Below are 136,283 nucleotides of genomic sequence, written 5' to 3'. Positions count from 1 at the left end.
CGTTTTAAATATATGATATTCTTTAGCCAAACACCTTCCTTGGGCCTAAGGTTTTTCTCTGTTAAATGAAGGAGCTGCTTTGTGTTCTTCAAAATGCCTTCCAGCTCTCACATTTTTTTATATCAGCGCTACGGCCAGCTGGTGATTTATAAACTCCTGAACAAACGGAACAAGGATTTATTTAGGAAAAAAATTTCAGTGCCTCTATTTCATGTTCCGGTTATGAGTTGTAGGTCCACATATTCATAAATAGAGCAACTATCAATTGAGCTGTTTAACCATTCTACTTACTGATTTTACTAAATAGTTCTATTGATGATTACAACAGTGCCTTCTTTTTTCCTAGCACTGTGATGTCCAGCAAAAAGTTCATAAAAGTTAAAATTTAATGTATAATTTTTCCATGTATTGCAAATGCCGAAAAGTTCTGGGGATTGTGGTTTAAATATCTACTCTTAGCAATAATGCCTGTGACCTTTGGCAAACCTACTAATTTCTCTGGGCCAATTTTCTCATCTCAGAAAGAGGGGAGGGGTCCAACGGATTTGGGATAAAAAAGGTGAACAATTCTGCTTGGCTTTTCAGTTCTAACTTAGGATTCTAGCTAACTTTGCTAACTTGAAAATTAACTGTAAACAAACTCCACTTGTGAAAAATGCTGAATTAAATTGCATTGATTTTAGATGTAGTCAACTTTAAAAGACATTTGAAGGGCTGGGGTTGTAGTTAAGTGGTAAAGCACTTGCCTAGCATGTGTGAAGCACTGGGTTTGATCCTCAGCACCACGTCAAAGTAAGTAAATAAAAATAAAGGTATTGTATCCATCTGCAACTAAAATTTTTTTTTAAAAAATGACATTTGAGAGGAAATATTCACAAAAATCTAAAGTCAAACTTCTTAAATGAGTACCTAAGAGTGGCAAATTGACTTCTTTAACTAAATTCTCCAGGCTAAATAAATGTGGCATCCTTGGTCATCTAAATCTGTTCTTAAAAATCTGATTGGATAGTGAATTTGGGGGATGATTTCTTACTCTGCTATTACTTAAACAGAAAAAAACTGATTCCAGCCCATTCCAAATATTATTCAATACCCTTGACCCCCTGTCAAAAAAAATATGGAAATGTCAGACCAGCATACTTTTCTGTAAAGGGCCAAATAGTAAATATTATAGGTTTTGAAGGTCAGATAGTTCCTGTCATACTATTTAACTACATTGTTGCACAAAAAAAGTCATAGAGAATACATAAACATATGAGCTTAGCTGTGTTCCAATAAAATTTTAATCCCAAAAATAGTGGGCTACATTTGACCCAAATGATGTAGTGTGCCAACCCCTGATATAAAGCATCAAGTATTAATGAACATTGAACCCATTAGTCATCTATTTGAGTGTAGGGTTCAACAATACATCCTATTGGATGGAAATTGTGATTTCCCTCCTGATGGCAACTGTTATTAGATTTTTTGTTGATGTGACTGAAAGACCTGACCAGAACAATTGTAGAGGAGAAAAAGTTTATTTGGGGGGGCTCAGAATTTCAGAGGTCTCAATTCATAGCCAGCCAGCTCCATTCCTCCAGGCTTGAGGTGAGGCAGAAGAATGTGATAGAGAGAAGCGCCCACATGGTGATCAGGAAGCAAAGAAAGACTACACTCACCAAATACAAATATTTACACCAAAGGCATGCCCCTCATCACCCACCTCCTCCGTTTACACCCTGACCAACTTTAGTTACCACTCAGTTCATCCAGTCAGGGGATTAATTCACTGGGTTAAGGCTCATAACCCAATCATTTCTCCTGTACACCCTCTTGCATTATCTCACACGTGAGTGTTCAAATAAGTAGAAATAGCAAATTTGTTAAAATATTTGATGAATGCAATAATACTTAAGCAAAATAAAAAAGCAATTTAAAAATGGTAATTTGACAAACTTTCAAAAGATGGCTTTCAAAAGAACAATTTCAGTCATTTCTACATGTACATTTCCCTTTGCTTTGTAATTGCCAATAGAATATAGTGAAAGTGATATTGGACTAATTATAAATGCAGGCATTAAGAAGCCTAGCTGGTTCTGCTTTTTTCTCTTGGAAACCAGTTACCAGGTAAGAAATCCAGTTACCCTGCTGTGGAGCAAAACCAGATTCCACCTATTACAGTCACCCACCAAAATTGCCAGGCATGTGAACCATAGACTTTCAAGGCACAGCCATGTTCTCGGCTGAATGAAACAATATGAGTCACCCTGGCCAACACCATGGTCTAAAGGGAAGCAAGGTGAAACAACTTTCATTTTGAGGAGATAACCCAATACATCCCAGACCACTTAACCCTAGAAAATTCATTTGAGCACTGTCATGAATTTTCATAAAGTTTCTCACTTTCTGAATTGCATATACTCTTTCCAAAACTTTTTTGGTTTTCATTTGTTGTTAACAAACTTAGTAGTTTCAAACAATGACCATTTTATTTGTTTGTGATTCTGTATTTCCAAAGTCCAGGCAGGGCTCAGCTAGACTTTTTTTTTCCCCTCTTGGTACTGATAACTGGGTCTCATCATCAAATTGCAACCAGATTGCAGCTGAGACTGAAACAACAAAGATGACTTTACTCATGTCTGATGACTTGGTGGGATCAATCAGGAGTCACAAACCTCTCCCATCCTATCCATGTGACTTTTCATGTGGCCAGCATGAGTTGCTTTTCATGGCAGCAGCATCCCAAAAGTGAATGTCCCAAGTAGTTGAGAAAGAAACTGCAGATCTACTGATGATAGAGAAGTTTGCATATTTTGATAGCTTGTTACTTGTTATTGCTGAGTATGAATATAATTTGTTTATCTTTCCTTTTTCCTGTTGATACACATTTAGGTTTTTAGGTCGCTTGCAGTTTGCATCTGTATGTGTTTTGTTTTGTTTTTTAATGGATTTTTCCTTCCTTTTTTTTCCCCCCCTTTACTGGGGATTAGACCTAGGGGGTGCTCTATCACTGAGCTCCATCCCCAGTCTTTTTTGAGACAGGGTCTTGCTTAGTTGCTGAGGGACTAAGACTAATCTCAGACTTGTGATCGTACTATCCTAGCCTCCTGAGTAACTGGCATTACAGGGGTGAGCTGTAGTTTTCATTTATTGTAAATAAGGTTACTATTCATAATGACATTCTTAGAAAATAATTTTTTGAAGGTAATAGTTTCATTTTTCTTATCTAGAAATGGAATTGCTCATCATTAAGTTAAACAAATTTATTTTACTTTATAAGAAAATACAATATCTATCTTCACAGTGCTTGTACTAGCATTGTATAAGGGTTCCAGTTGGTTCACATCCTTCCCAACATTTATTATAGCCATCTTTTTTCTTTTAGCTGTTCTAGTAATATGAGGTGGCATTTCATTATGATTTTTATTTTCATTTTTCTGGTAACTAGTGATGTTGAGTATCGTTGCCCACCGCCTGCGGAGGCAATGATAACGCGTACGCTTCCTTTTCACACGAACAAAAAAGCCCAAAAGACAAGACCAACGAACGAGGACGACGAACGATGAACGACAAACAATGCCCAACAAACAATGCTCTTTATTCGAGGAAGTGTCTGGATTATATAGCAAGCATAAGCCAATCAGAGTCAGCCTGAGATATTAGCCTATCAAGGATCAGTCTCTAGGCAGTTACAAGAATCACCTCATATACAGCAGCCAATCAGAGTTCTGGGATATTAGCCTATCAAGGATCAGTCTCTAGGCAGTTACAAGAATCACCTCATATACAGCAGCCAATCAGAGTTCTGAGATATTAGCCTATGAAGGATCAGTTTACAGCAGCCAATCAGAGTTACTATAAGTACGGCTTATTCTGGCAAGCTGCCAGGCGCCATCTTAGAGATCAGGCCAGGGTGCGGCTCTGGGGCCCTCAGAACCCGCCCCTGACAGTTGAGCACCTTTTTAACAGTTATTGGCTACTTGTATGTTTTGAATGAAATGTTCAACACTTTGGCCCATTTTTGTGTTGGTTTTTTTTTTCATTATTGATCTGCACTGGTTCTTTAGATATTCTTCAAAAGTCTTTTGTCTTATATATATATAACATATGAGAAAGTTTTCTCAGAGTCTGTACCTTGACTATTCATTTTTTTTTTTTTTCCTTTCTTTTTTCCAGTACTGGAGATTCAACCTAGGGATACTCTACTACTGAGCTACATCCCCATCCCATCCTAGTTTGAATGAACTGACTTTGGTGGTAACTATAGGCAGGTGGGGCATGGCTGGAGGAGGTGGGTGAGTGGTGTGTGCCCTGAAAGAGTGCATCTTCCCTGCTCCCCAAGCCCCGACCCCTGCTTTCTGACCCCACCATGAGGTGAACAGTTTTCAGGTACTGGGCCTTTCTCCCATGATATGCTGCCTCTCACCTTAGGCAGAATAAAAAGTTGACTGTCTGTGGACCAAAACCTCTGGAAACATGAGTCCCAAATAAACTTTTCCTCCTGTAAGTTGTTCTTGTCAGTTATTTTGGTCACAGTGATACAAAGTCTAACTAAAACAACCATCATGAGGGGTCCACTCTTGTGACCTGACTACCTCTCCAGAGACACTACCTTCAAATACCATCACATTGGGAGTTAGGACTTCAAATTATGAATTTTGGAGGACACAATCTAAAGCAGTGAGTATTATGATACCTGTTATTGAAGGGGTGTGCTTCCCAGAAACCATCCAAAAAGGCAACTACCCAGTACTGCACCAGCTTAACCACTGGAGGTAAATCTGGGTTGAGGTTGAAATGGGTTGTTAACAATAACCCAGCAATTAACAGCAAAGGCTTTGAAATCAGATCATATTGTACACATGCTTTCTAGCAGTCTTAGTTTTACTTCTTTGAAACTTATTTCTCTTTTTTAAAAAATTAACAATAATTCTAACCATCAGAATTATTGTAATATTTGAGATCATATCTGTAGAACACAGAGTCTTAGTAAATCTTAAGTGCCCTATAAGTGAAAGGTTTAGTAAGCAATAATTGTTTAAAGATGCAAAACATGATACAAAATCAAGAATGATTATCTTTTTCATCCAGATATTTACCACAGAAGCTGCTATCTTCAGACATGACCTTTTTAAAAAAATAATGGCATACGTGAATCTACCTTTCCTTTGAAACTATTAAGGAATCAAGTAATTATCATAACCTGTAGAAATCCTGAATATTGTATATGTTAAACACTCAAATAGCTGACATTGTAGCTAAATTCAATGTCTATGTTCAAGAAAATTATCTCATATATAGAACATTTCATACATTATACTACATAACCATGTTTTAAAAGTTTATTTCAATGCCATGCAGAAAAAAATACTACTTATCTTTATATTTTAAGCTCAATATTCTATCCTCTGGGACATAGCATTTCTTTGGATAACATAGGGAAAGTGATGCATAAGCATAAAATCTCTTTAAACTACATTATTGTTTGACTCACTTTTAGGGTTTAAGTATGTAATGTAAGCAGTTTTAATCTCATGATATAAAGATGGTGTATGACCACTAAAAGAAGAAACACTCATTATTCTTGTATTGTTTGAAATTTCACTAATATAACCAGCAATTAATTTGAGATTTAATAAACAACTTAAGGAATCCTCAGAAAATGATGTATCCAGGGTTCCAAAGTTGAAGAAAAATATTCAGAGGAAGATAGAATGTTGTTCTTTAGAGACAGAAACTTAATAACTCAGGGATACAAATATGAAATCACCATAGTTGGCACATTTATGGTCTAGTACATACTTAAAAATAAACTTTAAAATCTTAAAGCATTAGCTTTGGTTTTTTCCTTTTTAAAAAAAAAAACATAGACTTGTCTATTTTGGATGGATATCTTTCAAAAAAAAACTTCTTCCCACCCCGTTCTTATTAAACATGATTCTTTTTTATGGAAGAGAAAATCACTTGGTCAAAATTTTGGTTAGGGGCTGAAAACACAGGGATATTTGTTCCCAAACTATCGTATAGTTTACAGATTAAACCACTTTATGTACATGTTTCCAAACATTGATTGGCACTTTTTAGAAATGTCAGTGTTATTTTTTGAAGTGCCTTTTGTGGGTTTTCAAGAGTCTCTGATGAAAATAACCAATGACCAACTAGAGATGTCCTAAGAATAGGTGTTTTCATTGCCTGTCACAGGAAGGAGTCTGGAGTTAGGCATGCCTGGGGTGACTCAGCAGTCACCTGGGACGTAGGCTCTTCCCACCTTTCAACTTCCCTATCCTTCACTGTTTGATTACTCTTCTGTTATGAAAGTCTGAAATTTCCCCCCAAAAGCCCATGTTTTGAAAGCACGGTTTCTAGTGCAGCACAGTTTAAAAGCAGGCTTTTAGGAAATGATTGGATCATGAGGGTTGCAACCTCATCAGTTATTAATCCATTAATAATTTGAATGGACTACTGGGTGGTAAGTGTAGGCAGGTGGGGTGTGACTGGAGGAGGTAGGTCACGGGAAGTGTGGCCTTGGGGACTATATCCCTGGTCCCTTCCTCCTTTTCTCTGTGCTTCCCAACTGAGCAGCTTTCCTCCACCTTTTGCCATGATGTTTCTGCAAAAGTTGGCCAACTGATAACTGAGACTTCTGAAACCGTGACCCAAAATAAATCTTTCCTCCTCTGAGTAGTTCTTGTCAGGTATTTTGGTCACAGTGACAAACAACTCACTAACACTCTCCTCACCTTTTCTCTGACAGTCATAAAACCTCTTGGTTTCTTCTACCATTTATAGGAAAGGAGGGTGGGGTTTTTCTGGACTTTTCTTTTCAGGGAGAAAATAGTTTTTAATAAATGATCCCAACACCAACACCTCCTGCTCCACATCCCTAATGCTAGTGTGCTACTTCTTATGTCCTATTGTCTGGGGTCAGGTCATACACACATGGCCCAGCATAAGGGATGAACATCAGATATTCTGACCTCTTTTGTGGAAGATGGGTTCTGCCAGCAAGCAAGAAAGAAGAGGAACAGCTACTGGGTAGGCAACTCACAGTGCCTATGTAGTGTCATACTGACTGAAGAAAGACCATAAATTAAAATGGGTCAGTATTTATTAAACTTTAGTCTGACCTAAATATAGTTTAAGTCACTGTGTACTGCCTAATTATTAGATCAAATTTACAGGTGTGGACACTGAGGTACAGAGATTTTTAATAACTTATCTAAGGTCATTCACCAGTTGGGATATCAAGTCAGGCAACTCTTTTTCAAATCCACTCAACCATTTAATCACTGCTTCTATACAGTTACCACAAGACAGGATTAGTAGGCAAATGCCAATAGAAACTCATATAATTGGAAACAGACATGGTATAAAATTTTAATATATTCTTAGGCTCTGGAACTTTAATATTTTGACTTTAATCCCCTGTCTGGTAAACACAATGTATGACTCATTACTGTAATGTTATAATAACTCATCCAAGAGGAGCTAAGACATAAATGTTATAGAATGACATTTAGGATAAATTATGACACTAAAAATTTTAATCTTTTATTCTTGGTTGAAAAAGACAAAATGGTCCTTGTAAATTTTACTTTAAAAAATGTGTCAGTTATCCAGGACTGTTGCTTTGAAAATAATATTTTTATACTATGAATTTTGGCTATTGGCTAAAATTATCACCCACTGTACATTTTTTTGTTTTTAAATTATGATAATTTTAATAATCACTAACAACATTAAATAATTTATTTTTATTTTTCATAGTGATATGACTTAAGAATCCCTACTCAAATAACATCCTGTTATTTTCTAATAGAGAAAAAAATAAGAACAGCTATGTTATAAAAGATACATGCTAATAGCTTTCTTTCTTTCCTTTTTTTCCTTGTTTCCTGTCCCTCTTGAGAAATAGAAAAAAAAGAAAAAAGTACTCATATGGGATATGCAAAAAGAATTCCTGAATAATAAGACAAAAGAAAGGAGATCAGAAACAGTCTCTGTAAGCTGGACCTTCACTGGAATTTGCAAGCAACCTGCATTCCAAACTCCTGAAATAATCCCAGTGGGAGGTTATTCAAGAAAACTGGGACCCAGGTGGGGTGCTTGACTCTGTGGGATATGGGAAGAACTCCGGGATCTTGCCTATGCCCAGCTAACTAAAGGGAAAACAGCAAATTTGGAGACTCAAACTTACATATCATGAAAAGAATGGCAGCGGAGTAATTCAACTTTGAATTCAAAGGAGGAAAGAGGAACTGAAGGGCCCTTTGAAGAGTCCAGAAGGACTAAGCCAGAATAGTCTTCTAAAACTCTAAAGAGTTCTTCTTGAAGAAAACACTTACAAAAGCCTGTGGTTGAAGTTAGCCCTTCTACTCTGGCTACTGTCTGGTTTTGAGTAGTGTCCAGGATTCAGATGACAGCACAGACTGTCTGAGGCCAGGTGAGATTTTGGTGTTTAGTTGTTTGATTTTGCCCTTCAAAGTAAGGAAAAGGGAGAAAGGGCAAGAAATGGAGATCTCTCAAGACACACAGAGGCCAAGGCAAATTGGAAACCAAAGGAGTTCACATTGATGGAGAATTATTTTTAAAATGTTGATATTTTCAGTGACTGTTCAGTTTTATTTTTTCTGTGACATAGATACCTCTTTAGTCTCTACTGTGAACTCTTCAACAGAGCCTGAATTGCTCATGAAAACATGTACGTGTTTCTTTGGAAAACTCAAAACACTACACTTGAGGCGACATACTGAAGCATAGAAGCCAGAGGTATGGATGTAGGAAGGAGGAGTTTTGAGAAGTTCAATGTCCAGATAGTTGCGGAATCTAGAAGGTGGCTTGGTCTTACAAAAGGCCACAGAATTAACATCTACAACAGCTAATTATATCTGTGTCTCTGAGGATCAGGAAGCTCCCAACTGACAACACTAATAGAAACAATGATAATAACCATAGCTACCATTTATAGAGCCCTTGTGGATGAAGCATGGAGAAGCACATCCTTATTTTATGAGCTTAAATGTAGATGCATTTTTATGTAATTTGCTTTTAAGTGACTGTAGATCTGCAATCACTCTCATGCTATTGAGTTTCATTGTATCTCTTCTGTGGTCAGCATTATGTTAGGCACTTCTGGGCAAGCAAAGGAAAATAACTTCATTCCTCCCCTTGATATTTCTACTAGCGGAAGGGGTTTTTATTTCACCCACACAACAAAAATATACCATGGAGAGGGGAACGAAATTTCTAGAAAGCTGAAGGAAGACAAAGACAAGGAGACTGGAATCAGAACTGTTACCTGAACACTGTCCACCTTCCTGCCTCCCTCGTGTTCCAGCAGCACCCCGCTCTGCCCAGCTTCCATCCTTGGCTTTCTCCTACCCACTTCATCCCAGCAGCCAAAGTGGTCCTTACAAAGTAACATCTGAAAGTCAGATTGTCTCACTCCTCAAAGCCACCATTGTTTACCCAAAAGCTGCAAGCCTCATATGATCTCTGTGTTCGAGTGACCTGCAGGCTATAGCATCCTCCAGGACTGGGGTCCTCCCCACCCGCTCCCTCACTGTGCTCTCCTAGTGCTCACTGCACTCCAGCCTCAGGCTGTCCCCACCAACCCTCTCTCTTTCTGCCTATTTTCCTCTCAAAGTTGTATGATGCCTTTTCTCACTCCTTATCTCTGAGGCCTTCCTGGACCACCTGCTACAAAATAGCAAAGCCCAGGCTCCACCCTTTCATTGCTCCCCGCACCTGATTTATTCTCCATAACACTTTCAATAGATATCATATTTTGGGTTGTAAATTCCATCAAGACAGGCCATAGTGCTAGTGGGTTTTGCTCACTCATATGCAGCACTTAGAACAGCATGCGGCATCTGGGAGGAGCACAGTTTTGTTTTTAACAGCTTTATTGTGATATCATTGACAACTTTTTATTTTTGAGTGAATGAATGAATGAAGAGAGCGCAGTAAAAGTAAAAGGAGCAGTCCCTGACTGAATAAGGCACATCACTGAGAGTAACTTGCGTAAGGCTACATGTTTGAGATTGTGGAGGAAGTCTAAGAGGTTAAAAAAATAAAAAAGACAAATGTGCCCATTACAACAATCTTATCTTGGCTCACATTGAAGGAATGAGGCAGGAAGGTAGACCTCCCATAGGCAGACAGGATAAGGACCTTGGAGAAGGGAAAGAGGAAATGAGGCCATATCATCCTGGAAGGAGACGTGGAAGGAGACATGGCGCCTGGGAAATATCCTGTCACTGCCCCTGACAGCTTCAACCACAACACCACTTCCTTAGATACTACTCCTACCCCTAGCAACAGCCAACCACCAGATATACCCTTACCTGAAGCACTTCTTCTCCCAAGCAGTCATGCCAAACCGCAAAGTTGGATCTGTCCTCTTAATTATGTAAGTAAGGGATTAAATTTCTGTACTTCTGTTTGACTTATAAAGCTGGTAACTTGAAAAGTGCGACTGGTCCATGCTGGCATCCCTCATCTCATCAATCTCCTATGCTGCATCATCAGAAATGCCTTTAAAAACCCTTAGACAAACCCTGCACCTACTAGAAGAAAATGTAGGTCCAACACTTCAATATGTTGGCTTAGGAACTGACTTCCTTAACAAGCACAAGAAATAAAATAAAAAATCAATAAATGGGATGGTATCAAACTAAAAAGCTTCTTCACAGCAAAGGAAACAATCAAGAGCATGAAGAGAGCCTACAGAATGGGAGAAAATCTTTGCCATCTACACCTCAGAAAACACATTTATTTCCAGGATATACAAAGAACTCAAAAAGCTTAACACTAGAAACAAAACAAACAAACAAATAAAAAGCACCAAACAAATAACCCAATCAATAAATGGGCAAAGGAACAAAACAGATGCTTCTCAAAAGAAAAAATACAAATGGTCAACAAATATAAGAAAAAACATTCAACATCTCTAGTAATTAGAGAAATGCAAATTAAAATTACATTGAAATTTCACCTCACTCCAACCTGAATGGCAATTATCAAGAATATAAGTAACAATAAATGTTGGTGAGGATGTGGTAAAAAGTGTACACTCATGCATTTTTGGTGGGATTGCAAATTAGTGCGACCACTCTGGAAAGCAGTCTGGAGATTCCTCAAAAAAGTAGGAATGGAGCCACCATTTGACCTAGGTATCCCACTCTTCGGTATGTATCCAAAGGATTTAAAATCAGCATACTACAATGACAAAGTCACATCAATGTTTATAGCAGCTCAATTCACAATAGCTAAGCTATGGAACCAACCTAGATGCCCATCAACAGATGAATGGATAAAGAAATTGTGGTACATATACACAATGGAATATTACTCAGTCATAAAGAAGAATAACTTTATGACATTCACCAGCAAATGGATGGAGCTGGAGAATATCATACTAAGTGAAATAAGCCAATCCCAAAAAAACAAAGGTCAAATGTTCTCTCTGATATGTGGATACTAACCCACAACATGGGATGAGGAGGGGAAGTTATACAAGTTCAGTGGATTAGACAAAGGGGGATGAAGGGAAGGAACCAGGATAGGAATAGGAAAGACAGTGGAATGAGTCTGACATAAGAAAATTATGTCATGAATACACCACAGTGAATCTCAACATCATGTATATCCACAAGATTAAGATCCTAATTAAAATAAGATATAGTCAATGCTAGTATAAATATATCAAAATACATTCTACTGTCATGTATAACTAAAAAAATCAAATAAAAAAGAAAAAGAAAAAAGAAAAAAAAAAACTGGACAACAGATACCCATTGGCATCCCTCTCTTGGAACCCCTCCCTCTTTGGGACCTCTGCTTTCTTTCTATTACTCTAATAAATTCTGTTTCTATGCTCTCACTTTTATGTGTGTGGATTTCATTCTTCAAATTTGTGAGACAAAGAAACTACCCATCCATGCTCAGTGTTACAATGTAATATTCTATAAGAAAGTAAGTGGATTGAAGTTGAGGCGGGGCTTTAAAAATAGAAGAGTGTTTTAATAAAGAGTTTTAAGAATCTAAAAACCTACATGTGTGTGTTTGGTTTCTTTAACCTGGTACTCTGCATTTCTTTACAAAGAATAAATAATAGCTTCACCATAAAAGTGAATAATTAATGCAATGTTTTGAGTGCTGAAAAAAAATTTTCTTCAGAAGGCCTTTTCCATAGAAGATGTGTTTAAAGGCTGCACAGTTCCTCCTTCTGGTATAGGCTTCTAATTCTGCATGTTCCCTAGGGACTCTTCTGGTACACAGACTACTCCAAGTGTGGCCCAAAGACCTTAGCCACATTAGCACATTTTCACTATATACTGTATATATTGGCTCCACTGAGTTTAATGTACATTTTTGATGTTTATCATAAAAAGTCATTGATTCTTTATGGGTGATCCTCACTGATTAAAGATGTTATTGATTGGGCTGAAATTAACAATTCCCTCTTAATTCGTAATATTTAGGTGGTAGTCATAAAATAAAATGAGGCTTCATCAATCAAATTAATTTACATTTATATGGGAAACAATGGATATGCAGAAGATTGGTCTTGCCTTGATCTACAGAGTCAGAATCTGCATTTGAACAAGTGAAGATTCTTCTTAAATACAATAAAATTTGAAAATCATCACTCCAGATTGTGTTTGCTGTAGTCTGTAAGGGATTTCCATGTGTGTTGGTTCTGTTTGCTGAGGATTTTGTCTGGAGATTCAGAGCCTCAGATACCTGCACCCCAAGAACAGAAGGGGGAGCCCTAACCACCCAGTAACCAAATTTTTCAACCAGTTGATTTCCTGTTCATCGGGTTGACTGGGTGAAATTAAGTATTTAGAACATCATGCACAACCATAGAAATGAAATGATGTATCCCATTTGTGTACAATGAATCAAAATGTAGTCTGTAAAAATAAAAATAAAAATAAAATTAAAGAAAAGTAGAAGAAAGAAAACAAAAAGCACCAGCTACTCCTTGGTGGGGTTGGGGACAACAGAAGGATCTAGTAAAGCCCTGGGGTCTTGGAGAGGTATAGGGACCAGAGTCAGAACAGAAAACCAGAAGTGAGACTGGGGAAAGATAGTCAAGATCTTGTACTGCTTCTGTGTTCTTGTTCTTGGGGAGTCTCCCTGGTTATTTTTCATCATTTTAAAATTTCTCATACATGTATGCTTTCTCTTTTTTTCTTCTCTGAAAAATAATGATGGTTTTAATGATAATATTCTATAGTCATATGATTCTCTATTCTAGTATTTTATAGAAGGCAAGTTAATTTTCTGCCTGCTTTGCAAATAAGGAATATTTCATGCCCTTCCTTTTTAAAAATTAGGTTGATATATAATAGCAGTTCTTATATGCTATTCATGTTGGCAGATTTGGGTATGCGTGTGTTTGTATGTGTGTATACAAGGTAATCTACTGAGTTACTGCAGCAGTAAATTAGGTAAGGAGTGCAGAGGAAAATAATGCCATTAAGTATATTAAGTTCCTTATTTTAGAGATGAGGAAACCAAACCTCAAGAGTTTAAGAGATGTGACCAGGATCCTGTAGAAAATGAGTACAACCAATAAGTCCTTCTCTGAACACTGCTCAGTACACTCTAGTGCTGTGCACAGAATGAAATCTGGAAAATCCATGAGTTAAACCTTAGCCTCGTATCCAAGATGAACCTCACTTAAATGGTCCACAAAAAAGATAACTACTTTTGCTGTTTGTAAAAATAATTTCCTGTGACTCATGAGATTAAGTACACAGAAGTGCTTTGAAAACTGAAATCACCATACAATCACAAGGGGATATTTCTAATAATGTCTGGAGCTTCCAAGACTCTATCCCTGGAAACGTCTTCACAGTGTCAAATTCCAGTGTTCTGTTCAATTTTGGAATCCTTTCTCATCGGGCTTTCAAGCAGTTATCTCTGAGAGCCACTGGCATGCTCACTTCTGTGTTGACGCGTCATCGTATCTCACTTTTTGTTCTTGATCTCCATGCTCTGACACAGTGGTGTCGAAGAGACACTGGTTTCCCAGGCCTTCTGTGGTCATCTACTTCCCTCCTTTGCTTTGAAATTGAGTATAAATTTGAAGAAAATAGAATAAGGGAGGTATGAAATCTGGGCATACCATCTGGGTCCTCAGTAGACTGTTTTAAAATTTCTGTTCAAATTTTTAGATTTTTACAACTTGTCTCACTTCTATTTTGATTTATTTCATAAGCATTGCATAAACCGAGGTGGACCGTAAGCTTTATAACCCAACCACATAGTGGCAGATACTTTCTTCTTCTAAATGGGATTGTTGAAACAAAATCCCAAGAGGAAAGGATCCAGAACTTTCTTCGACTCCTTAAGATGCCAATTCTTCTTTACTTCCCTGACACCAATCTGATGCTTTATTCACTTTGCCTGTGACTCTGTATCAGCAGACTCCATGGGGCCCTTCTGAGGCCAGGCTGAACTGCATGTTCACACAATGCACAAAGATGTGCTTTCAATTCTTTGGTTACTGAAATTGAATAACTATTTTTTTTTCTTTGAAAGTAGATTAAAGCAGAGCAGATTCTTAGAGTTTATATAACATCTAAATAAACGCTTAAAAATTATATTCACATTTTTTTTCACTTCAGGTACATTTTATTTCTCTTTTGTCATAAAATCTCTAAACGCGACCTGCAAATATTTTTGCACCAAAGAATAAATCATTCATTTAAAGTCATACTGTAGGAGAAAAGAACACCCTGCTCAGGAAAGACTTTTAGTCACTTAGGTCAAGTCAGTTTTCTCCAGCTTTTTAGTTTTGTCTCCTATAGGGTCAGTTCAGCAACAGGAAGAGATCTGCAGCTGTTTGGGTTCCTGACCTGGTTGCTGACAGCAAAGTAGATTCCAAAGGGCAGGTCAGAACTGAGATGATGGGAGAGCCTTTCAGAAGCGAATGTGATTCCCAAGATGTGGTCAGAAAATGAATCAGTGACTGGGAATTTTGCAAGTAACAGATGGCAAAAGTGGAGTTCAGTGAAGTGGACAGACTAGAGATTGGATCCAGAACCAAGGAGTCATAATGCAGATAGACGTGAGTGTGTGCCATGCTTGGACTTTCAGCCCAGGTTAAGCAAGGTCCAGGTGTGCCTGTTCAGGCTTTAACCCAGTCAAAGTCAAACAAGATGCTCACTTTTGGTTGTCTTTATAAAGCCACATGCATTTTCCAGCCAATATCCCCCATAGACACACTCTAAAGGCCATTTTAACTGTTGGCAAAAACAAGTAGAGAGAGTGCTGAATGACTGTCTTCAATTGTCCCCTCTTCCAGTGAACCATTTACGCAAGTGTACATGTGACAAGAAGCTCTTCTCTAATGGTGAGTGAAAAGTTATTCTTACAGTGTGTTTGTGAGTGTAATTGTTGAACCTTCTGTGTTACAACTGAGCATACTTTTGTCTTAAATGCACAAGAGATTGCCATAAGAACATAAATCGCCGAGGAAAGTTGAAATGAAGGACTTTGCTCTACTCTATGAGTCATAGTTACAGGCAGACCTTTAGCGTTGCCACACCAGCCAGTGGGAAAAAAACCCTTTCCGGGAATCAGCTTTGGAAGACAAGGCAGCTGAGCTGATCTCTGAGTTGCTGGGTGAGCAAGTTTAGCAGCCACATGGTGACCAGAGACATTCCATTCTCCAACACACCCAGAGGGAACAGCAAGACCCAAGAGCTGTCAGGACTATCTTCTAGGAAACAAAAGAGGGAAAGCATTTCACACTAATCCAGAAATCCTTTGTAATCTGGCTTTTATTTATTTCTGCTGACTCCATTTATTCATTCAAGAAATATTTATTGAGAGTTGACCCAGGTAGGTGCAGGGGAAGGAGTGCACAAAACAGACACGTCCCTTCTCTCATACAGCCTAGAGTGTGAAGCTGACAATTGATTACACAATATAAATGTGACATGGTAACCATGATTGTACTTCAAAGGGGAGATAGCTGATACTATGAAAGTATGACATTGGGTGATTTGACCTAATTAAGGGGGTCAAATTATCATTATTAATTTGATATATTATTGTTATTGATTTGGTCTTATTTTTATTAAAATAATGATAGCTAATATTCACATATTATATGCTAGACATTACTATAAGCAATTGAATATACTAATATTCTAATATACTAATACTACCCTCAATAAGTCTTCTGAAGTAGATATTTTCATTTCTTCATTTTACAGAAACTATTAAGTCCCATCCTCATCTGTAAAATGGAAATTGTATTAATACTTCAACAAATGAGGATCATAGACAAAAAGCAAAGTGCCTGCACTTTAAATGCTGGTTAAATTCTGCCTATATTATGTTTGCCAGACCAAACACAGGAGACTAAAGCCTTCATCCAGAAGACTCCACTTTTTAGAAAAGGAAGAATGGCACTGAACTGAAGACGGATAGGAGAGCAAAAGAGGGACTTAGTGTGAAATCCACATGGACAGCCCCGCCTCCTGCTATGGTTGCTTCCCCATCAGCCTTCAGAGGGGTGGACCTTCACAGGAGGGGACAATGTGCAGAGGCCAAAGGTCTCAAGATTGGCTCACTGTGGACCCCTCACCTAGTGACTAACTTTTCCCTTGGTTTTAGACAGTTTTTCTATAGTTGCCACTGTGTACAGTGTTTTCGTACTCAAAGAAAACAGAGAAAGAGGGTTCTAGGATGATTGGGTAACGGCGAGAGAACATGATATAGTAAAAACAAGGGGCTTTATAGTCATTTGGTCTCATTTTAGCACTTGGATAAAAGTCCCAACCTTGAACAGGTTTTTAGATTTTCTGAACCTTAGTTTGTCACCTGTAAACTGGGTGTAATAAAAACCTATCACTCAATAAGCATTAGTTACGTCCCCCATTGGCTCATTGTTAGAGTCTGAGACTCAGTGTCCTTACTTTAAAAATGGGAATAAAATTATACCCACATCAGGGAATTTAAATGGACTAATCTACAAACTCTAAAGCATTATATAGTTATCAGATATTATTAATCAGTCATTAAATATTGGTGAAACCTGTATACTAAATCCTGTAATGGGTACTAGAGAAATAGTTTGAGGCAGGAGAGAATTTCTGGAAGAGAAATTCGTTCTTCTCCCTGGTCCAGAGAGAAAAGGCAGCGAGGCCAGGGGAAAGGCCTTGTGGCCCTCACAGCATCCAAGTTCCTGGCACTTGGCTCTCCTAGATGATATCTGACACCCTACCCCAGCCATCAGCTGAGAGCTTGCCCAGACTGCCTGACTCAGGTCTCTAGGGACAGGCCTGCAGGGTGGATTTCTAAATCCTTAAAATAAGCAGGCAAGGAAATCTTCACAAGAAACAAACAAACAAAAATGACCTGAATGCACTATGGAAATATTGTGCTGATTAATGGTGGAGTCTGTCAAGGACAAAGGAAAGAAAATCACTAGAGGTTTCTATTTCTGCTTCAAGTTGATTGATCAATCTGAATATACTGATTTCTAGCCCATGAATGCAGCCCTCTTGCTTTTAAACTCCAAGCTCCTTTCTTTTTTCTTTCTGAGAAGATATAAAATGAATAAGGGTTGGAAAGTTTCTTGCCCAACTTCAATTCAGGAGGAAGCTCAGTCACAGAACAAGCAAGTGTGGCATTGCCTCAGAGAAAAAGAGCTTGTAGAGACAGGTCCCAGAGAGAGCCAGCCCAGATATTTTCAAACAAGGAACCTCCTTCATAATACATCATACATTCTAAGACTTTCAAGTACAGAAGAAAGGATCTGCTTCACCACAGACCACCAGATACAATGTATCCAGCAGACCCCTTGTGAGTAAAGCAGGAAGAGTCTTCTCTACGACATGATGCACAGGGACAATGCAGGTCCTGTCTGCAGCCTGAAATTTGTGACTCTTCTGGTTGCCCTAAGTCCAGTACTTCTACTCCTGGGAGCCAGAGTGCAGCTTCAAGACAATGGGTATGATGGAATACTTATTGCAATTAATCCTCAGGTACCTGAGAATCAGAACCTCATCCCAAACATTAAGGTAAGTGGCAATTATAAAATCAGTATCACGATCCCATTAGATCAGGACTGTAGATTTCTTTAAAGAGCTAACAACCCCACCAAATTGGTATTTGCACCATAGAGAAGGCAACATTTCCAAAAGATAGCACCAAAAAAAAAAAAAAAAAAAAAAAAAAAAGATGATAAAGGCCAAGTTGGTGTGTTCACCTACTTCTGTGTAGTCTCAGCTCACAGTGGTTTTTGTTGGTTACTGCAAAGTTTTATTTGGTTTTTGTTTTCTATGTTACTGTTTTGGGGATAGCAATTTAGAAAAGCAACAACCCATTATGGCAAAAAAGACAGGATATTTGATGAATAAGCTTGATAGTGCTTATTAAAATCATCTTGTTGGATACTATCCTGAGGGTGAGATTCTCAGATAGAAAGGATGAGAGTGTGTATGTGCCAGAGAGCAAAGTTCTCTCTTTTTGCTTGAGTGTTGTGAAGCAATTACCTATTTTCACTTGAATATGCCAAGGGAGGATCAGTACTTAAGAGCCCCTTTTTGGTATTGCTTGAGCGAAAGTAGTATCATACTAGGTGTGGTCTCAAACATGCCCATGGGTGGGGCATGACAAGGTTTGTTCAGTAAAAGCTTAAAACCCTTTCAAAAAATTAGTAAGATCATGAGGGCAAGTCCAGACCCACAACTGGAGCCCTACAATTTCTTCCAGATAACCATTTGAAGTTTTTTTTTTTTTTGACTCCTATGCTCTCATGAACTCCTTCAGTACATTTTTAATTACTCCTTTCAAGTATAATCAGAAAGCCAAAACATAAAGGTGTTATGAGTGATAAAAATAAGTTTGTCCTTTGTTTCATTATAGGAAATGATAACTGAAGCTTCTTTTTACCTATTCAATGCTACAAAGAGAAGAGTGTTTTTCAGAAATATACAGATTTTAATACCTGCCACATGGGAAGCTAATAATTACAGCAAAGTAGAACAAGAATCATATGAAAAGGTAAGCATTCAGGATTTCACTAAATGAGCTTAACTCAACTTGAGTAAAAAAAAAATACATTAAAACCAAAACTAATATTATTAGTTTCAGACTAGTTATTGATGTTAATACACAAATAATATTACTGGCCTGAGTTTTCTTGACAAAATATGTGGACTGTACCCCATAATTATAATTATTATGTATCAATTAAAAATGAAAAATCTTTGTTTAAAAAAAGGAAAATATATGGAAATAAAGTAACTAAGTCATGGAGTGAAAAATAAGTAAAATGCCACTTCCCAAGCACTTTCTTAGAAGATCTTATTCAATAACTCACAGGATCCTTGCTGAAACTTTTGGTTGAGGACCAATAGTCAGTTTTATGCTTCTGAGGATGAGCCGTGAAGGGAGCAATTCCAAAGATGACTATCTTTATTCACCGTCCTGTCAGGGGTAGTAACACTCATGTCCAGACAGAAACGCAAGCCACCCACGCATATAAAAACATGACTGCCTTCTCATGCCATGGTGTAAATTATCAGAATTTCACCTTAGCCCGGATGCTGGTTTAGGGAAGGAAGGAAATAGGAAGGAAGGACAGAAGGTCGAGGGTAAGGAAAAGAATGGCTACTGTTACGGTTTGGATGTGAGGTGTCCTCCAAAAGCTCACATGTGAGACAATGCAAGAAGGTTTAGAAAAGATTGGGTTGTGAGAGTCTTAATCCAACCAGTGAATTAACTCCCAGATAGGGATTAACAGTTGTAACTGAAGTGGTAGGGTGTGGTTGGAGGAGGTCAGAATCGGGGTGTGGTTTTGGGGTACATATTTGTATCTGGCAAGTGAAGAGCTCTCTCTCTCTGCTTCCTGATTATCATGTGAGCCGCTTCCCCCTGCCACACTCTTCACCATGATGTTCTGCCTCACCTTGAGCTCTGAGGAATGGAGCTAGCCTTCTATGGATGCAGACCTCTGAAATCTTGAGCCCTCAAATAAACTTCCTCTTTTACAATGTTCTGGTCAGGTCTTTTAGTCACAGCTGCAAAAAAGCTGGCTGAAACAGCTAGCTTTTCTTTTCCAACTAAAAATGAATTAAGCTTGAAGCTCTTTCATAAACTGCACATCATGGATGCTTACCCACAAGGATGCCCCCAGCACATACTAGTGTGTCTGGTATAAATAAAATATTAAATCAGTTTGGCGAGTGACTGTTAGAAATTACTGTGAACAAGAACCCATCACAGCTGCCAGGAGGCCCCAGAGTAGAGACACTGAGAACAGCTTAATCAGGGCATCAGCAACTGAGCCGTCTTGACATCTATAACAGCCCAATCAGGATGGCAGGGACATGTGGCACAGCTTCCACCTTTCCTTTTTTTTTTTGTTATTTGGTATGAAATTTCCTAAGGTAGTTTTAATTTTTAGTTGACCTTTGAAGTTACTCTCAGAAACTGAATGGTACCCTAGGGTCCTGAAGAAGTTAAAGAGGTTCTTAAAAATACTTGATTTCTGACCAGATGAAAGCATTTGAAAGTGTTTCATGTGGGAATAGGGTAGGTAAGGCAACTGGGACAGACTGGGGAGAGAGCACCAAGAGTTTACATGTATTATTTAATTCTCATGCAGCCTGAAATTGGTTGCTATTATCACAAACTAGGAAACTGAGGCTCATGGAAGGTAAGCACTCTGTCTCAAGTCAAACACCTAATAAATTAGAACCACAATTAAAATGGGTGTTTGACTTCAAAACCTATGCTTTTTGTAGCATTTGTAGTCTTTTTGTGATCAAAGGAGAGTGCATTAATCGATTTGGTCTTCTGTAGAACTGAGAAGTACTAGAGACACCCAGCATCAAAATCAGGTTTCCAAAGGTAGAACTCCTAATCCCCATGATGGGGAGAGAAACAAATAAGTAAAGAGTATGTAAGAATATGACTAAATAGCCGGGCACAGTGGCACGTGCCTGAAATCCCAGCAGTTTCGGAGGCTGAGGCAGGAGGATCTCAAGTTCAAAACCAGCCTTAGCAATGGCAAGGTGCTAAGCAAGTCAGTGAGACCCTGTCTCTAAATAAAATACAAAATAGGGCTGGGGATGTGGCTCAGTGGTTGAGTGCCCCTGAGTTCAATCCCCAGTATTAAAAAAAAAAAAAAAAAAGAAAAAGAATATGACTATACAGAAAGAATAGCAGAAGGAATAGAAATTGAATGTTATCCATATGTCTTTTGGGTGCCATTTCCTTTAATTTCATCATGTCAATGAAACAAGTACACAGTGAATGATAATATGAACAGGGCTTGGCTAGGCACTGCAGAGGACACAAAGACAAGCAAGGTAGCCCTTGTCCTTGTGAATCTACAGTATGATGCAGTAGGAATCAGGAGACAAGGGGAAAAGGTAGGAAAAGTAGATAAGATCTGAATTACTACAGTGTATAAGGCCTAATATAACCTGAAACAGCCTCTGAGTATCCCCCATTCCATGCAGAGGAGTCCTTTTTTGCTTCAGGTCAAAATTCCAGGCCTGGAGTGAGGTACTGTCCAGGTAAGAACTATCCAATGGGATGAACTCTTTAGCCATTTTGGTAGGTGTTGCTTTGCAAAGTCCTTAGCTTTCTAAATATAAACATTAATTATTTTAAAAGTAATTCATACTCATCAGAAAAAAAATGAACAATGTAGAAAAATGGAAAATATCTTCAACTCCTCAGCAGCATGTGCACACGTGCACACACACACACACACACACACACACACACACACAGAAGCACATACTCATGCAGAGCACATGTAGTGATAACTATATATATATATATATATATATATATATATATATATATATATGTATTACATCTATTGTCCCCAAATCAACTTTTTTCTTCCCCTTTTTTAACTCGACAACATACTTAACTTCTGAGGGCTTGTTTGGGACAACATGTTATCCTTCTTCCTAAAACAAGAGAAACAATGTCATACATAAATTGATGTTGTCTGGATGGTTATGTGAATTGATATTTATTTTAGTTTTAGACTTAGAATATTGTGTTTTAGTAATAGTAATGGAAATGATCAGGGCATAAGATGAAATATAATTTCACTAGAATGACTTTTCCTGATCAAATTGGGAATGAAAGGACAAGGCTAATAAGAAACATGTTCTATTGCCTTCCCTAATGAAATAACCCACAGAAAGTTGTAAAAAGCTATATCTCTTTACAGTACAGTTCTGAATGATATGTAAATGCTCTTAAAATCTCTTTAAATATTTAATTACATTTTATAGTGCTATACTACTAGATTTTTACAGTGTTGACTTTCAAGAATATTTTAAGCCTCTAGATTAAATATTCTTCCCATTCTCTCAATGGGAAGATCAAAAAGGAGATAATGAAGTACCATGGAAATTTGCTAAGCTTTAAAAGTAGATGTTTTTGTAAGTGCCAAATAATTTAGTTGATATTTAATTGTGGATGCATTCTAAACTCCATCTAAAAAGCATTTCTTTTCTTCCTTCTTTTTTATTTAATCTGCTTTTAAGGCAGGTTATAATTACATGCAATAAAATGCACAAATCTAAGGTGCACAGTTAAAGTACTTTAATTAATATACATTTATGTCAACAATGTCACAAAATATACAGAGTACCTAAAATTGGAACGATACAGAGAAGATTAGCATGGCCCCTGCTCAAGGAGGACATGTAAATTCGTGAAGTGTTCCATATTAAAAAAAAAAAAAAAAAAAAAACAGAGTACCACAGCACATTTCTTTTAATTTAGGCAGATGTCATAGTGACTGATTGGAATGGGGCACCTGGAGATGACCCATACACCCTGCAATACAGAGGATGTGGAAAAGAAGGAAAATACATTCATTTCACATCTAACTTCCTACTGAATGATGACTTAACAGCTGGCTATGGATCACGAGGTAGGTGTGACTAATCAGAAAATAACCACTATTCACAATATTTTATGTTGGGGCTCAAAAGGACTCAGAAAACCTGAAACCTATCAAGGACTTACAGTTTGGGTGGGGAGATAGGCCACATGCACATGCAAAGATGAAGGACTAAAAACCAGGAAGAGTTAAGCACCAAATTAGTGACCCAGACTGAAGTGCTCTAAGAATTTAATGAAAACAAGTCTCACAAAAGAAAAGGGCTTCAAAGTGGCATAATTTGATCATTTTGATTAAAGGGAGGGAGAGAATAGCAGGAAGATATGAATAAAGTTGTGGCTGCAGAGGACTCGAAGGCATGTTTGAGAGATGCAGAGCAGGAGACCCACGGATGGCACAGACACTGGTATGGGAGAAAATACTAAAATGCACATTGGGCCAGTTGATGTGACAGCCTGAAATGCTCACAAGAACAAGTCACCACTGAAGGTTCATAAGCACAGGAGCAACACCATCTCAACAGTGTTTTCAGAAGATTAATCAGCTCTGTGGATAATCTGACCCACTCAAATAGATGAGGGAGAACCTTGATATCAAGAGAATAACTAGCAGATTTCCAGCTAAGAGGCATGAGGCTTGAGTAAGAGGGGAAGGACAGGAGAGACAGTGATTAGCACTTCCTATGAGGGCTTCCTATGTGCCAGGTGTTCTGCTGTTTGCTTTTCAAATATTTTTTTATTTAATTTTAATAACTCCAAGTTATGAGAAATAGTCCAGCATACAAAAGAGAAATAGAGGTCTGAATTGATAGAGTAAAAAGCAGGAGGTACGTCCTGGAGGCAGTAAGGAAGAAGGATAGCACCAAGTTCTTAGAAACAGAGGGACCGTGGGCTGGGGTTGTGGCTCAGTGGTAGAGAGCTTTCCTAGCACATGTGAGGCACTGGGTTCGATCCTCAGCTCCACATAAAAATAAATAAATAAAATAAAGGTACTGCGTCCATCTATAACTAAAAAAAAGAAACAAACAAACAAAAGAAAAGAAATAGAGGGACCAGTCAAAAGGAGAAATCCTCAAGTCTGGATTTAGGCAAGATGATGGTGAGGAGTTCCAGACAGTCCTGCTGGGAAGTTAGGCCTGTGGTCAGATGTGAACTGGAGCTTGGGAGAGAAGTCAAGGTTGCAGTGTGCAGTCTGGAGGACAGTGGAAGACATCTGAGAGAGAAACTGGTGAGAACAGGTTAGTCAGTCAAGGGCTAAATCTTCCAACCTTAACTTTCTGTTTTTAACTTACAGTAGTACCTTTTATTTATTTATTCTTTACCTTATTCAAATTTCAATAGATTGTTATTTTCTATATAGTTAGTAGGGAGTGTAATGACATACTCTTGAACCTATACTTTATAAAACTTTATCAAAACTATAACAGGTTTTACCCACTTCAGCCATGAGCAAGCAGACCCAGGTGTCCTACATGAGGCCTGCCAAGTGTATTCTTGTCCCACTTGAAGGAATGAGTCAGGTATAGGGAAGAGCCCATCATAGAGACCAAGGCTATGTGCCTCTAGATACAGAGATGAAACCTGGTACCTCTCTCAAAGGAGCTTGCCTATTGGAGACAGACAAAGCACTGACACAGTGTGACACTTGCTTCTATGAGCTATGCAGTGTACAAAAGAAGAGGAGTTGAGAATAGAGAATTCAACCTCAGCTCCCAGATGAAGATGCTGATCACAGCAACGAAGAAAATGAACAGCCCTAAGTGACTTGTTTTTTTTAAAAAGGGAGACCTGACAGCTGAAGAAGTCATGAAAATTAAAGCAGAAATAAAGGCTGCAAAAACAGATAAAGAACCAGCTCCAGCTGATGGAAGAATCAGGTATTGAAAACCAGTCAAGCATCCTTCAGATGAAAATATTTATGCTCAAAAAAAAAAAAAAAGAAGAAGGCAAATGAAGACAAAGTAAATAAACAAGACTGGGTTTAAAAAAAACTCACAAAAGGCAAATCAAAAATACTAGCCTCCTTTCTTTTGACAATAAAGAGGAAAATGAGTAAGTATAAGCTTCTTTGAAAGTATATAAGGTATTTTTAAAAGAATATTTTTCCTTCATCTTTTAAAACTAACATTTTTTTCCTGTTAAACTACAAATTCAGTATAGAAAATTTGGAAAATACAGAAAAAAATAATAAAATCTATGACTATCCATCAATACTTCTCTGCCTGGAAATGCCAACCTTGTAGATATTAACATATTGTTATTTGCCATAATTGTGCATATGGATTATATTTTTGTTTAAAACAAAAATATTTATAAAGATTCTTTTCTTCCTCTGCCAACCATGAGGTGCTGATAGATAACCTTTGCACTGCCATGTGCCTTTAGCACTCCCAAATTCCACAAGTAGGAACACACTTTCCCTTAACTCTCAGCTGGGGCCATTCTCCTCCTTCCCTTTGTCTCGAGATCCAAAATTGCATAACATGCCACAAGCTGAGTCAACTCAGCAAGTACTTTCTGAGTTCCCAGAACTTACAGTAATTCCAAAAAAAGAAATATGTGTTTGGGGAATGGAGTTAATCTAGAGAGTTTCTGTTGGAAAGAAGTAAGTTCTGATCTGAACGTTGAAGGACATGTGAATCAGAGAGGTAAAGTTATAAAGGATTGTATGCTGAGGATTGGGCTTCTATGAACTGAGTTGGAAATAAACACAAAAATGGAAAATATGAATAAAAAAAGAGAGAAAGCTGGAAAGAGGATTCTGTGCTCTTGTTTTTGTTCCCTACTTTCTACCTGGCCCCTAGGTTTCAGTCATTGCAATAAATAAGAGAATTACCTGCAAGGAAAAAAGTGGGCACACTTGAATAGAACAGACTGAAGATTAGGAAATTAGTGCTTACCTGGATATACTTTTCCCCTTTTCTCCAAACCCCAAATTCATAGGTCTCCATAAAGCTAAATAGAAACCTGTTAGACAGCTTCGATGAGGAAATGACAGGATGTGGGATTTCTCATTAGCTTCTTGCAGATGTACAATAAGTAAATCACTGGTTTGCATTTACAGGACAAATATATTTCCATACTGCCTTTTTAATAATGTTTGAGGTGGGGTAGGAAGAGGTGGGAGAGGACAGCAGGAGAGGGAATTGGACCTGAAAATTTTTAAGAGCTCAAAAATAAAAGTTCTGTCTTCCACAGGCAGAGTGTTCGTCCATGAATGGGCCCATCTCCGTTGGGGTGTGTTTGATGAATATAATAATGACCAACCTTTCTATCTAAATGGGCAAAATCAAATTAAAGTAACAAGGTTAGTACTTCTTCTCATGTTTAAAATTTATTACTTATTTGACTCTAAAATTAATGAACACTTTCACTATGAAGAAATAATAAATGAGGAGACATGTTTATCCTGATTTTGTTATATGATATAAAAATGAAAAATAAGAATAAAATTAAGTTTATAGTGGCAACTAAAAATTACAAGGAATAGATGATTCCATTTTTTTTGTTTTCAAATCTTATTGCTTTTTTTTTTTAAATAAAAACAAGTAAATTTTTATGTGGTTCAAATATCAAAATAACATAAAAAGTTACTCTTAGCTGTCTCATTCCCAACACTATCTTCATTCTGTTTCCTCATGTTCACTCTAAGTAATCATGTTGATTAGTTTCTTATTTATCTTTTCAATATTTCTTCAGGAAAATTCAAATAAATATGAATATATGTTTTTCCCTCACCCCCTTTTAAATAATTGCATAGCGTTCTGTTGTGTGGATATACCATAATTTATTCAACCAGTTCTCTCTTGTTGGACACATAAATTTTCTCTATATTTGGTTATTCCCAATAACGATGCAGGTTTTATCCATACACCATTTCTCATGCATGCAGGTGAATCTAAATGTCTGTTGAATTCTTCTCAGAATTACTGGGTCTCAGGGTACCTTCAACTATCATGCTCACTAATTCCTTTCCTCAAAGTGGCAATGTTTTTCACTCCCCTCAACAATGTTTGAGGTTGCTTATTGAGGAAGTAATCCTTTTAAGTATCATCATTACATCTTTATTCTCTTCTTTCCCTAATGTCCAGTAGACTTGAACCCAAAGTAGCACTGACTCAGCTATTGCTACTCATGCCCTTCTTTGGGTCTTCTAAATTTCTCTGGGTTTCCTAGAAACTTTTGCTTTGACCCTAATTGATTAAAGCCTTTGACAATGTAGAACACCTTCATCAAGATTCAATGCTTTAAAATAAAATGGAGTGCCTTTCTAAATTAATGAGCTTTTTTAGTAGAGCAAGGTTTAAAATGTTTATGTGGATCTAGCAAGATATAGTCCTTGAAACAAATTATTATATAAACTAGTCAAGAATAAACATAAGTACTTCTAAAAGAGAATCAACTCCCAGTTTTTCTTTCCATTTTTAGGTGTTCGTCTGATATCACAGGCATTTTTGTGTGTGAAAAAGGTCCTTGCCCCCAAGAAAACTGTATTATTAGTAAGCTTTTCAAAGAAGGATGTGTGTTTATCTACAACAGCACCCAAAATGCAACTGCATCAATAATGTTCATGCAAAGTTTATCTTCTGTAAGTATGTCCTTGAAATGACAAAGTCCTGTCAATAATGTTCATGCAAAGTTTATCTTCTGTAAGTATGTCCTTGAAATGACAAAGTCCTGTAAGATTTCATCTCTTCCCAAGATAAATGTATATGTGTTAAGTACTTAAAAACTGAGGCCTTCCAAGATGGTCACCAAATGTAGATTCCTTTATGAATGTGATAATTTGCTTTCCAGGAAGACAAATTAACAAGGGGACCTTGGAGACCACAACATAAATGCTTATACAGCATTGTTCCTGTATGCCTTTTTTTTTTTTTTTTTTTTTTTTTTTTTTTTTTTTTTGAGACAGGGTCTTGCTTAGTTGCTTAGGACCTCACTAAATTGCTGAGGCTGGCTTTGAACTTGTGATCCTCCTGCCTCAGCCTCCTGAGCCATTGGGATTATAAGCATGTACCACCACACCTGGCTCTTGTATGCTTTCATGGGAAACTATATTGGATTATTGAGATTGATAAAATAAATGATTGTATTTCTCTCATTTGAGGTAGTAAATCACTCTACAATTGCATTTCCCAATTCTCTTTCCTTTGTTTTGCATAGTATAGAATATAAGAAGAAAGGTGAGGTATCAATAGAGGAAGTCAACTAACCCTCAGCTTGGCTGCCAAATCTTGCCAGTATTCCATGTTAACTAACTGACAACGCACTAATGACAAGAGACTTATAAAAATTATTTTTAAAATGAGCTCCAGCTGTTATGGATATCTCATACTTTTATCATCCGGCCAGTTCATTTTCTCTTTGAAGGAGGCAACATGAGTAGCCAACTTCTCACTGGAAGTCCACTCTGAAAATGGAGTCAGGAAGGAGGGAGTCAAGCAATTCAAGGGGTCAGTGGAATCAGCCTTCATGACCTGATGTACTGTCCAACTTCACACAGACCTGAAAGTCAGTCTAGGGGTCATCTCTCCATGGGACTGGGGACACGGTGGGCACCGGCCTTTGTGGAGTTTTCTCTGATTCTGTGGTTGACTAATGCTTCTTGTATTGAAATATTTCTTTCCTTCCCTTTAGTTAACTTTTCTTTTCCTTTAGTTTGGTTCTACTTAAGGTTAGGAATCATTTATAACTTTAAGGTGATTTTTCATATTTCTTGTCCTATCCATTATGTTTTAAATTTATAACTTTCATATTAAAACCAATTTAATTTCAGGTATTTGCTGCATATTACTTGTGACTAGGTATGCTCTTTGTAGTCCTCTGAAAGCCTTACTCAAACACATTCAATCACAACTGTTTCACAATCTCCTGGCCATAGTCATGAAATACAGGGGATTTAGACCTAAATGAACAAAACACTTCTACTCCTGTCGCCCACTCTACTCAGAAATTGATGCCTTAAGCAGGTATTAATCTTACAAGGCTTCAGCTTCCTCTTCTGTGAAATTAGAGATGGGACTACAGTTCCTTTTAGCTCTAAGCTCCCCTGGCTCTGTTAGCAGGAAGTATTGGTTCCTTCTAGGAATAGAGTCACTGGGAAGAGATGGTAAAATATTACTTTGCAATGCAAACCATACATTTAAGTGGGATATTGACATTGTTTTATTTTCAATAAATGAATTAAAACTATATCTCTAAGTAGGGGTATCAGTGATACCCCCATTTATCAGTGATGTTTATCTGCTTCCTCAAATGTCGAAGTATAACACCAGGAAAAGCATGCCACGTCAAGCACATTCATTAAGCAAGTTTTATTTAAAGGTAGTAACACAAACTTCTCCTGGGAGAGAGAAGGGGGCCGTGGCTGATGTTCTGGTATCCCAATAAGTGAGCACACCCTGCATCTTTTGTAGATTAGGGTCTCCCTTGTTCTCTCTCCCCTTATCTTTCTCCTTGCTGCCTACTGACCAGGCCCAGGAGATGCCTGTGAGATGGCAAAAAAGGTGAGAAGCAGAAGGGCAGGGGGAAGGGCCAAATGAAGCAAATCAGGCCGATAGGGGTCCAAGGGGCATTAATTAGCAATTCCCTGTCTGCAACCTTTCTGGGAGGGGTAGTATAGGCAGGTAACTTTGGTGATCAAAAGGGCTCTGGATGGTTTCAGCACCAAAAAATAAAAAATAAAACAAAATAAAAAAATAAGGGCTCTGGAGACATTGACATTCCAATCTCACAGGGGTGGTGTCCAACTCAGATGGCCTCCATTCCTCCATTCAACCCAATTACCTATAATTTTGGTTTCATCAGGAAGTAGATTTAAGGTTTTCCCCCTTATTCTATTCTTACAGGATCAATATTTGCACAAGATCAATATATGCTGACTGATTCATAAATAAAGGTGCAGTTGTTATTTAATGATTCCAATGAATAGGATGGCAAAGATAACATCTCCTAGGGTGTTTCCTTAACACAACATCATGCTAAAAAAGGGAGGGAGATTGCTTTATTTTTCTAAGACTATGTTGTACATACCCTGTCTGCTCTCTGTTATCTAAGTTCAAATAAGCTTTAAGAGATTGCTGTCAGTACCACAGGGTGCTAGTGTTTCAAACAAAAGGTACCACAGTTGATTTGTAAACTTGATGTCATTTTAAGAGAGAAGTGTCTGACTGTAGCACTTATGATTCCTTGCCTTCATCTTACCCTTTCTTTCACCTGTTTGCTGGAAAATGAGAAGTATGTTGTGTCTGGAAGGAGGTTTTACTCTCTGATTGACTTCTTTTTCCAGGTAGTTGAATTTTGTAATGCAAGTACCCACAACCAAGAAGCTCCAAACCTACAGAACCAAATGTGCAGCCTCAGAAGTGCATGGGATGTGATTGCAGACTCCACTGACTTCAATCGCAGCTTTCCCTTGAAGGGTTCTGAGCTTCCACCTCCTCCCACTTTCACTCTTCTACATGCCAGTGACAAAGTGGTCTGTTTAGTGCTGGATGTGTCCAGCAAGATGGCAGAGGTAACATTCTGAACTAAAATGTTGTAAAGCTTCATTTTTTCTTATTAGTTTTCAACTCTTTATATTTTCAGGGGTAAGAATCAGTGTGGGGGAGTCCAAAAGGTTTGGAACAGTGAAAGGCATTTTCTTGAGGCTGAGAGGAATGAATTCAGAATGTGGACGCCAACAAAAAGGTTCAGACAAATAAATGCATAGATAATTCCTAGCCCTCATTTTTGCTACTAATTGTGACTATTCCCACCAAGATTCTTTTCTAAAACTCTTATGTGTAACAATTAACTCCTGTCTGGCCACATTCCACTCACTAGTGAACATCCCTGGAGGAGGCAATTGACCAAACTTGCAACAGGCATGAACACCTACTGTGTGTGTGTGTGTTTTCCAAGCCAGTGTGTACAATAGCTTATAGTTCAGTTGCCTGACAATCTAGTAGCCTCCTGGAAACACAGTCTGGAAGACTCTATCTCTTAGAGTGATTCAAGGCATAGTCACACAAGGCAGGTGTATTTTAAGTCCTGGCTCTTTTACTTACTGTTTGTGTAATGAAGAGTAAGAGGACCTCTCTGAAGCAAAATATTCTCGTCTGTAAAACAGATAATAACAACTGCTTTCATGAGAGTCAACTATTAAGTTTTTAGGAAACTTTAAAGACAGTTGTAACAGCTATTATTAAAAATTGAACTAGGGGTCCGGAGGTATAGCTCAGTGGTAGAGCACATGCTTAGCATGTGCGAGGCCCTAAATTCAATCCCTAGCATCACACACACACACACACACACACACACACACACACACACCAAAACACAAATTGAAACTATATAAACTTACAATTAAATTAATACATCAAAATATACTAAATCCTCAAAACTCATAATTTTCTTATTTTCTTCTACTATTTGTTATTTTTATCTATGCTCAGGATTGGCAAACTATTTCATGGGTCAAGTCTGACCCACTAATTATTTTTACATGGCTCTCACGAGCTAAGAGTAATTTTAGATTTAAATAGTTAAGAAAAAATGAAGAGAATAATGTTTTATGGCACATAAAAGTTACATGAAATTCAAATTTCAGTGTCTATAAATCAAGTTTGGAACACAGCAACTCATTTGTTATATATAACCTATGCCTTTTTATTGCTGCAATAGCAGAATTGAGTACTTGGAACAAAGAACTAATGGCCCACAAAGCCTAAATTATTTACCATCTGGCCCTTTACCAAAAAAAAAAAAAAAAAAAGCTCCTGATACCTGATCTATATCCATAAGGGTGAGCTCCTACACAATCTTCCCCCTCTCTACATTCAGTAATATCAGTTATGTAGGAATATTTGTCCCATAAAAATTGACAATTGCTACAAGTCAGAGCTCATTTTTCTTTAGCAAGAAAGTCAGTTATTAAATATTTACCAGCATATTACTATCCATTTTATTAGGTTTTGAGGGGGAATAAATGAATCAATTAATATAAAATTTGGGGCTCATAATCAATCACTGTTAGCTGTCATTTTTTATTATAGTACTTGTGGAGGAGAGACTTTCTCCTGTTTTTATTCCTAGGATCAACGGAGAATATTTCCCTCTGAAGTATTTAGGAACTCCACTTCTGCAATCAGCATGTGGATAATGTGGGCAAGTTGCCTGCCTGCAGTTGAACAGGGCATGATTTTCCCAAATATGGTCTCTGTGTAATTTATATTGACTATCTGCCCCTGTTGAGCAAGAATGAATGAAGAGAAAGGGAAAGATAATTGTATCTGAGAGAAGACCTAAAATAAGTAGAAGAGAAATAAGCACAAAGTAACAAACTCATGACAAAGAAAGTTTCCCCTCTCCCTTTTCCTGCCAGTGCTGTCATTGAACAGTTATGGCCATTATTCATCGAGTCCCCCCACAGTGCTGACCTGGGTCGGGGGCACAGAGATGTCAAGAATGGGGTATCTGCCTTGAAACATAATACAACATAAGACATGACACACACATGTGAATAAATACATGAGTGTGATAGGTCTCCCCTGAGGTGCCTGAGATGTGAGTTGCTGAGGAGCACCAACCAGACCACATCTGGTGCTGTGGAAGATACTGCTAGAAAAGGCTTCACTGATAGGGTGAATCTGGAGTTGAGTCTTGTAGGATAAGTGGGAGCTGGCTGTGGGATGAGATGAAGGAAGAAAAGGGAGGACATTCCTGGAAAGGAAAGTGTGTGCAGAAGCCAAGAGGCAACATTAGAAGAACTGGATCAGAGGAAGGGCATTGATTGGTCTGGCTATAATTAATATTGAATTGATAGGATCTGTTCAAGATCATGGGGTTGGTAAGAGGAGATGTAAAAGAGAGTTCCAGGTTTCTGGCTAATTGGGAACAGAGGTCAAGATTAGGAATGAAAGGTGTGTAGAGTTGGAGACATCTATGGGACATTAAGATATGTGTGGGACTAAAAAGTGTGACATGCAGGTCTGGATGTTAGAGGAGCTGTTTGGATTGAAGAAAAAGATCACCATCATCCCTGATCAACTGGTCATTGCAGCTCAGCTTGCTGCTTCTTTCTCTTTCCTCACAGCTTTCCAAACAAGTGACTCTTGTGAATTAATCAGTAGCATCACCTGCACAAACCTGGGCACTGATATCACTTTAAACTGTCATAAATATCTCAGTTGATCCTCACAGCAATTCTAATGTAATAATTAGGACAGATACTATTGTCCTCACATTACAGATGACCACCGTAAAAGAGGGTAGCAACATACAGATAGACATTGGGTCCTCTGACTCTTACTCCTCTCCACCACAGGGTCTCTTTTCAATGTTGTCTCTTAACTAGACTGAATTTTAAAAGAAGCCGTTACAAACCTAGACTCAATTGGTTCTGAGTTGGAGAGAAATAGTGAAGATATGTGTTCTTCATTATAAAGAGCTTGTTCCAAACCATCCCTGTTTCCCCAAAAACATGCATTTTTGAGTCTACAATTAATAGAACAATATTCTAGTATTATGTCACTCTTTAAAACTCAAAGAATTATAATGCACCATTTCTAAAGAATTAGTAGACATTTGCTAATTTAATTACTTACCCATAGTTTTGTCTACAAATCAGACAATGTTACCTATTTTTTTTTTCTTTTTCTTTTTGGGACATAGGCTGACAGACTCCTTCGACTGCAACAAGCAGCTGAATTTTACTTGATGCAGGTTGTTGAAATTCATTCTTTTGTGGGCATTGTCAGTTTCGATGGTAAAGGAGAGATCCGAGCCCAGCTACAACAAATTAACAGTGATGATGACCGAAAGCTGCTGGTTTCACGTCTGCCTACCACTGTGTCAGCTGAAGCAGAAACCAGCATCTGCTCAGGGCTTAAGAAAGGATTTGAGGTACAGTAGAGTATCCAAAGCTTCATCACCATCATTATTTTTTCCTCCATTTTGTTTTTAATGTTCCTTCTGATTAGGGGTAATCTATTACCATGTGGTTACTGCAGCCTCAGTTATTAGAGAGCAAAGATGGATTATCCTTAAAATCCAGGACTACGTCTTGTTCACCATTGTGCCTTACAAAGCATGTAATGGTTGCTTGGTAAATGCTTATTGAAGGAATGAACAAATAAATGAATACAATGGACAAGAATGAGAGACTTAATATCCGAACAATTTTTAAACTGTTCCTATTTATTCTGAGTCTATCCTAACTGTAGCCAGAGTAACCCCGGTTTTTCTAGTCAAAATGAGTATGTGTCTGACATTCATGAATGTCAGAGTCTCTCTAAACAAGCATCTGAGCTGCAGCCTGTGTCAAGCATCTGGTAGCAAGCAAGACCTCAGGATGCCTATAGCCAAGTTGTGTCTCCACCTAGACTGTCCACTGGAGTTTCCTGGTTAAAAAGTACTTAGAGGCTAGGGTAGTTCAGTACTAGAACACTTGCTTTGTATGTCTGAAGCTTTGGATTCAATTCCCAACACCAAAACCACCACCAACAACTAATGCCTTTGTGTCACCCCCAGAGATTCTGATTTCATTGATCTGGCCATGATCTGGTCATTAAAATTTTTTAAATCTCCTTGTCTAATTCTCATATGTAGCCAAGGTTGAGAAACACTGCTCTAAGCATCTTAATTGTCACTTGCGGGTCTCAGAGGCAAGCTCTCATACAGTAACGAACCCCATATCCTCTACGGGGGACGCTGTTCTTAGCTATGGACACATCATGGTATTGGAACAGAAGTCCCCGCCCACAATCAATGTGGCAGTGGCACATGGGGTGATGAGTGCTATGATTGGGTGAGGTGAGGACCGAGTGGGGATGGCACAGAGTGTGAGGATTCAAGGAGGACCTCCAAGACGCCTGTGTCCCACTCTTAAGTAATTTAGAATGAGAGTGAATGCTCCTGCTCAATAAGACAGTTTGAACTATATTTCCTTTGAAATGACTGATACTCTATGTTCAGGTGGTTGAAAAACTGAATGGCAAAGCTTATGGCTCTGTGATCATATTAGTGACCAGTGGAGGTGACGAGCACATTGGCAACTGCTTGCTCACTGTGTTCAGCAGCGGGTCAACCGTCCACTCCATTGCCCTGGGCTCATCTGCGGTGGGAAAACTGGAGGAATTATCACATCTTACCGGTAATAAATGTCTAAAAACTTATCTGCTAGAGCATGTCCTTTAAACTCAAATATTCAAAACATAACCATGAAACTCACTTAATTGAAAAAAATGAAAATATTTTCTTAAAAGCACACAACAAATCGTTGCCAAAATTTTGCTGATTTCTTTATATTTTCCCTAGAATGTCCAAATTAAATGCATTCAATAAAAGTATATTCATATAATTTCTTTGTTAAACCAGACTAAGGATGTATAATCATGGAGCTAAAAAACATGTTTAAAACTAACTGCACTAATGTCCATAATAGGGACAGGTACAGTATTGTGAGATACATATCCTTTTTTATTTTGGATGAAGTACAGATAAATTTATCTCATATTCCTTATATTTGGTAAAAAATGAGTATGCTGATTTGACCACTGAAAGTTAGGATTTATTGAATTATTTTTAAAAGTGATGTTTCAGAACATAAATGTAAATATGTAGCAATATAAATAGATAGCAATTACCCTAAGTTATCTAGGAATTGCAATGATTCCAAGACTATTCAATAAGTACTTGTTTAATTCTGACATAATGGGCAGAATTCTAGGCCTGGACAATACATCTGTGAACAGAGCAGAAAAAAACTGAACCACCCTTTGACCCACCTATCCCACTCCTTGGTCTATACCCCAAAGACTTAAAATCTGCATACTACAGCCACATCAATGTTTATAGCAGCTCAATTCACAATAACTAAGCTATGGAACCAACCTAGATGTCCTTCAATAGATGAATGGATGACACTGTGATATATATACACAATGGAATATCACTCAGCCTTAAAGGAGAATAAAATTATGGCATTTGCAGGTAAATGAATAGAGCTGGAGAATATCATGCTAAACAAAATAAGCCATTCCAAAAAACCAAAGGCTAAATGTTTTCTCTGATATGTGAATGCTGATCCATAATGGCGGGGGGAAGGGATAAATGGGAGAACTTTGGACTGGGTAGAGGGGAGTGGGAGGATGGAAGCGGGCAGAGGAGTGGGAAGGATGGTGGAATGAGATTGACATTATTACTCTAGGTCCTCATACCATCACATGAATGGTATGACTGTACAACCAGAGAAGAAATCAATAGTTGTGCTCCATTCATGTACAATGAATTTAAATGCATTCTGCTGTCATGTATAACTAAATAGAGCAAAAAAAAAAAAAAAAAAAACAAAACAAAACTACCAGATAAGGTCACTTACCATGCAGCTATACAAGACATCACACAGGGAGTCAAGCTCAGCTCCTACCTGAAACTAACACTCTAATACAAAGAAAGTTTGTTGGGAAAGGTCTAATATTTTTTGTTATTTTATTTTATCTATTTTTATAGTTAATTTCCCAATCTCTATTTCAGGAGGTTTCAAATTCTATGTTCCGGATAAATCAAACTCTAATAGTATGATTGATGCTTTCAGTAGAATTTCCTCTGGAACTGGAGACATTTTTCAGCAGAGTATGCAGGTGAATATGGTATTGATTTTTCAGAGGAGCATTTCCTCCATGTTGCATTTATTGATGAAGGGGGAGGGGAGCAAGGGAAATAGATGAATTGTGCTAATTATTCCATTCACCTCATTACAGTATGTAACCATTTGTGTGTAGAAGGCTTTTACTGAGCTCCTTGGTGTCACAAGAGCCAGGTGATGCCTGTACTTCTCTAGGAGCCATTTTCTATAATTACTACTTCTGTTTTTCTAAGTGTGTGAGAGTTACTTCTTTGTGGCAAGTAGAGGTGGGGGTGGGGTGAGGGCAAGGTCCCAGAAGAAAAATAAGAAACTATTTAGTTTCAGTTCCATGATAACTTCCCACCAACCAGATGGCATTTTACTTTTGCTTTTTTGCTAATTAAGCCATTTTCAAAAGGATCAAATTTTTTCTAATTATTTTAAAGATATTCTGTACATAACTGACTAATGTTTTGAACAGAATTTCATCTTCAGTTTCCTTACAGATGGTGAGTGAATCTCCCAAGTTAATGACTTGATGTAAACAATGAACTCAGTACATTGTTAGGAAATATTTAACATGAAGGTGATATGTATACAGTAAAGGCAATAACCACTTTGTTAGAAGTAAAAAAAAAAAAAATGGCCCAAGACATATCATAATGAAGCTCTCTAAGGTTAAAGATAAACAGATGATTCACAAGGTAGCAAGAGAAAAACAATTTACACATAAGGTGTCTCACTTTGTCTGACAGTAGACTTCTTAGCAGAAACCTTATAGGCCAAGAGAGTAACATGAGATGGCACGATATTAAAGGTAAAAACTTCAAACCAAAATCCTCTACCCAGCTTTAGAAATGAAGTTGCAAGATAAAGACATTCCCAAGAAATAGCTAAAAGGATATATGTCTATCAGAGTTGTCATAGGAAATGCTAACGGGAGTTCTTCAAACTAGGAGCTAGAGATATTCCTGAGTAAGAGGAAAACATCAGAAGGTATAAAATTCACTGGTCATATGACTATACAGATGAATTTAGAATCCTCTAATATTGTAAACATGGGACACAAACCATTCCTATCTGTATTATGAAGGCTGAAATATAAAACATTTAATAATAGGTACATTAAGATAAGAGATAGGCAATATAGAAATATGTAAAATGAGATATCAAATACAAATTGTGGAATGGAATGGAGTATAAGTGTAGAGTTTCATTAATCTGGTTTTTTTGTTTATTTTCTTGTCTTTATAACCATGTTATTTTGCTATCATTTCATAATAGCTTATTATCAAAAGATATATTTTGTAAGCCTCATGGTAATTACAAAGCAAAAATCTTTAACAGACATACCAAAAGTAATAAATGAGGAATCAGAACACACTAGTAGAGAAAACCACTCAACCTCAAAAGAAGACTACAAGAGAGAGAGAGAGAAAAAAAAGAAAAATAGAAAACAAGTTACAAAATGGGGTAGTAAGATTTTACCGATCAATTACATTGATGTAAAAGGATTAAATTATCCAACTACAGGGCATAGGGTGATTAAATAGATTTTTTTAAGAAGACCCAGTTATATGTTGCTTATAGGAAACTCATTTCACCTCTTAGGAAACAGACAGAATAAGCTATCCTATGCAAACTGAATCCAAAAGAAAGCAGGAGTATCCATACTTACATCACATAAGAGAGATTTTTAAACAAAAGTGATAAAAATAGATAAGCAATATCATTATATAATGATAAAAGGGTCAACTCAGCAAGAGGAAATAACAATCCTTAATATGTTCACACCTAATATCAGAGCACCCAAATACATGAAGCAAATATGAAGAGACCCAAAATGAGAGATAGACTCCAATACAAGACTAGAAGGGAATTTAATACCCTACTTTCATCAATCCAAACAGAAGATCAACAAGGAAACAGAGTTAAACTTCACCCTAATCAAATAAGCCTAACTGCTGAATGCACATTCTTCTCAATAGCACATGGCATAACCAAGATATGATAGGCCACAGTGGAATAGAATAGCCAGTCCAGAAGTAAATGCACACATCTATAGCCAACTGATTTTCCACAAAGGCACTAAAAACACTCATTGGAGAAAAGGCAATCTTTTCAATAAATGGTGCAGGGAAACTTGGATATCCACATGCACAAATGAAACTAGACCTCTATCTCTTGCCAGTTACTAAAATCAACTCAAAATGTATTAAAAGCTTGAATGCAAAACTTTTTTTGCCAATTTTACTTATTTATTTTCCACACTTTTTATTGGTTGTGCAAAATGATGAAATTTGTTATTTCATATTCATATCGCACACAATATAACAATAAAATTTGGCCAATATCCTCCCCAGCATTATGAAACTACTAGAAGGAAGCATAGGCTAAATAATTCAGGACTTTGGAATGGCAAGCAGTTTTTGGACAAGATCCCCAAACCACAGGAAACAAAAGCAAAAAATAGACAAATGGGATTACATTAAACTAAAAAGCTTCTGTTCAGCAAAGGAAAAAAATCAACAGAATAAAGAGACAGCTAGTGAATGGAAGAAAATATTTGTAATATATATTTTTGACAAGAGGTTGATATCCAGAATATATTAGGAACTTCAAAAACTCAATAGAGAAATAAAAACTAGTAATCCAATTAAAATGGGCAATTGACTTAAATAGACAATTCTCAAAATAAGACAGGTACATAAAAAGGTGCTCAATATCACTAATCATCAGGGAGCTGAAAACCAAAACCACAGTGAGATATCACCTCATGTGTTATTATCAAAAAGAAGATAACATATTTTGGCAAGGATCTGGAAAAAGAGAAACTTAGCACAGGGTTGATGAGAACGTAAATTAGTATAACTATTATGCAGACAGCTTGGAAGTGCTTCAAAAAATTGAAAATAGAACTACCATATGATCCAGTAATCCCACCACTGGGCACATATCCAAAGGAAATGAAATAGGGATGTCAGATAGATTACTGGCACTCCCATTTTTTTGCAGTACTATTCACAAAAGTAAAAAAATGGAAACAACCTAAGCATTCATCAAGTGAAGAACAGTCAAAGAAAATGTGGTACATGTATACAATGGAACACTATTTAGCCATAAAAAGAATAAAATCCAGTTATTTGCATCAACATGGATGGAACTGGGGATCATGATAGCAAATGACATAAGCAGGCACAGAAAGATAAGTGCCACATGATCTCACTCATAGGTGGAACATAAAAAAGCTGATCTCATAGAAGTTGAGGGTGTAGAGAGGTTGTAGAGAGTAGGAGAGAGGGAGAAGTAAGTTTCAGTTAGGAGTAAGAAGTTCTGCTGTACTACTGCAGGTAGGGTAACTATAGATAATGATAATGTGCAGTATATTTCAAACAACTAAAAGAAAGGATTTTGAAAGTTTTCACCATAAAGAAATGATAAATTAGGAGATAAAATGTTTCACCTGAGTTAAACATTACACAGTATATACCTATATCAAAACAACATATGGCGCTCCATTAATAAGTATAATTTTTATGTTTATCAGTTAAAAATAAATTTAAATTAAAAAGATAAAGTAAAACTGTGAATTATAAATGACAATATATGTTATAGACCACAAAGAGTTCTCTTGCTAATTCTCCAAAATCTTTATACCCTATTAATTTCCTCTTTAACATGTTATAAAATCAAATGTCAAAAAAACATGAAAAAAAACCATGAAAAACAAAGTTACTATAAAATATTCTTCACATGGTCTCAAATTAGCCTTGACATTCCCAACATTGACTGCTGCTCCCTATTTTTCACACATCATTAGACCCTCTAGGACAGGAGTCACCCCTAAAAACCCTTCAGCAGCCCACGGCCCAGCAGAGAGTGCAGCACACAAACACTTGTGAAATTGACTAGAACAAACAATCCACAATACCTTTGCTGTCATCCACCAATATGATTTTTCTAGGTTTGAGCAATTTTACAGTGTTCCTAATTTTTTAATAAATGTAATTAAAAAATTATTTACAGAGTTGTATCCATTGTGAATACCCAGTGAGTAGATGCAGGAACTTTAGTGTTAACCCACATGGGTTTTATCCTATTCCATGTTTTTGCTGTGTGACACTGGGCAAATTACTTCTCTTGGCCTCAATCTTCTCATCTGTAAAATGTGAACAGCATTGTCTCATAAGGTTTTCATAAAGAACAGATGATATAATGTAAGTGAAGTGTTTAGTACAGTGCCAGGCACATGTATGCACTGTACATGTTATACACATTTGAACACGTACAGATGCACACACTCATATGTAGATAGTTTATTCAAATGGCTTATGATTGTGTTTAAATGTACCAAAACTCAATTTTTTTCATATTTAAATCCATAAAAATATCTGGATGTATATTTAAAAATTAAAACAATTTAAGTACATTCCCAAAATTTTTAAAAGTTTGTTATTATAATTGCTGATCTGAGGCCAATGTTGATTCTGATGAGAGATAATATGAGAACAGCTAAATCATTCTTGATAAAGAATAATGAAGTGATCCTTGGATTAACTACAACAAAATATTTTAGAATCACTTATATAATATTTTGCTCTGGCAAGGTATTTTTATATGAAAATTTATATGTCAAAATTAAATGTTTTATTCTAGCAAATTTATTTTTGTTTGTCAAAAAAAATAAAAAGGGGGAAATGATCATATATATATATACTAGAAACTTTCACATATATATTCTTTTTAACAGCTTGAAAGTATGGGTGAAAATGTTAGACCTTACCATCAATTGAAAAACACTGTGACTATGGATAACAGCATGGGCAATGACACTATCTTCCTAGTCATGTGGCAGACCAGTGGTCCCCCTGAGATTGTATTACTTGATCCTACTGGAAGAAAGTACTCCACAATTAATTTTATCACCAATCGAACTTTTCGGACAGCTAGGCTTTTGATCCCAGGAACTGCCAAGGTAGGTGTTATGAGGTTGTTTATAATAACAACATTTAGCCAATTGACTTTCAATTGAATCACATTATTAAATGACGTCCATAAAGGATATTTTGTTCTAATAAATCAAAACTTGGAATTTATGAAAATTCTTTGTGAAAGTTAAAAATTTAAGAGGAGCAACTAAAGTTTAGAACTTTAAATAGTGCATAAAAGCTTCTAACTTCAACAACAGAAATTAATATTTCTACTAGAAGTACAAATAATTTTTTTCTAGTTTTCATCCTTCTTTATGAACCCACATGGACACACTTTTCTATATGCTTAGGAAAAATTCTCTACCTAGAACTTATAACATGAACAATGCAATACACATGTTTTTGAGCACTTACCATGTGCTGGGTTTTGTAGGTGCTTTACAATAAGATCCCGCGATAGGAGTAAGTACCCGGTACTATCAGAGCATACAGAAGGGTGGGAAGGAGAAATTCTTCCTGGAAGTGAGGACTTTAAAATGGATAAAATATGGGAAATAAAGAGGCCACAGAAAGGTTCAGAGAAAACATTGCTGTTCACAGAACTGCAAGTAGTTCAATATGGATGAACTTACACACTTATGTAGAGTAACACATACACTGGGAATGCAGGTGAAGGGAGGAGATGGGGAATGACGAGTCAGGTCAGCAAGGGCTTTGCAGGGCAGTAAAGGGAAGAGGGGCTCAAATCCTGGTGATGAAGGGGAACCACTGAAAGTCCTAAGCAGGGCAGGGGATTGATTAGATCGGCTCTTGTACTGCCTGAACTCCGTGCCTTATCACACACAATATCCTTGTCCCCGTTGCTGTTGGCGGCCTCTCAACTGGCCTTGACTCTAACTGGCATCCCTCCAATTCATTCTTCACCTCTATCAGAGTGATCCTCCTGAAGTGCAAATCTGATCAACCTGTCTTGACCCTCCTGCCAAATACTTTATGCTCTGATCCTACTGAACTTTTCTGCAGTTCCTTGTATTCTTTTCACATCTGAGCACAAGGGTTGATGCTATTCTTTTTTCTTGCTCCATTTGCCTGACCCCTTAGTCTGGATTAGGTGCCCTGTGACGAAACACCAAAGAGATCTTTTTGATGTGGAGATTCCTGCCATTCATCTGTTACTAATGTTATGATTCCAAAACAAGAACAGATAGATAGGTGATCTCAATGCTTAAATCAGACTTCACTAGAAAATGGCAGAGCACATGAATTCCAACAAAGAAGGCCGTACAGGTGATGGCATCTTAACTCCCCACCCTCAAGGTCTTAGATGTATGATTTAAAATTAAGTGTTCATTTTTCTCCCTCACACTTTATAAAACAAAAACCCTTTGTTTGCAGCCTGGGCACTGGACATACACCCTGAACAATACACACCATTCTCCTCAGGCCCTGAAAGTGACAGTGGCCTCCCGCGCCTCTAGCTCTGCTGTGCCCCCAGCCACTGTGGAAGCCTTTGTGGAAAGAGACAGCACCTATTTTCCTCATCCCATGATAATTTATGCAAGTGTAAAAAAAGGGTTTTATCCCATTCTTAATGCCACTGTCACAGCGACGATTGAGCCAGAGATCGGAGATCCTGTCATGCTGAAACTTTCTGATGATGGAGCAGGTAATCAGGAATGTCATGGTGCTTTACAGGTCACAAGAGTTGCCGTGTATGGTGAAGTTGCATTGATACAAGCTTATCTTTAAATTTCTTTAAGTCAAGTGTTTTTCTTTCTCAATCTTCTCAAATTCTCGTAGAATCACTGATAAACTGAATAGCTGCAGGCTAACCTGAGAAAGCAGTCCCTGTGAGGCTCTTCAGAGTGACCGTGTCTTGATTGCCAAAAGATGGGAGGAAGCCACTGAACCCCTTGGTCTTGGCTTCCATATGGCCAGTGACACCAGTCGCTCTTGCTTCATGAGATCATGCATGAACAGAATTGTTCATCCTTATGACATGTCCGTGTTTCTCTCAGAGTAACCAGCTTTACTCATTTACTGCAATAATCAGGCCGGTGGGCCTGGGAGATAGCTCAGTCGGTAGAGTGCTTGCCTCGCAAGCACTAAGGCCTTGGGTTCGATCCCCACTACAGCAAAAATAAATAAATAAATAGACCAGACAGCTAAAATAGAAAATGAAAACTCAAGAAGGGATGTGTAGTGACACTTAAGCCATATTTTCCCTTTGGACCCAGTTGTGAAGAAAATCTTGGAAATTGAACTGCGACTCATGAGATGGCTCTAGACTATTCTTTGGCCAGGTAGTTGGGTGGATGAGAGGACACAGCACATCTCTGGCAGAGCCAGAGGCAGTGCCTTTGATGTGTATGACTTGGTCCCAAGAAGACCATGCCAGCAGGTTAGTGGAATCAAAATAGAGATTTCCCCACCACTGGGAATACAAAGTAAAACAAGCAAATGCTAATTGAAAGCTCTTGTTCTGCATAAATGGAATTCAGAGCCCATTATTATACAATATGGACAACAGAGCATCCAACCAGGCAAACAGCAGCATTTGGACTCTTTCTGACTAAATTTTAACACTCTTTTGTTGTTCCTCATTTCCTGTTCCCCATTCTGTTCTTTTCCTAAACTGAATTCTCAGAATGATAATAGACCTTACAGTCTACATTGGTATTCCCAAATATTTAATCTGCTAATAAAATTACATGCCTTTGCTCTGTTATTTTAAAGTTAATTTTTTTTCAAGACTTGTGGTTTGGCAGTCCTTTAGTAGAGCAGCTTACCATTGCAATCATGTATGACATTTATGAACAAAGTTCATTCAGAGGACTGTAGTTCAATTTCATCTCAGAGGGATACCAGAGAAGTTTTCTTGTTTGCCTATTGGAATGGAGACAAATGAACATCTCGTGTTCTGATTGCTTATGCATGGCCTGAGTTTTCATTTTGTTGTGTATAGTCCAAATATGCACTTTACAGAATATTTCTTCTTTGCTCCAGCCTGTAAACTGGCCTGGAGAACAGATCCTGTTCTCTTAGGGGAAATTACCTGATTCAGTTCAATAGGCTTTTATATTTATTTCTTCAATCATTTGTTTGAAAAATACTGCTTAGATCATCAAAGAGTAAATTTAGTCTGCATCCCAACACTCAACACACATGTGCATAGTTGTCTAATACTTTCTGTAATAGAAGCAGTATTTATCTGAGAAGCAAAATTAATGAACAATAATAAAATTGTACTCACAAAATGCTTTATAATTTACAGTGTACTTTCTCATACATACTCTCAGGTAACTATCCTGACAACCCTGTATGATAAGTTATCCCCATTTTATAGATAATAAAAGTGAGATATTAAGCTTCAAAGTTACTAAGTGGCAGATCTACACCATAAAGCCAGCCTTCTTAACTCCAATGTTCTTTCCCCTTTTCTTTCTACCCCAGTGATTAAAAGGTGGCAGTGGTGAATTTGTGATGGAGAGATTTTCCTTTGAATTTCTTAACAATGATAAGCCATCTTATTAGTCATTAAATCACTAATAATTTTATTTATTTCCAATAGAAAAAAATTTCTAAATCTACCCTTGATAGTAAGATGTTTAGCACTTCTTTTACTTAAATATACTATACTTTTTTTCCTGTTAAGGAGCCTACCTCTGCAATGGGGAAGAGGAAGATTCTACAGCACTTTATTAATGGTATAGTGCTGGTATTCAGGGCCAGGAGTGTGGTGTGAGAACTGAATTGACCTCTAGCGTTGGACAAGCTGCTTGCCCAATAAGGCCACCTGCACTTGAATGATGAATGTGACTCGTACTTGGGCTAAGCTGGTGGTCCCCCTGCCACTCTAGGGTCTAGGTATTCCTGCCATTCAGTCATGGACTTGACTCTGAATTAAACTGCTCTCTGAGGATCAGTGCAAAAGGAAGGGAGCCTAGCACTGGCAAAGCTTTCACCATGCCCGGTGGAGCATGGCACTGTGGACAGAACCAAAGCTGCCAAACGCCAGGTCATCGATCCCCTTAGAATCTAGAACAGTTCCATGTACTCTCTAATAAGGAAATTAAGCAATTCCATATAATTTTATCAAGCAACAGTTTTTTAAAAAATTTTTTCAACAGATGTTCTTAAACAGTTTCAGTTCATGCACAAACTTAAAATAGCATGAAAATGTGTATATATGCATACGTATTTATTTATTAGGAGTAGAGTAACTATTATTTCAAAAGAGTTTATGACCATAAATAAGTTTTAAACTGTGCTTGGTTTCTATGGAAGACTAGGATCAATTTTCAATAATAGGAATGAAAGCTTTAAAGATGATTTTTAAGTGTTTCATTAAAACTTCAGTAGGCATACCTCACTTACCTTTAGAAAATAATTTTTCAGAGGCTAAGGGATCGCAGGAAGAATCCTAGTTTTTACCTGATTAAAAAATATAGCAATAATCATTATAACAGATGCTAAAATGAAAAGAATAAGGAGAAATGTTATTTCAGTAGCATTAAATATTAGCAATCAACTGTGATGACAAGTGTTGACATTGAATTTTTTGTCTATATATACAGGTGCTGATATTATAAAAAATGATGGAATTTACTCGAGGTATTTTTTCTCCTTTGCTGTAAATGGTAGATATAGCTTGAAAGTGCATGTCAATCATTCTCCCAGCATAAACACCATAGCCTCTATCCCAGGAAGTCATGCTATGTATGTACCAGGTTACATAGCAAATGGTAAGAATAATTAGTACTGTTAATTTGAGTGTGTGTGTATTGGGGGAGCAAAGAGGGAGGATGAAAAAGGGAGAGAGGTGTGAAACAGATGGAATTTCAAAACTCTTTGTACTTTTATCAATATAGTATGTTGACTATCTTCTCAATACTCTGCGATTCTTGGCAGTGGATAATAGATAATAAATCATTCCCATAGACCACTTCTACCTTCATTTTAGTAATTACTTTGACCTCTTTCTTGTAACCATTTCATCAGAATTAGTAAGAGATAAAGAGGCTTATTGAGATTTCTAAGTTCTGGCTCCTATATTTCCCCTGGAGAGGTTTAGGCAAGAGAAACAAGAAAAGTTTTTAGCAGCTGAAAGAAGGAAGCAAACAATCCAGATAATCTACACAGGAAATGAGTTTATGAATAAGTACAAGCTTGGATTTACAACTGACTGATTCCTAAAGGGGTTCTGTTTTTCTGTCAGACAAAAGTGCCAAATAAATAGAAGATATGTATTAAAAAAATAAACACCATTATGTTAGTTCCTGATGGGTAGCAAGAGTTAAAATATAACAAACAGAAACAAATGATGCTCTAGACTCTCTAAAAACAATTTCAAAACTAATTTTATGATTATTATTTATGTACTTCAACAGTTATAATCAATCACTTGGACTATTCCATAACATGATTCTGTAACTTTTTTGTTCAGTGTGTACTTCCTATTAGAAATTAATCAAGATGCTACAGTGGATTTGCATCTCCTGGTCTTTTTTGTGTTTCCTCATGCATAATTCACTCTCATCTGTATTTAAAATAATTTGAATTATTTCAAAACCAATTTGCAAGGTAACATGGTTTTATTGCATAGGTATGATTTCATATCTAGATGTAATAGTTTGTTTCAAAATAGATATTCCCTTTGTTAATTTAAATGTAATATTTTTGAAGGCCTACTAGGCTTAGGAACTTGGGATACCAAATAGAAGAGCTGAATCCTATCAAGGAATTTTTGGGCAACTGACTGATCTGTGTATCTCTTTAAAACCCCTGAGTTTAGAGGATGCAAATATCAGTGTAGTGAGATTAGAAATGTTCAACTATGGCTTTCTGCATACTTTATATAGCCCTTAAGATGCAAAAAAAAAAAAAGAAGAGGGATCCCCTTGCCATGCCTACTTGTGAACAGCATTCACTTTCTCAGCTCTCCTTGGACACCCACTTCTCTGACAAATGGGAGCTGCTCTACTTTCACACCGTCGAATGTCCAGACACAGCAGCGCCTGCCCGCTTCCTTTGATCTCCCAAGTCTCTGCAGGATCCACTCTGGATTCCACCCAGGGGCCTTGAGAACTCTTCCTCATGGTCACAGGCTACTGTCCTCTCTGAGCATCATTTGAGTGTGTTTTATTACCTCCCACATTAAAAAAAGTTATAGGTCACCTCCCAGCTACCGTTCACTTCTCTATTCCCTGCCATCCTGTCCCTTGAAATTAATCAAAACCCACTGACTGTACTTTCTTTTTTTAATTATTTTTTGATTCATTGTACACGAATGTGATACAACTTTCATTTCTCTGGTTGTACATGAAGTAGAGTCACACTGTTCATGTAATCATACACGTACATAGGGTAATGATGTTTGTCTCATTCTATTATCTTTCTTTCCCTCTGCTCTCTCCCCACCCCTCATTTCCCTCTACACAATCCATCCTTCCTCCATTCTTCCCTTACCGCCCCCCCCTCCGAGATATGTATCATCATCCACTTATCAGAGAAATTATTTGGTCTTTGGTTTTTTGCAATTGATTTATTTCACTTAGCATCCATTTACCTGCAAATGCCATAATTTTATTCTTCTTTATGGCTGAATAATATCCCATTGTGTATGTATACCACAGTTTCTTGATCCATTTATCTATTGAAGGGCATCTAGGTTGGTTCCATAGCTTAGCTATTGTGAATTAAGCTGCTATCAACATTGATGTGGCTGCATCACTGTAGTATGCTGATTTTAAGTCTTTGGGTATAGGCCAAGGAGTGGGATAGCTGGGTCAAATGGTGGTTCCATTCCAAGTTTTCTAAGGAATCTCCATACTGCTTTCCAGAGTGGCTGCACTAATTTGCAACCCCACCAGCAATGTATGAGTGTACCTTTCTCCCCACATCCTCACCAACACCTATTGTTGCTTGTATTCTTTTTTTTTTTTATTGTAAACAAATGGGATACATGTTGTTTCTCTGTTTGTACATGGCGTAAAGGCATACCATTTGTGTAATCATAAATTTACATAGGGCAATGTTGTTTGATTCATTCTGTTATTTTTTCCCTTCCCCCCAACCCCTCCCACCCCTCTTTTCCCTCTATACAGTCCTTCCTTCCCCCATTCTTGCCCCCCTCCCTAACCCTAACTCTAACCCTAACACTAACCCCACCCACCCCCCATTATGTGTCATCATCCACTTATTAGTGATATCATTCATCCTTTGGTTTTTTGAGATTGGCTTATCTCACTTAGCATGATATTCTCCAATTTCACCCATTGCCTGCAAATGCCATAATTTTATCATTCTTTATGGCTGAGTAATATTCCATTGTATATATATACCACAGTTTCTTTATCAATTCATCAATCAAAGGACATCTGGGTTGGTTCCACAATCTGGTTATTGTGAACTGAGCAACTATGAACATTGATGTGGCTGTATCTCTGTAATATGCTGATTTTAAGTCCTTTGGGTATAGGCCATGGAGTGGGATAGTTGGGTCAAATGGTGGTTCCATTCCAAGTTTTCTAAGGAGTCTCCACACTGCTTTCCAGAGTGGCTGCACTAATTTGCAGCCCCACCAGCAATGTATGAGTGTACCTTTTTCCCCATATTCTCGCCAACACCTGTTGTTGCTTGTATTCTTGATAATCGCCATTCTAATTGGGGTGAGATGGAATCTTAGGGTGGTTTTGATTTGCATTTCTCTTATTACTAGAGATATTGAACATTTTTCCATATGTTTGTTGATTGCTTGTAGATCTTCTTCTGTGAAGTGTCTATTCATTTCCTTAGCCCATTTGTCGATTGGATTATTTGTATTCTTGGTGTAGAGTTTTTTGAGTTCTTTATAGATTCTGGAGATTAGTGCTCTATCTGCAGTGCATGTGGCAAGGATTTTCTCCCACTCTGTGGGCTCTCTCTTCACATTGTCATTGTATTTTCTTTTGCTGAGAAAAAGCTTTTTAGTTTGAATCTATCCCATTTATTGATTCCTGCTTTTATTTCTTTTGTTTTGGGAGTCAAGGTAAGGAAGTCTGGTTCTAAACTCACATGATGAAGATTTGGACCTAGTTTTTCTTCTATTTGGTGCACAGTCTCTGGACTGTACTTTCTCACCTCAGTTCACTACTCTCCTTGTCACAATGTGGCTTCCACTCAAATCATTCTACTGGAATTGCTCTGCCTCTAGTTGCCAATGACCACCTGCTGCCAAGTCCAGAGGACACACTTCAGTTCTCATCTTCCCTGATCTCAGCAGTATCTGGTAGCAGATTGAGCTGTCCCTTGCTGTTTCCTGGTTTCCATGATACCACAGTCTCCTGGTTACCTTTTTTTTTGTTACTGTTGTTTTCTTAAAGATTTTTTTTCATTTGTTGCGATTTGTTGTACGTGACAGTAGAATGCATTTGTACATTCTGATAGATCATGCATAAATGGAGCGCGATCTCCCACCCCGCTGATTATACATATTGTAGGATCACATCAATCTTGCAGTACTATATGCACATGAGATAATAATGTCTGTTTCACTCCACTATCATTCCTACCCCCGTGCCTCGTCCACTCCCTTATCTCTCCTCTACTTAATCTAAAGTACCTCTATTCTTCCCTGTCCTCCACTTATTGTAAATTAGCATTCGCCTATCAGAGAAAACATTTGTCTCCTCCTGGTTACCTCTTATTCTCTGGAATTTTTTTTCAGCCTCTTTTCTAGCTCCTCCTTTTCTAAAGGAGCTTAATCCTAATTTTTTCATTCTATCTGGAGCCACAGTGCTGAACTGTGACTTTGAGCAAGTTGCCTAGCTTCTGAGAGTCTCAGTTTTATCATCTACATAAAAAAATGGGGGCGATAACTACTCTTCTCATAGTTTTGCTGAGAAGAACTAAATATTTGACTTGCACGAGTTACTTAGAAAAGTGCCTGGCCCATAGTAAATATTCAATATATACTACTTATCATTAGGCTTAAATTATTATTAGGTGATCTCTTTAATCCACATGGCTTTAATAATATGTACATGCCATATCCTCCAAATTCATAATTTCAAAATTATTAAATCTAGCCCCAAACCCCTTTTTGAGCTTGAAATTCATAGATAACAGACTCTGGTATTTTACAAGAATTATAAACCATTTTACTTAATTTTTGGTCTCTTTCTCCTGGGAGCTATTTTTTTAAATCATCTTTATCTCCTTCACTATTCCACATATAAATCTATTATCAACTTTTGTTGGCTTTGTCTCCAAAATACATCTTGAAACCTTTCTCACCTCCTCTCACTGCTCTTGCCTGTCCCAAACTGCAATCTTCTCTCATCTGAACTATTGATGGCTCTCTGAGTGTCCCTCTTGCTGGCCGTACTTTACTCCAATCTCTACAGAACAACCAGAGGGACCTATCACATTGGCCTACAAAGTCTTGCATAAATTTCTGTCCTGTCTCATCTCAGACTATTCTCTCCCCTCTTTCTGTTTTGTTTTCTTTTATTTATTGATTGACTGCCGTGCTGAGGATGGAATCCAGGGCTTCACATATACTACTTACTCAAGTGCTCTACCACTGAGCTCTACCCCATCCCCTTTCCTTTCTTTAATTTAGTTTTTCTACCTTACTCAGCTCTTGCATACCTCAGAGTTTTCACCCAAGTTTGTCCCTTTACCTGGGACTGATTTTTTTTAACCTCTGCTCTTTACAGGGCTGATCTCTCAACTTTTAGGAACACTTCAAATGTCACGTGCTTGATTTCATTCTAAATTATGGACTCAAGCTATTTTCTTTGACAGCATTCTGCCCTTTTGCCTTCTTTCCTCATTAGAATTTGTAAATGTATGTGTACTAATATGATTAACCCAACTGAGAATTCCATGCAGGATTCTGTTTTGTCTGTGATTACTGGCATAGCATATGCCCTCAATAAATACTTAAGGAGTGATGAATGGATGCATGAATGAATTAATGGATACATAAACTTAGTTATTCTAAAGAAGTGGTTTAAAAAGCTTTTTAAAAGTCTCTTAATAATCTGTTAAGAACAAGCTGTTCAGGAGATTTGTAATTCGTTGTTTGGGCTATTCTTTTCTTTTATATCTTAGGTAATATTCAGATGAATGTTCCAAGAAAACTAGTGCACAGAAGTGAGGAGGAGAAAAAGTGGGGCTTCAGCCGAGTTAGCTCAGGGGGCTCCTTTTCAGTGATGGGAGTTCCAACTGGCCCCCATCCTGATGTGTTTCCACCATGCAAAATTATTGACCTGAAAGCTGTAAAAATGGAAGAGGAAGTGACCCTATCTTGGACAGCACCTGGAGAAGACTTCGATCAGGGGCAGGGTATGTTTGCTGGTTTCATTATGTATTTTTCTACAAGATGGTATTTCTAATTACTATGCCAAAGGTTAGTTGGGTGAAAATAGCTTTAGGGTTTGGAGCTGAAAAAACTACAGGTTGCCATAAAAAGTCTGCTGCCCCAGGAGCGAATAAACCCTGGTAGACTCACTGGCACTAATCACACAGAAATCTTCACTGGGGACCACACATTTAAGGTGGTCTATTCAGTAGAAATGGGCTCTGCATTACACAGCATGTGCTTCCAAAAACTGGAAGTGACTAGTTTTCTGAAAATTCTCCAGTGAATATTTATTCCTGTGTTTGTAAGTCAGGTTTAGGGAACTATTTCCTATGACTCATGCAAACCTTGGTGCATTTTCCTCTTCCACTTCTGGCCATCATTTTTGTTACAGAGGTTGAGAGTAGTCCCCAGATTTGGGTCCTCCTTGCCCATTCTTGGGTGCACCTTGATGGCACCCCTTCTACTTTCCCTTTCTAAGGACTATGCTAACTTCCAGGCCTCCACCTACTTCATCTTTTTCCTAATTTTTACCTGATTGGCACAACACCATTTATTAAGAAATATTTGTAGACCCCCACCATTAATTTGAATTTTACCTTTATCATATGCTAACTTCCTGAATATATGGATCTATTTTTTAAATATGTCTATCATATTCTAGTGCCAGTATTTGAGCTATTGAGGCATTATGGCATTTTTATAACTAGAAGGATTAGTTCTCCTGAACTGCTATCTTTCAGACTTTGTATGACCATTTTATCATTTGTTTTCCATATAAACTTTACAATAACCTTCTCTAGTTAAAGCAAGAACCAGAGACACTTTTAATAAAATCACATAAAATTTCTATAACAGATTAGAGAAAAATAACATCTTTATTATGTTACATCCTGCTTTCAAAAAACACAAGTGCTCATGCCCAGGTTTTAGTATGGACTTTTATGAAATGTTTTAAAATTTTGCTCTTATTCTTATTTCTTTTTATGTTTATTCCTAGACATTTTTACTTTTTATTGCTATTCTCATTAGTCATTTCTAATAAGCTAGAAAACTTCTCAAAGTGACTTAACACCTCTATTTATGCTTTTAATTTCAGCTACAAGCTATGAAATAAGAATGAGTAACATCCTACAGCATATTCAAGATGACTTTAACAATGCCATTTTAGTAAATACATCAGAACTAAAACCTCAACAAGCTGGCACCAGGGAGATTTTTACATTCTTACCCAAACTTTTCATAAACGGACCTGGACATCAACCTGATGGAGAAACACAAGAAAATCACAGAATTTACGTGGCCATGAGAGCAATGGATAGGAACTCTTTAAAGTCTGCTGTATCTAATATTGCCCAGATATCTTTGTTTATTTCCCCAAACTCTGCTCCTGTACTAGGAAGAGATTCTCTTATATTGAAAGGAGTTTTAATAGCAATAATTTTGATAGGAATCATTTGCCTTATTATAGTTGCAATGCATTATACTTTAAACAGGAAAAAGAGAGCAGACAAGAAAGAGAATGGAACAAAATTACTATGAATGAATATATAGAGTACTTTCCTTCTTAGATAAAAGCCACATGGCCTTTGCACTTTGCAAATATACACCCTCAAAGTGAAATTAACTTAAAACTATATTAAAATTCATTATGTTTTTATACAATACAGATCTTATTTTTACATAGTTATTGGACATATTTTCATAATAGTCATTTTCAGAGATGAGTTAGAAAACCCTTAGGCTTCAGTTACAGGAAAATAACATTAATTATTTTTCAAGGTAATGTCTTTAAAGGTAAATGCAAGGGCAGAATTGAATCAGAGTCAAGAAAAGATGGTTTTATTGAAGTGGAAAAATAATTCCAAGTACAGAAAAAGGAGTTAGGTCTGAATTATGCAGTGTAACTGTCTATATAAGGCAATTGTTTAGTTACTTTGATTAATCTTTCATTTTTCCTTATCCGTGCAGAGCAGGTTGCTTGTTTATGACTGACACTCAAGCTACATCTTATATATGAAACCACTACTATAAAGTTCTTTATCTCTTACCATTTGGTTAAATGTAATACAGATCAAATCCCACCACTAATGTTCAGAGATCTTTTTTTCACAGTAAGAGGTAACCTTAAAATGTGGCTTTTATCCTTGTCTCTTCATACTGGTTTTCTAACAAAGGTTCATTGAATTTATTGTTTATAAGTTTCTATTCCCATCAAAGCGGCTTTCCAAGTTATTGCCTTGGGAACAATTGAATGAAAATGGTTTTATCTTTCATAGACTTTAAGGAATGAAAGTCATTATTCTGTGCTTATTTTAATACATATATAGACCATACACTTTTATTCTATTTCAACCAAAGAAGAGGTCATGGGGAAGAGACTGACCTTTGGAAATGACTATCATATTCTATCCTGTGGCTAAATAAGAGTCTAGAATCCTTTCTCCATCTAGGGCAGGGGAAAAGGGCAGTACAGACCACAACAAAATAAAAATCTCTTTTCACCTAACTTTACTTTCTCTCAGTTTTTAAAACAGTACTGACCAAAGAGCTTAAAATTTTATTGAATAAATATGAGTAATAATGTAGAAGAGGTCTTGGTTTTATAACCAGGACCAATTAAAAATGAAAATTAGATCAGTTTTTGGTAATAGGGAGGGAAATGTGGTGAGTTGGGACTGGAGGAGAACGCCTGAGGAGGGATTCAGCAGGGATGGAGAGAAAGCAACCATCAAATCTCTCTGCCCAGGCTACCTGCAGATAATTTACACTGCAGCCCACATCTGACCTGTTACCTTCTGAGTCTCATGGTGCCTCAGTCTTCAAGGAAGGAGCCTCAAGACTCTAGCAGTTCCCAGCTTGACACTCAGTCCCTCCTCCCTCTATTGCTATTACACCCACTAGTCTGGAATTTGCTTCTCTGTGGTTTAAAAAACAGCTAGTAACATACAGTCAGGTCTCTGATGGGTTTCAAGTCCTCATATATTTTCCTTCTTTTACAGACAGAAAGAGAAACAGTTAAATGAGTAATCAAAGCTCTGTGCTGGTGAATGCAGAGCTATACATAATAGAGCCAGGTTCCTGGACTGCTCCTTTACTCTGCCTATTTAAGAAGATCCCAGGGTTAGGCCTTAAAATTCTTAACTATTTTAAGATCAATTAACAGGGGAGAGAATCTAGCTTTAAAGTAACTTGATTTATTTGCTTTTTTTTTTTTCCCCTTCTGCTGTGTCTGTGGAGGAATGGAACAAATAGACTTCAGTCTAGGACTTAGTTAAGTGTAAGAGAGAAAAGTAAGGCATAGCAAAGATGTAAATGTCATAAACAAACATAACAGGATAGAAAATGTAATTTCATGAAGGGGGTCAGAATAGGAAGATGCTGATTTAGAGATCCCAGCAATCAATAGGACAGAGTCATTGTAAAGGCCCTGATATTGAATAAATAATAATAATAAGAAGAAGAATAGAGAAGAACTGAGCCAAAGAGAATGAGGAACTATGAAGTGTTAGTTACCAACTTGAGAATAATGTTGGGACGCAACATGAATAATAACATTATTGAAGGTTTGACCATGAATTGCAAGAGCAGGAAAAAAGTGAACTAGAAGCTAAGTTATCTGAGAGAAGGAAGAGAAGTCAAAGGAATGAAAATAATAGAGGAAAGTATTATTGTCCTTAAATGTCAGAATAGACTTTGTTCTGTAGTGGATAGAAACTTGTTCTGGAAATTGAAAAGGATATTTTCCCATGTTTTCCCCAACTCTTTTCGTGATAGTAGAGTAAGATTAAATCTCAATGAGAAATAGAGAAAAGTAGGAGAGAGGATATTTTTCAATGACTGTTGATGTAGCTGGCACACTGAGCAGGTGGTTGTTTTATGTGTCCCCTGAATACCTTTGTACTTGCATGTCAATTATCAAAAGATCTATAAAAATGTATGTTTGCTTATACTTTATCTTTTGATACAATGTAATTATTCTTGGAAGAGCTGATCTCTAGATACTCATTAAAAAATATAACAAATCCAACAGCAATAATGGTAGAGTTGCTCCCATGCAGCTAATCTTTTTGCTGATAACAATTATAACTCTGGACAAAATTTACCTTCCTGAAGACACAAGACACACAGTTGGTAGAAATTGGAGGAGATACGGTCCTTTAGAAAAGGGAAGAAGCCTATGTGCTCCATGTTTAATCAGCTTTCCCTTGAAGGTTCTCCCCAGTTTGCTTGGAGTATCTGGACAGGGCTCAAGTAAAAGGCAGTACTCTTACTGGGTCAACAAGCTAGAAGTAGAGGTTTTGGGATGCTGGTGTAGTTGGAAATTGAGGAAGGAAATCCCAGAAAGGAGGCAACTACAGAGGGAGAACTTCCCAAATCTGCACTCTTTCAATCTTTGGACAAGTCCTGAACTGCAAATGAATATAGTGGAAAACAAGAGCTTAGAGGCTAACCAAGAGCTGGACAAGTATTCCAGCTACTGCCTAGTTCTGGAGGGAAAGAGTTTAGGATTCAATCTCATCTCTGTCTAACAGAGGAGCTTGGCATCTTGGGTTTCCACTGGAATTCCAGAAGGGCCACAGTAGGGATGAGGATTATGTCCCTACACTAAGAGTTATGCCCTAGAACTAAGAGAAATATACTTTAACTATACTAGAAATATACTAGAACATAACTCAGAAAGAAATATAATACAAGATATTAAAGATATAATAGAAAAAATTACTAGGCATAGCAAGTAGGAAATTTGTCAATGGAGGAAGAGTCAAAAAGTTAGGTAGATTTGAAGTTGGAAGACAAAGAGTTAATAATAACTATGATAAATATGATAAAGAAACTATAGGAAAAGATGAATATAAATGTTGGGGGCTGTGCCAGCCAGAACGGCGCCTGATCACATTGGCGGTGAGGAGGTTAATTAACATAAGCACACTTAGGTGATTTATCACTGGCCGTATTCAGTTAAATCCATGCGCACAACGCGTGCTCAGGTGTTCCCCAGCGCGCCTGCTAGGGCCTGCTCATTTTGACCCTTGCCGGTGATGGGGCAGCTGGCTCCTCGCCTGATTGCAACTGGCATGGCCCCGCCCTCCGCCTCCTGGAGGGAATATAAGCGGGCAGTGGGCAGGGGCGCAAGAGTAAGAGCAGCAGCCAGTAAGGAGAAAGTAAGTTAGGCACGACAGTAAGCAGCAGCAGCTAGCAGAAAGAAGCGGAGTAGAAACCATTAGCAGAAAGGAAGAAGAAGAAGCGGCAAGCAGATAGAAAGCACCTCAAATAGACGCACCTTAGTTCACAGGATGCAGGACGCACCTTTAAGAAGAAGCAGCAGAACTAAAGAAGAAATAGATCTCTGATAAGCGTAGAAGCCTCTCTTTCTCTAAAACTTTCTCTCTAAGCAAAGTTTCTCTTCCTGATAAGCAAAGTTTCTCTTCCTCTAAGCAAAGTCTCTCTTCCTCTAAGCAAAGTCTCTCTTCCTGATAAGCAAAGTTTCTCTTCCTCTAAGCAAAGCCTATCTTTCTCTCAGGGTCTCTCTTCCTCTATGAATTAGTGAATATAGGAAAAATAGTTTATTTCCAGGCCCCTCTGATAAATACCTGCGCAATTGTTGCCGCGGGCAGCGACATATAAATGATAAGGAGAAGAGAAATTTCAAGAAAGACATGGGAACTCTTAAAAGGAAAGTGAAATGATCCTCAAATTAAAAAATAAAGTATATGAAAAACATGCTTATAATGGATTAATAACAGATTGGTACTACAGAAGAATCAGATGATTTGAAGACAGGGAAGATAAACAAAGAAAATATTAATAGATTGGAAAAGGGAGATTATAACACAATAATGGTAGGGAACTTTAACACCATGCTTTCAGCAATGGACAAATCATCCAGAGCGAAAATCAGCAAAGAAACAGCAAATTTAAACTTCTCCACTACACTGGGGACATTCTTGAGGACAGATCACATGTTAAGTCACAAAACAAGTCTTAACTAATTTGCAAGATTGAAAACATCAAGGATCTTTTCTGACCACAGTGGCATAAAGCTAGAAATCAATAATAAGAGAAACTTCAGGAATCTTACAAATAGATAAAAATTAAACAATATTCTCTTAAATAGCCACTAAGTCAATGGAAAAAATTAAACAAAAAATTTAAAAGTTCTTGAGACAAATGAAAATGTAAACATAAGCTATTGAAACCCATGGAATATATTAATAGCAGTCCTAAGAGATAAATGAACTTCACTAAATGCCCACAACCAAAAAGATGAAAGATCACAAATAAACCACTGAATGTTGCACCAAGGAATTAGAAAAACAAAACAACTCAATCCCAAAGGAAGGAAATTATAAAGTTCAGAACAGAAACAAATGAAATAAAGCCTACTAAAACAAAAGAGGAACAAAATGAAAGCCCCCTTTTTTTTAATTATCTCAACAAATATTTAATGAGGGTCTATCCCATAACAAACACTGTGCTAAGGACATATTTTTCCACCACAGTACTTGGTCTCCATGAGATTATACACTAAAAGTATAAAATACATCACTATACTGATATATGTGTGATTGGCTCATTTTTCAAAATTAATTTGCACATACAATGGAAGAACCACTGGGTTTCAAAATAAAGTCATCCATAATGGAGGTAATTTTTTGCAAATATGTTATAAATGCATTTTTTTGTTTATTTACTTATTTTTTTATTGTAAACAAATGGGATACATGTTGTTTCTCCATACATGGAGTAAAGGCATACCATTTGTGTAATCATAAATTTACATAGAGTAATGTTGTTTGACTCATTCTGTTATTTTGAAAAAAAAAACAAATCTTTAGCTACACTAAGAAAAAAGAGAGAAGACTCAAATAAAATCAAAGATGTTAAAGAATACATGACAACTGTGTATTAATCCATTTTGCACTACTAAGATGAAAGAGAATCCCTGATGCTTGGTAAATTTATTTAAAAAATTGAAGTTTATTTTGGCTCACAGTTCTGATCTAAGGTTAAAGACCCACATCTTGTGACAGTCTTCTTTCTGGCAGCGTCCCAAAGGGGCACAGGGCATCATATGGAAAGAGACAAGGATCATGCATATTTGTGTGTATATGTGTTTCTTCTGATCTCTCATTCTCTTCTTATAAAGCCACCAGTATTCAATCACGAGAGCTCCACCCTGATGATCTTATCTAATTCTGATTAATCATTTCTGAAAGGCATCAGCTCTAAATACCATAATCAGATGAAGTTTTCACTTTCTTAATCTCTCACAGTGGAGATGAATTTTCAACACATGATCTCTTGAGGACACACTCAAACCATGTCCAAACCACTTAAAATGGATGCCACAGAAATATGAAGAACCATAAGAGACTATTATGAACAAATTGAATAACTTACTTAGAAAAAAAGGATAAATTCCTGAGCACAGGAAATCTGAACAGACCATAAAAGGTAAGGAAAATGAATAAGTAATTGAAACTCTCCTATCAAAGTTCAAAACCTGGTAATTTCACTGTTGAATTCTACCCAAATATATCAAGAACTATTGACAGTTCTTTTCAAACCTTTCCAAAAATTGAAGAGCAAGGAATACTTCCAAACTCATTCTGTGAGATCATTTCCCTGATCCACAAATCAGACAAGGAAACAAGAAAAAAAGAAAAACTACAGACCAACATCTTTGATGAACATAGGTGGAAAATTCCTCAATAAAATGTTAATAAACTGAATTTAACAGAACATATAAAAAGATCATTCACCACGATCAAATAATATTCATCCTAGGAATGCAAGGATGGTTCAACATATATAAATCAATAAATGTGATACATTACATTAACAGTATGAAGGACAAAAAAGATGATCCTGATAGACACAGCATTTGACAAAATTCAACATCCCTTCATGATTAAAATATCTCCCAACAAATTAGACATAGAAGGAATGTACTTTAACACAATACAGTCCATATGGGCTGAACCCATAGCTAACATCATGATTAACAGATAAAAATTAAAAGCTTTTACTCTCCTATCTGGAAAAGACAAGGTTGCCCACTTTCATAAGTTCTATTCAACATAACATTGCAAGTCTTAGCCAGAGCTATTAGGCAAAAGAAGAAAAGAGGGGGGAATCCAAATTAGAAAGAAGCTAAATTGCCCCTATTTTCAGACAACATGAACTTATATAGAGAAAATCCTAAAGATTCCACCAAAAATCTGCTAAATCTATGAACAAATTTAGTAAAGTTGTAAGTAGAAAATCAACATGCAAAAAATCAGTAGCATTTCTATATACTAGTAGCAAACCAAAAAAACTAAAATATTTTAAAAAATCAAGAAAATGATCTCATTTACAACAGCTACAAAAAATGGAATAAATTTAACCAGGGAAGTGAAAATTATAAAGCACTGGAGAAAGAAACTGAAGAAGAAATTCTGGATAAGTAGAAAGATACTGCGTTCATGGATTAGAAGAATGAATATTGTCAAAATATCCATACTACCCAAAGTTACTTAATGCAATTCCTGTCAAATTACCAATGACATTCTTCACAGAAATAGAAAAAGCAATCCCAAAATTTGTATGGAAGAACAAAAGACCCCAAATAGCCAATGCAATCTTGAGGTGAAGAACAAAGCTGGACCACACTTTAAAATATACTACAAAGCTATAGTAACCAAAACAGCATGGCACTGGCATCAAAAGACACTCATAGGTAAATAGAGATACCAGACATAAACCCACATACATATAGCCAACTTATTTGCAACAAAGGGACCAAGAGTTCACAATGAAAAAATGAATCATTTCTTCAATAAATTGTGTTGGGAAAACTGGATAATCCATATGCAGAGGAATAAAATTAGAACCTTGTCTGTCATCATATACAAAATAAATTTAAAATAGATTAAAGACTTATATGTAAGACTGAAAATTATGAAAGTAAGAGGAGAAAATATAGAAGAAAAGTTTCATGGCCTGGGTTTGGGCCATAATTTTTTGGACATGACCTCAAAATTAAAGGCAATAAAAGACAAATTTGACAAAAGGAGTTAGTTCAAACTATAAAGCATCTGCACAGCAAAATAAACATCCAATAGACTGAAGAGACAACCTACAGGATGGGAGAAAATATTTGCAAATGACAATCATACCTTAATATTCAAGGGTTCTGTATCTGTATATTCAAACAACTGTGGATTAAGAATACTCAAGGGAAAAAATTTACCTGAACATGTATAATTTAAAGCATACAAGGGTATATTTATAGGCTATATGAAAATACTACACCAATTTTTATAAAGGACTTGAGCATCTTTGGGTTTTAATATCTTAGGAGAGTCCCACAGATCCAAGGAGTGACTATATACATCTGATAAAAGATGCTATGGTTCGAATGTCCCCAAAGAAATTTATATTGAAATTAAATCCTCATGATGTAGTACTAAGGGGCAGGGCTATGTGGGACTCTTAAGAGTCATGAGTGCTCAGCATTCATTATGGGTTGCTGGACTATCTTGAAAGAAGATCTGCTATATAAGCCACTTTGGCTCTATGTCACCATGTGACGAAACTGCAAGAAGGTCTTTACCAGATGCCAAGCAAGTGATGGTGCCATGCTTTTGGATTTCACAGTCTCCTTAATCTTGAGATAAGTAAATCTCTGAATCTTTATAAATTGACCACCCTGTGGTATTCAGTTATAGAAACAGAAAACAGATGAAGACAAGGGGTAAATTTCCAAAATGTATGAGGAACTCAACACTGTATCAAGAAGACAAATTGTCCTATTTTTAAAAATTGGACAAAAGAGTTGAACAGGTATTTTTCAAAAGTAGACATACAAATAGCCAATAGGTATTTGAAAAAATATTCAACATTACTAATCATCAGGGTAATGCAGATCAAAACATATAAGATATCACTTCACATTTGTTAGAATAGCTAATATAAAAAAGGTCCTGGTGAAGATACAAAGTAAAGACAACATTTACAAACTGTGAATGAGAAAGTCAGTTAATATAACCACATAGATAACAGTATGGAGTTCCCCAAAATATTAAAAATAGAACTACTATATAATCCAGAAATCCTACTTCTGAGTACATATACAAAGGAAATCAAATCGGTATGTGAAAGAGATAACTGCACTCCTATGTTTATAGCATTAGCACAATAGCTAAGCTATGGAATCAACCTAAGTATGTCAATAAATGGATAGATAAAAGAAAATGTGGTATATGAACACAATGAAATACTATTCAGCCATGAAAAGGAAATCCCTTCATATTTTGCCCCATGGATAAGCCTGGAAAACATGTTAAGTGTAAAAAGGCAGGTACAGAAAGACAAATGTTGCATGATCTCACTTATAAGTGGAATCCAAAAACATCAGTCTCTCATGGAAATAGAGAATAGAATGGTGGTTACCAGGGGCTTGGGTGGCAGTGGGTAGGGAGAAGACAATGGTCAAAAGATATATAATTACAGTTAGATAGCAGGAATACAAAAAACTGTGTCCAGAATAGGCAAATAAGACAGAAAGTAGATAAATGATTGGCTAGAGTGAGGGTCTTGGAGGATAGGATGGGGAATAGAGCAGAGACAAATGGGGAATGACTACTAATGGTTATGGAGTTTCTGTTTTAGATGATGAAAATGCTATAAAATTGATTGTAGTGATGGCTACACAACTTTGTGGACAAAGCAAAAACCATTGGATGGTACATTTTAAATGGGTAAATTGTAAGTTATGTGAATTGTATCTCAACAAAGCTATTTAAAAAATAAAGGACAATATGTATGAAGTTCGGTGGATGCTGTACTATGTGTTAAGATCTGTGAATGCAAAATACAGGAAATAGAGGCACAGGGAAGTCAGATGAGTAGTAACTCTGTAAGGAAGGAGAACAAGAATTCTGTATATCACAGGAAGTTGAAAAGGCATGGATCAGGTACAAATGGAGAAAATAAAATATTAAAGGACCACAGATCACCAAATACATGACAATTGAGAAGCACTCAAGAACACAGATATGTATGAATGGAGGTAAGGGGATCTCATCCTCAGGGGTCAAAAGAAATGGCTCCTCCATAAATGCCTCCTGCCCTTAGATTGGATACCTCTTAACAGCAAGATGGTTCCTGGGATGGGTGGAGAGGGACCCAAAATGGTAACCAATTTTATTTCCCTCTCCCTCCTACCTCCAAAGCTGGTATTGATTAAGGACAGCAAGGAGTAGAGCTAAAGATATTTTGCTTATTGAACTAATTCTATGTGTCAGACATTGTACTAGCAGCATTGTATATATTTTGTTTCATACTTTTTTGATATTCAAAAACTACCAATTTACCATAGTATTACAAAAAGACATAATGGAAGAGTATTTTTGGACATCGAAAAGACATAATGGAAATTATATAATAATCCTACATTTGTATGTGCCAATAATGTAGCATTAAATATATAAAGCAAAAGTTGACAGGAAGGAAAGAAAGAAGGAAGAAAAATAGACAAATCCATAGTCAAAATTGGGTTAATTAACATACCTCTCTCAGTAATGGAAAGGCTGAGTAGACAAAAATTTGATGAAAATAGAGAACATTTGAATAACAAGGTTATCTACCTTGACTGAATTGGCATATATCAAACACAATTGCAGAATACACACATTTCTCAAATGTAATGGAACATTTTAACAAAATAGACATAAGCTGAGGTAAAATAAAAGTCACAACAAATTTTAAAGGATTTAAATCTTCAAAAATGTTCTCTACCACAGTGGAATTAAAATAGAAATCAATAATATATCAAGTAGAGAAGTCCCAAGAGACTGAACATTAAGAAACATACTTCTGTATAACTCATATGTTAAAAATGAACTTATAATGAATATTAGAAAATATTTAGAATCAAATAGTAATTATAATATGGTATATCAATATGCACACCAATAGCAACACAATTCACAATAGCCAAACTATGGAACCAGCCTATGTGTCTATCAATGGAGGGATGGAAATGTAGGGAACTTTCCTCAAGCTTATCTGACAGCGGTCGCTGACACCATGGTCTAAGTAAGCCAAACAGTCTGGACAGAGAAACTGAGGTAATGGTAAAGACTTGCCATGGAATGAAGGTCTTTGCAGCTGCTGAGGCTGAGTTAGGAGCTGAGGGGAGGCCTCGCTCTGTCAAGGATCCCAGCAAGCTGTGATGTGAGCTTACCCCCCCCCCCCCCCTGCCTTGCCTCATGCTGTGTGCCGGAGCTTACCATCCCCCAGTCCTTTGCCTCAGACCTGTTGCTGGGCAGAATTACTCAGGCATACTTGGTTTGTTTACACTACCTCGAGTATAGTTCACCTATAGGCTGACTCTGTTATCCTTTAACAAGCATGTTAACCTGGTTGGATAACGTGCCTGTATATGTCCTGTGCAACCCTAAATAAAACTAGATCCATGCCTTCAGAGCTCGATCTCCGATGTCTGAGTGAGTGCACTGGAGTAGATAGACATTGTTGGTCCTCACCCTCAGTGAACCCCCATCTCTGAATATCTACAGATAAAGAAAATGAGTACCTAGAATATATATACATATACATATATATACACATACGTATGTATATAAAATAGTTTTATTTAGTTATAAGTAAAAATGACATTATATCATTTGCATGAAAATGGATGAAACTTGAGAATGTTATGTTAAGTGAAATAAGCCAAATTTAGACGATCAAGGGTCATATGTTTTTCTCTCATTTATAGAAGTCATAGAGGAAAAAGGAATTAAAAATAGATCAGTAGAGAAGAGGAAAAGGACCAGGGGGAGAAAGGAGGGGAGAGAAAAAGGAATACTAGGGAAAGATATTGACCAAATTATATAGTTATATTGTGTGCATGTATGAATACGTAATGACGAATCCCACCATTATGTATAACAATAATGCACCAAGAAAAATATGGAGAAAATATGGTGTATCAAAAATTATATGATGAAGGTGTAGCAATAATCAGAAGGAAATTTAGGAAACTAATAATAGTCTTATATAAACAGCTTCAATAAATAAATAAAGAAGAAATACTTCTCAACTCATTAGATGAAGGCAGAATATCCTTGGTATTAGTATTGGTAATGACCTTACACAAAAGGAAAAGTACATGATAATGTCTCTCATGAACATCATTACAAAAATCCTAAATAAAATACTAGCAAATCAAAATCATGTAGAATTTACTCTAGGAATGTAATATTGAAAAGGCAACAGTACAACTCTCCATATTACTAGAATAAAGAAAAATTATATGATCATCTCAATAGATTCGGAAGAAGTATTTGCTAAACTTCAATAGCTATTTTATGATTTTTTAAAAAAAATACTCTCAGCAAACTAGGAATAGAAGGACACTTATCTGAAATAGACATCTATGAAATATCTCTGGACACGAGTACACTTAATGGTGAAATACAGAATGCTTTGGAATGCTCTTCTCACTGAAATTGGGAACAAGAAAAAAGATAATCTCTCCACTTGTATTCAACATTGTACTGGAGGCTCTTGCTAGTGAAATAAGAGAAGGAAACAAAAGACATAAGATTGGAAAGGAGAAGTAAGAATGTTTTGTGACTTGTAGATGAAATGATTACATATGTGGATTATAAAGTCCACAAAAAATCTACAAACTGCTAAAAATAAGTGAACTTAGCAAGATCACTGAATTTAAGGTCAATCCATAAAAATGAATTATGTTTCCATACACCATCAGTAAACTATTAGAAAATTAAATTTCATAAAAGTATCATTTACAACAACCCTTCCCATGCAAAAAAAAAATTCTAGAAATATATCTAATAAAGATATATAATACCTCTACCCTGAAAAGTGTAAAACACAGTTGAGAAAAATAAATTTTAAAATGAAGAGAGATGCCATGGATTGAAAGACTGAACATTATAAAGATGTCAAGACTCCCAAAACTGATCTATAAATTTGGTGCAATCCTATCAAACCCAGCAGATTTTTTTCTGGTAGAATCAATAAGTTGGTTCTCAATTTTGTAGCAAAATGCACCTAAAATAGCCAGATAAATCTTGAAAAGTATGCTATTGAAAAAGTAAACATAGTCACATGGACCAACGGAACAAGAAACAGAACAGAGACTTCAGAAGCTGACCTGCACACGTATCAAAAGATGCTTAACAACATTAGTCAAAAGGGAAACTTCAAGCAAAACCACAGAGCAATATGACCATATTACCAAGAGAATGGAGAAAATGACAAAGATTAACAATACTATGTGCTAGTGAAACCATGGAATAGCAGGAACAACTTTGAAAAGTGTTTGGGGGAATCCAAACATTTGTTAAAGACGGTAAGAGGGGACCATGGTAATGGATACAGGGACTACTGCAATGGAGTGTTATATGGGGAAGAGAGATTGGACTTAATTCCCACTCCAATAAGAACTAGTAGGGATTTGTAACCAAGGAGCTGGGTAGGGTCACTGGTTAGAAAATCGCTGAGGAAGCATCAAGGATAACGAGTTTGCTGCTAAACTGGCTTGGTAGTATTATTGCTGAAGGCTGGTCATGGTGATAAGGTATTAAGGGTGGTCAGATACCAAGCACAGGAATTTTCCCTGGACTAACTTAGTAGGATTTTGCTCAAACTGGATTCCACGAGGTCACAGAGGAAAGCACAAGTCAGACCTAATCAGAAAAGACTCAGGATCCTGACTAAAGTGTTGGTCAAAGGAGAAAGTCTTTGCCACTAGATACATGGATACCCTGTGACCAGCAGTTCTACTCTTGGCATACACCCAAATCAATACTGAAATCAATACTTATCTCCATGGTAGTTTTGTTTTTAATAGCCCCAGACTGGAAATAATCCACATGCAACAGATGGTGTCAACTGTGGTATATTTTTACAATGGAACACAATGGAAAAAGAACATTTTACTGCCATATGTAACAACGTGACTGAATTTCACATAGAAAATGTATATCATGGGGCTGGGGAGATAGCTCAGTTGGTAGAGTGCTTGCCTCTCCAGCATAAGGCCCTGGGTTCAATCCACAGCACTGAAAAAAAAAAAAAAAAAATGTATGTCACAAGAGCCAGATACAAAAGTTCATACTGTAAGTTCATGTTTAAATAACGTCCAAAAATTGGCAAAATTTATCTCTGTGGCACTAGAGATCAGAGTAGTGATCTCTCATTTTTCTCATTATGTACGTCTGTGTGTTTTGTTTTGTTTTGCCTGAGGAAACACAAAAAAGACTTTTAGGAGGCTGGATATATTGTTTTTGGTGTAAGGCAGTTCCTCAGGGTGTTAACTCCATGTACTTCTGATTTGTGTTATTTGGCATATCTGGGCTGGCTCTTGAAAGGCAAGATTCCAGTTGCCATTTTGCAGTGCTTTATCTGAAAAGTATAGCACTAGACAGGCCAGACTTGGTCACCAGAGTATAGAGGGGTACCACAGTCTGCACAGTGGCAGCCACCCTTGATGAGGTCCTCTTCTTGGGACAATGGTTTTAGCAGATGAACAGCAACCAGGACACTCCATTGAGCAGTCAAGGCCCAGCCAACTGGAAGAATAAGCAAATCTATGGAGGCACCTACACTGGATCTGTTATACAGGGACCCCATCATCCACACATATAGCAGCTGCAACCCAACAGGTCAGGGCAAGTAAAGGCCCACTCAGGGATGAAGGTAGATTACCCCAACAAGCAACAAACAACACTGATCAGTCAAAATGCTGGCTAAGAGTGAGGGAAATAGATTATGAAGCCGGAAGATGATAAATACTGATATTGGCCTTGGAATCAGCAGAGGCAGCAGATACTTTAACTTATTTCAACAATTCTCCTGCCATATATGTTTTAGAAAATTGGCCACAAATGTGAGGGAGAATCCATGAATAACTGGATGTGCATCTTCCCTCGGGGAAACAGTGAGAGAGCTCTAACTCACACCAAAAATCAAACCCTATATAATAGCATTAAAGTTAGATAAGATGAAAGTGAATCTCAGCAATTAATTCTAAGAGTGACATATTAATGAACGTGGTAGACTCATCTTACTGCACACCATCAGATTTTCTTGATCCCTTCCATCTATGAGACCCCCAATCACTTGTTCTACCTCAGTCATTCACTATCATCTGCCTGTAGTTCCAAGTGGTTTTGCTGCCTGAGGTCACCTGGCACCTTGTGGAACCCTTCACTTCTGACACACCTTAGGTCACGGGCTCTCTCTCTCTGTTGAAAAGGTGACAGAAACCAGGTGCTGCCTGGTTTCTTTGTCCAGTCCCTTACAAAACACACAGGGAGTTTATTTGAGAGTTACACCAGAGCAGCAAGAGTTGGGGGAAGAGAAAAGAGTCAGGGAGGATTGGGAGGTAATGAAAGGAAAAGAAACACTAAATTGGCCACTGTCCTCTGATGGGGAGACCCAGCAGGCCAGCCTGCCTTGGGCTCTGTTTGCTAGGGAACCCAGGCAAAGATACATAAAGTGGGGGTCTGAGATATTTTGTATTTGGTATGTGTAACAAATGTCTTCATCTTTTTTTTTTATAAAGACATATTTTGGATGACCTGGATAACCACTTTATAATTTAGTACTTCTTGGTTTCAATACTACATTTTCAATTGCTCAAGATTAGGTTAGCAATAAGTACTAAATTAATTTTTATGAACTAATGAACCAAAGAAAAGGGAAAGACAAGATGAAATTGATGCTTATCATCATATGAAGACCAAATTAAGTTTGGATAAGGGATATTTCTGAGCAATTTGAATACACAAAAGTGGTGGTCAATTTGGGTTTTCATCAGAGATTCAGCAAACTTAAAAGAATCTATGCAGTAGATGACAGTTCAAAATTCATGTCTGGAGTGACATTTAATTTCAGTAAAGTAAACGTTAATTTAAACTTTAGTAGGAGATGTGGAATAGACAAAGCAGAGGTCTGATACGGAAAGGAAGTTCTTTGCAAAGTGAGTCATAGATTTTATCTTTTCTCCCCTTATATTTAATAACACCTATATTACTTGCTAATAATGTTTCTGATGCAAGTGGATCGTCTAAGGGGAACATCAAGAGGTGCTGAGGTTATGTCAGGTTGATGAGGATAAAAGTAAAGACCACTGTTGAATGCTCACTGAAAATGCAGAACAGCCTAGCCTCGGCTGGGTAGGTGAGGATTGGGGTGGTGTTGGGTGGGTCAGTGTCCCTGGCTGGGCAAACATTTGTAAGTAAACAAACCTTTAAATAGCCAGACTACTTGTCAGAGATGAGTGTTCCCGGGAAACTGGGTGTGGGCTCCCCCACCCTCACTTCAGCATCTGGCACACCTGAAAGCAAGCCCAATACTCCTTCTAAACTGAAACACTTAAAAGTACACAAATTGATTCTAAGCTATGTTTATTCTCAAATATAAAATTAAAGTTCTATGATAATCCGCCTTTGATAAGTTGAAAAAGTGTGTCTATATTTTTACATATATATAGGGATAAAGAAAGACATCTCCATAATCCACATTTCCCAAAGCAATGGGATCATTAAAGAGTTCTGTCTTCCTCTTGATCCTGCACCTTCTAGAGGGGACCCTGAGCAATTCCCTCATTCAGCTGAACAATAATGGCTATGAGGGCATTGTCATTGCAATTGACCCTAATGTGCCAGAGGATGAAGCACTCATTCAACAAATAAAGGTAAGTTCAAATGGCAATTATGTGTTCTTTGGTAATTATTAATTAATAGTCTTTATCTCAAGCATAACATTGTGACGGAAGCTGAGTTCTCACTTCAGCTATGTGACACTGACAAGTTAGATTTTTGTCTGAGTCTCAGTTTCTTCATCTGTAAAATGGAAATGATAATACTTGACTATTAAGATTCTTATAAGGGATGAGGTGAATGTGATGTACATAACTCAGAGTTAGAAACATTGTTGGCACTTAATTAATCATGTCTGCCTTTACTGATTGTAGATTATTTCACTGAAAATTATTTCATTCTACACTAAGACAGAGTCAGTCACATTTGGCAGATATTGTGAGATGCACAGAGGGTAATTCTCTTGACGGATTTTACCACTGAGACACATTAGACTCTCTTTTTATTCTCCTAATTGTAACCCCCTTCCCTGTGATGCTAAATGTAAGCCCAGGATGCAAGCTGCGAACAACCTTGACCTTACTAGTGGGAGGAACCCCTGAATTTTATCAGCCTCAAAACAAGGGACCCTCTCAGGGTTGCCGATGGGCAACACCTTACCTTGTTACCTCTTGTGTGGGAGAAGGGAAGAAAAGAAGATGCTTCCCATTCTGGCAGAGATGCCAAATCACTGCCAAATGGAGCAAGCAGTGAAGGTCTCATGACACAAACAGCAAAAAATAAGAGGGAAATACCTTATAAAAGACCATCCTGGAATCTGGCTGCAGCACATCCAGAGGCAGTATTGTGTAATGATAAGAGTGCTAGCCTGCAAAATGAGAACAATAATAAGTAGTTCCCCCATAGGATTCCATGAGGATCCAATATAAAAATGCATGCATATAGAAGCAAGCTGGGTGAAGGGTGTATAGGAACTCTACAATTCTTTGCATGTCTTTTGCACTCTGAAATTATCTTGGAAGTTTAGAAAGGTAACTTTAAAATGCATAGTGCCTGGTACAGAGTAAGCACTCAATAAATGGTGGATGTAGCCATCAGTCACCAATTCCCTTTTATCTCTCTAAATGGAAAGTTAATAACACAGGGGCCCAGATGATCCTCCTCTAAAGATTTCTTGCTCCAAGCAGAAGTAAACCCCAAAAAGTAGAGTTTGAAAACAAGCATCTCTACCTGCCAGGAATTTGTGGTTAGAATATTGTAGCATCAGGGAATGGGGAACAGAAGGAGGAAGGGGCTCATCATAAAGTTTGCCTAGTTAACCCAAACACCATCACTTTGTCTTTGGTAAAAGGGAAATTCATAATTCTTACCATTTGAAATCTCTCAATAATCGGAAGCCTTGTGTGAGTTGTTGATTGCCTGTTAATTTGGAAATGGCATTAGCAAAAAATGAAGCAGACACTTGAAAAAATGAACAAAGAAAAGTGCGGGAGGAAAATGTGGCTAGTGTGTTTCTCTCTCTGGTCAGATGGTGGGTTGGGAACATGCCAGGAGAACACATATCTTAAAGTACTTTCACCTCACTATCTTTGGGGGAAATGTACTTGTCACCAGTTATTAAATTGGCTTTCTAGAATGAGTACTAAACAAGTTGAGTGTGAAATAAGTTGGCTTCCACCACTTCCTCCTCTGCGAAAAGAACACATAAAGAGCTAAGTGAATGGCCAAAGTCACAGAGTCATTCATAAAAGTGAGTTCCTCCATATTTGATGTTTCAGATCTGTAGAGTTGAGGGATGTCACCATGAGCTTTGTTGTCTTTCCTACCTACACTTCAATCTCTGCTTTAATAACCTTTCTGAGGGGAACTCTCCCCTCGGTGCCCTTGCGGGGACAGCCTCTAAGTCAACTTTCCTTTTCTTCCTTCCTCCCTTCATTCCTTCTTCATTTCTTCCTCCCTCCTGCGCTAGGGAGTGAGCCGGGGACCTCAGGCATGCGCTCTACTGCTGAAGTCAATTTTAAATACTTGGATTTGTAGGACCGTCCTCAAAGCTTTTTCCCACTTACAAGACCAGTAGCGGGCGCTGCAGCGCCTCCATGCACTGTACCTGCACGCCTGCCAATGTTCATTGGAGAAGTCCTGGGAGTGTCTCACAGATGAGGGAGAGCGAGGGAGAAGCCTGCACTTCTCTTTTGTACACACACACACACACACACACACACGACAATCCAAAATGGGAGTATTTTGGAGTTCCTTAAATGTATGGGAGCCAGGGCTTTGCCTGTCTGGGCACTCCTGTGCCAGTATGCCACTTATCATAACCACTTCATTAATTTAGTCATTTGTCCATTCATTCAACAAATGTTTACAAAGCATCTACGTTATGTCGGTGTACTTGGAATCCAGTTGTGAACATACTATTTCTGTCCTTAGGGCTTTTTGGCTCATCCTGTAAGCCATTAGCCATCAATTGTTTCTCGGTCCCAGAGTTAAATGTTTATTTCGACATGAGGTGACCTCAAAATCTGGAATAGATGCCAAACGTTTCTATTAAGATGTGAAAAGCAGGAGCATTCGTGCTGCTTGGGTTTTCTCTTGGGAGACTGAAAATTTACATTTCATCAAAGTGTATAATACTCTAACAGGAAGTTTTACACCCACTTTTCAAGATTTTGGTGATTTTGACTCCATTTAACATTTTTTTTTTTTTTACAAGGATATGATGTTAAGCTCTCCTAGCAACTGTTTAAAATCTGGATTTTTAAAAGAGGAAAATGCAAATTGTTAAGAATACTTTTTTTTTTTTTAACAATGAGCAAGACAACCGTTTTTAGTGTACCTATGCAGGGAGAGAAGTCAGGCTTTACCCCTCTCTGGTAGTGTTCCACAAGTAGTGGGTGTCAAGTTGGCAGGAAAATAACTTCATTCAAAGCTAGTTTTGAAGGAAGATAGAGGAGACTTTTTCTGTCTCAAATGTCCATCTTTGGAGAGCTCACAGATGGGCCAGGAAAGCTTTTAAGAGAGAAGAGGAGACAAAGTGGGACCAAAGGATGAAATGCACATATGCAAATTTAGTGAGAGGTCAGCCTGTCAGTTTCAACCTCTCTGTCATTTGTCCTCAGTACAAGGTAGTTTTTATCTCAGGAGGAGGACATTCAGAAGTTACAACAATTTGGAACTTTAATTTCAAAAGGGGTTGTTTCAAAATCAGCAGGAAAACAAGTAGTAGTTGCTCTTAATTTCAGAGGGAGTCTGTTTCATTATCATTATTTGAAAAGAGCAAACTGAGGCTCAGAGAGATTAAAATAAATTCCCCAAGTTTATCCTGTTAGGGAAGTGACAGAGCAGGATTCAGCCCTCTGTCAGTACCCAAGTACAGCTTCCCATATAATGGTGAATGTTTTGCTCCTCCTAAGGCTTCCCTTCCTAGGCACTGAAGTCCTGTCACTCAGGTCTGCTCGGGTGATGACTCCTTTTTCCCCTTTGTGTTATTGGTTTTTCCGTGAACATATAAATGTAACCATCCCCATTAAAATAAACAAAATTCCCTTGCCTCATTTCTTCATTGCCCTTTATAGAAAAACTTCTTGACCTGCCTCCATATTCAGTGTCTCCACTTCCTCACTTCCCTTTCTCTTGAATCCACTCATATGGAGCTATTGTCTCCACTGAACCACTAACATGGTTCACCCATGTCACCAAACTCATCTATCACTTCTTGGCTTCTGATTTCCTTCACATGTACTAGCTGCTCCTTCCAAGTTCCTTTTACTGACTTCTCCTCTGCTCATCTCTAAGTGATGGAGTCCCTTCTTTTCTCTGTTGATACTTTCAGCCCTAACTGACCCAATGCCTTCTTTCCACAGCAATTGCTTATAAGACTCTCTTCTGTTTTGTCATAATGCATCCCAGGGAGCCTGCAGAGGCATCTAATGCTGCAGCTCCTAATAATGTTACATGTAATTTGAAAATAAATAATAATGTCATTGTCTTATATCTCTTAGTATTATGCCACAAATAAATACTACCATAAAGCTTAGTATTAAATTTAGTTTAACTTAGCATTAAACACCCAAATCATTACAAGACTCAGCAGATGTTGAGGTTATCTTCACTTGAGTTTTTCTCTATTATTTGCTGTAAGACCTTGAGAATTATACTCTCTTGTTCTCAGTTTCTCTTTCAAAGATTTATTGATCCTCAAGTGATCAAATGAAATGAAACTACTAGATGACATTTAATTAATACTTACTGTGCCAAGTACACACTGTTCCTAGTGCTTCACATGTTTGATTTCATTTGTTCTTCACTCCACCTTATCAGGTAGTGACTGTACTAGCTTCCATTTTATAAACAGGGAAACGAAGTCTCAGGATTAGGAAGTGCCCAGTGTCCCACAAGAAGTGGCTGACTTGGAATGGAACAACCATTTGACCCAGTTATCCCACTCCTTGCGTTATACCCAAAGGACTTAAAATCAGTATATTACAGTGATGCAGCCACATCAATGTTGATAACAGTTCAATTCACAATAGCTAAACTATGGAACCATTAGGTGCCCTTTAACAGAAGAATGGATAAAGAAACTGTGGTATATATACACAATGGAATATTACTCAGCCTTAAATAAGAATGAAATTATGGCATTTGCCAGTAAATGGATGGAGCTGGAGAATATCATGCTAAGCAAAATAAGCCAATCTCAAAGAACCAAAGACCAAATGTCTTCTCTGATATGTGGGTGCTAATTCACAATAAGGGGTGGGGCTAGGAAATTCAATAGAGGTACTTTGTATTAGACAGAGGGTAGTGAAGAGAGGGGAGGGGATATGGAGGTAGGGAGAATAGTAGAATGAATCCGACATTATTACCCTGTGTGCTTATATGATTACATGACTGATATCATTCTACATTATGTACAACCAGAAGAATGAGAAGTTATACACCATTTATGTATGATGTGTCAAAATGCATTCTACTGTCAGGTATAACTAATTAGAACAATATATATATGAAAAAAAAAAAGACGTGGTTGAGCCAGGGTTAGCATTTGCCTCTAGAGTCTGCACTATTCACCACTGTACCATGACACTGAATATGTGGCAAATGCTCAAAAGGTTTAGATGCTGTTATTATAAAGGTACTTCGCATTATGTCTTTGCACCTAGTCTTTTAAAAGGTAAAATACAGATGTAATTTGAATGATTGGTAATTTACTCTACTTTCAACCGTAATTACCGTGGATGTTTTCTTTCTTCCCAGGACATGGTGACTCAGGCATCTCCATACCTATTTGAAGCCACAGGGAAAAGATTCTATTTCAAAAATGTTGCCATTTTGATTCCTGAAAACTGGAAGACAAAACCTGACTATGTGAGACCCAAACTGGAAACCTACAAAAATGTGAGACTATCAAGTTCTTTTTTCAAATTTTCTTCTGTAATCTGGATTTTTAAAAAATCAAAATACTCTATAATCAAATTCCAAAATTCCCCAATGTGATAAGGTCAATTTCTTGGCTGAAATGCTGCAATAATAAAAACCTTTTCTTAAATTTCAGGCTGATGTTCTGGTTGCTGAACCTAATCCTCCAGGTAACGATAAACCATATACTGAGCAGGTAGGAGCCTGTGGAGAAAAAGGTGAAAGGATTCATTTCACTCCAGACTTCTTAGCAGGAAAGAAGTTGGATCAGTATGGACCACAAGGTATGGGTACAGATACAATATTCTACTATATTACTCATAATCTAATCACTGTACTTTAAAAGTGGATAAAAAAAAACATTATCTTTGTGAGTAGCCCACATAAGCTAAGTCCACTGCTATAAACTGACAAAGCATGTTTTTTCATACAAAAGAAGAATTGAGTACATTTCTCAGCCATGATTTATTATTTTCAGATATGTGTAAATTTAATATTCTAATATTGAAGATTATAATATTTAATATTCTAATTTTGAAAATTATTATAGTACCAGGTAATAACTGTAAAATAGTTTAATACGTAGTATGATGTTTCTGTGGATCTGAGACTCAACTGAAATTAAACCTCCTGCCTGCAATGCATATAGTAGCCACCAGATGGCACACATCAACAGTACTCTTAGACTTTATGTGTGCTCAGATAAAACCAGATCTTCTCAAAATGCAGGTCCTGATTCAGTGGGTATGGGGAGGGACTCAGTAATATGCATTTTTAACAAGCTCCCAGTTGCTGCTGCTGCTGGTCTGTGTGCCACGATGAGTAGCAGAACAAAATACCCTTAGAGTTCAGTTCTCAAAAAAACAAAGAAAAAAGTCCAATTTTCTTTTACAAAAGAAATTTTTAATCATTTCTTTATGAGCTATATAGAACAGTCTTTGGAGGAAATATTAAAATAAGGAACAAGGTATTTATAACATGTGCTTTACAGGTATAATCAATTGTGATTTACTAAATGACTAGTATTAGATTTCTTAACTAGAATTCTCCAGAATCAGCTTGATTTCCTTTACTTGGACAAAGTCCCACCCCCAAACACACTAGAGCACTTGTCAGAAAAGTGTCAAATGTATGTCTTTGTTGTTCTCTATGTACCTGGGGTATGGCAGAGAAGAAGTCATATTGCCTGTTCTCACGAATGGGATGCCAGTATGGGAAAATAGCAAGATTGTGGGAGAATGACAATATAACATTAGTTCCATAATGGGAATAAGAAAAGTGCAATGGGGAGGACCTGGTCTAGTCTGAGCATGTCCAGGAAGGCTTCTAGGTAGACAGAAGCATGATTTTGAAAGAAGAGCAGGAGTTATCCTGGCAGAAATAAGGAAAGGGATTCCAAGAAGAGAAAACCTATGTAAAAGGACCAGAGATGAGCAAGAACATGAGGTTACCTGGAATGTAAAAGTTCAAGAATTCAGCAGAGAGAATTTTGAAAGTGGGTAGGGAACAGTAGGAAATGAACTGTGGAGAGGAACAGGGTCTAAATCCTCAGGCACCTGTATGCTAAGTGAAGGTGCAGGACATAGCCCTTGCACCCCTAGGCATTTTAGTTACCTGATCCTGCATGTCCTGCATGGGCCTGTGAACTTTGTGAAGACAGGGGAGCAGTTTAGATTTGTATGAAGAGCTACCTGGCATTTACCAGGTCCCTGGTTATCATTTGACGGGCCAAAATAAGTATTTGTATTTTACAAAAATGTATACTTGTTGTATTTGACCATTCGAAGGAAAACAAGTCTCTAATTTAAAAAAAATTCTCAAAAAACATAATAAACATTAGAAGACTAACTTTTATTCCACTGTGAGAAAGCTATGTTACACTTCTTATTGTATTCAGGTGTTTGAAATATTTTCTCACAGGTAGGGTTTTTGTCCATGAGTGGGCTCATCTACGATGGGGAGTATTTAACGAATACAATGATGATCAGAAATTCTACTTATCCAAAGGAAAACGTGAAGCAGTAAGGTATATATATTTTGATTTTATTTTTCTCAAATTATTTTAAATTGTAATTTTTAATTTTCTCTTGACTTGGTTAATTTAAAAGTATAACTCTTGTTTTCTTTTCTATGTCTAATTCATTCTTAGTGCATTGTTTTTCAGCTTTTCATGAAACTACCACTTTTGATTACAAGTTCTTCTGTTAATTGAGTTGTCCATTTTGTGACTAAAAATCACTGGCCTTTTCTTAAGTGTACCAACTATAATATACCTACAGTCACAATATGCAGTGTCTCCATTTTCCTGTCAGTGACAGAAGGACTAATGGAGCTCTTTAAGGCAGAATAATGTCTATGTGGACTTTTGTTAGTATAAATGGGCCTCGTAGAGACTGTGGAACTTAACTAAAAGACAATCCAAATATTAAAGCAAGAGCTGGGGTGTGGCTCAGTAGTGAGGCACTTGCTTAGCATGTTTGAGGTCCTGGATTCAATCCCCAGCACTAAAACAATAAATAAATACAACAAAAACACCTTATAGTTTGAACTAAACTCTATGTGGTATCAGTAGAAAACAAACTGAATCACATTTGGAAAGTATGCTTGGCTGCCCTGGTTTTATGGGGGAGTTCTTCTATACAGTTTCTGTGTATATAAACTGCTTCAGTACAAACAAATGATAGGGAACTTACCAATTTATTTTAAAGAGCTATCATAATTCAGATACTAAAACCTGACAGATGGGGTGGAAAAAATTGCAGTACACCTCTGTAGAAAGATAGAGGCAAAGATTTTAAATGGAAGGATAATAAAAAATCAAAGAATTGGTAAAATTAAAGGAATAACAAAAACACTAAGGACCAGTAGCATGCTTCCAACAATTCAGCAAAGTTGTGAAATTAGGTAAGTAACTAGTGTAGTACCTCAAGTAAAGCTGAAAAATAAATGATTATTCCAATAGATTCTCACAAAGCAACTTGATAAAATTTCACATTTATTCATAAGTTAAAAAGTAATAAACTCTTTTTAAAGAGCAGAAGTTGGTACAACACCCTTTCCACTTCTGCTGCCAGTCTTGCTCACTGATGGTTCTTTAAGGAGATGCACTCAGCTTTGGTTCATTTACAATTCTTTTTTTTTTTTTTTTTTTTTGGTTGTGGTACTAGGGGTTGAACCCAGAGCTTCACAATGCTCAGCAAGCATACCACCATCGATCTAGGTCCTCAGCACCTCATTCACAGTCTTGATTTGATACAGTCATTTCCAACTGGGGCGGTAGGGTGGTACATAGGGCTCAGACTCAGATTTGACCCCTGCTTTCTCCCACATGAGCATTACTGTTCCCTACTTTTCTCTTTCATTACTACATTCAAGCTCTATGGGCATGAGCTTTCCATTATTATCCCTCATTCTTGGGAACTCTCGGCCATATATGGACTAGATACATTGCTGCTTCAGATTCCTTCAGCTTATATCCTTGGCACTACACAGACCACAGCCTGAGATGATCACATATTGGTTTGACCTTTCAAATCTCAGGAAATAAACACCATTCCAAACCTGAAGTCTGCCTTTTCTATTTCTCTTTGCTAAGCTTCCAGACAGTTGGACACTATCGCACTCCCTGCCCGCAGAGAGATAAGACACAGGCCTGGTTCTTTTGAGCTCTTTATTTTGCGCGCTTCTTCCTCATAGTTCTTTCTTTGTTCTCTTTCTTTGTGGAACTTACACTCCAATATATACAGTACTTGTAACCAATCAGCATTTTCGCACGAGGGGAGAGCATTAACAGATACAGGCAGCGAAGGCAGGCATATAGTGGACCTGTACTGTCCATCAGGGAGCTTAGCCAATCCCTGGAACTTCCTCAAAATAATGTCAGTTGTTTGTGCAAAAGTTAACTGCTCTGGCTCACTGCCAGGCGCCATCTTAGCCTTGCCACACCTAGGGCCAGGGGTCCGGCCGAAACCCCGACAGTTCCCCCTTTTCTCTTTTAAAAAGAAAAGGAAAGCTCGGGACCGTGCCTGTCTTAGGCGGAGTGGTCAACCACCGTCCTTACCCGTCATCGGATAACTGTAGAGCATGCTACAGCTCCTGTCTTAGGTCGGTACAGTGGTCACCTCCTTCCTTACCCGTCTGGCTAGCGATCCAGCCTCGTGAGCCATACTTGTGGGGAACTGCCGGCCTCTAGGGCAGCTATGGCCTGATGGAAGATGATACGATCTCTAACTTGATCTCGGCGCATGCGCATGATAAGGCGTGTGAGGAAGATAACAGTAATAACCATGAACATACAAAAGGCTCCCATACCTGCCCATTGCTTACAAAGCTGAAAGAGGAGGATAGCCAACTTAGCACTTCGGACATAGGGGCTACATTAACTCTAGTAGCATTGAGACTAACAATTTGAGATCTAAGAATAGCAGTAAGATTATCAAATTCGTAAGACCAGTTTGTTTGTAGCTGAGCAGACAAGATTCTAGACAAGTTTGCTGCATAGCTGAAGTTATGGTAAGCTACAGGTGTAACGCACAGTCCCGCCAGATGATAAATACATCCCACGTTTAACAGTTCCTGTAAAATGTCCATTTGTTCTTGAAGTAAGTCCACTCGCTGGTTCATAAGGAGTATGCCTGCTGTTAGATGTTGGTTTAGGGTCTCTTTAGTCTGTAAGGCTGCAGCTATATTTTCGGCCAAGTGATTGACTGCTGTTGCTGTAGGTATGGCAGTTGCTAGTGCTGCTGTTGCAGAAACCACTATTGCAGTGACCATAGCCGCTGTGATGTCAAATTCTCTCCTGTTTCTTGATAGTAACACTGGCAATTTTGCATCTGTAACAGAGACTGGGACTGGTAGGAAGGTAGGAACACACATTAAGTCTGCCAGCAGGAACCTAGAAGCATTTTAGCACAAATCTAAAGTACAATTGAAAGAAGCAGTTGTTTTGTTACATAGTTGAACTGTTCCTCCTAAGAGACTAAAAAGAGGTAGTAAGTTAGTTTATTCCGTGGAAACACACAAACTGAGCCGCAGCTCCAGTAAAGCACCGGGTTACCCTTATTACCCAGAGTTAAAAAAAAAACCCCAAACAAAGAGACAAAGAGAAAGTTTATCTTTAGGGGACCTGAAGGTCTCCTCTATTCCCCCTTTTTGTTTATAAAGAACATTTTTGAGGGTGAGATGTGTATGTTCAACAATACCTTGTTTTTGTGGGTTATAAGGTACATCTGTGGTTAGAGTTATTTTAATTTTAGTGAGGAATTGGTTCTTACCAATTTTAGTTTTTAAAGAAAAATTTAGACTTTATAACGTAGTACAAATTTTTAACAGTTGCTTAACCATAATTGTATAAACCCCTATTTTTAATAAAACTTAAGAGACACAAAGTTAAGAATGAATTGGTGTTTCTAAGAAATCCTTGTCATTTTACCATGTCATTTTACCATATAGATTAAACTTTGGCTTATATCAGAACATTAGTATTTCACCTTAGGAAAAACCTTAAATAGCTTTAGCTGTTTTACATACACACAACCAACTTAGTTACACACAGACTTGTTGAAACTTGCCCTTTGTTACACACAGACTTTTTTATCCAGAAACATTTTCTTTTCCTTTTTATTAAATACATTTTTAAACCCAGAACCTTTTATTTTCTCTTCCCTATTTGTTGACCCCTTTTTGTTCACATTCTGAAACAACTCTTATGAAATTTCTGAATTTAGATAAATCACCCTATTTTAATAAGATTAAATATTTTGTTGTTTATAGTACTCTTAATTGAAACACAGTTGAAACTTTTGGGACCCTTTATATATAGAATTCCACTTGTTAGGATATAACTCTTAGTAACCTTGTTTTTAGTTTAGTGATGACACAAAGCAAGTTTAAACCCTTTTATTTACCAACCTATGAAAACACCAATAATGTTTAAGTATGATACCCCATGGAATTTGAGGAGTTAAGAGTACTTGATGTTATTTAACAATTAGCATTTTAACTTTGTAAATTAACCAGACGTCTCTACAAACACATTTGAGTAATCCCATACATGTTAACTCCAATTTATTTATTTTATAAAAACCAAGATATCAGACAAGTGTCCTGAACAGGATCCGTTGCCTCTTTCCTGCTGAAGAAAAGTCCTAGAAGCAATTGATATTAGACATTGTTTAACATTAACATTTCATTAGTTTGACCACCTGGAGACTTGTAAGTTATTTTTAAAAATATTTTACTTTTATTAGTTTACCCAATTTAAATTGAACCCTTTTAAATCACGTGAATAAAAGTATTTGGATCCATTTTTAAATTTTAATTTTAAGAGCGCTCAGTTTTGATGCAGATAAGACATAACACCAGACAGTACGACATACAAATAACACAAAATCAAAGGCCTTGTAATTTATAGGTGAATGTTCATTGCAATGAAACAGCTGTTTAAAAAACTTCAGTTGAATAAAAAATAGAACTGATCAAAAATAAAATCATTAACCTAGGTATGTAGGATTAAAATTATGAGCTCAAAAATACAGCATTAAAGAAAAAAAACAAAACAAAACAAGAATCCTGAAGAATAAGTCAGTTTTATGCAGCGGCCCAGGAATTTAAAACGGACACTTTTTTCTTCTTTTCTTCTTATCTTTAGGTTACCCCCCTTTTCTCCTTGAGACGCTGTAGTTACATTCCAATGTGGCAGGGGGAGGGAGGATCACCCAGGACTTTTTAACCCTTTTTTTCCTGGTTGAGAAATCAGGTTAGGTTTGAATGCAGAAAATCACAAAACATTATTTTTTACTACTTTTAAGGAATGGAGCTGCTGAGCTCTCTGCCTAGGGGGACCCTCCCCTAAACTGATTTCCCTCTTTCTAACAAGTTGTTCCTTACACCCACTTTCATTTTTATTTTTGTTTGTCCCTGATCTTATTGACGCCCTTTTTGATGTTTTAGACCTTTTCTCTTATATTTTCTCCAAAACCTGACTGCCCTCAGTCAGAGGCTCCACAAAAGAGTGTTTTTTTAACTATTGCCCACAGGTCTCGAGTCTTCACCGGTGTCAATGTCATCATTAATAGGGCGCTTAGACTGCATTGTTAGCTTCCCAAATGTCCTTTCTAGCTCCTCCCCTGAAAGTTCCTCTTTTGAATCTTCCCCTTCTGAGTTATTATTTCTTTCTGAGTTCTGAGAACAGAACCGTTTCTCTTTAATCTCTTCTAAAACCTGACTTCCCTCTTCCAGGGGTCCCTTTAGATTTTGTTTATCTTTATGTTGTAAGCAAGATTTAATCAGGGACCAAATGGCTAAAGTTCCAACAGGTAACAGCTTTTGCTTTTTTGTTATGTGTAGATCCTCTCCCAGGTGCTTCCACTGAGGAATATATTTAACAACCCTTTATCTAAAAACCACGGAGAGACCTTTTTTATGGTATCAAGGAATGCTCAAGCTGTTCTGCCTTCAGCGGCATTCCGTGATTCCCCAACAACTCCCTAAGAGGCTGCTTCATTCCAGTCCCAGACAGTTCTGTTCCTATGATTAAATCTTACAGCACTAAGAGCTCCAAGCACACAAACAAGCCACACAACAAACACAAAAATAACACACCACACACACAGTTTGGTACCACTGCATCTATCTATGAAGTTTTAATTTTTTTCTGGGTTCTTTACCCTTCACTGCCGGCTACCAATGACGGACTCAAGGTCATAAATGAACTACCAATGACGGACTCAAGGTCATAAATGAAATACCAATGACGGACTCAAGGTCATAAATGAACTACCAATGACGGACTCAAGGTCATAAATGAACTACCAATGACGGACTCAAGGTCATAAATGAAATACCAATGACGGACTCAAGGTCATAAATGAAAATAAATAATTACCTCTTACTTTATCTGTAGATTCCCGGGTTTCGGCGCCACCTATCGCACTCCCTGCCCGCAGAGAGATAAGACACAGGCCTGGTTCTTTTGAGCTCTTTATTTTGCGCGCTTCTTCCTCATAGTTCTTTCTTTGTTCTCTTTCTTTGTGGAACTTACACTCCAATATATACAGTACTTGTAACCAATCAGCATTTTCGCACGAGGGGAGAGCATTAACAGATACAGGCAGCGAAGGCAGGCATATAGTGGACCTGTACTGTCCATCAGGGAGCTTAGCCAATCCCTGGAACTTCCTCAAAATAATGTCAGTTGTTTGTGCAAAAGTTAACTGCTCTGGCTCACTGCCAGGCGCCATCTTAGCCTTGCCACACCTAGGGCCAGGGGTCCGGCCGAAACCCCGACAGGACACCTTATCTTTCCTTAAGAGAAAGAGTGATTAATACATATTACAAAAATATGTATATATCAGCTTGTTCTTCATTCCACAAATGGCTATGAATGCTACATTAGTAAAGCTGACATGAGTGCCATGTCCTCTTAAGAAGAAATTTCATTATATTAATAATATGTATTGTCCTTATCTTCCTAACTTTTTAATTATTTTTAAAGCCTAGGAGAAATCACAAAAATGATAGTACTTTTCAGAACAGAAGTTTACTCCCTTAACATGATACAGAATATCTATGAAAGTCAATAGTCTATACCATATTTAATTGAGAAACACTAGAGACATTTCCAGGAATAAGATGAGGATGGCCATTATGACCATAGTTATCTAAATTTGTTTAGGAAGCTTTTGCCAAGGCAATACTATATGAATCTGGGGAAGTACAAAAAAGGGCTATCAGAAAGGAAGAGAGAAGATGGTTTTTATACAGGCAATATGTGAACCACTTAGAAAACCCAAGGGAATAAGCTGAAATGAAAATCGACAAAGGAAGTCAACAAAATGACAAATACAAAGTAAATATTTAAATTGACTTTCCATTTATTCAGCAATTACTAGTTCAAAAATATAATGGAAAATATACTCCAGTCAAGATAGCAATTCAGTAGGAAAAACTCTTAAGAAATCTGAAGACATATGTGAAGAAAACTATAAAATCATTCTAAAGGATTTAAAAGAAAACCAGATAAATAGACTTTTAATAAATGAAAGATATGAATTCAGTTAAAATTGATATATAGGTTTTATGAAACTCTCATCAAAAGAACATCCATTTTTACTTTTAAAATTCTAAGATTCATTCAACTAAGATCATCTTGGAAAAAGAATCATAATAGGGGTGTGGCGTTGTAGCTCAGTGGTAGAGTGCTTGCCTGGTATGTGTGAAGCACTGGGTTTGATTTTTCAGCACCACATAAAAATAAAATAAATTTACAAAAAGAATCATAATAAATGGACTTATAATTATCAAATTTTAAGCATACTATAAAACTACACTAAACAATGTAGACTGACCTGACAGACATTTGCTTATATAAAAATTTACTATTTAATATAGTTTAAATTACAAATCTATGAGGAAAAGTAGTATTTCTTAAGATATTAGAAAAACGTTAACTATGGAAGAAAAATTATCAGAGACTCTTCCACTTGGACAGACTCATTAAATATTAAAAAAAAATCATAATGCAAAGTAGAAGCCTATGAATAAATTGCAAATCTCTGTGTAATGAAGGTCTTTCTGTGCATTTAAGAATTGGGAAAAGATGTAACTAAAAGAACAATAAATATGGCTACATACAAATTGAAAATTTTGCTGTATGCAAACAAAACATATTAGAAAAAGTAAAAATATAGAATGAAGTTTGTAAAAAAATTTAAAATGTGTTTAGAAGCTTAGTATTACAACACATTAAGAACTTTTGGAGGTCAGTGAAACCCAAATAGAAAAATTGGTAAAAACAGAAGAATGTATAATTCACAAAATAAGAAATAAAAATGGCTAATAAAAACATAAAATGTTCATACTTACTAGTAATCAAAGAAATGCAAGTTGGACAAAGATGAGATTCATCTATTACCTAGTAAGTCATTGTCACTGTGTCCAGAACTCCCACGGATGGTAGTTAGAGGCATAAATTGGAGCAACTTTCTGGAAAACAATTTGAGTGATTCATATCAATTTTCTAAATTTTTCATGTTTTTTTGATCCAGTAATTTCATGTTTAAAAATTCATTTAAGGAAATAATATAACTAGTCATAACAATTTTAAAATGTTCAAGTTTTTGGGTCTGATAATTTAACTCTGGAAATCAATCACTTGGAAATATAGTCAAAAGTTTATGTGAAATTTTATTTATTAATTCTTTCTTTTTAGTACTGACAAACTAGTGGATAAACTCAATTCAATGAATTGTGTTGAATTTATATTATAGTATCAAAAGATGAAATTATTAAAATCACATTTTGAAAGAATATTAAATTCTTTATTAAAAATTTAAATATACTAACATACTAAGGTTTTTTAAAGCATGAAACAATGCTATGTGTGCAATTTAATACCAATGCAAAGAGCATAAAATACTTCCACATGTTAACAGTAGTTTATTTCTGATGGAGAGACATTTTTTCTTTTATTCTTTATAGTTTCTGTAATTTGCCAAATATTCTGTAATATTCATGTTTTGTTTATACTCAAAAATATAATTAAAAGGTAAGATGTAGAAGTAAATCATTCCATTTATAACAACAAAACTGAAACTATAAAATTTTAAATATCCACGAATATACAAGAACCATGCAAAAACTATGTGGAAGAAAAATGAGAAAAAATAAATTAACAAACAGGAAATTTCAGAAAGTCTTTGGGGAAAACAAAGAAGGCTCCTGATTTTCTAGGAATGTGAACAGATGAAAAGGTGCCTAATACTAATAGAAGCGATAAACCAGACTTAGCTTTTTACTGCATAGAAATAAATTCTTCTTTTCCTCTTTTTATTGGAAATAAATACTGATATTGTTTTGGGAGCCCCTCAGATGCTTTCTGACAAACATAAATGACTGCTGAAAATTGAATACATTTGCTATATAAGAGCATGTACTTCTTTCTTGGAAGATGAGAGCAAATCATAGACAAGGTGATCTGTCAGAAACTGAGCACAGAGTATAATCCTTTGGAATATTTCATTTCCTCAACATCTAACCTCAATACATTTTCAGATGTTCAGCAGCTATTACTGGTTCTAATGCAGTTCGAAAGTGCCAGGGAGGAAGTTGTATTGACAAATCTTGCAGAATCGACAAATTAACAGGAATGTATGAAAAAGACTGTGAGTTCATACCCCAAAGGCAACAGACTGAGAAGGCTTCCATAATGTTTGCACAAAGTATCAATTCTGTGAGTACCTTATTCTTTTCAGCTTTTCCTCACTCTCTTTTGAATTTAGAGGGTTCCCCCCACCACCTGCCAGATGATCCAAGGGAAGATCAAATGTAGGAAAAGTTTTAGGGAAACCCATCAGCTTTAGGGAAAAAGCACCTGATTCTCTCTGGGACTAGCTGTAAGAACATATTCAGGGAGTTAATCACAACCTCTCCTTTACCGCTTCCTGTGTCCATTCTTTCTTCTCTACCATCTCCCTTCTACCAACTTTTAATTTAAGGATTAAAAATTACTTCAAGTGCCCTGAAAGACATACAAGTACAAAAATTCTTAGTTACATAAGGAATTTATCCAGGGAGATTAGGCAGTTCTTTATATTAATAGTAATATGAAAAATAATTATTTTATTTCCACATTTTTATTGGTACATTATGTATGTACAAATTGGTGGAATTTATTGATACATATTTATACATACACAGGATATAACAATATAATTTGACCAATGTCACTCCCCAGTATTTCCCCCCTCCTTCTCTACCTCCTACCTCTTGGTCCCTTTCCTCTACTGATCTCCCTCTGATTTTTAGGAGATCCACCCCCACCTTTGTTTTCCTTTCTCCTAACTTCCACATGTGAGAGAAAACATGATCCTTACCCTTCTGAGTTCAACTTATTTCACTTAACATGATGGTCTCTAGTTCCATCCATTTTTCAGCAAATGCCATAATTTCATTTTTCTTTATAGCTGAATAAAACTCCATTGTGTAATATATGCCACATTTTATTTATTCATTAATGGGTACCTTGACTGATTCCGTAGTTTGGCTATTGTGAATTGTGCTGCTTATAAACATGGGTATGCATGTATCACTGTAGCAAGGTGACTTTAATTCTTCAAGATAAATATCAAGAAGTGGGATAGCTGGGTCATATGATAATTCCATGCCTAATCTTTTGAGGAGCCTCCATAGTAATTGTACTAATGTATTGTCCCACTGACATTGTAAAAGTGTTCCTTTTTCTCCATATCCCTTCCAGAATTTATTATTATTTGTGTTCTTGATGACTGCCATTCTGACTGGTGTGAGATGAAATCACAGTGATTTGCATTTCCCTAGTTGAACATCTTTTCATGTATTCATTGGCTATTTGTATTTCTTCTTTTGAGAAGTGTCTGTTTTTCATTTGCCCATTTATTAATTGGGCAAATTTTTGGTGTAAATTTTTGGAGCTTTTTTGTTGTTTTGGAAATTTTTTGGTGTAAAGTTTTGGGAGTTCTTTTTACATTCTAGATATTAATCTCCTATCAGAAGAGTAGTTAGCAAAGATTTTCTCTCATTCTGTAGGTTTCTCTTCACATTCCTTATTGTTTCCTTTGCTATGCAGAAGATTCTTAGTTTGATGCTGTCCCATTATTAATTTTAGGCATTAGTGGTCCTACTGAGAAAGTCATTGCCTGTGCCTAAAAACTGGAGTATTGACCCTATGTTTTCTTCTAGGAGTTACATAGTTTCTGGTCTAATTGCAAAGTCTTAGATTCATTTTGAGTTGATTTTTTTGTGCAGGGTGGGAGATAAGAGTCTAGTTTCATTCTACATGTGGATAACCAGTTTTTTCAGCACCATTTGTTTAAAAGGCTGTATTTTCTCCAATGTAGGTTTTGGTATCTTTGTCAAGAATCAGATGACTGTATCCATGTGGGTATGTCTCTTGTACCATTGTTCTAGGTATTTTTATGCCAGTCTCATGCAGTTCTTGTTACTATAGCTCTGTGGTATAATTTGAAGTCAGGTATTATGATGCTTCCAGCATTGCTTTCTTGACTTAAAATTGCTTTGACTATTCTGGGTCTTTAATTCTTTCAAATGAATTCTAGGATAATCTTTTCAAGTTCTGTGAAGAATATCATTGGTATTTTGATGGGGGTTGCATTTAATCTATATATTGCTTTTGACAGTATGGCCATTTTAGCAATATTCTTATCCATGAACATGGGAGGTCTTCCATTTTCTTGTGTCTTAAATTTCTTTCTTCAGTATTCTATATTTTTCATTGTAGAGGTCTTTTACCTCCTTGGATAGATTTATTCCTAGGTATATTTTTATTTTGAAGTTATCGTGAATAGAATTATTTTCCTAATTTCTTTCTCAGTAGATTTGTTGTTGTTATATAGGAAAGCTATTGATTTTTGTTTGTTGATTTTGTAACCTGCAATTTTGCCAAATTTGTTTATTAGCTCTAGCAGTCTTTTGGTGGAGTTCTTTTGGACCTTCTAGGAATAGGATCATATTGTTTGCAAATAATGATAATTTAATTTCTTCCTTTCCTAAACTTATTTCTTTTATTTCATTATCTTGCCTAATTGCTCTGGTTAGAATTTCTAATACTATATTAAATAGGAGTAGTGAGAGTGTACATCCTTGTTTTGTCCCAGATTTTAAAGGAAATGCTTTCAATTTTTCTGCATTTACCGTGAGGTTGGCTTTGAGTTTCTCATGTATAATCTTTATGATGTTGCAATAGGTTTCTTCTATCTCTAGTTTCTTCAGTTTTTTTCATGAATGAGTGCTGGATTTTGTCAAAGACCTTCTCCTAATCTATTGAGATTACTAAGTGATTTTTGTCCTTAATTCTGTAATGTGATGAATTACATTTATTGATTTGTGTGTATTAATTATCCTTGCATCTCTGGAATAAAATCAACTTGGTTGTGGTATACAATCTTCTTAATATGTTGTTAAACATGATTTGCTAATATTTTATTAATTATTATTTATTTGCTAATATTTTATTAGATACTTTTGTATCTAAGTTCATTGGGGATACTGATCTGCAGTTTTCTTTCCTTGATGTGTCCTTATCTGGTTTTGGTATGAGTGTGATACTGGCTTCATAAAATGAACTTGGAAGTTGAATAATAATTCTTACTTTAACTTCCAGAGAGTTTTTTTCAGTCTGCATATTTGCCTTTGATTGTTAACTAAAGTCTTCTATCATTTTAAGATTGTTAATGTTCTATTAACTCATTATTAATAATTTTAATAACTTTAGTTAAAAATACTTCATACCTTTCTTCATAACCAACTTCTTATAAAATTAACTTGATTAATTATCCCTATTAATGCTAAATATATAGATCAGCAAATTTACACAAAGTAAGATGCTATATTACCAGTCAATTGACTTTGGCAGGGAGCCCTTCTTAGCTTCCAGTATCCGGCATAAAATTATGGTTTCCTTTTGGAATAGAGGATAAAATAAGTTGTAAGACTCTTTCGATAACAATATGACCTAAGTGTTTAAAATTTGATGCAACCTGGTTCACTAGGCCCATCCTCAGCCTGCTTCACAGGGCATTCCCAAACCTATTTGGAAACTTTTAGGGGAGGCCAGGTACTGTGCAGATGCTCTTTGACTTATGATGGGGATTTTGTCCCAGTACTACTGTCTTAAGTTGAAAATGCATGTCCTACAACTGACCTATTAATACAGTTCACTACAGTATTTCTTGTTTATCCTCGTGAATTTAGGGGAACTGGGAAATGTGGCTTGCAGCCACAGCCCAGCATTGCAAGAGAATGTCTAACCCCACAGAAGATCGAAATTCAAAGTATGGTTTCTACCAAATGTGTGCCCTTTTCTCACCGGTGAAAAGTAAAAAAATCTAATCTTAGCATCATAAATTAAAAAAAAAAAAACCTTCTGTATTTTAAATTAGCTAGAGTTAAATTTGATGCAAAGCAGATTTGGATATCTCTGCCTGGAGTTTATGTAAATTTCTTAGTTTCCCTTGCTAAAAAGTAGCCATACTGATAATATGGAAATACTACCAAAGTAGATGATCTGAAAAATGCAAACAAACGGAAAAATAAGTATTTTGCAACTAATGATTACTTTCTAAATTACTAGAATTCCAGAGACTTAAGTTTTTAAATTTAATGCTAATAATATAAAGTCACTGAGAAAAGGAACCAGTTTATTCTTCCTTGTTATACTAGGTCTCCTTTTTTAGTCTCCCAAATGCTAAGGATATAAATACCAAAGAAAGGGACAAGAACAATCCTTTATTGTCTGTATCACATACTGCATATATTTTCATTTGATCCTTGCATAATAACTGGCACCATTTTGGAGATAAAATATCAAGGTGCAAAAAGGTTCAGTTCCTCAAATAACCTCGAACTTATATTGAGCTTTTATTTTATGTCAGACACTGGGCCAAGTTTTGAGGAAGTAAAACTTAATGAGATCTGTTTCTTCCTTAGATGGGATTATAGCACAATAAATGCACTATAATGTTAAAGGGGACTTACTGAGGTTTCTACATTTTCCTGTAAGGCCACAAAGGGTTAAATGGAAATTCTCTGAAAATTCAAAAATATTTAGGAATTAACCTTCTGGCTGAAAATGAAGGTGGAGTTTACAATGCAAAAGATAGAGAAGGAACTTCTTGACAAAGTACCATGAACAAAGGCATAGGGTATAAAAGTCTGGCAAGTTTAGAAACTAATAGGCTATAGTGGGAAAAATTAGAGACTTAGAACACATAGTGGAATGAGAATGGAGAGTGAAGCAAAAATATAAATCACAGAGATTGCTATTTGCTATGTGAAGGAGTTCAGTTGATTGTTGTGTGAGCAACAATGAACCACAATGGGTATTATATACAGGAGTGAGAGGGAAGAGTCCTCAGGTCACTGTGAGTGGACCAACTGGAGGGAAAACAAATGGAAAAGTTGGATAGGAGATTGCAGTATTTTGAGGGAGGAATAGTGAGGGTTTGGATGTTGGAGATCCACTGGAAAATAAGATGAACCAGAGAAATAGTGAAATGTATTAATCTTGGTTATCTTGTTGGGGGGAAAAGGTAGGAAAACTCCCAGTTTCCTAATTTGAGTAACTAGGTGCATTAGTGGTGACATTAAGTTAGGAAACATATGAGGAAGAGCAATAGTGTTGGAGAAAAGTGACAAGGTAATTTATGAACACATGGAGTTTGAGGAGCCAGTGGAACATCCAAGGGGATTTTAGAGCTGAAATATTGGGTGTTGAAGGTTGGGATGCAGGGTGCTGGTATGTGAGGAAGTGGAGTGTGGTGGTACAAGGTTGGAGAGATAAGATGGTACCAGGAGATACAGCAGATTTGAGGAGTAAAAAAGAAGCAACTCAGAGCAGGTAAGTGGATGCTGAGGAGCACTTAGGGTCCAGTGAGGTGGAAGACACAGTTTGAAATAGGAACTCTGAATTACAGCTGTTATTTTCCCTAGCAGTGCTCTACCATAAGTGTGGGATGGAGCCAAGGTTCCAGGTTAGCAGGGAAGGCTGAGGACTTGAATATCTTAACAAGTACTTCATTGTTGTCTATATCATTTTACTGACATTTTCAGGTGGTTGAATTCTGTACAGAACAAAACCACAATGCAGAAGCTCCAAACCTGCAAAACCAAAAATGTAATCTCCGAAGCACATGGGAAGTGATCCGTGAATCTGAGGACTTTAAGAAAACCACTCCAATGACAACACAGCCACCCAACCCCACTTTCTCACTGCTGCAGATTGGAGAAAGAATTGTGTGTTTGGTCCTTGATAAGTCTGGAAGCATGTCGGTATGGTCACCAAATCTTGGTTTGGTTGCTGGTCATAGAGAAGGGTACAACATGATATACACCATAACTTGGAACTGACTGGGATGAATACACTGTCAGGGTCAGAGCAATTACAACAACAGCACAGCCACAGAAATGCCCACCTACACTGCACAGTGATTTGGCATCAACTGTCTCATTTGCCGAATTAACTTGTTTTCAATCTATGAGAAAAAAATCTGATGAATCATAACATAAGTGTTAACATTTTTTTTTGTTTCACTGACAATACATAGGTCTATAGGTCTATAAAGTCCTATATAGAACTTATCTAGAACTATTATTAAAGCATTGTACTTTAATGATTGTGTAATCTAGATTTACCTTTTGGAATTTTAATCCCTCAAATTATATCCAAAGATGTTGCTAAATATCAATGGAAAATTATCCAGTATGGCATACCTCAAGTTATCTCCTCCTCATTTACTGTGCATTGAGCCAGTCACTTCCAAATACCCTGTAGCCATTGCTGTTAGTCTTTTCATTTAAACCAACCTGACTGTTCTTCTTTTTGTCCACTCAGAATGATAACCGCCTTAACCGCATGAATCAAGCAGGGAAGCTTTTCCTGCTGCAGACGGTGGAACAGGGTTCCTGGGTTGGGATGGTGATGTTTGACAGTGTCGCCTATGTACGGAGTGAACTCAGACAGATAAACAGTGGCACCGACAGGGATGCTCTCACTAGAAGCTTACCCACAGTATCTGCAGGAGGGACATCCATCTGCTCTGGGCTTCGATCAGCATTTACTGTGAGACATGTTCCATGTTGCCAATGTTTGCAATTTTTGTTCCTAAGAGATTTCCATACATTCCTCGTATCTAATTGATTTTAGACAACTAAGGACAAAGCAATGGTTCAAATGATGTGAAGAAAAAGACCTCCAAAGCTGTTATTAGTTAATCCATTCATACTTTTGTCTTTCTGCATGTATACCTCACTCAAAATATTCAAGGTGTGCTTTCTACATGCCAGACGTTTTGCTGGCACTGAGAATACTATGAAGGCCAAAGAGATAGCGAATCTCCTAACAGTCTTTTTAGGGGAAGGTGTATTAACCATATAGTAACATGCATTAATGTATACTCATAAACTGTAAATAGTGCTGAGAAGGAAAGGATCTTAAAGAGTTATCTTCTATGGGGTAAAAACAAACAAACAAAAAGCTACAAATATGTTGAAACTCCAAGGCAACTGAACTCTCCAAACTTCAGGGGACATTGGACAACCTTTTGGGAAAGAAAATGATTTGTCAAATCAGGAGTCTTAGGAACTGTAATTACGATTGTATCGGGGTCACAGCTAAAGATCTCATCTGACCATCTGACCACACCATCCCTCACTTACATAACATGGTCTCTCCATTTTCAATGAAATTAGGTAAAACTTCCTGAGATCTTTCATGATAAAGCTCCAACCTACCTTTCCAGGCTTAAGCATCAGGGACTTTCTTCCTGGTATCCTTTGTTTAAGCAAATTGAATCAGCTCACTTCAAAGCATCCACAGGTTTGCCAGGTTAACTCCTCACCTAAAGTACTTCCACTTCCCTTCCTTGCCTCTCAGTTACATTCATTCTTCAAAGAATAGATACCACCTCTTCTTGACATCTTTCTTGATCCTCTCAACTGTCTAGGAATCTCCTCTTTCCAAATCCTAGAACTCTTAAAAAAAAAAAAAGAAATCTCTTAAGACTTCTAGACTCTTTTGTCTTATAGCTAATCATGTGTTTCAATCAAGCAAAACTTCTTTAGGAATAGGAGTTATTATTTTACCTCCCAGGTTTCTGGCACAATGTCAGAATGTTCTTAGTAAATAAATATGAGTTATTTGATGTACTAACAACACTTGATGCTTAATTGTACTAAATATTCTATATTTATTGGGGGTTATTTAGCTACATACAACAAAGAACAGGAGGCTGAACAAGGTGGGCTGGGTTAAGGTCACATAACCTCACAGAACCTTGGCAGGTCTGCCCTTTGCCTGCTCATTGGGCACAATATACATATTTGATGTATATTGTAGCTGTTCCAGCTCTCTGAGTGGCAACAGAAATGTGTAGTTTCCAGCTCACATAGTTTGATGTGTACACTGAACTCAACCATTTTCTCAATGTTGTCTGTCCCTCTAGTCCTTTTATTCCACTCTGAAGGTCAGTTCCTTAAAAGTTCTTTCAATCACATATTTAGCAGCAAACTCCTCCTCCAGACCAGGCATATGGACACCATATACATCTGGTTCTGTTGCCTCTGTCACCCACCCAAGCTCTGATTAAAGGAGCAAGTGAGGGAAGAGCACTAACCAATGAAATCAGTGTAAACTGTGCTAAACTCCTGCTATGTGAAACCCTGGGGAGATGACTCATACCAGATGGTGTGGTAGTGATGAGAGAATTTTCCATTCAGTTGAGTGAGAGAGTGTGAGATGCAGCTGGAGTCTAAAATGCTCCTCCTCCCCAGTGGAGTCTGAACACGGGGTGGAGGAGCTCGTGTGACTTCAGGGTGATGAGGTGAAGGATCTTGGATCCTGCACTGTCCTCCAGATCTCTGCTGGTCCCCACTGCAGGACCCTGGTCAGGCCTGTCATGGGCTCCTTACAGTGGTACCTGTGTGGTTATAGGACTTTGTTTTGTTCTCTAGGCTTCACCAGGGCTCAGTGGTCCTCCCCAGCTGGCTCAGCCTCACCCTGGCTCTCACCACTGGAGCAGAGCCCTGAGCACCCCGTGTCCTCCATCGGACATCCTGCATTCCTCATGCCCTATGGCAGGATTGCTTGTTCTCATGTGCTGATTCAACTCAGCTGCCTTCTGCTTTCCACATGTGAGATGTGGGACACATAGCAAATATGGGGAGGGAGACAAGGAATCCAAATTGGGCCATATTTTTAGTTTCTCAGGTCCTGCAGCTTGATCAGACCAAGGTCATGACAACAGCTGGCAGGTTCTGGGCTCTGAGTCCTTTACATGCCACTGCCACAGTTCTGTTCTCTTCCCATGTCATCAAGCTGCCTTCTGCGGTGGTCTCCCCTCAGAGTTCAAATAAGGATGGGCACAAGCCTCCTCTGCCCTTAACTTCCCTTTCAGTCTATTTACAACACTTTCCCATTCCGAGATCTGTCCAGAGAAGGAGGTTGCCATGCCTAGGTTTGATTGCTTGTTTCCCCCGATTCTGGGTCTCTCCCTCCACTCATTCTCATTTAGGGGAAGAGTGGATTCTTGCCTTCCTGTTCTTAAATGGGTCACAAATTCTTTATCTAATGTTCCTCCCATCATAGTCTTATTCAACCTTAGCATGGGTATTCTCTCTCTCTCTCTCTTATATATATGTATATATGAAATACATATATATGTATACATATATAATACATATATTATATATCTCTCTCTACATATATATATTCATATATATGAAATCTGAGTATATCAGGGATATTAGAAACATAGGTGTCATAGAAGAACTTGGAATTGGGAATTCATAGGAACAAACTGTTTTGCTTTAGTAAGAAGGACTACTAAATATTTTAATTACTCCTGTGATACAGGTGACCAATCAGAACGAATGCAAGCCATAAATGATATTGTATGACTGGTGAATATCATACAAGCTAAAAATCTTCCCTGTGTCCAATATCCCCAGATATAACCCCCACTTATGAGATATTTTCTGAAGGTGTCTTGGATCTTTTGGAAGCCTGTCAAAGACCAGGCAAAGAAAAAAAAAAAAAAAACCACCTTTGGAGCATCCCCAGCATGGTGCACCCCTAGAACTCCCCTGAATCCCCAGCACCCCTCTCTCTGTGAGTTGCTGCTCTGAAATTGTATCATTGCAAAACAGGCAGATTCATGGACACTCCCAGTCAGTTTTATTTATTCCCTCTGGAATTTCCCTCCTTGTTCCACGTAAGTGCAGTTTTCATAAACACTCTGGTCACCCAAAGTCTGCTAACACATGCCCTGAAATATGTCCTCAGGTGATCAGGAAGAAATACCCTACAGATGGAGCTGAAATCGTGCTGCTGACTGACGGGGAGGACAGCAGTATAAGTAGCTGCTTTAATGAGGTGAAGCAAAGTGGAGCCATCATCCATACAGTCGCCCTGGGGCTCTCTGCAGCTAAAGAACTAGAGGAGCTGTCCAAAATGACAGGTGAGGGATGATCTGCTGAGGTCCATTGGAATGTGAGCTCCAGTGAACTGGGGAGTTGGCGAAAGGTGGGATGAGGCACTATGCAGGTTATCTTCTTGGTCAGCTAGCTGCTTTTCCTTCAAATGGTCATTAGACCTGACTCCACCCCTGTATTTTAGAGCCTTGGTTCTAGGATTAGAGAAGTCTGGAGAAGATGGGACCAGCACAGCACCCAAGTAAGGACTCAGGAGTCTCTTCCCAGGCATCTTACAAAAGTTAATAGAAATCTACCAATGTAACCAGGAATCACTCACTTCAAGTTGGCAGCTGGCCAAGAGATCCAGGGGAGACAGGTGACAAGCCACCAACTACATACTACCATGATACAAGTGCTATATTAGCAAAAGAAAGTATGACAAGGCACACAAATTAGAATTTAACTTAACCTGAAAAAGTAGGGCCTGAGAAGAAAGGAAAACAGCAGGGGAAAGGCAAAGAGTTTGGTGAACAGTAAAGAAGGTCACTCTGAAAATGTAGCAGACAATGCAATTTCTCCATGAAACATTAACATATTGTATATCTTACTCTCATTAGCTGAGTAGGTGGGCACAATTTTTTTCTTTTTATTTTACTTAGTGATAGTATTAGGGATATAAATTATTACACTAACCTTCCTTCTGGGGCAACTAAAATGATGGACCATTTGAGCCTCATACTAGCTGTTCTGGGCTGGGTTTCCTAGAAGCAGAGCCTGGGACAGGGATCTGGGTGGATGTGATTTGTAAAGGGACAGCTCTCAGGAGAAACAAAGTGAGGAAACAAGACAGAGGGGCAAATTGCTTAGTACGGATGCAGACTTAGAACCTAGCTGAAGGCTGACCTCTCACAGGGCTCTGGATCAGGAACCGCATCACAGACTTGGTCCCACCTGGAAGCAAGAGGGCTGCCTTTTGTGTTGCTGTGCCCATCAGCTACTGACTGTGAACTATCAGGCAGGACTGCGGGGAGAGATTTTCTTTTCTAATGAGGACAACCTTTTTTGGTAAAGTGGTTCTCTGGGAAAGGAGGCAACCACAGCTGTTACTAGTGAACACCTAGAACAATAGAGAGAGATGCATTTGCCTAGATCAGGAAATATGTGTGGGACGTCAAAAGCATTTCCAATATATTTTCCTTAACTTTGGGTGTCATTTAAATAGTTTAAAAGTAATTTCACAACTTATCTTAGTTATACTCTTCCTCAATAGCCCAAGACTGATAGGTCTAGAGTTTAATCATATTTTTCTATATATCTTACTTTTCTGAAACTGTCCCTTTGTACCCTGTTATTTATTGCTGTTGCCACACATGCTTCTTTCCTGATTTTGATAAAAACTCTAACGTCAAGTTTGTTAGAATTATTTCTCAAATAAAATCTAGTCAGTCAACTTGATGTAAGGCTTAATTAATGCTCTCATGTGAAAGTATGTGACCTTTAAAATGCAGATTTTATGATATTAATATTGGCCTCCCCAAGCTTCATAGGGTTTTGTTTTGTTTTGTTTTGGTTTGGTTTGGTTTTGGTACCAGGGATTGAACTCAGGGGCACTCGACCACTGAGCCACATCCCCAGCCCTATTTTGTATTTTATTTAGAGACAAGGTCTCATTGAGTTGCTTAGCACCTCATTTTTTCTGAGGCTAGCTTTGAACTTGAGATCCTCCTGCCTCGACCTTCCAGGCTGCTGGGATCACAGGCATGAGTCACCACACCCAGATTTCGTGGCTGAATTGCAGATAGTTGAGGTAGCCACATGACAGAGATGTTGCTGAAGCTATTAGTTACTAAGGTTAAAAAGTTAGTATCAGCTTCTGAGTTAATCTGGGCATATATTTGATGTTGATTTATTTTTACTTAATAATACAATGGAATATTTATTTGAGGTATTCTACTATTTGAACCACAGCTAAAATATTATAAAAACTTGCTTTCTGGGAAATAACTTCTGATAATGTAATTGCATTTTAGGAGGCTTACAGATGTTTGCTTCAGATCAAGTTCAGAACAACGGCCTCATGGATGCTTTCGGGGCCCTTTCATCAGGAAATGGAGCTCTCTCTCAGCGCTCCATCCAGGTTGGACTTCTTTCTCTTTCGTTTTTCATTTTTATACAAAACTTCAATGGTTAAAATTTTTAAGTTCTATAATTTTCAGTTAGTGAATTAAAATTAAAATATAAGGTTTAGCCTGGTATTAGACATTATTCCTAAATAGGCAATTAGTGTCTACTTGTTTGGAAACAAAACTAAGTGACTCCCTCATAGAAACCAGCAACATAAAATGTAAAGGGTCCAGGAATTATTTTTTTAAACATCTGCTAACAAATACAGCAATAAAATTGGCTGAGAATTTTCTTCAGAGTAGATCATCTCAATTATGAATTTTCTGGGACAAGCGTCCAGGGGATTACTTGCTCTATTTTTCCACTACCTCAAATCCCTCATATTTGCCAGAATTTTCATATAATAGAGAGAAAGCACTTTGCACTGTGGAAATCCTATGCTGTCCATACAGACACCTGAACCTTAACCTGGGTCTGCCATTAACTCTGACCATGGGCAAAGAACTATGCCTCTTTAGGTATAGTTACCTAAAGAGAAAACCTCCATGGGCCCAGCTGCTTCTAAAATGTCAAGAAAACCAAATTATCTTTCAAAAGTCTTGGGACTATTTTTTAAAAGGACAAAGTATTTTAAAGTGTTCTTTTCTAGAAGTTGTAGAAATTACATGAATCATTAAACTAGAAAAAGTAAACAATCAGCACACACCCTGGTGTGAATTATAACTTTTATAAAGTTTGGGTAAAGATAAGGAAATACTATAATATCAAAGCCTAAATCAACAGCTTTCAAAACAACAGGCTTTCAGGTCTACCAATGTAGCATTTATTGCATCTAGGAAGACAGTAATTATACCTATCCAGGTTAACCTAGGCCAGAGTTCAGAAAATTAAATGCAAGGGCTTGGTTTGTAAAAGAAAGCAATGCATCTTAGAAAAGTAATTAAACCAATGAAAGGATAAGCACGCAGTTTCCATGAATTATTTTTTTATTTAAGAAACCTAACGGAGAAAGAGAAATGAACAGGACTCATTTATCAACCTGCCATAAGAACACATCTAAGAGCCCTTTACATCCAGGATCATTCAGAGTCTACCTGAGAAACTAGAAAACCTGACCCCATGACCAGCTATTCTGTCTTCTAAAAGGTGTCCCCACAGGGAGATTAATACCTAAGAGACAATCCCCCAATCACATTTTGTACAGAAGCCTTGTTAATCTTTCCTCACTTAAACCCCTGACTCTGTGGCCCTCTGTTCTATTTCAAATCCACCTTGTCTTTACAGGGACTGCAGTGATGCTTAGCCGAGCAATTAGTTATGTGTAATTCAAATGATCTATACGTGAATAAGAAATATGTTACAGTCCTCTTAAGGGTTTAGAGTCTAGTAGAAGAGAGGAGTTAAATGCACTAGTAACTATGAGGTAGAGTACAATGTGATGAACATCAAATGACTGATAGAAATAATCCTGTGGGAGTGCACAGGAAAGAAAGATGATTCACATCCAGTAAGTGAGATGGACATCGGAGAGAGCTTCATGGAGAAAGTGACATTTGAACTGAATTTTGAAGGATGGATAAGGATCAGACAAGTGGAGAGGAGTGCAAAAACTTCAAGGGAAAGCAAAGAATATGATAAAGTCACAGACTCAGAGATTTGTAAGGATCCTTTGGGGAGGGAAATAGTCTTGTCTGGGTGGGGGAAAAGAAAATTATGGAAGCTAAGGCTAGAAAGATAATTTAGAACTGGATCATTATAATCCTAAACAGCAAAGCGAGGACTCAGGCATCACCAAAGACTTTTTAATGGGCACTTGGGAGTGCGGACAGAGTGAGAAAGTCCCTGAGATGAGATCTGTATTCTCCAGAAAGTAAAAGTTGTTTCTTTTAACAGCTGGAGAGTAAGGGATTAACCCTTCAGAATAATCAGTGGATGAATGGCACGGTGATTGTGGACAGCACAGTGGGAAACGACACTTTATTTCTTGTCACCTGGACAAGACAGCCTCCCCAAATCCTTCTCTGGGATCCTAGTGGAAAGATACAAAATGGCTTTTTAGTGGATGCACTTACCAAGATGGCCTACCTTCAAGTCCCAGGCACTGCCAAGGTACAGTGAAAATTCTCTATCCAGTGAAAATCACTTAGCCTGCCAGTAGGTTAAGAGAAAGGAAATTGGTGACATTTTGCCCAGATGCTGAATGGAGAACATTCAAATTACACAGCAGTCAAGATGAAAAATTATTGTTGGAGCTCTGAGATCATGACAACTTTCCTCTACCTCAGAAACCCATTCCTTGAAAAACCAAGGCAATGATAAATAAGGACACAGCTTTCAGGTCTCATTTTCCCCAAATGGGATTTTCTTGATAATAGGAAACATGTAATGAGCTCAGACACACTGCAGGTTGTCTTGGCTGACAGTATCTCAGATGCCCACATCTTCTCAGACATGCTTGTATTAGAAAGGTTTTTCCTATAGGTGACACTCAAGCCATGTCTTTGTCACCCACGTTGCTCACTGGAAATGTCTGCATCTGTTTTTGTCAGGTTGGCACTTGGAAATACAGTCTGCAAGCAAGCTCACAAACTCTGACTCTGACTGTCACCTCCCGCGCATCAAGTGCTACCCTGCCTCCAATTGCAGTGACCTCCAGAATGAACCAGGACACAGGCAAATTCCCCAATCCCATGAGAGTTTATGCAAATATTCGCCAAGGAGCCTCACCAATTCTTAGGGCCAGTGTCACAGCCCTGATTGAATCAGCAAATGGGAAAACAGTTACCTTGGAATTATTGGACAATGGAGCAGGTAACCACCCAAGAAATTAGAAAATATGTTTTTCTATTTCCAAGAAACAAGATATATATAGATATATATTCATTCTTATCTTCACCACACACATTATAGATATTAGTATCATCCCTACATTATAGGTGAAGACACAGAGATTATCACATTTAGAGAGCAGCAGAGATGGATTTCAGTGTCATTCTCTGTGATTCCTGCATCTATGCAGGCTGTGTGTTAGCTTGACCCCAAAGTGAAATTGCCCTGACACTGTATTTATGAAATCTATGAGAGAGAGAGAGAGAGAGAGAGAGAGAGAGAGAGAGAGAGAGAGAGAGAGAGAGAGAGAGAATATTCTATATTTCTTTTCAGAAGGAACATGTCTGCTTACTGTGATGAAACTATTCTTATTAGAATGAATTCTGCAAATGAATTTCCCACCTAAATCTACCCTGGGGAGAAATCATGAATTTTATTAAGTAATTATTTGGCACTTTTTACTCACACATTATGTCTAGTAACTCAGTTTGGTTCAGCAGCAATTCAATTTGGTTTGACGCATACTGAATAACTACCTTATGCTATGTTGGGTATAACAGAGACACAGGATATGACCTATGATTTCAAAAAGAGAAAAAAATTCAGGGACAGAAGGTATACACATATAAAACCATATAGACACACGTAAACACACGTACTCTTGTGTGTACATGCAACACACAGTGGTAAAAGAAGTAGGTCTCATCATTCGCGTACAAATCTTAAGATCTCTTGCTGAATTTCCCTCTGCTTTGAAAACTTTTAACCCACATGTGAACTGAAAATATACAAATGCTCAGTTACCCTTTAGGATGTTCATTAATTTCTCTGTTTCCCTGTCAAGGTGCTGATGCCAGTAAGAATGACGGTGTCTACTCAAGGTACTTTACAGCTTATGATGCAAATGGAAGATATAGTGTAAAAATATGGGCCCTGGGAGGAATTAATGCCGCCAGAGCAATCCCCCAGCAGAATGGAGCCATGTATATACCTGGCTGGATTGAGAATGGTAGGTAATCTGCAGTAGCTTGGGTAAAAGACTTGGGTAAAAGGCTTGGGTAAATGCTTGGGGTCAAGAGGAAACCATTAAGCCTGTGAGGTAGAATAATGCCAGACTAATTCAGGGTTTCTCAGCCTTGGCATGATTGACATCTCGGGCCAGATAATCCCTTGGTGGGCATTGTCTTGTGCATTGTATGGTATTGAGCACCATCCACTAGATGTCAGTAACAATCAGGACAATCAACATTGTCCTCCAAGGGGACAAAATAGCCCCAGGTTGAAAACCCACTAGATATAACAACTTTTGACTGCTTTAGTTCAAATTTCATCCCTCTACCAAATAAAGTATAAATTTTCTCTGTGCTTCACTTTCCTCTGTTGTAAAACAGATAATAATGTAACTGCCTCAGAGAATGGTAATGGGGAATAAATAAGGAAATAAACCTAATGTGCCAATGCTGGCAACTAGTAAGTGTTTGTTAAGTGTTTTATTAATTTTTAAGATAAAATTTTAAAAACATTTTGTATTAAAACTCTTTCAACTGACATTAGCATTTCCACAAAATAAAGAATAATAGTTTAGGTCTTGTTATCTACATCAGTATCATGACCATTAGTCCACTGTCTCCCTCTCCTCCTCTCTCTTCCTGCTCATATCAGAATCATGGAGAAGAGTAGGTAAACCTGACACCAGGCAGCACACTGGGAAAATCATGTCCATGAAATAGACAGCCACACACTACTCTGGGTCACACATACTTGCCCCAAAAAGTGTGGAGATGGGGGGCCAAGACTGAGTTGAATGATTTCCAGTACTTGCTTTCCATCCATCACCACTGAGTTCTGGGCAGTCCTTTTCCTGACACGTATATGGAGGAAGGAGAACTGCTTCTCCAAGAATCTTCCCCTCATCTTCTTTTAATGGGTGTGTGCACAGTGAAGTGGGTCCTGGAATATGTGATGTTCTTTCAGCAAAGTGTTTGTAGGGAAATATGCTTTAAAAGACTCCATTGCTTCCAAGGTTCTTTCATAGATTTCTGCCTACTTTATTCTTGTTTTCCCTTTTCTTTGAGTTAGGGAAAGACAGGATGGTACGCATTCAGTGGCTATTTCTAGCCTTATCACAGTGTTTCACATCAGTATATTTCATTCTCCCGAGTGTCCCTTTCACAGATGGGGAAACAGAGGCTAGAGAGGTTATGGCCCAAATAACTAACAGTGATAGTGCTGGTGTGGCCCTGGGAAGCAATCTTCTTCCCTCTATCTCTTAATAAGTCTTAATACCAAGAGCAAGTCTCTATTGGTGAATCAAATACTTACCTGAATCTGCCAAAGCATTTACTTCATCTTTGCTGAAGACTCAGCTAATGGCTATGAAGATAAATCTGTCTTTACAGGTAAAATTTTTGAGGACTAAAGAAGTGCAGTTTGTGAGAAAGTAAATTCTGAGTAATGGCATGTTAAGATATAGGAATATTTGTATTGAAAAGAGAGCTTGAGAACCCCATTGACTGAGCAGATAGGTATTTTTTGAATTCCAGGATTACTTTTATACAACAAAAAGATGTGAAAGAACAAGGTTTCCATGCATTCATTGAGAAAATTAGGAGCCTTTCAAATCATAAAATTTGGAATTCCTAATATAAAACATTTCATGAAATACTGTATCAAATAAGAAAGATAAAATACAAATATGGAGAAAGTAAAAGGAAATGCCTAGAATAAACAATCTAGGCAATTCTTGAAGGCCTGAATGACCCATTACCATATAAATGGGAAAGATCATGAAGTTTACAGTATGCCTATGTTAAAGAGATGCCCTGAGGTTTAAAATAGAGTTATTTAAACTGACCTTAGACAAGGATAAGATCAGGATAGACAAAAAATGGAAAATCGAGACAGTTTCAGGACTAATGTTATTAAAATAAATTCTAAAAGATTACTGTACTACATATCCAGTATCTGTGAGGTAAAGAAATGTGATTTTCTCTTTGCTTTGTTCCCTCTTATGCAACCTAAATGGGGTATCCTTACCACACACTTAAAGTGAATTTTGTGTATGAGAGGAAAGAAGGGTAAAGGAAGAGTAGGAAGAAGATGATCCTGTAAGAAAAAAGAGGGAGATAACAGCCATTTAGTGATGCTGCTTTCCATAATATAAGTAATTTTTTAAATACAGGTGAAATAAAATGGAATACACCACAACCTGAAATTAGTAGCAATACTCTTCAAGATAAGCAAGTGTGTTTCAGCAGAACATCTTCTGGAGGTTCATTTGTGGCCTCTAATGTCCCAAGTGCTCCCATCCCTGACCTCTTCCCACCTTGTCAAATCATTGACCTGAAGGCAGAAATTCAAGAGGGCAATCTCATTAACCTGACATGGACGGCTCCTGGGGATGATTATGATCAGGGACAAGGTAAGCTGAACATGAGGTGGATCCTGTACCAGACAAACTTAGGTGTGGAAAGAGGTGATGCAGGCAATTGTATTGGAATGCAGAAGGCAGGGCAGAAGATCAGAGAATTTCGAATGTCCTCTGAACTAAAAGGTAAAGATTTTTCAATAAGAAGTTCAAATTTTTGAAAAGCTGAGTTTAGTCATTACTCAGTCTTTTAATAATGATTTTGAATCTAGAAAGAAGTGGTGCTTTTATGAATAAATGGGAGTGTGTTTTAATTCATTTTCAGGAAGTTTGCCAGCTAAAAAGGACATGCAATTGCAGTTATTCTAGCAGACTTGCCAAGTTTTATTGTCTTTTGAAGTTTGCCAAAAAATGCCCATGACAAATTATCTAAATATAAAAGTTTTCACTCAAGAAAGGAAAACTTTTTTTTTTGTCCTGAAAAGTTGCCACACCATCTCTTAGGAAATCCCGTTTTCAGTAGTGATTCCTGGAGAAGGATTGGTATGAGAGCATAAATATCTATGGAGTAGAACTGTCCTTTGGAAGAAATCCCAAGTTCTACCCAACTTTGCCTCTCAGAGTGTGAGCTGTGGACTGCGACATGGGTACCAAATGGACACCTGTTACAAACGTAGAGCCTCAGGCTCTGCCCCAGACCTAGTGAACCAGAATCTGCATTTTAAGATCCCTGAGTGATTTGTATGCACATTAACATTTGAGAATCACTGGTATCAAAAACCCCACTATAAATGCTAAAACAATAAGCAATAATTAAACAACCTCTTCTCTCAGCCAAACCCTACACCCAGAAATGCTGACCAAGATTTTAAGTCATGACCAATACAATTTTATATTTATCACTTTGTCAAGATACACAAACAAGAATGTAAAAGGAGTATCAACCCATTGATTCATTTATTCATGGTGATATAATTTCTAGATTTAAGAATTACAAGTCATATTCTCTTTCCTTTTTTCTTTTTAGCTCACGAGTATATCATTCGAATAAGTACAAGTATTCTTGACCTCAGAGATAATTTTAGTGTTTCAGTTCAAGTGAACACTACTGATCTCATCCCTAAGGAGGCCAACTCAGAGGAAGTCTTTGTGTTCGAACCGGAAAATATCACTTTTGAAAATGGAACGGATCTCTTCATTGCTATTCAGGCTGTTGATAAGGCTAATCTGAAATCAGAAATATCCAACATTGCACGAGTATCTTTGTTTATTCCTCCTCAACAGCCACCTGAAGACACTTCTACTCCTTATCCTAATACTACTACCAATGGCACCATTTGTGGCATTCACATTTTTAAAATTATGTGGAAGTGGATAGGGGACTTGCAAATGACCTTAGCTGTGCATTGAATTTTCATGAGATAAATAAAATAAATCATCCATTCTTTCGATCAGAAAATATTCTAAAATGTATTTTAGACTTCCTATGGGGCCAAATGTAATAAAATGCTGTACACTGGGTACATATGTACAAAAACTATCCATTTATATTCAAAAGTTTAATCATTGACTAGTCTTTTAAAAACTACTGTTTTGAATATAAGAAGTGATGCTTGTCTCAATAAATGAAAGTATATTTTAATTCATTTTCAGGGAATGCAATTGCAATTAATCTAATTGAGTTGCAAATCTTAAAGTGTTTCTTTTGAAGGGTGCCAAAAATACCCAAGCCAAATGATCTAAATATAAAAGTCATGACTTGTTATTTAGGAGCCTTGGACTAGCTTCACCAGGAATGTGTTTTCTGTTTACTACATTTGAGCAAGGATGATGCACTTAAGAAAGGGATTGCATTGTGGAAGGAAATAACAGCATGATGATGATTCCACAGGCACAGAAATGTATGTTGTGTGCGGGAAATTACAAATCAATGGTGCCTAAAGCCACAGGGGTGGGACATGAGGTGGGAAAGACATTGAGGCCAGGTATGAGTAGTGAGGACCATTTGCAGGCAGATGAAACAAAAGTCACTGATGCAGACAAGATAATCAATAGCTATTTCTGGAAAAATAGTAGAAGAACTTAAGTAACATTTTAATGTTTCTGACATAGCTAATTAAAATCACATATTAACAAGTTTTTCTTGCATTTTACTTTTCAAAAAATAATTTTTAAATACCCTCACTATAGATTTAATTTCTTATCATGTAGCCTAAGTTCCACATGCAGGAATCTTTAATATGTAGGAAAAAAAATCTTACATTTAATGTTTCCATATTCAAGAAACATTTAATGAAGTTCCATATGAGGAAACATTTTATATTTCTTTGGATGTCCCTTGTACTTTCCTTATCTGTATTTAAGACACAGCCATGAACCAGGAAATAAAGGGAAAACCCCACTGACTCACAGAAGGGACTGTTTCAACACAGCTATTAACTTCAGCATTGTGTGTCAATCCAATCTGCCAACAGACATTCATGGTTGATTGCCTAGCTTACTTGTTTGTTTTGCTTTGTTTGGGTAGTGTGTCGATGCAATTTGTTAATTTAGCATAGCATAATTTTCCAGTTTGTTTGTTTTGTTGCTCTGTTTTGCTTCTAGAGTGAATCAAAACTATGTGAAAACTCATGCATCATATATGAATATCTAGTTGTGAATCAGTGGCCCTCAACAACAAGCAACCACAAAGGTAACCAAGAATAATAAACAGAAGATCCTAAGGACTAGGACTGATGGGTTCATTTGCTTTCTTTATCTGAGAATATCTTCTAGTCATAATTTCTGTATGCTATGAACAATCTCAATGTTTGATAACAACAACAAAATCATGCTACCCAATTAAATTACTTTTACTTTTCAAACAAACAAAGGTATCTTTAATATAAATACTAGTTAGTGTGCTGAGGGACATGCTCTCATATGCTATCACATGGATTATAAATGAGCACTGTCTTTCTATAAAGCAATTTATAATGTTAACAATCATAAAAACATTTACCCCTTCACATATCACTTTATGTTAGACACATATCACAAATAAATAACTAAAATTGCTAATGAATATGTTGATAACATTATTTGGAAGATGCCAAATTGAAAATAATCTTAATATTTAACAATAATAGTAAATTTTGATGTGTTTGCATGATAAAATTCTATTCAATCATTTAAATGGGATATATTAAATATTTTACTGACATAAATGCTTTAAAATAAATATCCACTCACTGGTTATATAACATCAGGAGTTAACTTATTTCTCTGTGCTTGGCACAGAGGAAGCACTGAGTCAATATTGATCTCACCACTTCTTTCATCATCTTCATTCTCATTCTGAAACAGTCTTTGGTGGATTAATTATAATATAATGTCCAGTTTTTAAATGTTTGACTATATAGTTTTTTTTGTTTGTTTGTTTGTTTTTTTGTGGTGCTGGGGATCAAACCCAGGGCCTTGTGCTTACAAGGCAAACACTCTACCAACTGAGCTGTATCTCCAGTCCATATAGTTTGGTTTTAATGGTTTAAGGAAAAGTGTGTGTGTGTGTGTGTGTGTGTGTGTGTGTATGTGTGTGTAATAGGTAATTAAATCTAATAGGTAATTAAAATTTCTTTCTTTAAACTTTACAATGCTTTTCAATTTTTTTACAAACATGTATTATTTATTATCAGAACAAATGTTTTTACATAAAACAAAGAAACAACCTGCATAGTTCAAAGGCCATAACATGTTGAAAAACAGAAAATTCATATTCTAGTCCTAATATCTTCTTTTAGAAAGATAGTCATAAAGACAGTTAAAATTTTCAGGGTAAAAGAGTTAGACTCCACTTATCTGGAAAATTTGGCAACATTATTTATTACTTATTAATGTCAGACAATGAGGCTACTACACATTCATATAAATGGTAACAAGGAGTAGCAGTTAGGTTGATAACTGTTCTCTGTGAAGATGCTTGACAACCAGGGTGTTTTCACTGAGGACAATCCCAGACTTTAGGAAATCAGCCCCTAGATAGTTTCAGAATTTGGTCTAGATTGAAAAAATTGCAGAAAAAAAAAAAAAAAAAAACTCACTTGCTATTGGTTCCTGGATACTCTGCAGTCTGGGTGATTCTGAGTTCTTTCAGGGATTTACTTCAAAAGGAGAAACAATTTAGCTGCTGTCCAATAAATTTTTGGAGCAAATAAGAGAGCACTTGGCTATTCTAATTTCTTGCCAATTCAAATGGATAGTTGTTACTTGGTAACAGTCCAGCATGTATTCAGAAAATGAAAGGGAAAAGTTTCAGCATAAAGGCTCAACAGTTAGCCATGCTCCTTTAAATTACTGGAGAAAATATTATTGTCAAATATAATAATTCAGCCAAGCTCAATACTATCTCTTCAATCGTCTGTTGCAATATGGTTCTCTTTTTTTCATTTCTTACTTTCTATGAAGTGTCCTGTAAGTCATAGATTCAATGGCACACAAACAAGAAGAGGGGAATCAGTTGGGACTCACCCAGCAGGACCGACTTCCTTTCCAGGGGATCAGAAATATCTTTCTAAAGTGGCACAAAGTGTTTGGCAGTTGTATGAACCTTAGATAGGGCAGAAAAACTGGGGAAGACAGATACATAATCTCTCATTTGCACAGTGTAGAAGTCTGTTCCATTATCCAGAAAAACTCTCAATTCTCCATTTTTCTTTGCATATAGATGAATCCTCTGTAAATTCTTCTCTATTTAAAACTATCCTAATTAACTCTCTCTTCCTTCATAAAAAGATGTTAAATAAAGTTATATTAAAAAAATGATTCTCAAATTAGGAGACCTGGCATCTTGCTAAATCCTTGTCACTATGGGCTTGATGGTTTAAAAATCCAAAGAGAATTTAATCTGAAACCTGAAAGCGATTTCATATACTTTAATTTCTTACTCTTTTTCTTTCTTAAAAAATTCATCTAAAAGGATTACATTAACCAAAAAGCAGCACTACAAGGAAAAACTCATTATTTAATTCATTAATAATAATTGGCTTAGGCTTCTGGACAATGACCTGCCCAAGACCGCCCACTGCTTGTGGACCCCAGCCTACCCCAGACCACCCATGTCCCACGCAGACTCATAACCCACACTGTGGTTCCCCAGTTACCAACGTGTTTGGAAGCTGGTACAGCATCTTGTATTGTCCCCAAAGGGGAGACTGCCATCTTTGGGTGGGGCAACTCCTGAGATGCCTGCTGGAGACTGGGAACTCTTTGTCAGGTACCTCTCTTGCATCAGGATTCTAAAGACTGGGAGGTTTGAATATTAAATGACTGTTATAATGTAGACATTTTTTTAATTTTTAATTTTTTATTTCTTCATTTTTTTCTCACTTTTATTTTCCTCTTATTTACCTGTGTCCTTGGAGTCTCTTTTCTCAAACTAACACCAACTTCTTTTGATCCTGCTCTCATTCTTCCCATGACCTAGTACCACTATATACTCACTACTTATCCCATTAACTGTTACATCCCTCCCCATCCTCTTTGTCCACTGTTAGAAATTGTAGATCTCATTGCAAGACTATTGGCTATACCTTAGGTAATAATCAAACTCATCCTGTTCATTACATTACTGTTAACATCTTCATAAGGATTATCTAGTTTAGGGCTGCATATTGTTTGTATTGGGTGCTGCTAATGTTGATCTCCCCATTCAAGGAGAGGTATTGGATATCTGCAGGGTCACAATAAGCCTACAGAGGGGAAACTGCAATACCTCCGATACTCACTGCTAAAGGGGAAGATAGAGGAACAACATTAAAAAACAGGGAAAGAAAGTATCCCAAACAAATCAAGATGCTATTTTGATAGAATCCAATGGCAGTAGAAGTGTCAGAAAAGGAGTTTAGAATGTACATAATTAAAATGATTTGTGAAGTGAAGGATGAGATAAGAGAGCAAATGCAGGCAATGTATGCTAACTCCAATAAAAAGTTAAAAGAGCAAATGCAGGAAGCAAAAGAGCCTTTCAATAAAGAGATAGAGATTCAGAAAATAAATAAACAGAAATCCTTGAAATGAAGGAAACAATAAACCAAATTAAAAGCTCAATAGAAAACATCACCAACAGAATAGATTGCTTAGAAAACAGAATCTCAGACAAAGAAGACAAAATATTTAATCTTGAAAATAAAGTTGACCAAACTGAGGAGGTGGTAAGAAATCATGAATGGAATCGCCAAGATTATGGGATATCATGAAAAGACCAAATTTAAGAATTATTGGGATTGAGGAAGGCACAGAGATACAAACCAAAGGATTGAACAAACTGTTCAATAAAATAATATCAGAGCTTTCCATGGGGTGATCCAAAATGGCAGACTAAGGGTGACTGCATCTCCTGTCACTACAGAACCCAGGATTCAAGAAGGGGAGGCATTGAGAGACTCAGGCTAAAATAGAGCCACAGGGTGAGTCTCCCCCACTGGGTGAAGGTTGGCCCAGGCGGCAGGCCCAGACAGGGGTAGCTTCTCAGAGCAGGGCAGGGCAGCTACAGTCATCCCCAGCTAGCCCTGCTCCCTCCAGCAGCCGGCTCCTTCCACACGGCCAGCTTCTTGGAGCAGGCCCCCCAGAGAGAAACTTTCTGCACAGAATCAGTTCCAAGTACTGGAGACAGCGGCGAGCTCTGGCCCGCAGTCAGCTACAGGGACCGGGACAGGGCAGCCAGGGACTTCCCCAAGCAGCCCTGCTCCCTCTGGTGGCAGGTTCCTTTCACGGCCAGGTTCTCGGAGTAGACTGTCCAGTGAAAGCCTTTCCGCACAGAGCCAGCTCCAAGCCCTGGAACCAGTAACGGGCTAGGGCGAGCTTTCTTTGGAAGCACTGCATTATCAAGTTCCTCCAAGACTTCAGGCTACTGAAGGCTGGGAGGTGATATACTGGAAATCTACAGGGACACTATAAGCCAATAGAGGAAATCTGCAATATCTCAGAGTCCCACTGACATCTGACCAATATGAGAAAATAAGGGAAGAAAATGTCCCAAGCAAACCTAGATACTATATCAATAAAACCCAATGACAGCACAACAGAAGAAATGTCAGAAAGAGTTCAGAATGTACATAATTAAAACAATCAGGGAAGCAAACGAGGAGATGAAAGAGCAAATGCAGGCATTGAAGGAGGAGATGAAAGAGCAAATGCAGGCATTAAATGATCGCACCAATCAACAGTTAAAAGAGCAAATACGGGAAGCAAGAGATCATTTCAACAAAGAGTTAGAGATACTGAAAAAAAACCAAACAGAAATCCTAGAAATGAAGGAAACAATAAACCAAGTTAAAAACTCCATAGAAAGCATAACCAATAGGATAGAACACCTGGAAGACAGAACCTCAGACATTGAAGAAAAAATATTTAATTTTGAAAACAAAGTTGACCAAACGGAGAAGATGGTAAGAAATCATGAACAGAATCTCCAAGAATTATGGGATATTATGAAAAGGTCAAATTGAAGAATTATTGGGATTGAGGAAGGCTTAGAGAAACAAACCAAAGGAAAGAACAATCTATTCAATGAAATAATATCAGAAAATTTCCCAAATCTGAAGAATGAAATGGAAAACCAAGTACAAGAGGCATATAGGACTCCAAACATACAAAATTACAACAGACCCACACCAAGGCACATTATTATGAAGATACCTAACATACAAAATAAAGACAGAATTTTAAAGGCCGTGAGAGAAAAGAATCAAATTACATTCAGAGGGAAACCAATAAGAATATCAGCAGATTTTTCGATCCAGACCCTAAAAGCTAGAAGGGCCTGGAACAACACTTACCAAGCCCTGAAAGAAAATGGATGCCAACCAAGAATCTTATGCCCAGCAAAACTTACTTTCAGATTTGACAATGAAATAAAATCCTTCCATGATAAACAAAATTTAAAATAATTTACAAAAAGAAAGCCAGCATTACAGGATATCCTCAGCAAAATATTCCATGAGGAAGAGATGAAAAACAACAATGCAAATCAGCAACAGGAGGAACTAGCCTAAAGGAATAGCCAAATAAAGGAGAAACCAAATCATGTCAGAAAACAAAAATGAGTCAAATGACCGGGAATACAAATCATATCACAATATTAACCCTGAATGTTAAGGGCCTGAAATCATCAATCAAAAGACATAGACTGGCAGATTGGATTAAAAAGAAAAATCCAACAATATGCTGCCTGCAAGAGACTCACCTCATAGAAAGAGAAACCCATAGACTAAAGGTGAAAGGATGGGGAAAAACATACCATGCACATGGACTCTGCAAAAAAGCTGGAGTATCCATCCTCATTTCAGATAATGTGGACTTCAAGCCAAAGTTAGTCAGAAGGGATAAAGAAGGACTTACATGCTGCTTAAGGGAAGCATAAATCAACAAGACATAACAATCATAAATATCTATGCCCCGAACATTGGCTCATCCACGTACACAAATCCTTCTCAATTACAGAAATCAAATAGATCACAACACAATAATACTAGGCGATTTTAACACACCTCTCTCACCACTGGACAGATCCTCCAAACAAAAATTGAATAAAGAAACCATAGATCTCAATAACACAATCAACAATTTAGACTTAACCAACATATGTAGAATATACCATCCAACAAAGAGCGAATACACCTTCTTCTCAGCAGCACATGGATCCTTCTCTAAAATAGACCATATTTTATGCCACAAAGCTACTGTTAGCAAATACAAGAAGATAGAGATACTACCTTGTATTCTATCAGATCATAATGGATTGAAATTAGAAATAAATGACAGAATAAAAAACAGAAACTTCTCCAATACCTGGAGATTAAATAATACACTATTATATGATGAATGGATAACAGAAGACATCAGGAGGGAAATAAAAAAATTCTTAGAAGTAAACAAGAACAAAGACACATCATATCAAAATCTCTGGGACACTATGAAAGCAGTACTTAGAGGAAGATTTATTTCATGGGGCGCATTCAACAAAAGAAGAAAAAAATCAACAAATAAATGACTTAACACTACAGCTCAAAGCCCTAGAAAAAGAAGAACAGACCAACACCAAAAGTAGTAGAAGACAGGATATAATTAAAATTAGAGCCGAAATCAACGAAATTGAAACAAAAGAAACAATTGGAAAAATTAACAAAATAAATAGTTGGTTCTTTGAAAAATTAAACAAAATTGATAAACCCTTAGCCACACTAACAAAGAGAAAGAGGGAGAAAAATCAAATTACTAAAATTCAGAATGAACAAGGAAATATCACAACAGACACGTGTGAAATACAAAACACAATTAGAAGCTATTTTGAAAATCTAAACTCCAACAAAACAGAAAACCTTGAAGACATCAACAAGTTTCTAGAGACATATGAACTGAACGAGGAGGATATACACAACTTAAATAAATCAATTTCAAGCAATGAAATAGAAGAGGTCATCAAAAGCCTACCAACAAAGAAAAGTCCAGGACCAGATGGGTTCTCAGCCGAGTTCTACAAAACCTTTAAAGAAGAGCTCTCTCCAATACTCCTCAAAGTATTCCATGAAATAGAAGAGGAGGGAACCCTCCCAAACTCATTCTATGAAGCCAATATCACCCTGATACCTAAACCAGAAAGAGACACATCGAGAAAAGAAAATTTCAGACCAATATCCTTAATGAACATCAACGCAAAAATTCTCAACAAAATTTTAGCAAATCACATACAAAAATATATTAAAAAGATAGTGAACCACGATCAAGTGGGTTTCATCCCAGGGATGCAAGATTGGTTCAACATCCAGAAATCAATAAATGTCATTCACCACATCAGCAGACTTAAAGTTAAGAATGACATGATTATTTCAATAGACGCAGAAAAAGCATTCGATAAAATACAGCATCCCTTCATGCTCAAAACACTAGAAAAAATTGGGGTAGTGGGAACTTTCCTTAACATTGTAAAGGCCATCTACGCTAAGCCCATGGCCAATATCATTCTAAATGGTGAAAAACTAAAAGCATTCCCCCTAAAAACTGGAATAAGGCAGGGATGCCCTCTTTCACCACTTCTATTCAACATCGTCCTTGAAACTCTAGCCAAAGCAATTAGACAAACCAAAGAAATTAAAGGGATACGAATTGGTAAAGAAGAACTCAAACTATCCCTATTTGCTGATGACATGATTATATATTTAGAGGAACCTGGAAATTCCACCAGAAAACTTTTAGAACTCATAAGTGAATTCAGTAAAGTACAGGTTACAAGGTCAATGCTCATAAATCTAATGCATTTTTATACATAAGTGATGAATCTTCAGTAAGAGAAGTTAGGAAAACTACCCCATTCACAATAGCATTGAAAAAAATAAAATACTTGGGAATCAACCTCACAAAATAGGTGAAAGACCTCTACAATGAGAACTACACAACACCAAAGAAAGAAATTAAAGAAAACCTTAGAAGATGGAAAGATCTCCCATGTTCTTGGATAGGCAGAATTAATATTGTCAAAATGGCCATACTACCTAAAGTGCTGTACAGATTCAAAGCAATTCCAATTAAAATTCCAATGATGTACCTTATAGAAATAGAGCAAGCAATTATGAAATTCATCTGGAAGAATAAGAAAACAGAATAGCTAAAGCAATCCTCAGTAGAAAGAGCGAAGCAGGGGATATCGCAATACCAGATCTTCAACTCTACTACAAAGCAATAGTAACAAAATGGTATGGAATGGGTACCAAAATAGACAGGTAGATCAATGGTACAGAATAGAGGACATGGACACAGACCCAAATAAATTCAATTTTCTCATACTAGACAAAGGGGTCAAAAATATGCAATGGAGAAAAGATAACCTCTTCAACAAATGGTGCTGGGAAAACTGGAAAACTATATGCAACAGAATGAAACTAAACCCCTAATTCTCACCCTGCACAAAACTCAACTCAAAATGAACCAAGGACCTTGGAATCAGACTAGAGACCCTGCATCTTATAGAAGAAAAAGTAGGTCTATATCTTCAACTTGTTGGCTTAGGATCAGACTTCCTTAACAGGACTCCCATAGCACAAGAAATAAAAGCAAGAATCAACAACTGTGACAGATTCAAACTAAAAAGCTTTCTCTCAGCAAAGGAAACTATCAGTAATGTGAAGAGAGAGCCTACAGAGTGGGAGAATATCTTTGCCACTCATACTTCAGATAGAGCACGATTTTCTAAAATCTATAAAGAACTCAAAAAAATCTACACCAAGAATACAAATAATCCAATGAACAAATGGGCTAAGGAAATGAACAGACACTTCACAGAAGAAGATGTATAAGCAATCAACAGATACATGAAAAAATGTTCAACATCTCTAGTAATAAGAGAAATGCAAATCAAAACTACCCTAAAATTCCATCTCACCCCAAGTAGGATGGCGATTATCAAGAATACAAGCAACAATAGATGTTGGCGAGGATGTGGGGAAAAAGGTACACTCATACATTGCTGGTGGGGCTGCAAATTAGTGCAGCCACTCTGGAAAGCAATATGGAGATTCCTCAGAAAACTTGGAATGGACCCACCATTTGACCCAGCTATCCCACTCCTTGGCCTATACCCAAAGGACTTAAAATCAGCATACTACAGAGATACAGCCGCATCAATGTTCATTGCTGCTCAATTCACCATAGCCAGATTGTGAACCAACCTAGATGCCCTTCAGTTGATGAATGGATAAAGAAACTGTGGCATATATATACAATGGAATATTACTCTGCCATAAAGAATGATAAAATTATGGCATTTGCAGGCAAATGGATGAAATTGGAGAATATCATGCAAAGTGAGATAAGCCAATCTCAAAAAACTAAAGGATGAATTATCTCACTGATAAGCGAATGAGGACATATAATGGGGGGTGGGAGGGATTAGCATTAGGGTTAGGGTCTGGTTTAGGGTTAGGTTTAATGAGGGTGGCAAGAATGGAGGAAGGAAGGACTGTATAGAGGGAATAGAGTGGTGGGAGGGGTGGGGGGGATGGAAAAAAAATAACAGAATGAATCAAACAACATTACCCTATGTAAATTTATGATTACAAAAATGGTATGCCTTGACTCCATGTACAAACAGAGAAACAACATGTATCCCATTTGTTTACAATGAAAAAAAAGAAAAAAAAAACATAAAAAAAATACTTCCAGCAAAATAAATGTTGCACCTGTGGGGAAAAAAATAATAATATCAGAAAATTTCCCATACCTAAAGAATGAATAGGAAAATCATATACAAGAGGTATACAGAACACCAAATGCACAAAATTACAACAGATCCACACCAAGGCAAATTATAATGAAAATGCGTAACATACAAACTAAAGATAGGATTTTAAAGGCTCTGAGAGGAAAGTGTCAGATTATATATAAGGGGAAACCAATACAGAGATCAGCAGATTTTTCAGCCCAGACCCTAAAAGCTAGAAGGGTTGGAACAATACATTTCAAGCTCTGAAAGAACATGAATGCCAACCATAATCTTACACCCAGCAAAACTAACCTTCAGATTTGATGATAAAATAAAAGTTAAAAGATAAACTTCATAAACAAAAGTTAAAAGAATTTACAAATAACCTGTGCTACAGAACATTTTCAACAAAATATCTTGAGGAGGAAATGAAAAACAACAAAGCAAGTCATCAAAGAGAGGAACTACCCTAAAGGAAAAACCAATCAAAGGAGAAACCAAATCAAGTTAAAAATTGAAAATAAGCCAACATGACTGGGAATACAAATCATATCTCAATAATAACTCTGAATATTAGTGACCTAAACTTATTAATCAAAAGACATAGACTGGCAGATTGAATTAAAAGAAAGACCCAACAATATGCTGCCTCTAAAATACTCATCTCCTAGAAAAAGACATCCACAAACTAAAGGTGAAAGAATGGGGAAAAACATAAAATACACACAAACTCAGTAAAAAAGCAGGGGTCTCCATCCTCATATCAGATAAAGAGTACTTCAAACCTAAGTTAGTCAGGAGGGATTAAGAAGGACATTTCATGCTGCTTAAGGGAAACAAACCAGCAAGACATAATGATTGTAAATATTTGTGCCCCAAACAATGGTGCATCCATGTATGTCAAACAAATTCCTCTCAATTCCAAGGAACAAAGAGAACACAATGCAATAATACTGGGTGACTTTAACATGTCACTCTCACCACTGGATACATCCTCCAAACAAAAACTGAACAAAGAAACTATAGAAATAAATGATATAATCGATAATTTAGATGTAATGGATATATAGAGAGTAATTCATCCATCATTGAGTGAATACACTTTCTTCTCGGCAGCACATGGATGCTTTTCTAAAATAGACCATATGCTATGCCAAATGCAGCCATTAGTAAAGAGATACTACCTTGTTTTCTATTAGATCATAATGGAATGAAATTAGACATCAATGATAAAATAAAAAACAGAAACTACTCCAATACCTGGAGACTAAATAATATACTATTCAATGATGCAATGATAAGAGAAGAAATCAGGGAGGAGATAAAAAAGAATTCTTAGAGGTAAAGGAGAACAATGATACAACATACCAAAATATCTGGGATACTATGAATGCAGCATTAAGAGGAAAATTCATTGTATTGATCTCATACATTAAAAGAATAAAAAGTTAACAATTAAATGATGTAACATTACATTTCAAAGCCCTAGAGAAAGAAGAACAAATTCACACCAAAAGTAGTAGAGGACAGGAAATAATTAAAATTAGAGCTAAAGTCAATGAAATTGAAACAAAAGAAACAATTCAAAAAAACTGACAAAACAAAAGGTTGGTTCTCTGAAAAAGTAAACAAAATTGATAAACCCTTAGCTACACTAATGAAGAGAGAGAAAAATCAAAATTACTAGAATTCATGATGACAAAGGAAATCACAATGGACACCACTGAAATACATAACATAATTAGAAGCTACTTTGAAAAGCTATACTCTAACAAAATAGAAAATATCAAAGACATTGTCAAATTTTTAGAGACATGTGATCCACCCAAACTGAATCAGGAGGACATACACAATTTAAACAGATTAATTTCAAGCAATGAAATAGAAGACACAATCAAAAGCCTACCAACCAAGAAAAGCCCAGGACCAGATGGATTCTCAGTTGAGTTCTACAAGACCTTCAAAGAAGAACTAATACCAATACTCCTCAAAGTATTACAGGAAATAGAAAAGGTGGGAACCCTTTCAAACTCATTCTATGAAGCTAGTATCACTCTGATACCAAAACCAGACAAAGACACATCAAGGAAAGAAAACTTTAAACAAATAACCCTGATGCAAAAATCCTTAACAAAATTCTGGCAAATTGCATACAAAAGCATATTAAAAATAGAGTGCACCAAGATCGAGTGGGGTTTATCACAGGGATGCAATTTGGTTCAACATCCAGAAATCAATAAACATAATTCATCACATCAATAGACTTAAAGTTAAGAATAATATGATTACTTCAATAGACACAGAAAAAGGATTTGATAAAATACAGCACCCCTTCATGCTTAAAACACTAGAAAAAATAGGAATAGTGGGAACATACCTCAACATTGTAAAGGCTATCTATGCTAAGTCCCCAGCCAACATCATTCTTAATGGAGAAAAACTGGAAGTATTCCCTCTAAAAACTGGAACAAGACAGGGATGCCCTCTTTCACTATTTCTATTCAACATTGTCCTTGAAACACTTGCCAGAGCAATTAGACAGACCAAAGAAATTAAAAGGATAAGAATAGGAAAAGAAAAACTCAAGTTATCACTTTTGCCAATGACATTATTCTATATTTAGAGGATCCAAAAAACTCCACCAGTAAACTTCTAGAACTAATAAATGAATTCAGAAAAGTAGCAGGATATAAGATCAATATGCATAAATTGAATGCATTTTTATTCATAAGTGATGAATCCTCTGAAAGAGAAATTAGGAAAACCTCTCCATTCACAGTAGCTTCAAAAAAAAATAAATAAAATACTTGGGAATTAATCTAACAAAAGAGGTGAAAGACTTCTACAATGAAAACTACAGAACATTAAAGACAGAAATTATTGAAAACCTTAGAAGATGGAAAGATTTCCCATGTTCTTGGATAGGCAAAATTAATATTATCGAAATGACCATACTACTAAAGATACTATACATATTCAATGCAATTCCAATATTAAAATTCCAATGATGTTTCTCATAGAAAAGAGAAAGCAATCATGAAATTCATCTGGAAGAATAAGAGACCTCGAATAACCAAAGCAATCCTTAGCAGGAAGAGTAAATCAGGAGGTATCACAATACCAGACCTTAGATTATATTACAGAGCAATAGTAAGAAAAATGACATGGTATTGGCACCAAAATAGAGCGGTAGACCAATGGTACAGAATAGAATACACAGTGACAAACCCACATAAATACAGTCACCTCATACTAGACATAGGTTTCAAAAACATACAATGGAGAAAAGATAGCCTGTTCAACAAATGGTGCTGGAAAAACTGGAAATCCACATGCAGTAAAATGAAATTAAACCTCTATCTCTCACCCTGCCCAAAACTCAATTCAAAATGGATCAAGGACCTAGGAATTAGGAGACCTGCACCTAATAGAAGACAAAATAGGCCCGAATCTTAATCATGTTGACTTAGGACCAGACTTTCTTAACAAGACTCCCAGAGCACAAAAAATCTAAGTAAAGATCAATAAATGGGATGGATTCAAACTAAAAGTTTTTTCTCAGCAAAGGAAATAATCAATAATGTGAAAAGAGAGCCTACAGAATGGGAGAAAATCTTTTCCACACGTACTTTAGATAGAGCACTAATCTCCAAAATTTATAAAGAACTTAAAAAACTACACCAAAAATACAAAGAACCCAAACAATAAATGGGCTAAGAAACTGGGCAGGCACTTTACAGAAGATGATATACAGGTGATTAGCACATATATGAAAAGGTGTTCAACATCTCTAGTAATTGGAAAAATGCAAATTAAAACCACCCTAAGATTTCATCTAATTTAAATTAGAATAGCTATTATCAAGAACACAAGCAATAATAGGTTTTGGTGTGGATGTGGGGAAAAAGGCACAGTTTTACATTGCTGGTAGAGTGGCAAATTGGTGCAGCCACTCTGGAAAGCAGTATGAAGTTTCCTCAGAAAACATGGAATAGAACCACAATTTGACCCAGTTATCCCACTCCTTGGCCTATACCCAAAGGACTTAAAATCAGCATACTGCAGTGACACAGCCACATCAATGTTTATAGCAGCTCAATTCATAATAGCTAGATTGTGGAACCAACCTAGATGCCCTTCAATTGATGAATGGATCAAGAAACTGTGCGATATATATATATATATATTATTCAGTCATAAAGAATAAAATTATGGCATTTGCAGGTAAATTGATGGAATTGGAGAATATCATGCTAAGTGAAATAAGCCAATCCCATAAAACCAAAGGTCAAATATTTTCTCTGATAAGCTGATGATGATACCTAATGGGGGTGGGGGAAGAAAGGAGGAACTTTAGATTATGTAGAAGGAAATGAGGTAAGGGAGGGGTTGGGGGGTAGGAAAGATGGTGGAATGAGACAGACATCATTGCCCTATATACATATATGATTACATGTGGTACGAATATACATCATTTACAAAAACTGAAATAATAAGTTGTACCCCATTTGTGTACAATGAATCAAAATGTAGTCTGTAAAAATAACAATAAAAATAAAGAAATTTTAAAAATAAGTGGCATAAACAACTCTGTGAAAAGTTAATGTTCCTTTGTAACTGTCCTTTAATTCTTTGGGAGTCTGTCATCAATCTTTGTTTTTGACTAGTAGCAAAAACACATTCTGAGTTTTTAAAGTCCTCATATGCAGAGACTATAAAGAGAATGATTGATTCTTGAAAATACTTCTTCCATTCAACTAATGAACAAATTCTTTCCTGTTGAAAAGAATTTTCTAGACCTCACCTGGAATACACTGGAAGAGAAGATTGGTAAATACAAGAAACCTGTCACTAACTTGATATACAAGTGAATGCTTCCTTGGTTCTTCCCAGGAACAGCTGCCACATCAATGGGTACAGAGGACCCAGAGTCTCATGTTTGCTGACTGATTGACATTGGTCATTCTCATACAAGCCCAGAGGTTTTCACATTGATGCTGTATTGACACTGCCATGGGACCCCACTGGTTTTCACAATCAATGTCCAATTGTTCAATAAGGATCTTCTGGGGAAAACCTAGAGTGAGGTCTGAGGAAAAAACAACTCATTGATATAGAAATGGGGGTTTCTAGGAGTCAGATAAGAGTGTGAGATAAGAATAGGTAAATATGTCATAAAAATGACACAGGAAGTTGAAATGTCTTTTTCTTTACATATGTGACAAACTATCCCAGAGGAAAATAGTGACTGTTTCTCTGTTAAATTTCCTCCAAAAAAATTTCCAAAACTTTCCAGGGTAGTTTGTTTAAAACACTTAAAATGATATTACAACCATTTCCTTGCAAAACCTCCGGATACAACCTCAAACCAGTGCTGCAGCTTTGGATGAAATAAAGAAGCTACTTCTGATTCATGTGTCCTGTGCTGCTTCTCAGACTTGAATGTGCCCACAAGTCACTTGGGGAACCAGTTAAAATACACAGTCTATATCTAGGGGCCCAAGATTCTTCATTTTGAATGAATCTCAGATGATTCTGAAGACCTCACTCTGAGGAGCAAGGATTGAAATCATCCCCACACTCATATCTGTGGCTGACACTTCCCTCCATGCTACAGTTGATTCACCCAGGGTAGGCACCTGACACAGGCAGGTAAGAGTCTTCTCCTGGTGACAATTGATTCAGGGTGAGCACCTGACTCAAAACAGGCTTATCAGTGCTTTTCTCTAGGACTTTCTGAACAAGAACCAGGGAAGAAGATCAATGTCACTCTGAGAGCAAAGCGATGTGTTGTTTCAGATCTGGTTTCTCTACACTCTGATGAAAGGGGAGCCCCTGAGGTGAGGCCAATAGGCCAAGAGATGGGCAGAAACTTGGCTGTATTCATGTCCCAGATTTTCCTAGTTCTCACAGAGCCTGAGCTCAATAGGCAGATCGCCTTTGCAGTGACATGTGAGACAAGCCCAATACCCTTTATAGAAGCATATATTTACTTGAGTTGGTTTCCTCTCATATGCAATCAAGAGTGCTGCCTAAATACAATATTCACTCAATGTAATTAACATCTCAGAAAATCACTTCATTACTTTTTTGGAGTTAAATAAACTATACACAGAATCTATTTTCTAAATTTTCGTTTCTTACCTCTTGGCCTGCATTTAGCGGTGTCTAGCATCAGGGACATAATAGTTGTTGACAAGTTTATTCATCAAGCATAATTTGTACTATATGGCAGGCACCGTGCTGGAGGCTGGTTCTACGTGTTACCTGCTCTCCCAGTGGCTTACAGTTTAGTAGGGTAGATAAACAAGCAAAGTAATCTCATATTATGTGATATATTGCAGGAACCGAAAGGAGGAAGCATCATAGAGGTGACACCTCATTTAAGTCTTGAAGGATACAGAGAAAGAGAAGAAAGAAATTTTAGTCAGAAAGAGCCACGAAGGCAAAAGCATTAAAAATGAAAGCTAGAATTTAGAAACCTGTAAATGTTTTGTCTCCACGCATGAAGAAAAGACAGGAAGTTCAAGGGTAATAAGGAAATAGCCAAGATACAAATCAAGATTTGAATAATATGTGATGTGTACAATGTGTAATGATAGTCAAAAGCACCAATAAGACAACACTACGTTTGAAAGATTGTTCTGCAGAATATATCAAGAGGAATCAAAAAAGAGACAAAGTTCTGTTAAGGCAGATGGCAATCTTTAAGCTAGTTAGCTACTGTGCAAAGTTAAAACAAGGCAAAATAAATTTTCTCAGGGTCAACTAATTTTTATCATTTCATTTCTTGTTACCAATATCCAACCTCTCTTATCATTTGTTTTACACATATTTAATTTTGGAATTGCTATAACATTATCATTTTAAATGTCTCTATGGGCAATGTATTACTGCATCTTTTTAAAATCTGAGAGTCTCTATCTTACTAAACGTGACTTTAACCAATTCAAGAAATTATTTCTGCCATCTTATTTCACATTTTCTATTTAGTGGATTACAGCTGGGCATGGTAGTACACATCTGTAATCCCAACAATTTGGGAGGTTGAGGCAGGAGGATCCAAGTTCAAGGCCAGCCTCAGCAACTTAGACCCTTTCTCAAAATAAAAAAGGCTGGGATGTGGCTTAGTGGTAAAACTCCACTGGGTTACATTTCCAATACCAAAAAAAAAAAAAAAAAGCAAAACAACAGCAAAAACAAAAAAACAAAAAAAAAAAGCAAACAAACAAACAAAAACCCCACAATGATGTGGGCTTCCTTTTTGTTTCTTCCATTTCCTTCCTTTCCTAATTTCCATGGAATAGATTAAATTTTACTCTGCTGGTTTGAAAATCACATGATGTGATTTTGTCCTTCTAGTGGCTTTCTCAATTTATGAGCTTTTCTTATATTTATTATTTGCTTATTTATTTTTGTAATAATAGAATTCTAAAGCTCATGTTTCTAAAGCTGTGTTTCTCTTATCCCCTTTACTTCTGATAAAAATGCTTTAATAGGTTCTTATCTGTCTCTGGACTACACTGCCAACCTGCCTCATGTTGGTAGTTTTTAGAGTTTGAACAATTCATTTATACATTGCTGTCATTGTTGTTCATTGCTTGTTTAGACAAAAAAATTTACTGTTATTTACTGACATTTTAATTTTTCTCATATCTTATTGTTCTTTCTTAGATTTATTTTGTTGGTTGCTGGATAATTTCCTCCAAGAGTGCTTTTTTGGAGTGGTGCAGGGGCTGAGGATTGAATCCAGAGCATACTGAACACACACTCTACTACTGGGCTGCAATCAAAGTCCCAAAGTACTTTTATGGGGGGAGAGGGTGGGTACCAGGGATTGAACTCAGGGGCACTCGACCACTGAGCCACCTCCCTAATCCTATTTCATATTTTATTTAGAGACAGGATCTCACTGAGCTGCTTAGCACCTCGCTTTTGCTGAGGCTGGCTTTGAACTCAAGATCCTCCTGCCTCAGCCTCCCAAGTCTCTGGGATGACAGACATGAGCCACTGTGCCTGGCCCCAAAGTACTTTTAGCATGTATGTTAGGTCATGTGAGTCCTAAAATAGCTGACTTATGTCTACTTCACCCTAATATTTAAGTAATAATTAAAGATGCTAGATTTAACAGTTTCTTCTTTCAACACTTCAAAAATATTATTCCATTGCCTCTTGCAGCAAGGGTTGCTATTGAGAAGTCCAGATTGAATGTGACATTGGTCATCATCAGCATACAGAGCATAATGGAAGCATGAGCCAGAGGGAGTCCACCAACTGCAAGAGAGAGTGGAGCAAGCAGGGAGCAAAGAATCAACTCTTGAGAAGAGTGGACCTTTCAGGAAGTGGTAAAGAAGAGGTATTGTGAACTAGACTGAAAAAGAACAGCCAGAGATTTACAAACATAATAGGGAACATGTCACAAAAACAAAGAGAGAGGGCATTTTCAAAACAAGAAGAAATTATCAACAATATCAGATATTACAAGGAGGTCAAGTAAGATAAGTACACTAAATTGTTCATTGCTTGAAAAAATATATCCAGGTCACTGGGGTTTCCTTTTAAAGATGAGAAAAATCTGTATTATTTTCAAATGCTGATAAGAGGAATAGGAAGCCAGGAGAGAAGAAGCTACAAAATAAAAAATAAAAATAAAAAAAAGGAGAGAAAGAGAGAAAAAAGTGCATCTGTAAGACAATGGAGGAGAACACAAATGTATAGAGATTAACATTTAAAAAGGTAATGCGCAGTGTTCCTGAGGCTTGAGGAAAGGAAATAGGCCAAATAAAGACACATTTGTAGATGTGAAGGCAAGCATTTGATGAAATTCACATCTAGGAGTTTCTATTTTCCTTGTAAAATAGGATTCAAGAATCAATTTTGCTGATAGGTAAGGAATGAGGTGAGTTAATAGTACCAGTAGCCCTGTAACTTCAATAATACCAGTAAACAGAATCAGTAGCTTTGGGCATCCCTTCAGATTAGACCAACAAACAGAAACATTTCCCTAGAGCATAAATGGATTTCATTTATTCCCAAGAACCAGAGCCAAACTAGACTAAGAGAATAAATGTCACTTTTATTTCTGTTAAGTAACTGGAGGAGAATCAAATACTTTAAATGCAGGTTTAAGAACTGATTACATTTTCCTTTTAATGTTATGAGAAATGTTATTAGTTGAGACACTTTTTTTTCCAGAAAAATTTTGGTTTCAACACAGATTTTCATAATTCTAAACCCTTACAATTAAGGCAAAGAGGCTAATAAAGTTTAAAAAGTTAAAGAATTTTGAGGGAGCAAAATTTTGGTCCTTCTATTGTTTTTTTAGGCTACTGTAACAAAGTACCAAAAATTGCATGGAAGAAATTTATATTCTCAGTTCTGGAGACTAGCAATCCAAGATTCAGATGTCTGCAGGTTGGTTCCTTCTGGGTGCCATGAAGGAGAATCTGTCCCACACCCCACAGTCCTAGCTTCTGGTGGTTTTCTGGCAATCTTTGCCAGTGCTTGACTTGTAGATACATCTTTAGGTGTTCATGGTGTTCTCCCTGTTTTGGGGTCTATGACTAAATTCCCCCTTTGTATAAGGACACCAGTCATATCGGAATAGGGAGCCACCCTAGTCTGTATGATTTCTTCTTAACTAGTTACATTTGCAATGGTCCTTTTCCAAGTAAGGCCATATTCTGAGGTACTAAGAGTTAGAACTTCAGCTTATGAATTTGGGGGGGTCTGGTTCAACCCAGACAGACAGTACCTTTATAAACTTCCAAAGAGGTTTCTAAAGACCTTTTTCAAACAGTCCATTTAAAAATTTTTCAGATTGTGAAAAATCACCTATGGGATTTCAGCCTCTCAATCTATGATTATTATCATTGTTTTTGTTTCTATTTTTCCTCTACTAATGGGAAGAAGGCAAAGGTAGAAAGGAGGAAGCTGTGTATATGAACAACCTGGAAGAAGGGTGGTAGAAGTCTAAAAGAAATAGGTATGAGTGTAATTCTGATCTATCCAAGAAGTCTAACTGCAATTTAAGAATAAAAAAAAAATCTGTTTAGGAGTTAAAATTACCAGTTAGCCAATAATAAGAATTAGTGAATGTAATCCTGATAAAATTAATAGAACTTAGGAATTGGAAAGGAATTTAGGGATCACTTACTCTAATACCCTCTTTTGCTACATAATACTATAGAAGCCCAGTGAAGTGGCGAAGTTAGAATTCACCTCTCCAGATTCCTAACCTAGTGGTTCCTCTTCTTCCTAGTGACACCCAGTGAATTCTACATGACAATAAATAAATCAATAAGTACTTGTTAAAAGCCCTTAATTATAAAAGAGGGGAAACTAGAAGGCATCACTGATGCTTCTAAGCATCAGTGGGACATAAGCATACTGGGGATTTAAGACATATATGTACTATACAAAGAATGATAGTAGGTAATTTCGGGTTGTAGTCCTTCTGGGTGAGATGTGTATCCCTCATTTAGATCTCTGTTATCTTGGAAGCCATCCTTCTTTCATGGTCCCCACATTCTGACCATAGTTGATTGCTTTAGGGATTGGTATCTGATCCAAAATGAGCCAATCATATTATCGTATCTCCCTGCCACCCAGTTGACTGGTAAAAGAAACTTTAAACCATAAAATTCAGTTCCTGTTATTGGCTCTGTTTATTGTCATATGGACAAGGTCAACGTTTATAAGAAGAATGAAAATGACTGAGTAAAGTAGAAACAAAGGAAGGAGAAAGAATATTTAAATCCCTGATTTTGGCTGTTTTTGAAATTAGCTGCATCTTGATCTGACCTTTTTTGCTTCCTTGTTCACTTTTATTTTTCCTTTCGATTCCATGAATCAAAAACGTCTACTAAATTTCTTGAACCAATTTTAATTTCTATTTGTTGTAACCAAGAGGACTGATAAATTAATGTGTGACTAGTGAAAATAAACAGGTCTGATAAAAGCACTTCAGTAGATTAGAAGAGAGAGAGATTTCTTTGGACTAGGAGATTAAGGAAGATTTTTATAGCCTTTCTTGGGGTGGGACAAAGACCAAGTCAGAATTTCTAGAGACAGGTAAGCAACTATTAAGACAAATTAACCACTAAGTGAATGAACCCTAATACAGTTTGGATAGGAAGTGTCCCCTAAAGACTTGTGTGTTATAGGCTTGGTCCCCAATGTGGCAATGTTCAGAGGTCAAGCTCTTAGAAAGTGATCGGATCATGAGGGCTCTGACCCCACCAACGGATTAACCCATTGACAGCTGAATGGACTAGTGGGAGGCAATGAAAACTGTACGATGTGAGACCTGGTGGAAGGAAGTAGGTCACTGGAAGTTCAATATTTCTGGCTTTAAAGATAGTGGAAGAAGCAAAAAGCCAAGGAATGTAGGTTGTCTTTAGAAATTAGAGTTAAGGAAATGATTTATCCCCTGGATCCTCCAAACCAGCCCCAAGGACGCTTTAGTCCAATGAGACCCATATCTGAATCATGAAATGATAAAGTTGTGTGATTGTAAGTCACAAAGTTATGATAACATTTTATGACAGGAAGAGGAGACTAATACAGTGGGACAAGAGTGACAAATATTCTAAGATATCTCTCTCTGAATCATATTTAATGCTGGTTATGAATGGGCAGACTTTGAGACCTGAGTCAAGATGTCATACATATCCATTGCTAAGAATTTTACCTATCCAACTTTGAACACAGAGCTTGACTCATCGAAGGAGCTTGATAAACATTTTATATAAACACACATATATACCACATTCTAGCCTAATTAATCCAGATCTCTGTTTCTGGAAACCTTTCCCAAAAAGTACACACACACGCACACAAACATTTATTTACATGCTCATTTATTTTATAAGTATATATTTGTGTGCACATGTGTATAGATGGATGAATAGAGGATAGATAGATAGATAGATAGATAGATAAATAGATGATAGATAGATAGATAAACTGGTCTCTTCTACCCAGATGTCCCTTTGATGTCTCAGACTCAGTTCATTCAAAACTGAATCATCAAATGTTTCTTTCTTCCTCTTCCTAATCTGGTCTTCTTATTGTCTTCTTTGAATGGGTGGGGCTAAGGAATACCAAAACTCTGCTTCCCTAGGCAAACTATAAAACTGAGAGTCCTCTTATGATTTTCTCTCTTCACCCTTAGTCACAAAGTTCTAGAGAATATATAGTGTAATGACGTCTAAAATTCATAGCTCTCCTTTCTATCCCCATCAACACCCCTTGGTTTGGGCATTATATTCTCTTGCCTGGATTAGAGCAAAACCTCATCACTATTTGCCCTCCAGTCAGCACCAGCAGCAGCTGATTCGTGCAGCCCCTGCCCAGTGCATCCTGTCTGCTGACAGAGTTATATCTATCCACATACTCTAACCAGGTCACAACTTTTATTAAAAGATTTCCAACTCTTTATGGAGTCAGTGCTACAGTTTTCTCCATAGTTGACTCCATAGTCTAATCCTCATAGTATGGCATTTCAGGTCTTTAATAAAAGATCCCAGAGACCAGAATGGTAGCCATTGAAATCCAAACACCCATAGTGTCAGGAAGGCAATTACTAAATTAAACATTTTACAATAGACTTATCTATTATTCTAGTCACATCTTGGACCATTCCTCACCTTATTCCTTACAACCTCAAAATACTACATGAATCATTGCTCCCCAGTTAGTCCATGCTACTTCACCTCCATGAATGTAACACGGCTCTGTCAGGGATGCCTGCTTTCTCCCTCCCTCTGTTCCATGGCAAATGTATTTATCTATCACAATCCTATTGAAGTATTACTTCTTCTAACCACCTACCCAGTTGACCCCCAAACCCTCCTTTCTTTAATAGTTCTGAACCTCATTTTCCTCATCTGTAAAGTAATAACATTTCTTTATATGTGTCATATAATCTCTGGAACATTGAGGATTTAGTAATGGGGAAAAAAGACAAAATTGCTACCTTATGTCCTTCTACTACTATTGCCTTGTGAATGGTGAAGGCTGATGCTTGCTAGATTTAATAAGTATTTACTAGAGCCAAGGACAATTTTCATATTTTTATAATATGAACTCATTTAATTCTCACAACAAATCTATGAGAATAGAATCATCATTATGTGAATTTTATAAGTGAGAAAACTGAAACACAAACATATCTAGCAACTTGTTTAGGATCATAGCACCAGTAAAAGTAATTAAACCAGGATAGAACATGCATTCTCAACTACAATGATGTATATATTTCTGTTGTGTGTTAGTCATCTTTCTGTTGCTGTGACAAATGCCTAAGATAAACCAACTTAAAAGGAAGAAAGGTTTATTTTGACTCTCAGTTTCAGATATTTCAGTCCATGGTTGGTTGGCTCCATTGTTTGGTAGCCTATGGCAAGGCAAAATATCATGGCAGAGTGTATGTGATGGAGAAAAGTTGATTACCTCAAAGTGGCCAGGAAATAAAGGGAGAAAGAAGAAAAAGGGCCTGGGTTCCCAATATCCCATTCGAGGGCAAAACCCCCAAAACTTCCTTTCACTAGGCCATACCTCTTAAAGGTTCCACTACCACCCAATAAAGCCACAGGTTGTTGATCAAGCCTTTCCACATGTGCCTTTGGTGGACATTTAAGATCCATACCATAATTTGTTATATGTTGCATTGCGTCAAATTGAAATCATTTATTTTCATATCTATATTCTATGTTAATTTGGGATCACACAAAAGTCAAAGACTATATTTATTTTGTTTTTCTATCCCAAAGGCCTACCACAATGTCTGGTTATTGTCAGTAGGGTTCAACAAATGCCTGTTGAACTATCGGCATAGGGGTTCTAATACCTAACACAAACCTACCCAACAAATACTAAGTTACCTAATAAAGGAAAGAACACTGTGATAAATACTGAACCCATTAACATAAGCATATCAGATAGTAGAAAAATGCTGAAACTTCATTCCTTCAATTCCCTAATTATTTTCATTATGGTAAGAAATAAAATATAAAATTTATCTTTTTAACCATTTTTAAATGCACAGTTCAGTGACATTAGGTACATTCACATTGCTATGTAACCATCAACCCCATCCATCTCTAAAACTTTGTCTTCCCAAACCTTAAACTCCATACCCGACAATAACTCGCTATTCCCCTTCTCCCCAACACCTGGCAATCATTGCTTTATTTTTTGTCTCTATGAATCTGCCTAGTCTGAGTATCCCATATGATTGGACTCACAAAATTTGTCCTTTTGTCACTGACTCATTTCACTTAACATAATGTTGTCAGGGTTCATCCATATTATAGCATATGTCAAAATTTTCTTCCTTTTTAAAGATGTATATATCATATTTTGCTCATCTATTGTTCTCCATCAGTGACACTTGAGTTGCTATTATGAATAGTGGTGCTGTTATTATATGTGACAAATATCAGTTCATGCTTTCAATTCTTTTGGTTCATACCTAGAAGTGAAATTGCTGGATCATGTGGTTATTCTGTTTGATTTTGTGAGGAATCATCACACCATATTCTACATTGCTGCACCATTTTATATTCCTTACTAGCGATGCACAAGGTTTCCAATTTCAACACATACTTTTCAATACTTATTTTCTGTTTTTGTTTTGTTTGTTTTTATATAGTGAATGAGTGTGAAGCAGTGTCTCATCATGAAGTTTCTAATTTTATCTTTTTAGTAACTCTAAATCCTCTTCAAATCTCATATTTTTCTTGAGTTCTGAACTGAAAGAAAATGGGGTTTATCCCAGGGATGCAAGGTTGGTTCAACATCCAGAAATCAATAAATGTAATTCATCATATCAATAGACTTAAAGTTAAGAATCATATGATTATTTCAATAGATGCTGAGAAAGCATTTGATAAAATACAGCACCCCTTCATTCTTAAAACACTAGAAAAAATAGGAATAGTAGGAACATACCTCAACATTGTAAAGGCTGTCTATGCTAAGACCCCGGTCAACATCATTCTTAATGGAGAAAAACTGAAAAGATTTCCTATAAAAACTGGGACAAGACAGGAATGCACTCTTTCACTACTTCTATTCAACATCGTCCTTGAAACACTTGCCAGAGCAATTGGACAGACCAAAGAAATTAAAGGGATACAAATAGGAAAAGAAGAAATAAAGCTGTCACTATTTGCTGATGACATGATCCTATATTTAGAAAATCTAAAAACTCCACCAGAAAACTTCTAGAACTAATAAATGAATTCAGCAAAGTAGCAGGATATAAAATCAATACACATAAATCTAATGCATTTCTATTCATAAGTGAGGAATCCTCTGAAAGAGAAATTAGGAAAACCACTCCATTCACAGAGGCCTCAAAAAAAAAAAATACTTGGGAATTAATCTAATGAAAGAGGTGAAAGACTTCTACAATGAAAACTACAGAACATTAAAGAAAGAAATTGAAGAAAACCTTTGAAGATGGAAAGATCTCCCATGTTCTTGGATAGGCAGAATTAACATTACCAAAATGGCCATTCTACTAAAGGCACTATACAGATTCAATGCAATTCCAATTAAAATTCCAATGACATTCCTCATAGAAATAGAGAAAGCAATCATGAACTTCATCTGGAAGAACAAGAGACCTCGAATAGCCAAAACAATCCTGAGTAAAAAAGTGAAACAGGAGGTATCACAATACCAGACTTTAAACTATACTAAAAAGCAATAGTAGCAAAAACAGCATGGTATTGGCACCAAAAAAGACAGGCAGACGAATGGTACAAAATAGAAGACACAGAGACAAAACCACATAAATACAGTCACCTTATACTAGAGAAAGGAGCCAAAAACATACAATGGAGAAAAGATAGCCTGTTCAACAAATGGTGCTGGAAAAACTGGAAATCCACATGCAGTAAAATGAAATTAAACCTCTATCTCTCACCCTGCACAAAACTCAACTCAAAATGGATCAAGGACTTAGGAATTAGCTAGAGACCCTGCACCTAATAGAAGACAAAGTAGACCTGAATCTTACATCATGTTGGCTTAGGATCAGACTTCCTTAACAAGACTCCCAAAGCACAAGAAATCAAAGCAAGAATCAATAAATGGGATGGATTCAAACTAAAAAGCTTTTTCTCAGCATAGGAAACAATCAAGAATGTGAAGAGAGAGCCTACAGGGTGGGAGAAAATCTTTTCCACATGCACTTTAGATAGAGCACTTATCTCCAAAATTTATAAAGAACTTATAGAACTTTACACCAAAATTACAAAGAACCCAATCAATAAATGGACCGAGGAACTGGACAGACACTTTACAGAAGATGACACACAGGCAATTAATAAATATATGAAAAAGGGTTCAACATCTCTAGTAATTAGAGAAATGCAAATTAAAACAACTCTAAGATTTCATCTTACTCCAATTATAATGGCTGTTATCAAGAACACAAACAATAATAGATGTTGGCATGGATGTGGGGGAAAAGGCACAGTCTTACATTGCTGGTAAAGTTGCAAATTGGTGCAGCCACTCTGGAACGCAGTATGGAGAATCCTCAGAAAACTCCCCACCTTTTGACCCAGTTATCCCACTCCTCAATTTATACCCGAAGGAGTTAAAATCAGCAAACTACAGTAACACAGCCACATCAATGTTTTTAGCAGCTCAGTTCACAATAGCTAGATTGTGGAACCAACCTAGATGCCCTTCAACAGATGAATAGATAAAGAAACACTGGTATATATACACAATGGAATACTATTCAGCCATAAAGAAGAATAATATTATGGCATGTGCAAATAAATGGATGGAATTGGAGAATATCATGCTAAGTGAAATAAGCCAAGCCCAAAAAACCAAAGGCCAAATGTTTTCCCTGATAAGTGGAGAATAATATATAATGGGGTGGGGGGGGTGGGGAGTGAGAGAAGAATGGGGGAACTTTAGATTTTGTAGAAGGAAATGAGAGGGGGGAGGGTATGAAAAATGGTGGAATGAGACAGACATCATTACCCTATGTACATGTATGATTACACAAATGGTATGAATCTACATCATGTACAACCAAAGAAATGAAATGATGTACCCCATTTGTGTACAATGAATCAAAATGCAGTCTGTAAAAAATTAAAAGATAAATTAAAAAAAAGAAAATCTCTTTGAAGTCATGTTCTTGAAGGATACTTTCCACAAAATAATGTCCTTCTCACTCACACACACTTTTTGGAGGTGCTGAAACACTTGACATTTTGTGTTTAATACACAAAACCACAAATTATTTTCCTACTGTTAACCCTGATTAGTCTTTGTTCTCTCAATTGTGTACTTTGTTTAAAACCTATTAAATTTCATTCTGTTTTTACTAGCTTTCCAACTCTTTAATCATTCAAAATTACTATCACACACAACTCAGCACACAACTCCACACAAGAGCCACAGAATGTTAATGATGATCCACATTATTTATCAACTGCACCTTAAAAATCTAGGAGCAAATTTTAAAATATTTTGTATTAATGTTGCTGACATTATTTATGAAACTTACTTTCCTAGAGAAATATCTCCTTAAGTAAGTATTCTAAAGAAATGGTATGCCTTTACTCCATGTACAAACTGAGAAACAACATGTATCCCATTTGTTTACAATTAAAAAAAAAACTTAAAAAAAAATGAAATTTACTTAAAAAAAAAAAAAAAAAACAGCCAGAAAGTATTTTATTGACTCAGGTTTGGAGGGTACTTTGCCTAAAAGAAAATTAAATTGATTTGCTCTTTGACAATCTTCTGAACAAAATATCTCAAAGTATATAGGAACAGATTAAATTTCTTTATTCTTATCTAGAGGAAGAACCCACTGTATAAACAATATATTTCACTAAACAAGGAGCTCAATAATGACTTTGAATTTTATTACTTTAACATACACATATGTAAAAAAAAGAAAAACAAGCAGTCCAACCAATAATTAATTGGATAAGCATTTCACTGGAAGAGGAACCTCTCCTCCCAGTCATCAGGTGACAAGGATCTGCCAGAAATAAGAGAAGTATCTGAACAGGTTGTACAAGTATAGTATGAAAGCCATAATAAGACATGAATACAGAAGCTTACTCTACACCAAAACCCAAGGCCACGCCAACAAAGGAAATGCAAAGATGTGAATACCTGACAAAGAAAGTACAACAAGCATAAAGGATTATGTGAGTGTCAAGCTGATCACCCATAAGCCTATTTTACGTCATCAGGAGGTAAATGGTAATAATCCATTTGTATCCAAGTCAAATTAACAAAGTCAGTATGTGCCAGCTATTGTCAATAATAGTGAAAACAGGTTCTTCTCAAAATTTAATGTGCATATGAATCACCTGGGAATCTTGCTAAAATGCAGATTTTGATTCATTAGGTCTGGGGTAGATGCATTTCTAACAAACTGTCAGGTGATGCTAATTCATCTGGCTCATAGAGTCATACTTTCAATAGCATGATGAAACACAATCAGAAGGTCTAGCAAATTATATAGAAGTTGACATCTTACAGAGATTTTTGTTAAAACTCTTGCTCTTCTAATGAAAGAACAGACATGTTTGGGGTCACCACATTCCTTTTGAATACCATAGATATGGGCCTGTGGCTGCAGCAGCCATCTTGTGATCATGAGTAAAAAGCCACCAATCCAAGGTTGGTGGAGAAGAAATATAGAAAGAAACTGTCTTTAGTGCAATCATTTTGCACCAGCCCTGAATTGCCTTGTAAGGATAATAAACCAATATTTGAGTAAGCCACTATTAATTAGATTTTACAACTGAAAACATTCCTAATGAATACATATAGGCCAAGGTGCTAATGTGTGAAATACAGACAAAAAAGCTAGCAAAATAGGGAGAAAGAGGAAGAGTAAAGGACCTGGGTAATCCAAACCAAGATAAGCTTCTTCAGATAAATAAGGACTTATTATAGAATAGTGATACCTAACTTGAAAAAAATTTTTTTTAAAAAACAGTTTTAGTTCACAGCAAAATTGAGAGGAATGTCTAGACATTTCTTATATACCCACTGCCTCCACACATATATAGCCTCTCTATAAACAACATCCCCCACCAGAGTGGTACATTTGCTCCATTTGATGAACCACCATTGATACATTATCACCCAAATTCCATAGTTTACATTAAGGCTCACTCTTGGTTTTGTACATTCTTGGGTTTTAACAAACACATAATGTCATGTTCCACCACTGTGGTGTCATACACAGTATTTTCACAGCCTAAAAATCCTTTGAGCTCTGACTATTCATCCCTTCCCTGAAATAACCCCTGAAAATTGCTGATCTATGTGATGTCTCCACAATTTTGCCTCTTCCAGAATGTCGAATGATTGGAATTACACAATAGCTACACCTTATGATATAGAATGTATGCCTTCTGTCCTATAGTCCTTGGATATTATGTTCCTTTTTTTTTCTTGTTTATTTGTTTGTTTTATTTTTAGTCTTTGTTCTCCTTAGTTTTCAGCTTTGCAGATTTGGAGATTTGTATTGATATAGCCTTAAACTCTGAGATTCTTTCCTCAGCTGTGTCTAATCTATTAATAAACTCACCAAAGACATTCTATATTTTGGTTACAGTGTTTTAGACTTCTAGCATAACTTTTTTATCTTTTCTCAGAATTTCCATCTGATTATATTGCTCATCCATTCACACATGTTGTCTTCCTTATCTTTTAAATCCTTTAATGTAATAATTGTTTTAAATTCCTGATCTGATAATTCTGATATTCCTGTCATGTCTGGTTCTGGTGCTTCCCCTGCCTTTTCAAATTGTTTTTTGACTTTTGTATGCCTTATAATTTTTTCTTTATAGACTGACACGATATCCTGTGTAAAAGGAACTAAAGTAAACTGGTGTTTAGTAATATGGTGGTGAGGTATATAGG

At 36.9% G+C, this 136,283-nt stretch overlaps 2 protein-coding genes, 1 non-coding gene and 1 pseudogene across 3 annotated transcripts; all 4 read left to right on the top strand.

Annotated features, from left to right (window-relative positions):
• Positions 1-17,584: 17,584 nt before the first annotated feature.
• Clca2 (chloride channel accessory 2) lies at positions 17,585-55,827 on the top strand. Its single transcript, XM_047528200.1, has 14 exons — positions 17,585-18,032; positions 18,880-19,017; positions 22,774-22,924; positions 26,092-26,200; positions 27,322-27,481; positions 30,182-30,409; positions 33,547-33,777; positions 34,849-35,026; positions 36,409-36,515; positions 41,250-41,474; positions 42,826-43,096; positions 46,008-46,175; positions 51,529-51,762; positions 52,878-55,827. The coding sequence occupies exons 1-14, from the start codon at positions 17,847-17,849 to the stop codon at positions 53,318-53,320; spliced, it is 2,829 nt and encodes a 942-aa protein (XP_047384156.1). The 5' UTR covers positions 17,585-17,846; the 3' UTR covers positions 53,321-55,827.
• LOC124968329 (U6 spliceosomal RNA) lies at positions 22,617-22,722 on the top strand. The gene has a single exon (XR_007105676.1). It is a non-coding gene; the product is annotated as a U6 spliceosomal RNA (small nuclear RNA).
• LOC124966670 (uncharacterized protein KIAA1143-like) lies at positions 24,339-24,949 on the top strand (annotated as a pseudogene).
• A 13,517-nt stretch (positions 55,828-69,344) lies between the features above and the next one.
• Clca1 (chloride channel accessory 1) lies at positions 69,345-105,529 on the top strand. The gene is made up of 14 exons (XM_047566128.1): positions 69,345-69,506; positions 74,674-74,814; positions 74,972-75,119; positions 76,756-76,861; positions 85,888-86,065; positions 91,441-91,659; positions 92,222-92,449; positions 95,669-95,843; positions 97,830-97,936; positions 99,817-100,032; positions 100,473-100,734; positions 101,597-101,761; positions 103,934-104,173; positions 105,147-105,529. Exons 1-14 carry the CDS (start codon positions 69,345-69,347, stop codon positions 105,527-105,529), a joined length of 2,730 nt encoding a protein of 909 aa, XP_047422084.1.
• Positions 105,530-136,283: the final 30,754 nt, after the last annotated feature.

This window comes from Sciurus carolinensis, chromosome 1 (assembly GCF_902686445.1).
Source record: "Sciurus carolinensis chromosome 1, mSciCar1.2, whole genome shotgun sequence".
Classification (NCBI taxonomy): Eukaryota; Metazoa; Chordata; class Mammalia; order Rodentia; family Sciuridae; genus Sciurus; species Sciurus carolinensis.
The sequence above is the reverse complement of the archived record's forward strand: the minus strand, read 5'-3'. Positions and strand labels throughout refer to the sequence as shown.

Excerpts from the sequence above, each read along its gene's own strand:
- Clca2 (XM_047528200.1), top strand. The coding sequence starts at position 17,847 with ATGATGCACAGGGACAATGCAGGTCCTGTCTGCAGCCTGAAATTTGTG. Across the intron at positions 19,018-22,773 it reads AACAAGAATCATATGAAAAG|GCAGATGTCATAGTGACTGA; the intron begins GTAAGCATTCAG and ends CTTTTAATTTAG. Across the intron at positions 51,763-52,877 it reads AGACTTCGATCAGGGGCAGG|CTACAAGCTATGAAATAAGA; the intron begins GTATGTTTGCTG and ends TTTTAATTTCAG.
- Clca1 (XM_047566128.1), top strand. The coding sequence starts at position 69,345 with ATGGGATCATTAAAGAGTTCTGTCTTCCTCTTGATCCTGCACCTTCTA. Across the intron at positions 91,660-92,221 it reads ATAAGTCTGGAAGCATGTCG|AATGATAACCGCCTTAACCG; the intron begins GTATGGTCACCA and ends TTGTCCACTCAG. Across the intron at positions 97,937-99,816 it reads TCTCTCAGCGCTCCATCCAG|CTGGAGAGTAAGGGATTAAC; the intron begins GTTGGACTTCTT and ends TTCTTTTAACAG.